Genomic DNA, 144,179 nt, shown 5'->3' on the forward strand with positions numbered 1-144,179 from the left:
TCCTTATCAAAAATACGACTCAACAATCTCCCCTTAGATTGGAACAAGCTTAGATGCACCAAAACACACCCGCATAGAGTTACAGATGTATCAAATATCAAAGATAAATCATTTAAGAACACGTCATTTCATTACATAAAAAGGAATTCTGCCACTTGGGCATTACACATCAATTTCACATTTCAAACTACAACTGAAACAAAAATTACAAAGATAAACAGAATTAATCTATTCATCATTAAGTATCCATTCTACTATCTCCTCCTCCTGCTCCTTGTGTCAGCTTTTTCTTTCTTTAGAATGACAAGGGCAGCCTTCTGTTTAATCATATCTAGTTCCACAGCATCTTGTGAGTCTAGAGGAAACTCTGCATCTACTATATCTTTAAGATCTTGTGGATGCATGTATTGGAGATCTTTGTCATATAAGATTACTACAATTGTGCCTCCAGATGCGTTCCTCAAGGTGATTGAGTCATTATGTCTTGTTGTATGTAAGATGAGAGATCCTTCCATTTTGTTGTGCAATGGAATTTGGTTCTAACATTTCCCTCTTCATCGCTAAGCATTCCCTCAAAGTCTTTCTTTACTTGTAGAGCTGCTTGCTTGAGTTTTTCTTTTCTTGGTCTCAAAGAGGGATAGTTCTAAAGTATGCACTTTGTTTATTCTTTTGTTTCTTTTCTCCCTTTTAGCCTGGCTTCGTATCTCTTTTCTCCTCTGCTTCAAGAATGGGAATCCTTTTTCTGTTTGTTCTTAAATAAATCTGGAGAGATCATTTCTTTGTTGCCCGGCCAGTTGACTTCTATTTTGATTGTCATGTAAGTCCAAAGTAGCCATCTTCTTCTGAAAAATCTCTCAAATCATCTCTGAATATGATTAGAGTTTCTTTACCGTCTTCAGTTACTACCCTCAAGGTCTTGGATCTCTTGTTATAATAAAGATTTGTAGGCAGATTTAAGTTTCTTGGTGGATCAGGCCTTATAATCTCTGACCTTGTGTTTCAGCTTGTGCTTTCCTGTGGATGTTTCTTTATCAGCTGTAGCCCAGCTTCTTCATACCATTTCTTTATTGTATCGTCAGTCTGTACCAGTAGTCTTGACATTTTTGCACCCTTCTTATGCAGAGCACTCATCATCTCTGCCCTCACAAGTTCCTCCATTCTTCTTTTTTCTTCTTGCAGTCTTCTTTGTGTTTCCATATATAATCTCTGCTCTCGATTTTATATGTCTAATAGTTGTTCATGAGGCATGTTATTGAACTGATCTTCAGTCATACTCTTTCTCATCACAATCTCTTTTAATGTCTTTACCCTCAGAGGATCTTCAAACCACTTTCTCACCTCCTTCTCCTTTCTTTCATTCTCTTTCCTCTCTGTCTCCATTCTCATTCTCAGCTCCTGTTCTCTCACATATTCTTCCTGGCTCTTTTTATCATTGTGGGAATCTTTTACTAATTGAATTTTTCTTTTCAGATCTTCAAGAAAAAGATTTATCAATGAGTTGTAACTGTAGCCATATAGTTGGAGAAACTTTATGTCATTATGTTTGCCTTCAATAATTCATATTCAGTTTCATCTCTGGCCTCTTTTTCAGTTCTTCTCTTGCTGCTATCCGATTCTACTAATACTTTCTCTGCCTTTTCCTTCTTCTTATTCACCTTTTCCACATAATCTGAAATATCATCCACAAGAGCATTCTTGTAAATTCTGTCAATTGTGTCAAAGGAATGCAAGTTTAGGAATGCAGGTTTGTTTCCGGCTTTTATCAACAAATCTCTTTTTGATTCCCTTTTCTCCAGCCTTCTGCCTCTTGTTGAATACTTTCTCTTGTCATTCTTTCAATATATCTCTCATCATAGTCAAGGCTTATCAAATAGGCTTTACCTTCATTCTCCCTCTCATCATCTTTCAATCCTATCTCTTCTTCACCATCAAGATCAGTTGGTTCATCAAGATTGCGAAGGGCTCCAGTCATTGGTTCTTCAAGATTGATAGATTGAGCTCCTTCAACTTCTGCAGATTTAACCTCCCTTCTCTTGTACACTTTTACCTTAAGAGATTTCTGTCTTTTTGGCTTGGGAGTTTCAACTTCAGATGTCTCCTTCCTTTTTACTCCCCCTCTCAGCTTCAGCTTCCGGTTTTGTTGGCTTAGTGATTATTGGTTCTTCATTCAAAGCCTTTTGCACTTCATTGCCAAAAGTTTCTGTGATTACAGTTTCATTGGTTTGTGTTGCCGGTTCTTTATAAAACATTTCTTCAACTACTGGTTCTTTCACAGGATTATCATCATTTTCTTCAGTGACTTCATTAATGACAGGCTCAGTGGTCTCAACTGGCTCTTCAACTACTGGTTCTGAACTTTTGCTTAAGTTTATGAAGTCTTTCTGTGCCTTTTTCGCAGCTTCCACTATCTTAGGATGATGCCCTTATGGTTTGTTCAAGATGTCTATAAGATCTTGCATTATGACTAGCTTGACCATTGAGCTTGCAGATATTTCAAATGTCTCATCCTCTTCTTGATTGACTGGACTTTGACCGAGCTCCTGTTCCTTTGTTGTTTCAGGTTCTTTAATTTCAAGTTCGGTTATTACTGGCTCAGTTTTTATGGGCTCTTGTTCGTCATCATTTTGTTCAGTTGGATTTTGTTCACCAGTCTGTGTTCCTTTAAAGACTCCAAAGTTGCCCTAATAGCCTCATCTGCTTCCTTTCTTAATCTTTCTTCTTCCTCCACCTTTCTCCTCATTTCCATCAGTGCTTCAAGCACTTCCAGGTCAATTTCATCATCTTCTTCTTGAACCTTTTGATTTATTGTATCCAGGTCTTCATTCATAAGTCTTATGACTGTTTTGACTGATTCAACTTCAGCCATGTTTGGATCAATCAAATTGTCTTTTAAAAGTATGTCATCATTGGATTGCACATTGTGTAGGGACTTGGGGTGTAGGTCATCATCTGTGTATGCAATCCCTTTCCCTTTTTGTTTTCTTCTTAGTTTTTCTTCTTCAGTTTCATCTTTATCATGAGACTCTCCCTCATCTCCAGCATCTCCCTCATACTCTTGATTTATCATGTTTAGAGCATTTGAGGGTCCAGCTTCCTTAATCTCTTCATCCGAACTGGCATATAGATTTTAAATCATTCTCAAGCCCTCTACAGCTTTATTATTATCCCCCTGTTTTGGTGCATCCGAGGTCTTCTCAACCTCAGAATGCTCCAGGGTTTGAATCTTTAACAAGGCTTGCTGTAGTGCAGTTTCAAGTGCTTTATTTCTTATCTCCTGCACAACATTTCTTTCTTTTAATAAATGTTTTCGAATTCCAGATTTGCATTTTCAACAACAATGTCATAGAGATTTGGGCCGGATGGTGATGTTTCTTGAGTAGGCTTAAAGTCAGGTTCTGAATACGGTTCTGGCTCAGAGGTTTCGGGTGAAGGTAATTTGTAGGTTGTAGATTCTTTGGGAATTGTATCGGCAGGCATGTTTTCTATGGGAGGTGAGGTTGGGGTAGAGTGTATGTATGGTTCTTGGAAGGGTGAGTTGGGTGGGCCTGGAATATGTATTTCATTTGTAGGTTTAGCTGGTGGTGACAAAGGTGGTGTGGATATCATTGTTTCTTTGATGGGAGATGTAGGTGGTGTTGGAATATGTGTGTCTTGATCTTGTTCAGGTTCTGAATGAATGGGATCTGTGGTGGCAGGTGAGGAAAGGATATTGTCATTAGCATCATCAAGTTCAATTGAATCAGTGTCATCATGGTATTCTTCAGGAGGTGGTGAATCTGGAGGAGTAGTTTTCTGTATGGAGTCGACAACATTTGATATGACATTGGCTATGAATTCATCATCATCTATACGTTCAGTAGCCATGTTGCTAGGACCCTCAACTGGTTCATTAACTGGATCAGTCACCTCAACTTCTGGACCTTGATTTCCCTCTTGATTTTCACTTTGAATATCAGATCCAACACCAGTGAACACAGACATCTCATTTCAAATAGGATCAAACACGGGTTCATTTACCTTAGCATTTCCACCCAAGTTCTCTATCCCCTCTTCTTCATGAGCAATTAGTTCATTCACAGGCTCATCACCAGCACCGTCACCTCCATCACTTTGATCATCATCACCATTATTGTCATCATTTTCACTTTCATGATCTTCATCATCACTGTTACTTGGAGTTTGAGGTACATCAATTGCACCCAAAGCCGGAACAAGCAGCCATGGGAGAATATCCAAATCAACATTGTCAACAAACTTGCTATTGGCATCCTTCATCCTTTGACAAATGTTTGGGTCTTGTAATCTGAAAACTTCTCCTGTATGTTGAAGGTCTGACAATGACCTATTTATCAGAATCTGCAGGAACCTTGGATACATCCGGAACCTCTGATTTACAGCTTTCTCAGCATTTGATATTAAACCATTGAAGATGAGTCTTGACACATTAAATGGTTGTTGGTACAAAATGGCAACAGTCAGAGTGGCAAGCTCCTTGCTCAACAGGGTCCAAGTCCTTCTCCTTGGAGATAGAGACTGGATAACGTGTTGAATAAGGAATCTATAAATTAGTGGGAAACTGCCCTTTTGAAACTGTCCTTCTTTAACCTCTCCTTGGTAGCCCATAGTTTCCTGAAACACTCTCAACAGCCTTGGAACAGAGTATGATGGTTGCACTGCATTATTATCATTTAAGTTTAGTGCAGCTCTGATTGAAGCTTCAGTAACCTCAATATCATTATTCAGCACAGAGGCCTCAATCCTCTCTCTATTTACATCATCCACGTATGTGGCGAATTCCCTAAAGTCAGAAATATGATTCCTGTATATCGTTGGGTTCTCGGTCAAGGCTACTCGTAAGTTTGAGTTATTTAGGAAGTTTATCATCAGCTCCACCTCCCTGTTATCATTATCAACCTCCAATTGGGCACACATGTTATGTCTCTTTTCGAATTTCATCGCCAATAGTTCCGCAAAACAAGAAGATAATCAGTAACAATTGATGCATAAACCAAAGTCGAGGTTTAGTTAAAGAGAAATAATGTCTTCAGTAACCTGTTCCGTAGTAATATGCGTACCTACACAAACAAGGAAACAATTGGTCAGATGACCAAATAGAAACCCTAATTTCGAGATCGGTGAGACGATAATCGAGTATCGATATCTAACCAAAGTCGAAACAGATTTAATGGCTAAGTTCGAAGTAAAATCGGGTAGTAATTGAAGATTTGAGTAGACAGGGGATGCACGAGCAAGAGGTTTTGCAATTAGGTTTAAGAGAGGGAAATGAAATGTGAGAAAAAGTTTCTAAGTCCCCTTTTTATACCTAACGTTTGGTTGGTATAGTACGATTTTGTCGTCTAGTGCACGACCGTTGTCTTTAATTCAAATTTAATGTACCTCCCCTGCTCGAGCATACAACCAAAAGAACAGCTGTCTCCCACTGTACTCAAAACTATAGTACTATCCATGCTCGACACACTTGTATGTTCATGATGCTCGAGAACCAGTATACTAGAGATAGTTTGCTCGAATACATTTATGCTCGATGCCTTAGCCAAATGTTATACATCACATGCTCGAGTATTGGGTCATGCTCGAAAGTGTTCATTGGGTATAAAAGTGTGTTTGTGACAAGTAGTGTGCTCGAGGTACTTAGCAAACTACACAGAGTCAAGTATACTCGATACACACTTATTGGTTAACCCTACTCGACTATGCAACCTACTCAACATAACTTAGAAATCTATCATGACAAAACATATGCTCAAGATGCAACTTCTCTTTGCAGTGTTGTAACCTATGATCGAATGACTTAGATGACTACAACTCAATGTGCCCGTAGTACACTCATGCTCGAAAGCCTTAGCAGAGTCTATCCTTCCTATGTCTGTACTTGAATACATTAATAGTCTAGCACACACGTTTGCTCGAATCACTTAACAATTTTATCCATCAAGATCCTAGCTCGAACTCACAAACCTGGGTATCTAGCACACAACTTTGCTCGAAACACTTAAATGTCTCATATCATTCAGTTCTTTGTGCTCGAAAATTTAGGTCTAACCACTAAACATGCATATGCTCGAAACACATAACATCAATTGTCATGACCTAGCAGGTGCTCGAAAGTAAGATGCATGCTCGAAACTCTTAACAACAATTTTCAGTTCATTAGTATGCTCGAAAGTAACATGTATGCTCGAAATACATAGATGAATCTTACAGTTCATATAGCATACTCGAAGCAATGTAATCACACAAACAAGCAAAGTTTCTTTGCTCAAAACACTTAAATGTTTTTCATTTCAGATTGTGAAATAAACACATCCTATGTCAATCAGTCTGGAAACTTTCACACACATCCTTTGCTCAAATTGCAATTTTGTATAAAAGATAATCATTTTGGAACATTGAGCTGACCTGAGCAATTTGTTTAAGGTGAAATAAGAGATCAAATTTCAGCTAAAAATTTATTTCAAACCATTTTAGAAAGATCTCAACATGGGATCAGATTGGTTAAAAAATTTCACACCATTTCGTTTTCGTCTTTATTACAACTTAGGTCAGGTTGACATTGGGTAGTAGCACTTAACATGATTATCATAACATTTGTAATATACTTAGAGTTCAATTAGTTGCTTAAAATAGAATGGTTACATCTTAGACTTCAGATTGTTCCTAATCTCTTCTCAAAGCTTATTTAGCTTTCTCCAATCACCCCAATTTGACTTCAGCCCGCTGATGCCTTGATCAAAATTTGTTTTTTTGAGCAGTTTATTTATATATGTATATAAAGATATCAGACTATAAGGTTGACCGTTGAACTTACATGTCATCCGGACTTACATGCCTTACATTCAGAGTGTTTAGGACATATTTGAGTGCCCCACTGTCACACCCCGACTAGCACAATGCGGAAGCGTAAAACAGGAATGTAACAGACACATCTGGTATCAACACATTGTTTATAAAGAAACATTACAAACTAATTTATAATATATTACATTTCTTTGTTCTATCATTGTTTTACAGTCTTGGTGATACAAACAAAACTAGTTCGTTAACTATAAGTTCTTACTACTAACACCCTTGCCTCTATTCACATAGCATCAACCACACACCTTGGGCAAGTAACAGATCACCAAATCATTCCGATTTAGGTACACCTGAAAAGCAGTTTAAAACGGGTCAACTACTAGAGTTGGTGAGTTTCACGAGTTTCAAGAAAACAGTAATGAGTATTCACAAGTTAACACTTGTAATCATGAAATAAGTATGTATGTATGTATGTAAATGATGTAATTATGCTAAGCTACAGTGAAGACTTGACTGTATGTGCTGCGTGCATCCATTTCCCACGCTCAATCAACCGCTGTGGCTCCCCTTCTGCCCACAACATGCCCCGGTAGCTATGTCTAACACTACATAGCCTGTATATATAAATATGGTCATGTGCAAACGGCGCTATGTGACACGGCAACCAGGTCGATTCCGTTTATGTTTGTCAAACCAATAGTACTATTCATAAGCCACCGGCTCGAAGTTAATCATTGTGATTGTGGGGACTTTCATGTGTTAGCACTTAGATAATTCACATCAATACATATTTCAGGTATGTATATGTAATCAAACATGCTTTTCACCCCAAAAGTTCATAAAACTGTTTAAAGAGTGGGGTCATGAAACTCACTGTTTAGTAGATAATCAGTACCGTATCAGCTCGTGGTTTGTTCGATCCGCTATCAGTAATTCCAATAATCAATATTATAATAATATTAATATTTTAATATTATTATAATCTCAATACTAAACTGGGCTGTATAACTAATCTGGGTATAGCTGGAACGCACAGAAAGTGGCATAGGCTTAGGTTGTGATGTTGTTCAATGTCTAATACTTAAAACTGAACTTGGCTTAGATTCCCGTTTTCCCAGCTGGGCCAAGTTGTTCGTTTACGCGTTCAGAAAACAGTTATGAGAAAATAAGCTTCGGTAAATGTATTGGTTAATAAAATGATTAAGTTATAAAGAAGGATCACATACTGGGGTCCCGGATTAGCTACGGGGCCCGTTTCCGTTTATTCAGTTTGATTTAAGAAGAAACGCGCACAATCCATCCGGATTGTCCAGGTTTCTCATAGAAAAGTTTGTTTTTACTTAATTAGTCCAAAAATATAATTTTTGATTACTATTGGTGTTTGATATTCCCGCAGGTTCGTTAATCGCGAACTTGCCGGTTTTTATAAAAACTGAATTTGTTTAATATTCAAATTAGCATAATTAATTAACCGTTAATCATTAAATTATGAAAATTTAGTCACTTATCAATTAAAATATGCAGATTTTTATAAAAATATTTCTGGAATTATTTACTGATTTATTAATTTATAAAAAATCATTTTATCAGCTATATTTCGCCTGAAAATCGTCTGTTTATCCAAAACAATTTCCAAAAATTCCACAAAAATTCCTGAATACTCAAATCATGTCCCAAAACAACCTGTATCAATTCCAGAATATAAAAAGCTCGTGCGATATTCTTTTCGGCCCAAATTCGGCTATAAAAATTCACACGAACGCATATACACAAAACACCTTTAGACTTCTCCAAATGATCCCAAAATTCATATTTGATCAAAATACATCAAATCTGAGTTTCCAGAAAAATTTCATGATTTTTGAAGTATTTTAGCTATTTTTCCAAAATAAACGTCCCAATTCGATAATAAATTCGCCAAATATTCTCGGATGGTCGAAAAATTACCAAATTTAAACAGGGACTCATTGACATGGTCCCTGATGTCCCTGAAAAATTTTAAGGCCTAATAATATGCACATCACAACCTTAACCTAAACAGCCCGTAAGCGAGTGTTTCGGCATTACCTTAGCGGGTTAGGCTCGTTTCCGACTTTCTAATCAACTTTTCAAGATCTTGTACTCCTATGTAGGCTAGATACAAGTCCTATATCACAAACCAGGCAGGTTTCATCAATAGAAAAGCCCTTTAACCTAGGGTTTCGGCTAGTGCACAAAAACGAACTTTTGAACCGTAAAAACGCCGTTTCAACCCTTTAATCCGTGTTTATCGCCAAAAAATTTATCAAAACAGGTTCCTTACCATGTGTATGATCAAAACATGTTTATGGACCATTTTTTAGGATTTTTACATGGTTAGGAATGATTTTTAGCAATTAAGACATGTTTTTATGGTATTAATCAAGGTTAGACAAGTTTAAAAGCTACTTATTTAAGTTGTTACCTTAGGGTTTTGGAAGATTTCTGGAAAGATGACTTGAAAATGCTTGGACTCCAGTGTTTTATCAAGTGAAATGAATAAAAAGCTTCGGTAACAAGTTTTATAAAAAAAATGGGGGGTGGGGTGGCTGGCCGATCGGAATTCCTTATGGGCCCATTTTGGGTTGTTTTGGCCCAATGATCTGGTTATACAAGCTCAAACACGAAAAGCCCAGTCCAAATTTAGTTCGGGTTTGGTTTTTGGCGCAAAAAACTTATCGGGTGCGTTAAACAAAGCGAAAACGAGTGTTTTTTGGCTAGTTTTGTGTAAAATTATAAAAACATACTATACGTTTGTAAAAATCGAAAATATTTTCACGGATCGCTTAAAACATTTAAAATAAGTGTTTGGTTAGTCTTTTTTGGCTTATCGGATGATACAATGCTTGGTTTGTAACTATCTTTCACGTTTAAATCTATAGCGGGTAGTTAAACGAGCATGTTTTCGTTTAACTTGTTTGCTATCAAAATAAGGCCATATTACTAATATTTTAGCTTGTATAGATCGTATATCACTTATTGATGGCCCCCCCGGGATTTCTGGGTCATAACCCGACTCGTTCGGTTAATTGTTCGTTTGTTACACAAAAGGCATTTATTTGCTTAATCGGTAAATACGTACTGAGGTGTACCTTGTTTTGGCTCAAATGTCACACCCACCCATGTAGTTCCCGAAGTGCCCCTTAAGTCATGATATATTATTAATTGATAACTAACAATATTTTTGATATACTATTTTTGAATCATTTTTGTTTTTCATATTTTTCCTTTTCCTTTAGATATGCTCTTGGATTGCAATATTTATATATATACGCTCAGATATTCCGTATATATTTTGTGTGACCAAAAACACCAACAGCCTCGTGTATGATTAGATAATTGCCTTTCTACCTATCATTTGGAGAGATGTATAAGGAAACATACCTTGGTTTTCAAATAAGTCACCACATCAGGCTTAGCTTGATCATTATGTTTATATCACATATGTCACTATACTCATGAAAAGATGCCGTACATTATGCCAATTTACCGAATAGAAGACTTCTAAGCCTATAGTCCATGGGTTAGGAGTTTAACCAATATACTATCATTTCCCAAAAGGTTGGATTCTATTTCTACTTAAAACCTTTTAGGCTTCTTCAAAGCTTGGAACTGAATAATATTATCATTTCTCTTATGAGATCACCGAAAACTGTTTGCTTTCTCAAAACATTTATGTATAAAAAATTAGTTTCTTTGAAAAGTTCATTTTGCTTCTAATTTTCAAATACATTTGGTCATTTAAGCCCATAAGACTAACAAACAACACACAAGTAGCAAACAATTTGCAAATTCACTCATATTTGAATTTACTCTTACTTCGAGCACACAAGTATTCTGTCGAGCAACTATAAAATTACTCTAGTCAACAAATGTGCATGACAGACTTAACTCAAATTTGTCAGTTCAATTCATGTGCTCGGAGTACATAAAGAATTCCACAGTCTTTGTGCTCGAGACACAAGAAGTATGCTCGTAATACAAGTTTTCCAACATACTTCCATACTCGAACTACATGTCACATGTGCTCGAAATACTTGCAATTTCTCGAGGAGCAACAAACACACAATCAAACACAGATCATGCTTGAAATACTTGAAAAGTTTTCCAAGGAAGGTTTCTATTCTCGAGCAACTAAGACATGTTATCTGTGCTCGAAGTACTTAGAGAATTCTTCAAGTAGCATTGTTTGTGCTCGAAGAGCAACATACACAGTATCATGCATAGATTCATACTCGAAATACTTGGATCATACAGATGTATCATGTAAGCACAGATCTAAGTATAGAGAGTAAGAACATCAAATAAATGACAATGTATCATACAAAACAATCACATACATGATTCATGCAATTAGACTAATCAGTCAAGCACATCACTAAATCATGCAAACATTCACAGTGAGAAACAAAGACAATCAGTTAGTACCTCACATAAGCACACATCATCAATCAGATTTCATCAGCATTTATCATACCTAGGCATTTTAACAGAAAGTGAAACCTAGTTTTTATCTAACGGTTTGGTGAATAAATCAGCCAAGTTATCAGATGTATCAACTCGTTTCATTTCTATCAAGCCTTTTTCATGAAAATCCCTAACAAAGTGATGCCTAATTTCAATATGCTTGGTCTTAGAATGTTGGACTTGATTCTTAACAATGAACATAGCAGCAGTATTATCAATTAAAATTGGAGTAAGTAAGAAATTCAGACCATAATCCAGCAGTTGATTCTGAATCCATGGAACTTGTGCACAGCACGCGGATGCAACAATGTATTCAGCCTCAGCAGTTAAGATGGACACAGTAGTCTGGTTCTTGCATTGCCATGACACCAACCTGTTCCCTAGAAACTGGCAGCCTCCTGATGTTGATTTTCTACTCATGTTACAACCATCATAGTCACTGTCTGTGTAGGCTACCAAGTCAAAAGAAGAATTCTTTGGATACCAAATCCCCAAATCTGTTTTCCATTTGAGATATCTGAAAATTCTTTTCACTGCTAGCATATGTGAGACCTTGGGGTTAGCTTGGAATCTTGAACAGACACACACAACAAACATAATATCCGACTTAGATGCTGTAAGATACATCAGTGATCCTATCTTGGCCCTATATTCATGCTGGTCCACCGGCTCCTCCTTCTCATCTGGTACCATCTTCTCATGTGTTTCCATTGGTGTAGACACTATCTTGAAATCCTGACACTTGAACTTGTTAAGAGTCTCTTGGACATATTTTGATTGAGTGATGAAGATCCCATCTGCCTTTTGTTGTACTTGAAGTCCAAGGAAAAAGTTCATTTCTCCCATTGAACTCATCCTGTATTTAGACTTCATTACTTGCTCAAATTCTTTGCACATTTGTTCATTGGTAGAACAAAAAATGATGTCATCTACATAGACTTGCAGCAACAGCAGATCCTTATTCCATCTTTTGTAAAATAGAGTTTTATCAATAGTTCCTCTTTATAAGCCATTGTCTAACAATTTGTTTGATAGCTCATCATACCATGCTCTAGGAGCTTGATGTAGTCCATACAAAGCCTTGCTGAGCTTTTGAACCTTGTTAGGATGGATTGGATCTTCAAATCCAGGAGGTTGAGTCACATATACCTCCTCATATATCTTTCAATTTAAAAATGCAGATTTCACATCTAATTGATAGACTTTTATGTTCATAGATGCTGCATATGCTAGAAAGATCCTGATGGCTTCTAATCTTGCAACAGGAGGAAATACTTCTTCAAAGTCCACTCATTCTTCTTGTAAGCATCCTAGAGCCACCACTATTGCTTTGTTCTTAATGACAATGCCTCTTTCATATTTCTTGTTTCTGAACACCCATTTGGTTCCAATTGCATACTTGCCTCTGGGCTTGTCAACTAAGTCCCAAACATGTACGTCTCTGAATTGAGCCAACTCTTCCTGCATAGTTTTTACCCAGCTGTTGTCTTCTAAATCTTGATTAATGTTCTTTAGTTCAACTTGGGATAGAAAGCAGGCATACAGACAGAGTTTGCTCATTCAGAATAACTTCTATTCACTCTCTCATGCAAATCTCCTATGATGTTCTCTGCAGGATGATTTCTTTCAACAGAATTAGTCTGCACAACTTGTTGTGCTGGAACCTGTGTTTCAAGATTTGTCATATTTATCTCTGCAGCTTCACTTTCAATTCCTTCTTGAGTTTCAGCAGCTTCTTGAGTTTGATCAATTTCAGAGGATGATGCTTCATTTGACACAATTTGGAGAGAAACAAACAGAGACTGGAACCTGTCTTCAGCTTGGTTTATCATTTCAGGTTGAGCTTGCTGCTGAATTGGCACAGGTTCACTTTCCATATCACTTGGTCCTTCATTTGATATTTCAATGATTGCTTCTTGACCAGTGATGTCTATTTCACATGTTTCTTGATTGTTTCTTTCAAAAGTGAATCCATTATTTTCAGGAGCAACTGATGACCATAGTTTGTCCAGATTAAGTTGCTTTTGTTTTCCTTTGTCTTCAAAACTTGTTCTGTACATACTGTCATCCATGTCTTCATTATAGATCTTGAAGGATTTGATCATCTTCTCCATATCAAATAGTCATTTGGGTCCCTCAACATTATTAAAATGGTTTTCATTGAAGATAATTTCAGAAGACTCAATGACTACCATGTGCTCCTTCACATAGACTCTGTAAACCTTTGAGAGAGATGAGTAGCCCACAAAGAAACATTCTAGTGATTTTGACTGGAATTTATTGAGATAGTCCTTTGTATTTAGAAGTGAGCATCTACAAATAAAAGGCTTTAAGAACTTCACGTAAGGTTTTCTCTTGAAGATAATCTCATATGGGGTCTTATCTTAAGTCTTGTTCAGAAGAACCCTATTTTGCACATAACAAGCAGTGTTGATTGCCTCTGCCCAGAAGGTAACTGGCAGATTTGCATCAGCAATCATGGTCCTTGCAGTTTCAATCAATGTCATGTTTCTTCTTTCTGCAACACCATTCTACTCAGGAGTTCTTGGAGCACTATATTGCTAGAATATCCCCTTAGAAGTGCAGAATTCTTCCATTAGTCCATTCTTGAATTCAGTCCCATTATCACTTCTAATGACCTTCACTCTCATTTCAAGTTGATTTTCCATCTTTAGCACATAGGTCTTGCTCAACTCCGGGGTTTCATCCTTGCTGCTCATTAAGTAAACCCAAGAAAATCTTGAGTAGTCATCTGTGATCACCAGGGAGTATCGTTTCTTTCCAATACTAGGAACACTCACTGGACCAAAAAGGTCCATGTGGATAAGTTCCAAGACCTCATCAATGTTGTTTATCAATTTGCTTTTGTGAGAGGATTTGTGTTGTTTTCCCTTTAGGAAAGATGTGCATTTTTCTTCAAGCTTAAATTCTCTGGTGGGAAGGCCAACAACATGTTCACCTTTCACTAGCTTGTTCATGTTTTTCAAATTGACATGACACATCTTCCTATGCCATAATTTAGTCTCATTTTCAGTGGCCTTGGAAACAAAGCATGAGCCACCTCTAGATGTAGCAGCATTCATTCTAAGCTCATAGAGGTTGCCATTCCTTGGAGCTATCATCATGATCATCTCAGTTGGAATCACAAATTCAGGCTTTAGGATTAGACAGTGTTCATAATTGAAAGCCAGTTTGTATCCTTTGTCACAAACTTGAGAAATGCTGAGTAGGTTATGTTGTAGTCCTTCAACATACAACACATTCTCAAAGGATACCTTGCCATTTGTGAGTGTGCCTCTTCCAACAATCTTCCCTCCATTTTCTTCACTCCCAAAAGCAAATAGACCTTCATACTTTCTTTCATAATTGACAAGAGCTCTTTTTATCACATGTCATGTGCTCGGAACATCCACTTTCCATATACCATAACTCGTTGATGTTCTTGGACTGTTCCTGCACATATACACAAAAGAGAATCAGTTAGACTCTGAGTCACAAACTGCATCAGTTTGTAATTCAGATTCATTAGGAATTTGGATTAGAAGTGGAAGTGGATCTTCATAGACAACTTCACAATATTCTTTTGAGTTTGAGTTTGACTTAACTTTCACAACTGGTGATTTAATGTTGTTTTCAATCTGATCAATCACATAGTCTTTCCATTCATTCAACTCCTTCTTAGACTTCCACTGAAACCCTTTTGGTTTAAACCCTTGCTTCAATAAGAACTTTTCATCTCCATTAATAACTCTAGGTCTCATTTTAGCTTTTCCTTTATCATTTGACCTTTTGTTCTTCATTTCCTTGTTTGACACTTGTTCATTCTCTTTAATCTTTAGAATTGTCTTGAGCCTCTTTTCTAGAATCAGCTTTTGTTCCTTACTGTCAGATGAACTTTTTTTTCCATTCAAGTATTTCTCATACATTTCTTTATAACTCTTCATATCAAAACCACTCACCACATCATGAATTTCAAATATATCCTCAACAATCCAGCAAGAATCAGTGTGATGTCCATAGGCATCGCACTTCTTGCACCAGACTTTGGCAAAACTCCCCATATCTTCAAGTAATTTCATATATTTGATTCTGTCACTTGGCTTTGGGAAGTCAAACCCTAGAGAGGTTTTTGGACACAATGAACTGGTGAAATCCATCTTTATCGGCTTGCTGATGTCAATTGTCTGTGGATACTTTTCTTTTACGAACACAATTTTCTTCAACTTGGATGGTGTTCTTGAAGAGCTTCCTTCTTGTTCTTTTGAATGTCTCCTCATTGGCACATAATCCACATCCCAATATCAAACAGTTCATGATTGGAGAAGACCGGATAAATTGGTGGATGTGTTTGATCATATGAAGATTTCTGAGGTACACTACTCTTTTTCTTGACTTCTGATTGGGTTCTGGCACAAATGTCAAATGCCACATGCTTTCTTTTCATCTGTTCATAATGTTTCTTCATTTTGGGGGTGATCTTAGGCAATCTTGGAATCTTGTCATCACTTTTCTTGCTTGATTCCTTCTTCTTTTTCTTGACTTTTGATGATTTGGTACTGCAACAGCTGCAAGTACTCCCCTCACTGGAGTATTCACTCCATTTCTTTTTCACTTCATTTCTCTTAGCATCCTTCTTATCTTTTGCTACATCATTTTGCTTCATCACAAACTATCCTTTATCATCAACAATTACATCTTCATACCTCTTTACAAATTCAGTTATGTCTTCAAAGACATTCTTGAACTGTTTCAATTACCCATTCCTACTCTCTTTATCCAATTTTAATGGATAACTATCACAGAAAGGTGGTGGCACCTTCTTATATTTCTCTTCGTCTGCCATTTTGTCTACATATCCAACTATGTTTCCTGTAGACACCAGGTTTTTCAGGAATTCCATTTCAATAAACAATTCAAAATTTTTAAGTTTTTCATTAGCATACATCTTTTTCAGTCCTTCAATCTCAACTGTCATTCTTGATTGAGTTCTGCATGCTTGCATACAATCTTCTTCTAGACCTTTAATTTGGCTTCCATAGGTTGCCTCACTAGATTCATATACATTTAGAATTGCTTCTTTTCTCCCACATTCTGACTTCCACTTTCCAATCTCCTGATTAAGCTCATCAATTGTTAAAAGAAGATCAGAAATAGAAATGTCAGAATATACCTGGGAATTTGAAGATTCCGCTTTATCCTGCACCTTGGCCATGAAAGCAACGTTTGCTTTTTCCATCTCTACGGCATGATTACTCTAGTCAAACTCCCCATCTTGAGGTACCCTTGTGACTGCAACATTTTCTTGAGCTCTAACCTGATTCATAGTGTTTTGATTGACTTTATTCTTGTTATTATGAACATGTATTTGGTTATTTCTTTGAGCTTGGAAAGGTCGTTGTTGCTGGGGTCTATTTTGGTTTTGATTGGTGATCTGATTTCTCTGATTCAGGAAGTTTTGGTTCTGATTCTGGTAAAACTGATTTTGATTCACTTGATTTCCAACTTGTTTAGGCATATTGCATTTCTCTGATTCAGCAGATGGCCTTTGATTTGTCAAATCCTATTCTTTTATTGGGTCCATTGAAGCTTGATCTTCATGTCCTGTTGTACAGCCTCTTGCTTCTCACAACTAACATGGCAGCCTGCCATTTGATTTCCATATCTTCTAAGTCATCAGCTTCAATTTGCTCAAGTTCTTCCTACACAATGCTTGTATTGATGAGGTTCTTGGCCACAAATGCATGATATGAATCAGTGAACATTGAGAACAATGCTTGGTAATCAGTTCCTTGGCTTGTATTGTTCTGGACAAATGTAGACTGTCCACTTGCTGTTGAAGCAACATCATCTTCTATCAATTGGACATTGAATCTTGTCTATCCTCCACATGCTGAACTTGTCTCAGAAGACTCTTCAATATCGGTTGCTGATTCTTGAAAGAGAGATTGCCCATCGGTGCTACAAGAGCATTGTTCATTGGAAAACTGGGTTTATCCTCTCTAATCATGTGATTCTCAATCATCTCATGTTCTGCAGCTTTGAGAAAAGCTATCACATCATCCAACTTAAAGTTGGGAAAACTGGCCTTTTCCTTGATTAATTTGCTAGCTGTATACCATTCACAAGACAAAGATGACAGGAGCTTCTTGTTTAGCTCAAAATCAGAGATTTGCAGGTCAGTAGTTCTTATATCATTCACAATCACTATGAACCTTTGCAAAACTGATTTTAATCTTTCACCATCCTTAAACTTGAATCTGCCCAGCTGTTGCTTTAGTCTATCCTTCTTAATGTCTCTCTGCTCTGTGTTGCCTTCAAATATATCAATAACTTCATCATACATATCTTTTAGCAGTTTTGTGATGATTAACAGTTGTCAGTATTTCCCAAGATATACCTAGCTTCAGGATAGACAGTGCCTTATCATCTCTTTTATTCATTTTCAGCTCAATAGTGGCACTGTTGTTTGTAGCAGTCGAAGGAACATAATTTCCCTCTGCGACAGAAGTCCAGAGTTTGGGGTCGTAATAGTTCACAACTGCTTCAAAAAGCACCTTCCATTTAATATAGTTCTCTTATCCAAGAAGTCTTGGAACCTTGTTCGTAGAAACTTTCTGGTCTTCCATTTAAGCATATATGAAGTTTGATGCAGAAAAACATAGTAAAGCTTCAAGCTTTATCACAAACCTTTAGTCCCGTGGCCTTCAGCGAGCTTCCAGAGCTCTGATAAAACTTGTCAGGACTGGGAGTTGGGTGAAAACTTTGGTAAGGTTGACAAGAACACACCAACTCTATAACCCAAAGACCTATTGAATGTCCCGGCGGAATCAGGATATCCAACAGATGGGAACGTAGGTGTAATGATAACAAACGAAACAACAATAAATATTCAGTCGAAGCAAATGCAAAGACAAAGATTTACTGTAATAAATGCATCATACAAAGACAAAGATTTACAGTAATAAATGCATCATTTAATAAATACATCGAGCAAGCTCATTGTTCTTGATGTCTTCAGTCTTGTCTAAAGACTTATTGAACAATCTTTAGCATGCTCGGATGTAAATCCTGCTCGGGGAACTGAACCATACTCGAAGTCCTTGCTTTGAGCACATGAAAACTTCTTATTGCATCCATGCTTGTCCCCTTGTGCTCGAACATCCTGTGCTCGTATCACTTGGTTAAAACTTGTATGATCAAGCTGCTTGCTCGATTGGCAATCCATGCTCAATAGAAGAATACTCTTGCTCGTTGAAGTGTAGCTTGCTCGAAGCCTTAACACTTAGAAGAATCAACCTCAAATGGTTCTGAAGACCTTGCTCGAAGTAGTAAAACCATGCTCGATAGTCTAAGCTTGCTCGAAGTCCATACTTAGCTGTTTCCTGAGGAGGTTGAGAAGATTCCTATCTTCCTTATCAAAAATCCGACTCAACATTCTCCGTCTAGGCTACTGACTATTAATCCTGGCCACGCACCTTCCATGTTGGACGTTCCATCAGAATATAAAGACCGTAGTTGAGCTTTGACCATGGGTTCTCTCCATGTCATAATGTATTCTTTCTGCTAAAAAATATGCTAGGACTTGACCTTTTATGGATGTTCTAGATTTCTATTCAATTCCAAAGGCTCCCAATTCAATGGCCCATTTTGCAAGCCCTTTTGAATATCTCTGGTTTTGATGTGCTAAAAGTAGTTATATAAAAACATGCTAATCTAGACACTAAGTAATAAATTCTAGACTTTTAAACTTGACTAAACAACTAACCGGCAAGTGAACCGGTCGACTCAAGTACAACTAAGTAAGTCCGGATATCGAACCCACAGAACTCTTTAAATTACGTAAACTAGCTAATTAGACCCAACTACAAATACGACTATTTATTTATTATTGGTGGGTTTTATTAAAAACTAATAGTAAGCTAATATTAAATTAATCACTAAGACTTAAAGATGACTTAATCCTAGACTTAATTCAAATAATGACGAGCAACCACCTAGGCTAGAATCCCTAACGTTTCAATTGTCAATTAGTTGGAAAATGCATGTTATGGAACCGGGATCATAAAATCGTCACTTAAAGAAAACCTGAATAGCCCTTCTCAAGAAGACACCTATTGATTTCTATTAAGTTCTTAAACACACCAATTTAATTAGACTCCCTTACGGTCACTAATTTATTTTATGACAAGTACCTCTATAAGAAATCCTACCTTACAGCGCGGAAAACAAAGATAGATTAAAGTATTCACTCGGCTAGATAAACAAAGCTGAAAAATCAAACCTAGACGAACTCCTTACAAAGAACTAAATCTAGCAATCTTAAAAAACCAAGACTTATCATATAATCTATCACCTCTCAGCTATTTAGATTAGCAGCACACTTAAGTCTATTTGATTAATTATTATTGTTCCTATGGTTTTATTGTAAATCAACCATAAACTAGTCAAAAACACACAGTAGATGACCTAAAAGAATCCTATCATATTACAGACAATCACCAAGGAAACTGTGAAACAATTAAACTCGTCAAACAATCCTAAGTACATATATGCATCGAATAAATAAAAATAAACCTTTTACTTAATCATAAACCATAACAAAAACAAAATCAAAACTAAAATCCTACGTCAACAAAAGTTCAACATAAACCTTAGGGGTGTAAGGGTTTAGCCAACAACCATACTCAAGAACAAAGTAAAATAAATAGGTTCAAACAATAAACTCATGACGATAATAATAAATTCAAACCAATAATAAGGATGCTTGGATGAGTAGGTGTTAAACCCGGATACTCTCTACTTGATGCAACGGCTTTCTATCTCTTTGCTTCTTCTTTTTTCTTTTGCGGCTCTTGTGTCTTTCATCCGTAACCTCCTAGGCTCCTCAGCCCCACATGAACTGCTTCTGTCCCCCCCCTTTTTTTGTCGATCAAAACCTTTTAAAACAAAACAATTAATTAGCCTTTTTATTCAACCGACTTTTAAATATCCCTTGTAACCTACTTTCCTTAATATCTTGTGGGCCTAGGTATTTTTATTTCACTTTTTACGTTGACCTTGGTTTATGTTTACCAAATTCATAATGATTGTTTTGAGCCACAATACGTTTGTTCTTTTCTTCATACTTAATTCACATGACATTTAAATCATACACAATTTAAATACTTAACCAGTTCATTGTAATAATTGATATATAAATTAGTTTTAGAGAAATTTGAAAATAAAGATAAAATGTAATTTGTTTAAGTTTCATCAAGTTTAGTAAAAGTACCCAATTTTAACTCATTATCACTTAAAACCTTAAAACCCACATACGAGTCAACTAAGAATAATATGTATTAAGAATCTAGCTCAAAGGTAATTAAAAGTGTAGGAAATACTTATATGATAATATATATATTTTAGACCGTATCAAATCTCCTCACACTTAAACTTTTTTCGTCCCTAAAAAAAACTATTTTGCAATGGAATCATAATCGGAAAATATGGTCTTAATAACATATAGGTTATCTTAATGCTCATATAAACGCAAAAATTGCGATTGCCGTTATTGTTGTCCACTTAAATCCAGCCACCAGCCTATCAAGCCCCACGTACATTAAGCATTTAAGTTTAAGTAATATCAAAAACCTATTGGTCCCACACCTTTAGAAGTTAAGATCCACCTACCCCATCTCAAGCATAGTAAAGACAATTAAAAATTGAGTTGAAGCAAACTGGTTCAACATATCACCATAAGATAATAACCCCTTAATGGTAAAAAGAAAATACACTTAGATGGAATTATGGATGATAGGTCAAGTGAGGTTGTACGAGCACGCCCTAAATATTATTGGACTTCGTCCTATATATTCCCTAAGAAAATATTTATAGACTAGAAACTTTCGAGCCCCAATAGTGTATCCTCAGAGTCGCCATCCCTTTGGTAACACGTAAACTCTCAGTCTCATCTAGTATGTGCACTTTGGCCTCTTTTTCTATTTTTGAAAATGCTTATTTGGCATTTTTCTTTACATAACTTTTCTCTTTTTCATTTGCTTTTTGGACAAATTTGTTGAATAATTTTATTTATTTTTTAAACATTTTTTTTCTTTCTTTTTTTTATTGTGCATTTAGGTATCTTTTACCTATAAATATATAACTAAATTCTAAAGCTCGTAAAAAATTTGGACATTGCGGGGTGCCACCACTCTTTATTTATTTTCATAAAACAGAGTGGCTTACTAATTTTAAAGTGCATTCAATTCTCACCACCTTAGGGTAATCAGTTTATGGTAATACTCTCTATGCCTTATCGAATTTTAGCTTCACTATCCCCCCTTTAGGATGAGAACCCACAAAATCTAAGATTAATTAGGTTTATTTAAAATATGCAATGGGAAACCTTTCAAGACTAGTTGGGCCTACCGACACATCCCAAGCTTAGTACGCTTTCTTTTTATTTTATCTCTTATATATTAGTAGTTTGAAAAACCAATTACCCGATTATACTATCATTTTCCATTTTAGTGCAAAAAATATTCATTAAATACTTGGGACATTAAAATTTTTTTTAGGCCTTTTCTTTTCTTTTTTTAAATTTTGTTTTCATATTTTTATTTTTTGCCGAAAAACATAAATTTCCTATCCCCACACTTAAATTTCACATTGTCCTCAATGTGAGAAAAATGAAATTACCAATAGACATACGCAAAAAATAAAAATAAATTAATGAATTGAAACAGACTCTCCTAGTAAATTGACGTTATGCCTCGCGAGTCGTATTCTGTGCCCTCCAATTCGAACGCGATCAGCAAACTATCTTCAAATAACGTCATGTCTCATGACCAAAAACAACAATCCTGAAACAAGTGGCATCCCCACGCTTGTTTAAAACCATAGCTCATCAATTATCTCATAAGCGACCCTGGAGCAACCTGCAAGTAAGAGAAGAAACACCCGGAAGAGCAAAGAAATAGAACCAAAATAAAAATAAAAATAGAATGAAAACATAGTACCGGGTTGCCTCCCGGGAAGTGTTAAGTTTACAAAAGAGTCTTCAGCCGGACTTGTTCCCGAAACCTCAATCAGGAGACTTCTCCTTTATCGTCTTCCCATAAGTGCTTTCCAACACTCTCGTTTACAACTAGTTGAGAAGAAACTAGTTCCCAAACTCATGTGGCCACAAAAATAAGCATTCAGCTTGATCCACCAATTATTGAAATTCTGAGGATGTGACAAATTTGGCTCACTTTGATTTTTGACTCCAGATATCCTCCTTCTTGGGGCTCTTGATTTACGTGGCGATCCATGAACGAGTATTTCTAAAAACCTGTCAGCTTTTTCATGCTCACGCCGATGATGTTTCACAATGAGATGTAGTTATATATTCTTTAATTCATCGGATGTCTCTTGTAATTCCTCTTTGACATTTAGCTTCTTAACTGGCTCCCCGAATAACAATAATTCAAGCTCCCTAATATCTCTTCGGGGTTAAAATCTCTCTCATCCATAATGGTTAAACCCACTATCTCTATACCAAATTCATCTCTAAACTCGTCCTCCCAAGAGGGAATACTCTCCTCTATCTGATTCTGCAAAACAACATCCTCAAAATCTATCAACGGCTCACTAAATTGTATTCAACTCTTTAAGCCTGACCGAAACTCATCCATAAAATTCCAAAGCGGTGTACTTGGATTAATGCTGTGGATGACACGCATTAAATCAAAGAATATCTCTTCTGGATGTGGTATGTAATCCATCATTGCACCTGATGAGTCTTTACAACCAACAACATTCCCCATCCTATCATATATCGGGCAAAATTTGGTCTCATAGTAGCACTCCATGACGATAACTGTAAAGATAAACTTAAACGGAAAAGGATCACGGGCACCAGATAATAGTGAAATAAACTATATATTAAATAAAAAAACTAAACTAATTTAAAGCAATTAAACTAAACTATTTTAACCTAATATTATAAAAATAAATTAAAAAAAAAAACTATTTAGACTACTACGACTCAAAAACAAAACAAAATGCAAATAGCACGTATGTAGTAAGGAAGTCTAATCAAAGCTAATAACGCAATTTCCAAGAGTCCACGGAAACGACGCCAAAAACTTGATGTGCTAAAAGTAGTTATATAAAAACATGTTAATCTAGACACTAAGTAATAAATTCTAGACTCTTAAACTTGACTAGACTACTAACCGGCAAATGAACCAGTCGACTCTAGTACAGCTAAGTAAGTCCGGATATCGAACCCATAGAACTCTTTAAATTACGTAAACTAGCTATTTAGACCCAACTACAAATACGACTATTTATTTATTATTATTGGGGGGTTTTATTAAAAACTAATATTAAATTAATCACTAAGACTTAAACATGACTTAATCTTAGACTTAATTCATATAATGACGAGCAACCACCTAGGCTAGAATCCTTAATGTATCAATTGTCAATTAGTTGGAAAATGCATGTTATGGAACCGGGATCTTAAAATCGTCACTTAAAGAAAACCTGAACATGACCCCTGACCGTTCTCAAGAAGACACCTATTCATTTCTATTAAGTTCTTAAACACACCAGTTTAATTACACTCCCTTACGATCACTAATTTATTTTATGACAAGTACCTTTATAAGAAATCCTACCTTACAGCGCGAAAATCAAAGGTAGTTTAAATTATTCACTCGACTAGATAAACAAGGCTGAAAAATCAAACCTACACGGACTCCTTACGAAGAACTAAATCTAGCAATCTTAAACAACCAAGACTTATCATATAATCTATCACCTCTCAGCTATTTTGATTAGCAGCACACTTAAGTCTATTTGAGTAATTATAATTGTTCCTATGGTTTTATTGCAAATCAACCATAAACTAGTATAAAACACACAGTAGATAACCTAATAGAATCCTATCATATGACACACAATCAACAAGGAAACTGTGAAACAATAAAACTCGTCAAACAATCCTAAGCACACTTACGCATCGAATAAATAACAATAAACCTCTTACTTATTCATAAACCATAACAAAAACAAAATCCAAACTAAAATCTAACGTCAACAAAAGTTCATCATAAACCTAGGGGGTCTAAGGGTTTAGCCAACAACCATACTCAAGAACAAAATAAAATAAATAGGTTCAAACAATAAATTCATGACGAAAATAATAAATTCAAACCAATAATAAGGATGCTTGGATGAGTAGGTGTTAAACCTGGATACTCTCTACTTGAACCAACAGCTTTCTATCTCTTTGAGTCTTTCTTTTTTTTTCTTTTGCGGCTCTCGTGTCTTTCGTCCGTAACCTCCTAGGCTTCTCAGCCCCACGTGAACTCCTTCTGTTCCCCCCCCCCCCCTTTTTGTCGATCAAAACCTTTTAAACCAAACAATTAATTAGCCTTTTTATTCAACCGACTTCTAAATATCCCTTGTAACCTACTTTCCTTAATATCTTGTGGGCCTAGGTATTTTTATTTCACTTTTTACGTTGACCTTGGTTTATGTTTGCCAAATTCATAATAATTGTTTTGAGCCACAATACGTTTGTTCTTTTCTTCATACTTAATTCACATGACATTTAAATCATACACAATTTAAATACTTAACCAGTTCATTGTAATAATTGATATATAAATTAGTTTTAGAGAAATTTGAAAATAGAGATAAAATATAATTTGTATAAAGTTTCATCAAGTTTAGTAAAAGTACCCAATTTTAACTCATTATCTCTTAAAACCTTAAAACCCACATATGAGCCAACTAAGAATAATATTTAGTAAAAATCTAGCTCAAAAGTACTTAAAAGTGTAGGAAATACTTATATAATAATATATATATTTTAGACCATACCAGGTTTCTTCAGGACTTGCTGGTTGGGCTGTGAGGTCAACACTTCTATTTGGAACCCTTGAAAATATCTCCTTAGCCTCCTTGATCCGTGTACCAACACCAGAGCTAGCTTCTCCATTCGTGCATATATTTCTTCACAGTCCTTCAGGATTCTACTTACGTAGTAGATCAGTTTCTATACCATTGACCTTTCCACTACAAGTACCGCACTGATGGTACTGGTCGATGCGGCTAGGTATACCATTATTATTTCTCCTGTCTTGGGGGCTGTTAGTGTTGGTAGGTGATGTAGATGCTCCTTGAGGTCTTCGAAAGCCAATCTGCTTATTTGGTCCAGTTGTAATTGGATTTGTCCGTACACCGTTTGAGGATGGTGATCAAAAGGTAGCGATTTATTTGCTACACGTGATAGAAAAAGATGTAACCCTACGATTCGACCACTTAAAATTTGGATGTCCTTTAAGGACTTGGGGGCTTCCATTTGTTGGATCACTTCGACATTCTCTGGGTTGGATCTAATTCCTTCTTTTGTTATCATTACTCCCAAAAAATTTTCCCTCCTCTACTTCGAAGGCGCATTTAGCTGGATTTATCTTCCTGTTGATACTGATTAACCTTGTGAACGCTTCCGTTTTATCTTTAAGCAATGTTGCCTCTGTGCTGCTTTTGATTACTATATCATCTACGTACACTTCCAACTTCTTCCTTACTTGTTTCTTGAATACTTTATCCATCAATCTCTGATGCGTCGCCTCGGCATTTTTCAGCCCAAACTGCATCTTTTGATAATCGAATATACCTTCATTGGTGATGTATGCCGTCTAATCTTCCTCTTCTTTGCTCATCTGTATTTTCTGATAGCGTTTATTGGCATCTAAGAAGCATTTCGGTTTGTAGTATGCTAGAGCATCGACCTTTACTTCCATTTCTGGCAAAGGATAACAATCCTTTGGACATGCGTTGTTTAAGTCTTTGAAGTCAATGCACATCCTCCAGTTGTTATCTCCCTTCTTCACCGTTACTAGATTGTCTATCCAGGATTGGTATCTCACTTCTCTAATAATGTCGGCATCCAACAGTTTTGCTACTTCCTTGGTGATGGCCCGGCTTCTCTCCGACCCCATACTTCTTTTCTTTTGCTTAACAGGCTCTACTAATCTGTATCCTTTCAATTGATGCTCTGCTAGTTCCCTCGAGACCCCTCTCATGTCTACCACCTCCCATGCGAATACATCCATGCATCTAGACAACAGATCCTAGAGGAATTTTTTACTGTCTCTGGTAACTGTGTTCTTACTACTACTCTTTGCTCTAGGAATTTAGGGTTAATTTCCCATTCATCCATGTTCTTCTCCTTGTTCACCACAATCTTTTCTGTTTCTTTTATAGCTTTCCTTATCTCATCTACCTTTGACAAAAAATTTGAAGATTGTGTGGCATCCCTCTTCGGCGTGGGAAACTAGAATTCCTCATAGATGGTTGACACTACTGCCCCTAGCGCATTTTGGTTCGGGTTTCAGCTCATTTTGACTTGTTTATCTTCAAATCTCTATCCAAATTACTCTAGGATTCAAATTTTTGGCTTCTGGATCATTCCTTCATCGTTATTTATAAAAACAAGTGATCCATATCCTTTAATTTGAATGGTAATCCGATTTTAGTCTCTATCATGTTTTATTTGAATTTTTAGTTATCGATTAGATTTAGTTGATAAAACTCCAAGCTCCTATAGAAACAAGGGTTCCTCTACCTCCATTCTCTGCTTATCCCACCCGTGAACATCTTCCTCATTCACAAATTCAAGTATTAAAACAAGTGTTCTTCAAGCTGAATTTTCAAAGTCAAACAAGTCTCTAAATCTTATTTCTTCTAGTTCTATTATCAAATCCGGAGTAAGTCTATCTTTTTATGAATTATTTTAAACCCAAGAATTAAAGACCTCAATAAATTTCAAAGGATTTGAGGGATTTCATGTTAAATTTATTCAATCTCAATCTAGGGTTTATGTTGGAAGCTTAATTGGGGCTTTTAAATTTTATTAAGAATGGACCCAAATTAGCTTCTGACTTTTCAATGTTTTATGTTTATAACTAAGTTTTGGACATGTTGGACCCGAATTTGATATCATAACGGCATTCGGACCAACTACGAACCGAACACTCGCTTACATTACGTTTTGTTTAATTTTATGTCTAAACTCAGATTTTAATATAAATTCTTGTTCACCATAGTTTTATTTTAATCTTGAAATATTTATTGATTTTAGGGAATCGTCAAGTTCGGTTTGGTCAGCTCGCTTGAGTGGGTTTTCTTCTATTTTATTCATCTTCTTTCATGTAAGTCTCTGAATTGAGCCAACTCCTCCTGCATTGCTTCTACCGAGCTGTTGTCTTTTAAGGCTTGATTAATATTCATTGGTTCAATTTAGGATAGAAAACATGCATAGAGGCATATGCTAGCCCTTTCTAAAGAACTTGGTTTCTTTGAGCTGCTGTTGTTTGAACAATAGGATCTGCAACAATTTCTGTGTCCAAATTTGAGATATTAAGATCTAGCTCTTCAACTTGGTTCTCATCTTTACTCAAAACAGATTCTAAGTTGTTGACTTGTGCTGATGTAGAGGCTTCGTTGCTTCCAATTAGTAGAGAATCAAACAAAGATTGGAACATATCTTGCCATTGTCATCATTCACAGCAGCCTCTCCATTCTCTTGCAATGGTCACTTTCCATCCCATGAGTTTCAACATTTGGGCTTTCAGTTTGAGTTTCTGGATTAGCCAATCCGTCTTCATCCAATTCATTCCTTTTCTTCTCAAACTCAAACTCTCCTTTATTGTTAGCTACTTTTGACCATAACTTGTCCAAATCTATCTTTTGCTATTTTACTGGTTCAGGAACACTTGCTTTGAACAATCCTTTATCAAAATCTTCACTGTAAATTTTAAAGGATTCAATTAGCTTCTCTACCTCAAACAGCCCACTTGGACCATCTACATTGTTGAAATGATTTTCATTGAAAACAACGTCAGATGACTCAATCACACACATGTGCTCTTTCACATATACTCTGTAAGCTTTAGACTGTGATAAATATCCAACAAAGAAGCACTCCATTGATTTGGATTGGAACTTGTTCAAGTAATCCTTGGTATTTAACAGTGAGCACTTGCATCCAAAAGTCTTTAAAAACTTCACATATGGCTTCCTCTTGAACAAAATTTCATAAGGTGTCTTGTTGTGAAACTTGTTCAATAAAAGTATGTTTTATACATAACATGCAGTATTGATTGCTTTTGCCCAAAATGTGACAGGCAAATAAGCATAAGCAATCGGTGTCCTTGCAGCTTCTATCAATGTTCTGTTCCTTCTTTCTACAACACCATTTTGTTCAGGTGCTCTAGGAGCACAGAATTGTTGAAATATTCCTTTTGAATTGCAAAATTCCATTACTCCATTCTTGAATTCTAAGCCATTATCACTTTAATCACCTTTAATCTCTTCTCCAAATGGTTTTCCATTCTTAGCACATAGGATTTGATCAGTTCAGTAGTTTCATCTTTAGTTCCAAGATAGAACACCCATGTAAATCTTGGGTAATCATCAGTGATTACAAGAAAAAATCTCTTCTTCCCTATGCTAGGAGCACTCACAGGACCAAAGAGATCCATATGAAGCAATTCCAGGACTTCTTCAATTGAGTTTATTAGTTTGATCTTGTGTGAATTTGCCTTGGATGCTTGAAGAAAATTTTTCATCCAACTTGAATTCCTTTGTGGGAAGTCCAATTACATGCTCTCCCTTTACCTATCTGTTCATATTCTTCAGATTCACATGACACATCTTTCTAATGCCACATTCTTTTTTCATTTTTAGTTGCTTTTTAACACAAAGGATGATCCACCTCTTGAAATTGCATTCTTCATTCTTGGCTTATATAGATTTCCATTTCTAGGTGCCATCATCATGATCATGTCAGGAGGAATCACAAACTTAGGTTTCAAAATGAAGCAGTGAGCGTCATCAAATCCAGCTTTGTATCCTTTATCACACACTTGAGAAATGCTTAACAGATTGTATTGTAAGCCTTCCACATGCAACACATTCTCAAAGGACACCTTGCCATTGGTAAGTGTTCCTCTTCCTACACTTTTCCCTCCATTCTCATCACTTCCAAAGGCAACTGGTCCTTCAAATTTCTGCTCATAGTTGACAAGTGATCCTCTATCACATATCATGTGCCTGGAACATCGAATGTCCATATACCATATATCATTAACTTTGGTGGACTGTCTCTACACATACAAACTCAAAGTGATTAGTTACTATTTGAAATACAAACTTCAATAGTTTGTACATCAGTAACATTAGAATCATTCAAAACACATGGAACTGGATCTTCATGAACAATTTCACAAGACTCATCTGAGTCATAACTAAACTCAACATTTACAACTTCATCCTTTGCTTCACACTATTTAATCACTGGTTCTTCCTTCTTAATCACAACTTCTTTTGATTTCCATTGAAGACCTTAAGGTTCATAGCCTTGTTTTAGCATAAACTTCTCATCACCATTCAATATTCCAGGTCTTCCTTTGCCTTTTGCTTTTGAAGAAAACCTCTCTCCTTTGTTTGATTTGTCTGTTTCATTTGAGGAGTCACTTAACTTCAGAACAGCCTTTAATCTCTTCCCTAGCTTCAATTTGTCTGCTTCTTTGTCATCATCTTCTTTTTCATTTTTTAAGTATTTTTCATACCTTTTCTTATACAAAGCCATATCTTGTCCATAATACTTGTCTTGAATCACATATTCTTCTTCGTCTTCAATCCAGCAGGAATTAGTGTGGTGTCCATAGGACTCACATTTCTTGCACCAAACTTTTACAAAGCTTCCAACTTCTTCTAAATCCTTTTCATTTGTTCCTATATCACTTGGTCTTGGGAAGTTAAATCCCAATGAGGTTTTTGCATAAGAACATTTGCTGAAGTTGACTTGTATAGGTCCAAAAACATCTAGCTTGTGTACCTCTTTGGCTTTGACAAACTTCACCTCCTTCAGTTTCAAGCAGGTGCTTGAAGATCTTCATTTCTTTTCTATCACTGTCCTTCTTCTTGGTGCATATTCAATCTCTCCAATGTCAAACAACTCATGGTTTGAAAAGACAGGGTAAATAGGTAGACTTAAATAAGCTTTTGTGGAACCTTTAGTTTTTTCATTCTTGGATTTTGATCTTCCACACAAGTCAAACACCTAATGTTCCCTCCTCATTCTTTCATAGTGCCTTTTCAGCTTCGGTATCTGTCTTGGCACTTTTGCTATTCTTTCAAAAACTTTCTTTTTTGCTGGTTCTTTGACATTTCTTTCAATATTTGATCTCCTACTTTTGCAGCTACAAGAGCTACATTCACTTGAGGATTCGCCTCTTTTCTCTTCTACCTTGTCTTCCTTTTAATCTTCATTAGTAGGTGCAACATTCTGTATTACCACAAACTCACCCTCTGTGTCTACAAGCACATTCTCATACAATTCAACAAACTCCCTTTTATCTTCAAACTCACTCTTGAACTGTTTCGGATACTCTTCTCTCTGTTCCTTATCAACCTTCAAAGGATACTTATCACAGAATGGAGGTGGAACTTTTTTATATTTATCCCTAGGTTTCATTTTTTCTATGTGTCCCAAAGTATTTCCTATGGATACAAGATTTTTTAGGAAGTCCACCTGAATCTGCAGTTTAGTATTCTTTACTTTCTCATCAGTGTACATCTTTTTCAAGCCATTAATTTCTAGATTCAACTTAGACTGAACCATGTAGGCTTGCATACAGTCTTCCTCTAAACTCTTAATTTGGTTTTTATATGTGGTTTCACTTAATCCATAGACATTCAGAAGTACATCTTTTCTACCACACTCACTCTTCCATTTCCCTATCTCTCTGTTCAGATCATCAATAACAAGTAAAAAAATCAGAGATAGATAGTTCAGTAGGTACCTGAGAGTTTGAAGATTGCCCAACTTCATTGATCTTAGCCATATAAGCAACATTGGCCTTTTCCATCTCAACAGCATGATTAATCTGATCAAAGACCCCATCTTGTGGAATCATTGTCACAGCAACATTACCTTGATCCCTGTTCTGATTAGTAGCATTAACAGTTCCCCTGTTCTGATTCCTTGAATCTGCAATTGATTATTTCTTTGTTGTTGGGTCTGCTGTTGTTGCCTATTCTGTTGGTAGGGATTTCGATTCACAGGTTGGTTTCTTTGTTGATAGTTCTGTTGATTTTGATTCTGATTTTGGTAGAATTGGGCTTGATTCACTTGATTTCCAAACTACCTAGGAAGATTGCACCCTCTGGAAAAGTGTCCTGGCTGTTGGCAATTGTAGCAAATAGCCTTTGATTTGTCAAATCCAATTCTGTCATTAGGTCCAGAAAAGATTGATTTTACTATCCTATTGTACAACCTTTTACTCCTCGCAGCCAACATAGCAGCCTGCCATTTAAGATCCATGTCTTCCAAGCCATCTGCATCAATTTGTTCTAGATCTTCTTGCACAACACTTGTATGAATCAGATTCTTTGCCATAAATCATTGTAAGAGTCAGTATACATGGAGAACAAAGCCTGATAATCATTTCCTTGGCTTGAGTTCTTAACATATGGAGGATGTTCACTTGCAGTTGATGCACTGCATTGTCTTGTCTTCTATCATTTGAATGTTGAATCTCTGCTGACTGGTACCACACCCTGAATTTGTGTCTGATGGTTCTTCAATGATCGGGCGCACTTGTTGAGATCTTGTGATAGATTTCCTATAGGAGCTACTAGTGCGTTTGTCACAGGAAAGCTTGGTTTCTCCTCCTTTATCATGTGATTCTCAATCATCTCATGTTCTGCAGCTAGCAGAAAAGAAATCACATCATCCAACTTAAAGTTGGGAAAGTTTACTTTCTCTCTGATGAACTTACTAGCAGTGTACCATTCACCTGATAAAGATGCTAGCAACTTTTTGTTTAAGTCAAAATCAAAGATCTGTAAATCTGTTGTTCTGATTTCATTCACAATTTGCATAAATCTCCGTAAAACTGACTTCAACCTCTCACCATCTTTGAACTTGAATCTGTCAAGCTGTTGTTTCAATCTGTCTTTCTTAATGTCTCTTAGCTCAACTTTTCCTTTGGACATCTCCACTACTGCATCGTACATGGCCTTGGCATTAATGTGATGATTCACACTGGTTAGAATCTACCATGATAATCCTAACTTCAACATGGACAGGGCTTTGTCATCCCTTTTCTTCATTTGTCTTTCCAACACTTGATTATTTCCTTTTGTGCCATTTTGAACTTAAGGACCATCTCTAATGGAGTTCTATAACTCTGTATCATTGTAGTTCATTGCAGCTTTAAACAGATCTTTCTATTTGATGTAGTTTTCTTTTCCTAAAAGTGTTGGTCTTTTGTTGGTAGATACCTCTTGTTCATCCATAGCTTGAACTTCTTCAGATCCGGAAGAAGACGTACTTAAAACCCTTTAAAGCTTCAAACTTTAACACTCAAACTTCAAACCCGCAGTCTTCAGAGAGCATACATAGCTCTGATATCACTTATCAGGATCGGATCTAGTGCAAAACTAATATTAGTCGACAAGAGCACACTAGATCTAATAAATCGAAGACCTTCGGATTATACCGGCGGAATCAGTATAAATAGAGGTTGGGAATGAATATTAGAGTGAAAACAGTAATAAGTAGAAGTAATAGATAAAAATTCACTATATTTAATATATCGATTATGAACAATGACAAGGATGCAGGAAATGTCTAGGGTTTCATGACGATGGTACGAGTTAGCATAAATGAGGAACAATCGCTTTGACTGTTATGATCTCATTTTCCGTAAAAACTCCTCCTCTTATGTGTGAAACCTAGGATTCTATTTATAGGCCTAGACATTCCTTCTAGAAACCCTAATGATTACATAATGAATGACAAAATAAATACAAGTGTAACATAGGTCTTCGAGTATGATAATTACTTGTCGAGCAGACCTTGTAATGCATAGTATGCTCGAAACATATCTTCGATCAGACTTTACTTAGAAAATTTTTATAACAAAATATTCTTCTTCAGCAGACTTCAATCTTAACAACTTATTCTTTCTTTGCTCGAATATGTTCCACGAGCAAGCATGTTCTCCAAGATCTCTTCAATCTTGCTTTATAACTTATTGTGAACAACTTAAGCGTACTCGAGTACAGAAGCTTGCTCGGGATTGAACCATGCTCGAAGGTTATACTTAGAACATTTAAGATCTTCTTATATTGTATTCATGCTCGACCCACCAAGATGCTCGAAAGACTTGGTTTATGCTAGATAGATTAAGTTGTTTGATAGAATAGCAATCCATACTCGATGAAGAACATCCTTACTTGACGAAGTGTAGCTTGCTCAAAGCTTTCAACACTTAGAAGAAATTCCAGAAGATAGTCTTATGAACATAAGACATCATGCTCGAGGTAGTAAATCCATGCTTAAAGGTCCAAGCTTGCTTGAAGTCCACACATAGCCATTTCTTTGAGAACGTTAAGAAGATTCCAATCTTCCTTGTAAATTTCTGACTCAGCAGTTGTTTATTGTGGTAAGATTTTAGAGGGTGGAGCATCTGTGTCACACCCCGACTAGCAAATGCGGAAGCATAAAACGGGAATGCAACAGACACCTTTGGTATCAACCACATTGTTTATAAAGAAACATTACAACTAATTTACATTATATTACATTGTTCTATCTTCATTTACTGTCTAGGTGATATAAAACAAAATCAGACATTCTGTCCCACTCCCTACTAGTATACTTGTATCTATTCACATAGCATCAATCATATTCCAAGACAAGTAGCACATCATCAACTCAATCCTTCTTTGGTATAATTAAAAAGCATGTTAAAACAGCTTAACTACATATAGTTGGCGAGCTTCACGAGTTTAAGAAAGCAGGTATCCGTAATCATAAGTCATAGTTTGCATATACGCATGTAAATATGTATATATGCATATGATATAATTATGCTAAGCTACAGTGAAGCCATGACTGATCGTTCGTGCTACGTGCCTTCATTTCCCACGCACAATCAACCACTGTGGCCCCATTCCACCCACAACATGCCCCAAGTAGCTATGTTTAACACTACATAGTCTATTTTTATAATTATGGTCATGTGTAAACGGCGTTATGTGTGACATGGCAACCGGCCGATCCCGTTTGGATTTGTTAAACTAACAGTACTATTCGCAAGCCACCGGCTCTTAGATAATTCACATCATCACATGTTTCTTGTATGTATATATAATCAAACATGTTTTTCACCCCAAAAACTCGTAAAGCTATTTAAAAAAAGGGGTCATGAAACTCACGGTTTAGGAGGTATTTGGTATGGTGTCGGCTCGTAGTTCGTTTTACTTTCAATTATTCAAATCCCATATTCAATATTGTAATAATATTAATATTTTAATATTATTATATTCTTCAAAATAAACCAGGCTGTATATCTAGTCTGGGTATAGCTGTCATGCCAAGAACATGCCAATAGGCTTAGATTGTGATGTTGTTCAATGTATAATGTTTAAAACCGAACTTGGCTCAGTTTTCCCGTTTTATCTGCTAGGCCAAGTTGATTGTTTGCGCATTTAGTAAACAGGTATGACCATATAAACTCAGATAAACGTGTTGGTTGATAAAATGATTAAATTTGTAAAGAGAAATCATAGAGTAGATGTCTGGATTCGCTTCGGGGCTTGCTTCCGTTTATTCAGTCTGGTTTGGAGAAAAACGTACACAATCCATCCGAATTGTCTGGATTTCTCACAAAAAGTTTGGTTTTACTCAATTAACCCAAGAATATGATTTTTGATAACTCTTGGTGTTCTGATATTCCAACAGGTTCGTTAATAACAAACCTATCAGTTTTTATTAGATTTGAATTTGTTTAACTTTCAAATTAGCACAATTAGTTATTTGTTTGTCGTTAAATTATGAAAATTTGTATACTTATCAAGTAAAATAAGTAGATTTTTCTAAAAATATTTATGAAATTATTTATTGATTTATTAATTTAAAAAATTATCATTTTATATGTTATTTTTAGCCCGTAAATCGTCCGTTTATACCATACGATTTCCGAAAAATCCAATAAAATTTCCAAGTAATCCAAATAACTCCTAAAATAGCCTGTAAAATTCCTAGAACCTAACAATCTTTCAATGTTGCCTTTTTCAGACAAAAATGACTATAAAAACTTGAATAAACGTGAATCCAGAAAACATAGCTAAGCTTCTCCAAATAACCCCAAATTTATATGTGATCATATTTGCCATACCTGAGTTCTCCATAAAATTTCATAATTTTTCAAGGAGTTTAAGTACTTTTTCCAAATAAACATCCCTAAACGGTAATAAATTCGCCAAATATTCTCGGATGCTCAAAAAATTACCAAATTTGGATAGGGACTCATTCTCAAGGTCCCTGATTTCCCAGAAAAATTTCACAAAGTTAAAATAAGCACATCACAATCTAATCTTAAACAACACCTAAACAAGTAATTCGGAAATATCTTTGCAGTTTTCGTTTGTTTCAACTCTTTTACTCAATTTTCAAGGTCCTTGATCTTCTAATTTATGTAACTACAGGTCCTATATCAAAAATCCATGTATCATCGAAAGATCAGCCTTGAAACTTAGGGTTTCGGTTAGGGATTTAAATCAAACTTTTGAAACGTAAAAACGCGATTTAAATTCCTTAATCCGTGTTTATGGCCAAAAAAATTTATCAAACTAGATTCCTAACCATGTGTATGATCAAAATATGTTTATGGGCCATTTTTAGGATTTTTACATGGTTAGAAGTGATTTTTGGTAATCAAACTACGTTTATATGTGTTTATACATGTTTAAGTAAGCTAAAAAATGGATCAAAATGATGACCTTACCTAGGTTTTAAAGCTTGAAAGTAATCCGGAAATTAATTTCCGGATTTATGTTGAAGAAGGTTTAAAAATATCTCACTTAGTATTTTAAAATATAAAGGAAACTTAAGGGGGGGGGGGTAATTCCCTTTTGGCGTCAGGCCCTTTGTAGGCCCCCCTTGGGCCTCATTTTGACTTACTTTCATCATTTTTGCATGTCCGAACATTAAATGCCGAGTCCAAATTTATTTCGGGTTTTGTTTTTGTTGAGAAAAATATATCGAGTACGACAAATAGTGCGAAAACGAGTGTTTTTCGGCCAATTTCATGTAAATTTAGAAAAACATAATATTTGTAGGTAAAAATCGAAAATGTTTTCACGGATCGCTTAAAACATCCGAAATAAGTTTTTTGTAAGTCTTTTTTGGCTTAACGGATTATACAAAGCTTGTTTCGTAACTATCTTTCGCATTTAAATTCATAGCGGGTAGTTAAACGAGTATGTTTTCGTTTAACTAGTTTGCTATTGTACTAAGGCCATAATATTAACATGTGTAAGACCCCGTTCCCGGTAACCCTACTTTGGTGTTGGATTTACTCAAAAACACCGTTCTAAAATCAAAGTTAATTAAAACTTTCGCGGAATAATTTAAAACTTCAAATATCACATTACAGAACATTCATTTTTGTCTTAACATACAAATTTTCTTTCAAAAAACATTAATTAAAACATTCATGATACTTCTTCGTAGATGCCAGTCTCTTTAGCTCATGTCATGTGTCCCTCCTCAAGACAGCTGCCTCAATCTATTTGCTTGCGTGCATACTAAAAGTCAGCTACGCTGAGTGAGTTCTAGTTAATAAATTAACATACATTACATTCATATTCTTACTCATACGTGTCCGGAGATACGTATTCATACCCCACTTGCTATTACTTCTTTCATACGTACTTTACATGCATACATTGGTACTTACATACTTTCTTTCATAAAACCCTATGGTATACCATAAGCTATTCTATCTTAAACATCACAGATATTATAAGGGTCTGGTCCCCAGCATCACAGATATTATAAGGGTCTGGTCCTTAACATCACAGATACTATGAGGGTCTGGTCCCTAATATCACAGATATTATGAGGGTTTGGTCCCTTCTGTCTCGAATAACCATACTTTTTATCATACGGGCATACTTTACACATCTTCTAGTAATAAATATATATACATACTCGTTCATACAATCATTATGTAACAATACATTCAATATACAATCATATACGTATCATACACTTACCAATCAAGTAAGTGTATTATCTACCACATAGGAGTATGCACACAGCCCCGAAAACATAACAGATAAAGGGGCTAGAACTCAACTGGAGTCAGTTTCTCTCGCCGTTAACGGTAATGCCCTTCCTTAGTTGTGCACGGCTAACTGTACAACACATTACGCGCGTCAATTACTACTACCTCCTACATCTAAGTTAGTGAAACCCTCAACTGACGGGGGTTCGGGGGCAGCGCCCCTAGTAGCGGGGTCTAGGGGCGGCAGCCCCTAGCATGGTCCAAGGGGCAGAGCCCCTGGCTGAGGTACCAGGTCAGCTCGGAAAAATTTCGCTTCGCATGGAATTTCGCTTCGCATGACTTTTTCGCTTCGCATGACTGTGCGATGCGAAAATATTGATTTTGCTTCGCATGGCTGTGCGATGCGAAATTATTGATTTCGCTTCGCATGGCTGTGCGATGCGAAATTCCTGCCTTTCGTCGTTTTTACCATTTTAAAGCCATTTTTCTCCTTGTTTCTTCCTTAGGACCCGATTTTACTCTTTTTTTATGGGTTTTGGGTTGTACCTACTTTGTATACCCGTGTTTCTCATAGTCTAGACGTCACCTTTTTGTTCTATAATACACCCGTGAGGCTAAGACTCACCAAGTTGATATTTTTCTTACATTTCACAACCAGATCTATCATTATATTGGTTTGCATGTCGATTCTAACCATAAAACTTAACCAATTGGCCGAAGCTTACCTTTTTGCTCCGGATTCGGTTCAGATCTGGACACTCCAAAGATCTGGACGTTTTCTAGATGTTTGAGATACTTGTACACCAAGGTCTTCCTTAGTTTTACCCCGGACTTGGATTCGTGTTTTGAGAGAAAATGTGTGTGTTCTTGAGTGTGTGTGTGTGGTGAAAGGGAAGAAAGTGGTGAAAGAAAGGAGGGGTTGGGTTTATGTAGGGGACTATGGGCCCCACAACCCACTCTCACTTCTAATTCCATTTATTATGCAAACATTAACACACCCAATTAAGTTAACGACACACAGTTAATTATAGAACTTTCTGTTATTTATAATTCTCAGAAAAGCGGATGTTACAAGTCTACCCTCCTTAAAAGTTTTGGGTTTTAAGGAGCAGTTAATCTTGTAGGTTTTGGGTGAAAGAAAGAAAGAAACCGAGCTTTTGGAGCAGTTTACGAGCATTTTACGCATACGTATTCAAGTAAACAACTCAAGGCCCGACCCGTATGCATCATGGAGGCCCAAGACCCTATTATATTATAACATAAAAAAATTAAAAAACCCAAGGCACACAGCAGCTGGCCTATGGCAGCTGTTCCAGCAAGGGAGGAAGGAAGAAAAAGTTTTTTCGGCTTAGGGTTTGATCGTGTGACGGCTAGGGAAGGAAGAAGACACAAGAACCAATCCTCGGGGACGTTTCTCATCAGTTGTAGCAGCCAAGAACAGCCCGGAATTCATCCGTATCCTTTCTTTTCATAACATTGTTCATCATCTTTTTATACTTGTTCAATTGATTACTAGTTTTGCGATTGATTGAATGATTGAAGTGTTTATGAGTAGGATTGATTGTTGAATGATTTTTGAGATGATTGGTATGAGTTTTATGGTGTTTTTATTGAGTATATGCTGCTGTCCAAATAATATGTTAGGCTAATCTTGTTAGTTCTACCTAGGAATGATGATTATTGTTAGTGTTTGATAGGTTTTATGGATTGTTTGATTGATAGACTTGAATTGTTATTGTAAAGTTTGATTTAGACACGAAATAGTTTGTGTTTAAGGGTTGGAAATTTGAGTGAGTCATTGCATAAACCCCGTGTGTTGATTGATTAGTTTTGTATTGATTGATCGGTGCATTGTTTGATTCTAGACTTGGTGTTTAGGGTTTGTTTGCGGTAGGAACAACCGTAGGGTTTTGTTGCATGATTAATTGATTTAAGTACAGCGGTTAGACACCTTCATTGAGACCGAGAGGTGATAGGAAGTTAGGGTTATCTCATTGCCTTTACATGCTAGAATAAGGATTGCGTGAGAGCGAGTTCGTTTCTTGTCAGGTTTAGGTGTTTTGTGTGATTAGTTGATCTATTTTGGTTTAAGTTGAATTGTTCCTCTATCCTTGGTTGTGTAGTATTCATTCCCATTAAGGTCGAGTGTTGGTGAGACCGAGAGGTGATCCTTCATTAGAACACGTTAGCGATTGTTTCCCGGTTTGGTCGTTTTAGGCGATTTTGAGTAATTTAGGCTTGTTGAGTGAGACCGAGAGGTGATCCAGTGAGCCCGAGCGATCCTTAGTCATGTCATCTTTAGGGACCGGTGTCTTGTAGTCATTCAATCCATTAGCATGTTAGGCCTACAATTTGATTCAGACTTAGGTAGACGTTTTTCTCCATCCTAAGTTAACACAATTAGTTTTCCGTTAAGTTTTCTATTTTTGGAAAGTTTTGTCAGTCAGTCTAGTTAGTTCAGTTAAGTAATTAAAAAATCGAAAATCAATTAAATATTTTCCTAAGTAGGGACTTGTCTAGGGTTAGTAATCGTTAGCGTCATACGTGTCCACGTGTTCGATACTCGGACTTCCTAGGTCTATACTACTTGCGATCGGTACACTTGCCGGTTGTGTGTGGTTTTAGGATTTTCATTTTAATATTAAAGCTCATTTGTGAGGGTCATCATTATAGGGTTATTAGACACACATCAAGTTTTTGGCGCCGTTGCTGGGGACACGGTTTTAGGCGTTTTGAGAGCAATCCGAGTTAGGACTTGCCTTTTGTGCTACTTGTAATTATTTTTGTTTTATTCTACTTATTTGTTAGAATAGTTTAGATAATCTTATTTCTAATTATAGTTTTTATGCGACAGACTCGATCTCGTGGACCACCCGACACTAAGGAATTCCCCGAGCCAGAGAGAGAGTTTCGTGAGAGACATCGTCCCGTTTCACCCTCGTTCACTTCTTCATCCGTTGACCCCGATGATAGGGATAGGATCATGGGTGACATTCCACCGAGGAGGACAGTTGCGGACCGGGCCCGACCGGCCAATGCTGGTGCGAGATCTAGCATCGCACCACCCGCCATTGGAGTTACTAAGAACTGGCAGATCCCGTCGAACATTCTAAATACCATTGCTCATTCTGCTCAGTTTCACGGGTTGCTTCACGAGAACCCGCACTCTCATCTTACCCGCATCGTGCGTATCTGCGACACTTTCCATCTTGCGGGCGTTTCCGAAGACGCCGTTAAGCTCCGCGTCTTTCCGTTTTCTCTCACTGATCAAGCAAGTCTATGGCTCGAGTCCCTCCCACAGGGCTCTATAGCTACTTGGGCTGCCATGCAGACCCAATTTCTTGAAAAATACGATCCTCCGGCTAAGGCCGCTCGTTTGCATAACCAGATACATTCTTTTTAAATGGAGGATCCCGAGAGTTTTTACGAGACCTGGGAGCGATTCAATAATCTATTAGCGTTGTGCCCAAACCACGGCTTGCAAGATTGGGTGGTCGTCGAGAAATTTTATAATGGAGTGACGTACGCGACGCAGAGTATGCTCGACACGACGGTGGGAGGAAATCTGTTGACTACTAAGGACCCTGATGAGTGTATCGCCTTATTTAACGGGCTAGCTATGAGTGGATACCAGAGACCACCCGCCAGAGGAGGTAAGACCGTCGATTCCATCTCATGAGGCATGCATTCGGTGGACATGACCACCGCACTGATGGCACAGGTCGAGGCGTTGGCGAAGATGGGAAGGATATGCAGACGAAGAGCAAGTTGTGTGAGATCTGCAGAGGGGGGCATGATACCGTTCAGTGCCCAGTCAGTTCGCGGGAGGAGGCCGTAGACTTCATAGGAAATCCAAACCGAAATCCAAATTCTTTCAATTCTTATAATTCGGGATGGAGAGGCAATCAGAACTCTAATTGGAGGAGCGGCAGCCAGTCCGGTTTTCAGCAACCCCAGAGTTTATTTCAGGATGCCGGCGAGGGAGCGAGCAGTGGGGAGAAGAAGCCCACTTTGGAGGAGATGATGGCGCAACAGACGCAGATGTTGTCGCAGCTTATGACGCGTGAGGATTCCCGACACAAGGAGACGCAGGAGAAGCTTCGAGAGCACGAGCAATTCATGAGCAATCAAGGAGCGTCGATTCAGAGTCTCGAGCGGAAGATGGGGGAGATAGCCAGCCGATTGAACGAGAGGCCGTAGGGTTCACTACCGAGTAACACCGAGCAGAACCCGAAGGGATTCGCTAAAGTTGTGACAACGAGGAGCGGTGCAGGGGCACGAAATGAGCCCGAGATTCAGCAGAGGTCTAGAAGAGGAGTCATCGAGGAGCCTACAGTAGTTCTAGAGGAGCAGGTGGATGAGGAGATTCAGATGGACTCTCCACCGGCCCAGGTGCATCAGAGGAGCAGCCCAGGGAGTTCAGCACTGGCCGAGAGACAGTAGCTACCGATAGAGCCACCCAGAGTCTACAAACCTAGAGTACCATACCCCAGGAGACTCCGTAGAGATAGAGATGAGGAGCAGAATTCCAAATTTCTTGATCTTTTGAAGCAGCTTCACCTTAACATTACATTCCTTGAGGCACTGACTCAGATGCCTAAACACGCGAAGTTCCTCAAGGATATCCTTTCGAATAAGGAGAAGCTTGCTGAGGTCGCTTCCATCCCATTGAGTGCTAGTTGTTCTGCTGTCTTACAGAGGAAATTACCAGAAAAGATAGCCGATCCAGGGAGTTTCACGATTCCCTGCATCTTGAGCGATGATATGGTTATACATGCGCTGGCCGATCTCGGTGCCAGTATTAATCTCATGCCGTATTCCGTGTATCGCAAGCTGGGTCTAGGCGAACCGAGGCCCACCAGGATGAGTATCCAGCTTGCTGATCGTTCTATGAAATACCCTGGAGGAGTGGTCGAGAACATGCTGGTTCGTGTCGACAAGTTCATCTTCCCGGTGGACTTTGTCATTCTGGACATGAACGACGATGATAGCGTACCACTGATTTTAGGCCGACCATTCCTTGCCACTGCACAGGCGTTGATAGACGTCTGCGAGGGTAAGTTGATTTTGAGAGTTGGGGATGAGAACGTCACCTTTGATGTTCGACAGTCACTGAAACACCCCAAGTCTGCTGATGACTCCCTGTACTTATCGATACCATCATGAAGCATGTTGGGGAGTTTTTCAGCGAGATCTGTGGAGGATCCGCCTCCGACACTCAGGTTCTCGATAGGGACATTCCGGAGATTGAGATGGTTGCCATGACCGATCAGTCGACGGAAGATGACGCCGAGTAACACCACCCTGAGTCTGAACTGTCTGCTGGGATCGTACGTGACGATCCGATGGACCGACCTTCTGTCGAGAGCCCCCCTCCTTCCTTAGAGCATAAGGATTTACCTGCCCATCTGGAGTACACGTTTTTTGACGAGGAGAGGAAGTTGCAGGTTATTGTCGCATCTGCTTTGACGTAGGTCGAGAGAGAGAGACAGTTGAGGGTGCTTCGAGAGCATAAGGAGGCCATTGCATGGAAGATTATCGACATCAAGGGTATCAACCCTTCGTTTTGCACGCATAAAATCCTCATGGAGGATAATTATAGGACTGTCGTTCAGCCACAGCGGCGGCTTAATCCGAGATGCAGGAGGTCGTGAAGAAGGAGATCATCAAACTCCTTGATGCGGGGATCATTTTCCCCATTTCTGATAGTTCGTGGGTTAGTCCAGTCCAAGTGGTTCCTAAAAAGGGTGGCATGACTATCGTCACCAATGAGAGGAACGAGCTCATTCCCACTAGGACTGTGAGCGGTTGGAGAGTCTACATCGATTACCGCAGACTGAATGATGCCACGAGGAAAGACCACTTTCCTCTACCTTTCATTGATCAGATGTTGGAGCGTTTGGCAGGTCAGCAGTACTACTGTTTCTTAGATGGTTTCTCCGGGTACTTTCAGATTCCTATTGCTCCCGATAACCAGGAGAAAACCACATTTACCTGCCCATACGGAACGTTTGCCTATCGACGTATACCGTTCGGACTGTGTAACGCTCCAGCCACATTTCAGAGGTGAATGGTGGCTATATTTCATGACATGATAGAGGACTCCATGGAGGTGTTCATGGATGATTTTTCTGTATTTGGGAGCTCTTTCGATCGGTGTCTCTCCAACCTTGAGAGGATGTTGGCCCGATGCGTTGACACCAACCTAGTTCTTAACTGGGAGAAGTGTCACTTCATGGTACGCGAGGGCATCATTTTGGGGCATCGTATTTCGAGTGCGGGGATAGAGGTCGACCGAGCGACGGTCGATACTATCTCTAATCTTCCCCCGCCCACTTCCGTGAGATCCATCCGGAGTTTTCTGGGTCATGCTGGGTTCTATCGCCGGTTCATTAAAAATTTTTCTAAGATTGCGAGACCCATGACTAAACTCTTGGAGAGGGATGCCCCGTTTGTGTTTTCTGAGCAGTATGTCGAGGCGTTTGATCTTTTAAAAGACAAACTCGTTAACGCCCCGATCATGATTGCTCCCGACTGGTCGCTTCCTTTTGAGTTGATGTGCGATGTGAGCGACTTCGCAGTCGGAGTGGTTCTTGGACAGCGGAAGGATAAACACTTCCACCCGATTTACTATACGAGCCGGACCCTGAATGGTGCATAGGAGATTTACACCACCACCGAGAAAGAGCTTTTTGCTGTGGTGTTTGCATTTTATAAATTCAGGTCCTATCTTGTTCTGTCCAAGACGATTGTGTACACGGATCATTCTGCCATTCATTATCTCTTTAGCAAACAGGATGCTAAGCCACGTCTTATCCGTTGGTTCTTTTTGCTTCAAGAGTTTGATATTGAAATCCGTGATAAAAAGGGGGCCGAAAATGTGGCTGCCGATCATCTTTAGCGTCTTGAGGGAGCTGAGTTAGGAGAGCCGGGGGTCAGGATTAATGACCACTTTCCGATAGAGAGTCTTATGTTTGTTTTGGCTCAGGATGAGGGTTTTCCATGGTCGGCCGACTTCGCGAACTATCTTGCAGGCGGGTACTACCAGAAGATGTCTTACCAGCAAAAGAAGAAATTCTTTGCTGATGTTAAGTTTTACCTGTGGGATGACCCGTATCTTTTTCGTATAGGTTCTAACCAGTTGGACTGACAGGAGGTCACCATGGTGCGAGTTTGACGGCAAAGAAGGTGTTTGATTGTGGATTCTATTGGCCTTCGATTTTTAAGGATGCGCACGCGTTTGTGAGGAGTTGTGATCGTTGCCCTAGGTTCGACAACATTTCTTCGCGAAATGAAACGCCCTAGAATGCTATTCAGGTTTGTGAGGTTTTTGATGTTTGGGGCATTGATTTCATGGGACCGTTTCCATCTTCACGTCGAAACAAGTACATACTCGTGGCGGTCGACTACGTTTCGAAGTGGGTTGAGGCCAAGGCCTTACCCACGAATGATGCCCGAGTTGTACTCCATTTTCTCAAGAGCCTTTTTGCTCGTTTTGGTGTCCCGAAGGCGTTGATCACTGATAGAGGAACTCACTTCTGCAATGCACAGATGGAGAAGGCGTTACGTCGCTATGGGGTTACACATCGGCTTGCAACCGCCTACCACCCACAGACTAGTGGGCTGGTAGAAGTGAGTAACCGGGGGATCAAACGTATTCTTGAGAAAACGGTTGGTTCGAATCGTCGGGATTGGTCAGATAAGCTGGATGACGCATTGTGGGCCTTCTGTACAGCCTACAAGACTTCGACTGGTTCCACACCGTTTCGGATGACTTATGGGAAGGCCTGCCACCTGCCTGTTAAGTTAGAGCACCGTGCTTCTTGGGCCCTATAGAGGGTCAACTTTGATATGTCTGCCGCAGAGAGCACTCGTTTCCACCAGTTGCACGAGTTAGAGGAGCTGAGAGATCACGCATACGCGCAGTCATTTAGGAATAAGGAGCGGACGAAGGAATTGCACGATAGGAAGTTGAAGGGTAGCAAGCAGTTCAAATGTGGGGATTTGGTTTTATTGTATAACTCCCGGTTGAGGTTGTTACCGGAAAAGTTGAGATCCCGATGGTCGGGACCGTTCACGGTCACCGAGGTCTTCCCGTACGGCACAGTCGAGATAGAGGATAAAGGCGGGAAGCTTAAGGTGAACGGTCACAGAATGAAGCACTACATAGGAGAGCCGGTGACTGATCAGACGGTTGAGGTATTCTACCTTGACGCGCGCTCCGAGACTTTGACGCAATGGATGCACACTCGGGAGACTGCACGAGTTGTAGAATTTGTATTTATGTATTTGTGTGATGCTATCTGTTTTCTTTGTTTTTTCTATTTCAGGTTGTTCCAAGATGAAACCACTCGTACTCAATCTCCATTCGAGTCGGTCGATTTAAGGAGTATCCTATAAAAAAAAATTAAATAAATAAAAAAAAATGTTTATTTCTTTATGTTTTTGTTTTCCGTATTGTACGCCGCTACATGCGAGCGAGTTTGAGTTTTGCAGGTTACATTATGCGCATGGTAGCTATGGTGGCATTTTGGAACAGGTTCTCCCGAGGTTGCGGCCGCGAATGAAATGCTATACGGTCGTTTGGATACTACTCAGCTATTGAAGATTATGCACACAAACCAGGGGAGTAACCCGTTCTTTGTTTTAGTCTTGTATACTTTATTTTTATTTTCTGTTTTATTTTTATTTTATTTCTTTTCCTTATACTCATCGAGGACGATTTCGTTCTAAGTGTGGGGATGGGGTTTATTTTACTTAGTTGTAGAAAGTTTATTGAAAAAAAAAAAATAAATAAAAAATAAAAAAAAAAAAAATAAAAAAATAAATTAAAATTTGAAAAATTTAAAAAAAAGTCCCTTGAAATTTGTTTTCTCTACGTTAAACAGGAGATGATATTATTACCAAGTAGTGGTTATTTTATAAATTCTTGGTGATTTCAAAAATATATATATAATAAATAAGAACAGTGTCCATTAGACCCGCACGTAATGTATGGTAACCGAACGGTTTAGACTCAGTAATCGTGTGTCGGTAGGCTCAGCCTTTGAGAATGAAAGGGCGGTTTGGTTGTTGACCTAATTGAACCTCTTAAATGGCTTGACTATAGTGGGAAACATCTTAGGGGTTTTGTTTGTCTAACTAAGCTCGTGACAGGACTGGAATGAAAAGCCGTGTCATACTCAAGCATCGAGTCACATTATCGTCTGTATATTATTTGTATAATCTTTTGTATATGTGTTTATTCCTGTGAAGCTCCGTACTCTGTTGCGCGGTGGCGCAGACCTGAACGTTGATGCATTTCTGTAGTTTCGTCCAACATGGTGTATTAAAAAAAAAAGCAAAAAGTCAAAAGGCAGAAAAAAAAAATATTTTAAATCAAAACCACCATGAAGGAAACTACTGTCGGTCGATCTTGACCAAGCTAGAGTTTATAGGTTATATATGAGTCAAAATGTTTTAATCATGTGACAATAGGTTTAAGTCAAGTTGGGGTGGCTCGGCCCGTTAAAACCATAACGGAATTGGTGAAGTGGCAACAAGGCTTTTAGGTGTCGGTTCCACTTTGTCATACAAATTAATAGAATCGTCACACCTTATTTGCCTCGGTAAGTATTAGGGGCATGGGTTTAAAGTGGACAGCAATACCGGCAATCGACCTGATCTGGCTTATTAGGTGAAAGTTGGAGGGGTAACGGGTCACTTGTTATAATACTTTAAAAAGAAAAAAAATAATAATAATGAATAAATAAAACCAAGAGTTGTCGGTAGAACTCGGGTATGATCCTGTGTAGTATTCTATTTCAGGGACGAAAAAGTCTTAAGTGTGGGGATATTTGATGTGTTGTAAAACACACGTATTTTCCGCACCTTTTATCTACGTAATATATTATATTTTAAGTGTTTTTACTCGTTTTATATAGGTTTTACGTAAGTTTAATAACCTTGTAGGTTTTGGGTGAAAGAAAGAAGAAAAACCGAGCTTTTCGAGCATTCTACGAGCCTTTTACGCATACAAGTTCAAGACAAAGCTTAAGGCCCGGCCCGTATGCATCATGGAGGCCCAAGACCATATTATATTATAAGATATAAAAAAATAAAAAAACCCTAGGAGCTGGCCTAAGTTCCAATCGCAGCAGTGGGTTCAAGAAGAAAAAGAGAAAAAGTTTTGTGGAGCTAGGGTTTAGACTTGTGGTGGCTAGGGAAGGAAGAACAAGCAAGAACCAAGCCTCGGGAAGATTTTACATCAGTTTTACAGCAGCAAAGAGCACCCGGATACCATCTCATATCCTTTCTTTCAACTATTGTTCATCAATCTTTCTTATACTTGTTGAATTGTTAACTAGTTTTGCAATTGCTTTAAGGATTGAGTTGTTATTGGTTAGTATTGATTGTTGGATGATAATTATGATGATTGGTATGAGTTTAATGATGATTTTGTTAAGTGTTTGCTGCTGTCCAAAAAATATGATCGGCTAATCTTGTTAGTTCTACCTAGGAATGATAACAAGTTCTACCTAGGAATGATGATTCTTGTTAGGTTTTGATGAGCTTGTTGGATTGTTTGATTGATAGACTTGAATTGCTATTGTAAAGTTTGATTAAGACATGAAATAGGTTGTGTTTAGTGGCTGGAAATTTTAGTGATTCATTGCATAAACCCCGTGTGTTGATTGATTAGTTTTGTATTGATTGATCGGTGCATTGTTTGATTCTAGACTTTGTGTTTAGAGTTTGTTTGCGGTAGGAACAACCGTAGGGTTTTGTTGCATGATTAATTGATTAAAGTACTGCGGTTAAACACCTTCCTTGAGACCGAGATGTGATAGGAAGTTAGGGTTGTCTCACTGCCTTTGCATGCTAGAATAAGGATTGCGCGAGAGCGAGTTCGTTTCTTGTCAGGTTTAGGTGTTTGAGCGACTAGTTGATCTATTTTGGTTTAAGTTGAATTGTTCCTCTATCCTTGGTTGTGTAGTATTCATTGCCATTAGGGTCGAGTGTTGGTGAGACCGATAGGTGATCTAGCATTAGAACACGTTAGCAATTGTTTCCCGGTTTGGTTGTTTTAGCCGATTTTGAGTAGTTTAGGCTTGTTGGGTGAGACCGAGAGGTAATCTTGTGAGCCCGAGCGATCCTTAGTCTTGTCATCTTTCGGAACCGGTGTCTATATATCATTCAATCCATTAGCTTGTTAGGCCTACAATTTGATTCAGACCTAGGTAGACGTTTTTCTCCATCCTAAGTTAACACAGTTAGTTTTCTGTTAAGTTTTCTATTTTTGGTAAGTTTTATTAGTTAATCCAGTTAGTTTAGTTAAGTTAAAACAATTCAAAAATCAATTAATTATTATTCTAAGGTAGGTCTCGCCTAGGGTTAGTGATCTTTAGCGTTCCTACGTGTCCATGTGTTCGATACTCGGATTTCCTAGGTCTATACAACTTGTGATCGGTACACTTGCCGGTTGTGTGTAGTTTTAGGGTTTTCGTTTTATATTTAAAGCTTAGTTGTGTGGGTCATTTTTATAGGGTTATTAGACACACATCAGGATGCCAAGCCACGTCTTAAGCGTTGGATCCTTTTGCTTCAAAAGTTTGATACTAAAATCCGTGATAAAAAGGGGGCCGAGAATGTGGCGGCCGATCATCTTTCGTGTCTTGAGGGAGCTGAGTTAAGAGAGCCAGGGGTCAGGATTATAATGATCACTTTCCGACAGAGAGTCTTATGTTTGTTTCGGCTCCGGATGAGGGTTTTCCATTGTTCGCTGACTTCGCGAACTATCTTGCGGACGGGTACTACCCGAAGATGTCTTACCAACAAAAGAAGAAATTCTTTGCTGATGTTAAGTTTTACCTATGGGACGACACGTATCTTTTTCGTATAGGTGCTGACCAATTGATCAGAAGGTGTGTTGATGTTAAGGAGGGATGGCAAATTCTGAGCCATTGCCATGTTGGGCCAACAGGAGGTCACCACGGTGCCAGTTTGACGGCGAAGAAGGTGTTTGATTGTGGTTTTTATTGGCCTTCGATTATTAAGGATGCGCACGCGTTTGTAAGGAGTTGTGATCGTTGCCAGCGGGTCGGCAACATTTCTTCGCGAAACGAAATGCCCCAGAATGCTATTCAGGTTTGTGAGGTTTTTGAAGTTTGGGGCATTGATTTCATGGGACCGTTTCCATCTTCGTGTTGAAACAAGTACATACTCGTGGCGGTCGACTATGTTTCGAAGTGGGTTGAGGCCAAGGCCTTACCCACGAATGATGCCCGAGTTGTACTCCGTTTTCTCAAGTGCCTTTTTGCTCGTTTTGGTGTCCCGAAGGCGTTGATCAGTGATAGAGGAACTCACTTCTGCAATGTGCAGATGGAGAAGGCGTTGCATCGCTATAGGGTCACCCATCAGCTTGCAACCGCCTACCACCCACAGACTAGTGGGCAGGTAGAAGTGAGTAATTGGGGGATCAATCGTATTCTTGAGAAAACAGTTCGTTCGAATTGTCGGGATTGGTCCGACAAGTTAGATGATGCGTTGTGGGCCTTCCGTACAGCCTACAAAACTCCGACCGGTTCCACACCGTTTCGGATGATTTATGGGAAGGCCTGCCACCTGCCTGTCGAGTTGGAGCACCGTGCTTATTGGGCCCTACAGAGGGTCAACTTTGATATGTCTGCCGCAGAGAGCACTCGTTTCCACCAATTGCACGAGTTAGAGGAGCTGAGAGATCACGCTTACACGCAGTCATTTAGGTATAAAGAGCGGACGAAGGAACTACACGATAAGAAGTTAAAGGGTAACAAGCAGTTCAAGTGTGGGGATTTGGTTTTATTGTATAACTCCCGGTTGAGGTTATTCCCGGGAAAGTTGAGATCCCGATGGTCGGGACCGTTCACGGTCACTGAGGTCTTCCCGTACGGCACTGTCGAGATAGAGGATAACGGTGGGAAGTTTAAGGTGGACGGTCATAGACTGAAGCACTACATTGGCGAGCCGGTGACTGACCAGACGGTCGAGGTATTCTACCTTGACGCGCTCTCCGAGACTTTGACGCGATGGATGCACACTCGAAAGACTGCCCGAGTTGTAGAGTTTGTATTTATGTATTTGTGTGATGCTATCTATTTTCTTTGTTTTTTCTATTTCAGGTTGTTCCAAGATGAAACCACTCGTACTCAATCTCCATTCGAGTCGGTCTATTTAAGGAGTATCCTATAAAAAAAAAAAAAACAAAAAAATATGTTTATTTCTTTATGTTTTTGTTTTCCGTATTGTACGCCGCTACATGAGAGCGAGTTTGAGTTTTGCAGGTTACATTATACGCATAGTAGCTATGGTGGCGTTTTGGAACAGGTTCTCCCGAGGTTGCGGCCGCGAATGAAATGCTACACGGTCGTTTGGATACTACTCAGCTGTTGAAGATTCTACACACAAACCATGGGAGTAACCCGTTCTCTGTTTTAGTGTTGTATACTTTATATTTTATTTTCTGTTTCATTTTTATTTTATTTTATTTCTTTTCCTTGTACTCATCGAGGACGATTTCGTTCTAAGTGTGGGGATGGGGTTTATTTTACTTAGTTGTAGAAATTTTTTTTTTGAAAAAAAAAGAGAGAATAAATAAATAAATAAATAAAATAAAAAAATTTGAAAAATTTAAAAAAATAGTCCCTTGAAATTTGTTTTCTCTACGTTAAACAGGAGATGATATTATTACCGAGTAGTGTTTATTTTATAACTTCCTGGTGTTTTCAAAAAATATATATATAATAAATAAGAACAGTGCCCATTAGACCCGCACGTAATGTATGGTAACCGAATGGTTTAGACTCCGTAATCGTGTGTCGGTAGGTCAGCCTTTGAGAATGAAAGGGCAGTTTGGTTGTTGACCTAATTGAACCTCTTAAACGGCCTGACTGTAGTGGGAAACATCTTAGGGGCTTTGTTTGTTTAACTAAGCTCGTGACAGGACTGGAATGAAAAGCCGGGTCATACTCAAGCCTCGAGTCACATGATCGTCTGTTTATATTAGCTGTTTTATCTTTTGTATTTGTTCTATTCAGGCAAAGCCATGTAATTTGAGATTTCAAAAAAAAAAAATTGCAAAAAGCCAAAAGGCAGTAAAAGAAAAATAAATAAAAGAAAGAATGCATTTGTAATTGCGTGCACTTGAAAGAGAGTAGAGTTTATAGTTTGTATATGAGTCGAAATGTTTAATCATGTGGCAAAAGGTTTAAGTCAAGTTGGGATGTCTCGGCCCGGTAAAACCATAATGGAATTGGTGAAGTGGCAGCACGGCTTTTCGGTGTTGGTTCCACTTAGTCCTACAAATTAATAGAATTGTCACGCCTTATTTGCCTGGGTAAGTATTAGGGGCATGGGTTTAAAGTGGATAGCAATACCGGCAATCGACCTGATCTAGCTTATTAGGTGAAAGTTGGAAGGGGTAACGGGTCACTTGTTCTAATACTTTAAATATATATATATATATATATATATATATATATATATATATATATATTAATAATAATAGTAAATAAATAAAGCCAAGAGTTTTCGGTTGAACTCGGATATGATCCTGTGTAGAACTCTTTTTCAGGGACGAAAAAGTCTTAAGTGTGGGGATATTTGATGTGTTGTAAAACACACGTATTTCCGCACGTTTTATCTACATATTATATTATATTTTATATGTTTTAACTCGTTTTAGATAGGTTTTACATACATTTATTAATCTTGTAGGTTTTGGGTGAAAGAAAGAAAGAAACCGAGCTTTTGGAGCAGTTTACGAGCATTTTACGCATACGTTTTTAAGTAAACAACTCAAGGCCCGACCCGTATGCATCATGGAGGCCCAGGACCCTATTATATTATAACATAAAAAAAATAAAAAAACCCTAGGCACACAGCAGCTGGCCGATCGCAGCTGTTCCAGCAAGGGAGGAAGAAAGAAAAAGTTTTTTCGGCTTTGGGTTTGATCATGTGACGGCTAGGGAAGGAAGAAGACACAAGAACCAAGCCTCAGGGAAGTTTCTCATCAGTTGTAGCAGCCAAGAACAGCCCGGAATTCATCCATATCCTTTCTTTTCATAACATTGTTCATCATCTTTTTATACTTGTTCAATTGATTACTAGTTTTGCGATTGATTGAAAGATTGAAGTGTTTATGAGTAGGATTGATTGTTGAATGATTTTTGAGATGATTGGTATGAGTTTTATGGTGTTTTTATTGAGTATATGCTGCTGTCCAAATAATATGTTAGGCTAATCTTGTTAGTTCTACCTAGGAATGATGATTATTGTTAGTGTTTGATAGGTTTTATGGATTGTTTGATTGATAGACTTGAATTGTTATTGTAGAGTTTGATTTAGACACGAAATAGGTTGTGTTTAAGGGCTGGAAATTTGAGTGATTCATTGCATAAACCCCGTGCGTTGATTGATTAGTTTTGTATTGATTGATCGGTGCATTGTTTGATTCTAGACTTGGTGTTTAGGGTTTGTTTACGGTAGGAACAACCGTAGGGTTTTGTTGCATGATTAATTGATTTAAGTACAGTGGTTAGACACCTTCTTTGAGACCGAGAGGTGATAGGAAGTTAGGGTTATCTCATTGCCTTTACATGCTAGAATAAGGATTGCGCGAGAGCGAGTTCGTTTCTTGTCAGGTTTAGGTGTTTTGAGTGACTAGTTGATCTATTTTGGTTTAAGTTGAATTGTTCCTCTATCCTTGGTTGTGTAGTATTCATTGCCATTAGGGTCAAGTGTTGTTGAGACCGAGAGGTGATCCTTCATTAGAACTCGTTTGCGATTGTTTCCCGGTTTGGTCGTTTTAGGCGATTTTGAGTAGTTTAGGCTTGTTGAGTGAGACCGAGAGGTGATCCAGTGAGCCCGAGCGATCCTTAGTCATGTCATCTTTAGGGACCGGTGTCTTGAAGTCATCCAATCCATTAGCTTGTTAGGCCTACAATTTGATTCAGACCTAGGTAGACGTTTTTCTCCATCCTAAGTTAACACAGTTAGTTTTTCGTTAAGTTTTCTATTTTTGGTAAGTTTTGTCAGTCAGTCTAGTTAGTTCAGTTAAGTAATTAAAAAATCAAAAATCAATTAAATATTATTCTAAGTAGGTCTTGTCTAGGGTTAGTAATCGTTAGCGTCTTACGTGTCCACGTGTTCGATACTCGGACTTCCTAGGTCTATACTACTTGCGATCGGTACACTTGCCGGTTGTTTGTGGATTTAGGATGTTCGTTTTAATATTAAAGCTTAGTTATGAGGGTCATTATTATAGGGTTATTAGACACACATCACCAAGTTCATATTTTTCTTTCATTTCATAACTCGATCTATCATTATATCGGTTTGCATGTCGATTCTAACCATAAAACTTAACCCTTTGGCCGAAGCTTACCTTTTTGCTCCGGGTTCGGTTCAAATCTGGACACCCTGAAGATCTGGACGTTTTCTTGATGTTTGATATACTTGTACACCAAGGTCTTCCTTAGTTTTAGCCCAGACTTGGATTCGGGTTTTGAGAGAAAATGTGTGTGTTCTTGAGTGTGTGTGTGTGGTGAAAGGGAAGAAAGTGGTGAAAGGAAGGAGGGGTTGGGTTTATATAGGGGACTATGGGCCCCACGACCCACTCACACTTCTAATTCCATTTATTATCCAAACATTAACACACCCAATTAAGTTAACGACACACAGTTAATTATAGAACTTTCTGTTATTTATAATTCTCAGAAAAGCGGATGTTACAATATGTTAGCTTATAATATGCGTATATCACTTATAGATGCCCCCCAGAATATCTGAGTCATAACCCGACCTGTTTGGTTATTTTTTTGTTCTATATATAATAAGCGGTTGATCGTTTAATCGGTAAATGCCTACTATGGTGTGCCTGGTTTTGATTCAAATGTCACATTCTCCCCTGGTTAGAAAATTTCGTCCCCGAAATTCGATTATTCATCTTTGCCTTTATTAGGAAAAAGGTATGGATATTTCTTTTTAAATTCATCTTTTCGTTCCCACGTTAATTCGGGTCCCTGTTTTGAATTCCATTTAACTTTGACCAATGAGATTTTGTTATGCCTTCGTTGTTTAATCTTCCCCTCTAGTATTTCCACAGGTTCCTCAACAAAGTTTTAATTTTTTGTTTATCTGCAAGTCTTTAAGTGGTATGACATCGGTCTCGTCAGTAAGGTACTTTTTCAGGTTCAGTAAGTGTTAAACATCGTGAATAGAACTTAATTCCAAAGGTGGTTTCAGTCGGTAGGCTACAAGACCGATTTTAGAAATAATTTCATACCGCCCAATGTATCGTGGAGCTAGTTTCCTGTTCTATCAAATCGAATAACGCCTTTCCATGGGGATACTTTCAGGAATACTTTTCACCTATTTAAAAGGACGATGGTTTCCTACGAACGTCAGCACAACTTTTCTGTCGGTCTCAGGCGATTTTTAGTTTGTTTATAATATTACGAATTTTGTCACTGGTTTCTTGGATCAAAAGGGATCGGGTAATTTAGGTGTCGCCAACTTCAGTCCAACACAGTGGTGATCTACGTTTTCGCCCGTACAATGCCTCATATGGTGCCGCTTGTATCTTACTATGATAGCTATTATTATACGAAAATTCAACCAGTGCGAGATACTAGTCCCAATTCCCACCAAAGTCTAGTACACAAGAATGAATTAAATCTTCTAGTTCTTGAATGGTTCGTTCAGATTGGCCATCAGTTTGGGGATGTTAGGACGTGCTCAAATCTACTCGGATTTCTAAGGCATCTTGCACAGCTTGACAAAAACGGGAAGTAAAATGGCTATCTCGATCGGAAATATTGAAATATGTACGCCATGTTGGGTTACGATTTCATTAATTTAAATATGAGCGAGTTTTTTGGTTGTGTAAATGCTACGAATCGGAAGGAAATGTGCCGATTTGGTTAGCCAGCCAAACTATCACCCATATTGCATCATTTCCTCGGGATGTTTTAGGAAGGTGTGTTACAAAATCCATGGTAATTTGTTCCCACTTCCATTGTGGTATCCTCCTGTGTTGCAACATTCCCGAAGGTTTCGGTATTCAGCCTTAACTCTAGCAGAAGTCAGGCATTTGCAAACATATATGGATATATTCTTCTTCATACCGGGCCACCAATAATATTCTTTCAAATGCTTATACATCTTGTTAGTACCTTGATGAATGGAATATTTGGACTTATGAGCTTCATCCATGATCAAGTCCCGTAAGTTACCAAGAGTTGGAATCCAGACCCAGTTTTTAAAGTATAGTATCTCATCGGTTTTCTCTTCAAAATTCTACTTGTTCCCGTGCATATCTTCATTTTCTAAGTTATCTTCTTTTAGGAATTCATTTTGGGACATACGGATTTATTCGGTAAGTCTAGTTTAGAAAATCATTCGAGGAGCTCGAACCTTCAACGGTTTAATTATGTCTTTTCTACTTAAGGCATCTGCTAATATATTAGCCTTGCCTAGATGGTATCTAATTTCACCCATCTTCTTTGCATCATATACAGTTATTTCAGGTAAAAAAATGTGTTGTAGGCTCTTGTGATAAGTGTAAACTATACATTTGGTACCATACAAATAGTGCCTTCAGATGTCAAGTGCAAAAATAACTACTCCCAATTCCAAGTCATGGGTGGTATAATTTTTTTTGTGCACTTTTAACTCTCGGGAAGTGTATGCTATAACCTTGTTTGTTTGCAAAAGTACGCATCCTAAACCTTTTCGGGATGCATCACAATAAACTACAAGGTCATCAGTCCCTTCTGGGAGACTTATTATCGGGGCTTGACACAGTTTTTGTTTCAGCGATTGAAAAGCCATTTCTTGTTCTTCTCCCCATCATAAATTCGGTCTATCAGGACCGGGGATCGGGTGTAACCTTAGATAGGTCAACAAGAGCACACTGATCCAATATCCAAAGGCCTATTGAATATGCCGGCGGAATCAGGACATACAACAGATGGTAACGAAGGTGTGATACAATGACAAACGAAACGATAAAATAATATTCAGTAAGAACGGATTCAAAGACAAAGATTCACTGTATTTAATATATCATTCAATGAAACAGTAAATGGAATGTCTAGGGTTTCGTGACGACGACTGCAGTACGAGGAAACAAAGAGAATATTCTTTGGAGTATTTGTGCCCTCGTATTACGTGCGTTGTCGGCGTCGTCCCTAAAATGGAAACCTAGGATGCTATTTGTAGACCCTGACATTCCTTCTAGAATTCCTAATCATTACATAATGAAAGACAAATACAAATACAAGTGTAAGAGTCTTCGAGCATGATAAGTATCTTGCTTGAGCAGACTCACTATGCAGGGTATGCTCGATGATTGTCTTCGAGCATACTTTACTTAGAATATTTTCCGTGAAAATATTCTCCTTTAGCAAGCTTCATTCTTCTTGACCAATCCTTGCTTTGCTCGAACTAGTCCATTGAGCAAGCCCATTCTTCTTGATACCTTCAATTATGTCTTGAGACTTATTGAACAATCTTTAGCATGATCGGATGTAAATCTTGCTTAGGGGACTGAACCATGCTCGAAGTCCTTGCTTTGAGCATATGACATCTTCTTATTGCATCCATGCTTGTCACCATGTGCTCGGACATCCTGTGCTCGGATCACTTGGTTAAAAATTGAATGATCAAGGTATTTGCTCGATTGGAAATCCATACTCGATAGAAGAACACTCTTGCTCGTTGAAGTGTAGCTTGCTCGAAGCCTTACACTTTGAAGAATTTACCACAAATGGTTCTGAAGACCTTGCTCGAGGTAGTAAACCATGCTCGATCATCCAAGCTTGCTCGAAGTCCATACTTAGCTGATTTCCAGAGGAGGTTGAGAAGATTCCAATCTTCCTTAGAAAATGTTCGACTCAACAATCTCCCCAAGATTGGAACAACCTCAGATGCACCAAAACACACTTGTATATAGTTACACATGTATCAACCTTCTAAAGATAATCAATTTAGGCTTAAATATCATTTCATTACATAATAAAATTTTGCCACTTAGGCATTTCATATCAAAATTTTTATATGTCAAATTACAAACCATAAAGCAAAATACAAAGATAAAACAGAAATAAAATGATCACCATCTGGCTTCATTCCGCTATCTTCTCCTTTGGCTCCTTTCAATAGCTTTTTCCTTCTTTAGTTTCACAAAAGCAGCCTTCTGTTTGAACATGTCCAGTTAACTGTATCAAGAGCATCAAAAGGAAAATTTGCAATGATTATGTCTTGCAGGTCTTGAATGTGAATGAAGTTCAGATCTTCATCATACTCAACAACAACAATTGTTTCTTAAAGAGATGCGTCTGTGTTTTGCACAACCGAATTTGGTTGCATAACCGAATTTGGTTCCATCATTTCTTTCCTCATGGCTAGGCACTCTTTCAATGTCTTTCTTTTTCCAGTGGAGCTGCTTGCCTGTTGAGTCTTTCTTTTCTTTGAATCAAATAAAGAGAGTTCTAAAGTATGAACATCGTTAATCCTTTTTCTCCTCCTCCTCTCTCTCTCAGCTTGGCTGTGTACTTCTTTCTTGTTTTATTTGAGAAATGGAAACCCTTTCTCAGATTGTTCTTTGATAAACTTTGGGAGGTCATTTCTCTGCTGCCCAGCCATTTGGTTTTTGTCTTGATTGTCATACAAATATAGTTCTGCCATTCTCTTCAATTGTTCTTATGAAAAATTTCTTAAATCATCCCTAAAGATAATTAGAGTCTCTTCATTATCTTCAGTGATCACCCTTAAGGTCTTGGATCTTTCGTCGAAATAGAGATGTGTGGGCAGATTTAAATTCCTTGGTGGCTCAGGCCTCACAATCTTAGACCTTATTGGTGTTCTGCTCGTACTGACTGGTTTCTTCCTCTTTGCCTCTTCAGTTTCAGACTCTTCAAACCATCATTTGATGGTCTCATCAGACTGCACCATCAGTCTTCCCATATTAGCACCCATTTTCTACAAGGCACTCATCATTTGAGCCCTTACTACCTCTTCCATTCTCCTTCTGTCTTCCATGAACTTTCTTTGAGTTTCCATGTACAGTCTCTGCTCTCTGTGGTAAATGTCAAGAAGTTAAGTATGAGGCATGTTATCAAATTGATTCTCTGTCATGCCTTTATCCATCACTAACACTTTCAAGGTTTGCACCCTCTATGGATCTTTAAACCACTCTCTGGCTTCTGCTTCCTTCTTTTCAACTTCCTCCTTCTTTTTCTGCATCTGCAACTTTAATTTTCTTTCTCTTTCACTATCAGCAGTGCTCTTTTGAACTTTATGTGAATCTTTGATCATTTGTACTTTCCTTTTCAGATCATCCAGAGATAGATTGATTAAAGAATTGTAGTCAAAGCCATGTACTTGAAAAAGTTGAATGTCTTTGTGCCTGGATTTAATTGACTCATACTCTTCATCCTTTCTTGCCTCCTCCTTCTTGCTTACTTTTTCTACAAAATTTGAAAAGTCATCTACAAGAGCATTCTTGTAAATTTTGTCAATTAAGTCAAAAGATTGTAGGTTCAAAAAGGCAGGCTTGTGTCCATCCTTTATCAGATATTCTCTCTTTGATTCCCTCTTTCTCCAGCCTTCTGCTTCCTTTGCAATAGTTTCTTTTGTCAGCCTCCGAAGATATTTCAAGTCATATTCAAGACTTATGAGATAGGCTTTGTCTTCATTTTCCTTCTCATTAGACTTCTTTGTTCTTTCTTCATCTTCTTCATCTTCTAAGTTTTCATCCAAGTTATGTAAGGCCTCAATTATTGGTTCTTCAGTCTAAGCATCAAGTGTCTTAAACACAAACTTGGAGCTTTGTCTTCTTTTATAGACAGATTTTTGCTTTCGGCTTTAGGGATTTCAACTTCAGATGTTTCTTTTCTATTCACTCCCCCCTTCAGCCTTAGTTTCTTGCTCATTGATAGTTGATTTGGTTGCCATATGCTCATGAGTCCCTTCTGCTTGTTCAATATCGACAACTTCTTGAATTATTGGCTCTGTGGTTTCTATAACTTCTTCTACTCTTGGTTCAGGTATGTTGTCAGCTTGTGTACCACTGCTGAGGTTAATAAAGTCCCTCTGAGCTTTTCATGCAGCTGATACAATCTCAAGATCATGTCCTTCTGGTTGATTCAGAATATCTGTAAGAGTTTTTATGATAACCAACTTTACCATTGAGCTAGCAGATAGTTCTATTTTTTCTTCTTCTTGATTTACTGGTACCATACTGAGCTCTTGCCCCTTTGTTGGTTCAGATTCAGACTCTTCAGACACTAGCTCAGCCAGAGTTGGCTGGGGCTCATCATCAGTTTTTGCACTTGTAGTTTGTTCTTCATTTTGTGTTCCTGTTAAAGCCTCCAATGCCACCCTTATTGCCTCATCAGCTTCCTTTCTCAGTCTTTCTTCTTCTTCATCTCAATGAGTGCTTCAAGCACTTCTTGATCTATCTCCTCATCTTCTTCTTCAACCACCACCCTTTCTCTCTCTTGGTTTATCATTCTTATTACAGTTTGGATTGATTCTACTTTAGCAATGTCCGGATCAATTACATTATCCTTCTGAAGTATTTCATCACCAGATTTCAAAATCTGTGTAGATTGGGATGCAAATCTTCATCAGTTAAAGCAATCCCTTTTCCTTTTTGCTTCCTTTTCTATATTTGATCTGGGGTTTCTTCTTTTTTATCAGACTCCCTCTCATCTCCACCATCTCCCTCACACTCTTGATTTATCATTTTTAGAGCATTAGAGGTTCCAGCTTCTGCAATTTTCTCATTTGAACTAGCGTATAGATCTTCAATCATTCTCAAGCCCTCTGCATCTTTATTATTCTCCCCCCTTGTTTTGGTACATCTGAGGTCTTCTCAACCTCAGAATGCTCTAGGGTTTGAATTTTGAACAAAGCTTGTTGTAGGGCAGTCTCAAGAGCGTTGTTTCTAAATTCCAAAACTGCATTTTTCTCTTTTAATATAATGTTCTCAAACTCTAAGGCTGCATTTTCTGAAGTAAGATCATAGATGTACGGGCTAGATGGTGGTGTTTCCTGAGTGGGTTTTGAGGCAGGTTCTGAAAATGGTTGTAATGTGGAGGTCTCAGGTGATGGCAGTTTGTAGGATTCAGGTTCTTTATGTATGGGTTGAGAAGTTTGAATGGTCTCAGTATTTATAGGTTCTTGCACAGGAGAGGTTGGTGGCGTTGAGATATGTGAATCTTGGGTAGGTTTGACTGATGGGGATACAGGTGGGGATAAGGTTATATGTGTTTCTTGTATGGGAGATGAGGGTGGAGTTGAAACATGAGTCTCATAAGTTGGTTCAGGTTCTGAATTTATGGGATCAGTTGTGGCAGGAGATGAAGGAATGTCATCATTAACAGGCTCAAACTCAATGGAGTCAGTATCATCATTGTTGTCAGCAGGTTTTGGGGAATCTGGTGGGGTGATTTTCTGTATGGTTTCAGGCAAATTGGATACCACATTGGCTATAAAATCATCGTCATCTATATGCTCAGTTGCCATGTGACTAGGACTCACAACCGGTTCATCAACATGGTGAGTAACTTCAATTTCTGGTGCTTTATCACCCTCTTGATCCACCATGTGAACATCAGATTCTGCACCTGTAAAGGTGACCATCTCATTCCCAAATGGATAAATAACATATTCATTCATTGCAGCATTATGATCCAGATCCTCAACAGGTACTGCCTCATGGGCAATTGGTTCAACAATTGGCTCATTTGCAGCACCAGCACCTCCATCATCTTGATCATTGTCATCATTATTTCCATCATCATTTTCATCATCTTCATCCTCATCATCATCATCTTCTTCACTATTTCCCGGGGTGTGAGGTACATCAATAGCACCCAAAGCAGGAACCAATAGCCAAGGGAGAACATCCCAATCATTATTCTCATTAAACTTGCTTCTTGCATCTTTCATCCCCTGACATATGTTTGGGTCTTGCAACCTCAATACTTCTCCTGTCAGCTATAGGTTCTGTAACGACCTATTGATGAGTATTTGTAAAAATCTTGGGTACATCATAAACCTTTGATTCACAACCTTTTCAACATTTGATACTAACCCATTAAAAATGAGTCTTGAGACATTGAATGGCTGCTGATACAGAATAGCTACAGTTAGGTTCTGCACGACTGTTGTAATTTAATTCAAAATAAATGTACCACCCTTGCTCGATCAAACAGCCAAATAAACAGCTGTCTCCCAGTGTACTCGAGTACATATCTTAGTACATGCTCGACGTACAAAGAATATTGGTTTAAATGTTCATTTATGGTTTGCTCGAAAGTAAGTATACTCGAGTGATACTTAGAAAAAGTTTATCCTTGAGTATTTCAAAATTGTTTCGAGTACACCAATGCTCGAGACCCTTAACCAATATCTAACGTTACTAAATAAAGTGAAGTCACACACATGCTGGAGACCCTTAACCAATATCTAACGTTTCTAAATAAAGTGAAGTCACACACATTGTAACGTCTGTAAATTTCCGATAAAAAGGTTTAACCTTGTAGCGTTGTGTGCACCTTCGGACTTGACCCGGCATTTTTCCGAGAGCTCCTGGCCCCCTCGTAAACGTTTCTCACTTAACTTTTCTTACAAATTCGATCATTTGTAAAGTGGAGGGGCTAGGATGTATTATTATTATATTATAATACGAAAAAAAAATATAAATAAAACCCTAACACCCTAGTGGTCCGATCGACGCCTCCCCCTCCCCCTCTCTTCTCGGTTTTCGTGCAAGACTAGCTCGTTCTGGCCATTCAAACTTCAATTACAGGTCGGTATTATATGTATACAACTTTTTTTCACCTTAAAGATGCGTTGGCAGCTCATCAGTGGGTTAGGGAGATGGAAGCCGTATTGAGGGTTAGTAAGTGCAAAGAGGAGGATATGGTAACGTATGCCACTAAAGATGCCTTGTTTCGTTTCGAGGCGCTGTGTTGGTGGGATAATCTAGCTCAGGCTATGGGTAACCGTTCTATTAGGAGGTTGGTTTGGGAAGGGTTGAAACAGTTGGTTATCGATCATTTTTGCCCTCCGCATGAATTAGATAAGATGGAGCAGGAGTTCTTAGTTTTAGAAGCGGGTGATATGTCACATCGAGAGTATACTACAAAATTCAACCAAATGGCTCGCCTATGTCGCGATCTAGTTACACCTGAAGATAAAAGAATCAAAAAGTACGTGAAGGGTCTAATGGTAGATGTTCGTAGGGGTGTGGTGACCACCGGCATGAGCTCTTTCCATTCGGTGGTTACCCTAGCAGGTACTTTGTATGAACAGAGAGAGATGGTGAGCCCAACTGAATCTGGAAAGGATTGGAAACCGAGCTCTAACTCCAACGGCAAACATTATGGGGGCAATGATTCTGTGTCTGCTGGGAAGAAAGCGATGACGGAGATGTCGGATCGTAAGAGTAAGGGGTATAGCGAAGATGGATGCAGTAAGTGTGGGAAGCCGCATCGGGGGGAATGCAGGCTTGGGGCTATGCCCTGTTTTCGTTGTGGGAAGACTAGACACGCCAGCTATGAGTGCCCGACTTTGATTTGTTTCCAATGTAGGGGGTCTGGACATTTAGCGTCAAATTGCCATACCAATAGGGCGGGGGAGTCCGAGCAGGGGACTTCCTTGAAGGGGAAAATGGAAGAAAGACCGAAGGTTAAGGCGAGTGCCTTTAGTATCTCGACGAAGGAGTCAAAGGAGGACACGGACACCATTTCAGGTAACCCTTGTGATTATTTTATTTGTTACACTGCGCTGTCTATTTATCTCCCTCTCGAATGCTTTCGTGTGTAATCATTGGCTAAGAAGTAGTACGATATCATTAGTAGGGATACTATTTATACCCGTTCTGTGTATGATGTGATGTTTTCAATTGTCGTAACCCGCACTTGTTCCTGTGTAGCGGGATTCGGGGACGAATCCCATTCTTATGGGAGTAGACTTGTAACGTCCGTAAATTTTCGATAAAAAGGTTTAACATTGTAGCGTTGTGTGCACCTTCGGACTTGACCCGGCATTCTTCTGAGAGCTCCTGGCCACCCTCGTAAATGTTTCTCACTTAACTTTTCTTACAAATTCGATCATTAGTAAAGTGGATGGGCTAGGATGTATTATTATTATATTATAATACAAAAAAATAAATAAATAAAACCCTAACACCCTAGTGGTCCGATCGGCGCCTCCTCCTCCCCCTCTCTTCTCGGTTTTCATGCAAGACCAGCTCGTTCTGGCCATCCAAACTTCAATTCCAGGTCGGTATTATATGTATACAACTCTTTTTCACCTTAATTCATCCTTATGGCGCGTTTATTCGTCGAAATTCGGTTGTTTTTAGGCTTGTCGGGTGGCTATCCAATTGGGCAGTTTCGGGGCTGTTTCGGCTAAAGTTTTTGCACCACAAACTTCCTAGGTATGTCACTTACTACATACTAAAATTTCATGGTCATTGGAATTGGTTAGGTCGGCCAATTTTTAATAGTTTGAAAACTAGGATTCGGTGGACTAGTTTGTGAGTTGTTGTGTTTAACGCGTTGTTTGAGGGAATTGACAACCAATTCGAATATTGTAGACTCGACATGATATGTTGGCTGTGAAAACCTGATTTTTTTTTGTATTTGGGGTGAATTGGTTGTCGGTTACTTGAACGGGTCGGTACGACGCAAATTCGCGTTTATTAGTAATTTGTGCATCGTGCTTGCGAATTACTGACCCATTCAACTCGTGTAGCGTCGTGTGGACTTGTTCGCTGTAACTTTACTAAATTTGGTCCACAAGGGGCTAAGTCGGGATCTAAGTGCATAAACAACCCGTTACCGCGCGTATTTGTCAAAGTCAATAACTTTCGGGGGTAAATTGGGAACCTTTTGTCCCCGGGATTAACTAAGGGTGGTTTTGGTAAATACATGGCCTCGGGGGCTGATGTAGTTGAATTTGGTAATGTTAAGGCTTTAGGTCAATCAAATCATGTTAGAACGTCTCGTAGGATAAACGAGTCGGTACGTTTAGTTAGTAATCTTTGTGGGCAATCCGACAGGCTTGTAAAATGTGGGTTGGCTTTGAGGTTCTCAAACCCTTTGGTATTTGTGCGGCTCGTCTCCGGTGAGTTTATGATTCCATTTTTAATATTTTTACGTTTTGGGCTAGCATACACACCGAAATCCAATTTTATACGATTTTACTCGTTACAACTGTTTTAATGGTATTACATGGTCTCCCTCATGATTGTGCATTTTGAAAGCTATATTTGAATTTTTTACATGCTTTAGGATATTTTAGACTCGTTTATGGTCTTATATCCTTTAAGGTTATATACATTATTGATGGTCTAGATTCGTGGATGTTAATAGACTTGGTAGTAATCGAATATGAGTAGACCTATATACTTAGTTAACGTGTGGGATGATATATATATATATAGATATATATATATATATATACATATGTATGTATGGAGGTATGTATGTATGTATGTATGAGTATGTGTTACCTTATGGCCTATGGTTGTATGATGACATTTAGTTCCTTGTGACTAAGAATGATGTGAGTAGGCTTATTGATGTGTGTGTGCATGGTGATTACTGCCCGGACAAATATATTACTCGGGTTTTCAAATCTCGTGGTGGAGAGGCCCGTGTGGCGTGATCATCATTTTGGCGGGTCTAATATATTACTCGGGTTTTAAAATCCCGTGGTGAAGAGGCCCGTTGTATGTTGAGCCGTGATCGGGTCAAATATATTACTCGGGTTGTACCCATGGTGGAGAGGCCCGTATCACGTGCTTGGATGTGTAAGCTGTGATCGAGTCAAATATGTTACTTGGGTTTGAATAGTGGTGGAGAGGCTCGTCTCACATGCTTAGGTCTTACCGTGTCCGGGTCAAACATATTACTCGAGTCTTGACTCGTGGTGGAATGGCCCGTGTACATGTGTTCGACGATGAATGTATTATTTGGTGAATTGTATTAATTATTTTATTATTATCCTCTCTATTGTTTAGAACTATAATTTTGAGATAAAGTATGAAATATTGTTTATGAAAACTTGAACTCACTCAGGTCAAGCTGACTTTGTGTGTATCTTAGATTGACTTTCAGGTTAAGAAGTGGATGCTACCGCTTGGACGTGCTGGATGCTACTCGGGAGGTTGAAGGCATTTCTGGTCAAGGATTTCAAATAAAACAAATATTTTATTTACAATTGATTTTGGACACATGTACCCGTGTTTTGGGATTTTTAATACTTAAACTTTTCCGCTGTTATTTACTCTGAACTGGTTTTAAATACAAAGAATTGTTGGGTTTTAAATTTTTGTGAAATTATGGATGTGATTACCAACTGTAGGATTCCCGGGATTCGGGGTCTAACACACATGCTCGAGTATAAGGTCATGCTCATGAATGTAACTATGCTCGAACAACTTAGAACCATTTTCCAACCCTCAACACATATGCTCGATGTTCATAAGAAATAATCAGTTAACTATTCATACTCGAGACATATTCACAACAACTAAACTCTTACTCGAACATACTTTGATAATCCTGTGAACACCTATGCTCGTAGAGTATATGCATGCTCAACAACACTTAGAAATCTATCATGATATAACATTTCCTCGTGAAGTGCATTCTTGCTCGAAAACACTTAATAGAATTTATCATGTGAAGATATGTGCTCGAAAGGCTACATATGAAGATATCTATGCTCGAAACACTTAAGATAGTATATAGAGCATATCATTGTGCTCTAAGAGCAACAACTGAAATATCTATGCTCGAGACACTTGTCAAAGTTATCAAAGCATATCATTGTGCTAGAACAACAACATACAAATAAGAAGTAAGCTCGAAGTACACTCTAATACCTAGACCATACTCGAAATTACTTAGAATAAGACCAGATTGCATTTGTGAACACACTATCATTTGTCTTGCATACTAGAAAAATACCACACTCAAACTTTGTTTAAAACACGTAGATAAATCATTTGAACCCTTGTTTTTATTTAAGCACAAGTTTAAGGTGACCAAGAGATCAAAATCTAGTTAAAAATTCATTTCAAACCATTTTGGAGAGATCTCAACATTGGATCAGATTGTCCAAAATATTTCACACCAATTCATAGTCAGCCTTATTATGATCCAAGTCAAGTTAACATTAGGCAATAGCACTTAGCATGATTATCATAACATTTGTGATATACTTAAAGTTCAATTAGTTGCTTAAGATAGAATGGTTATATTTTGGAGTTCAGGTTATCCCTAATCTCTTCTCAAAGCTTAGTTAGCTTTCTCCAATCACCCCAATTTGACTTCAACCCCCAGAAATCTTGGTCAAAATTTGTTTTATTAGCAGTTTAATTGAATATATATATAGATATCAGATTATAAGGTTGAACGTTGGACTTACATGCCATCCGGACTTACACGCCTTACATTCAGAGTGTTTAAAACTTATTTGTATGCCCCACCCTTGTAGTTCCCGTAGTGCCCCTTTAAGTTTTATTATTTTATTACATATTGTTTATAGACTATTTTGAGGCATTTTTCTTTTTCTATATTTTTCTTTTTCTTTCTTTTCCTTTTGATAAGCCTTTTTTTATAGCAATACTTTTATATCTACTCAGATACTTTGTAAATATATTTTTGTGTGACCAGAAACACCAACAGGCTCATGCATGATTGGATAATTGCCTTTCTGCCTATCATTCGAAGAGATGTGCAAGGAATCATACCTTGGTCTTCAAATGTGTCACCACGTCAGACTTAGCATGATCATTATATTTGTATCACTTATGTCACTACACTCATGAAAAGATACCATACAAAATGTCAATTTACTGATCAGAAATCCTTTAAACCTATAACCCATGGGTTAGGAGTTTTAACAATATACTATCATTTCCCAAAGGTTGGATTCAATCTCCACTTAAAACATTTTAAGCTTCTTGAAAGCTTGGAACTGAATAATATTTTCATCTCTCTTATGTGTTCACCAAAAACTGTTTGCTTAGTCAGAAATCATTTATGTGTCAAAGATTAGTTTCTTTGAGAAATTCCTTTTGCATCTAATTTTGAAATGCATTTTGTCATTTAAGCATATAAGACTTACAAACAGCACACAAGTTACACACAATTTGTAAATTCACTCAGTTTTGAGTGATCTTTCACTTCGAGCACACAAGTATCCTATCAAGCAAACCTGAAATTTATCATGTCAATGCGTGTGCTCGATGGACTTAACACAAAAATTTATCAGTTCAATGCATGTGCTCGATGGACTTCATAGAAGTCTCAATTTGCTCGAGTACAAGACATGTGCTCGAAATACATATGAGATGATTCAAGACACTATCATTGTGATCGAGCCACAGACATATGCTCGAAAAACAAGAAAATGCTTTCGACATATTTCCATGCTCGAACATCAGTTACATGTCATCTGTGCTCGAAATATTTGAAGATTTTCAAGTATGACTGTTTGTGCTCGAGGAGCAACAAACACAGTGTCAAGCATAGATCCATGATCGAAATACTTAAAACTACAAAATATATCCTGTATGCTTATATTTAAGTATCAGAGACATGAATATCTCAGACACATCACATTTCACACAAACAACTAAACAAGCATGATTCAATCAATCAACATGGTCATTCAAGCATAAATCAACAAATCATGCAATTCATCATAGTGAGCAACAAAAGATATTCAGTAAGCATCTCACCTAAGCACACATCATCAATCAAACTTCATCAGCATTTATCATACCTAGGCATTTTAACAGAAAATGAAACCTGGTCTTATCTAAAGGTTTGGTGAATAGATCAGCCAAATTGTTTGATGTACCTACCCTTTTCATATCTAATAAGCCCTTTTCACTACAATCCCTAATGATGTGATGCCTAATTTCAATGTGCTTAGTCTTAGAATGACGAACAGGATTCTTAACAATAAACATGGCAGCAGTGTTATCAATTAAGATATGAGTAAGTAAGAAATTTAGACCATAATCCAGCAGTTGATTTTGGATCCATAGAACCTATGCACAGCATGCAGATGCAGCAATGTATTTAGCTTCAGAAGTTGAAATGGACACTGTAGTCTGCTTCTTGCATTGCCTAGACACCAGCCTGTTTCCAAGAAACTGATAGACTCCTGAAGTTGACTTCCTACTCATGTTGCAACCATCATAGTCACTTTTTTTATAGGTCATCAAGTCAAAGGAAGGGTTCTTTGGGTACCAAATCCCTAAATCTGGTTTTCTTTTAAGATATTTGAATATCCTTTTCACTGACAACATGTGGGAGACTTTTGGATTAGCTTGAAATCTTTCACAGACACACACAGCATACATAATATCTGGCTTAGATGTTGTTAGATACATCAATGATCCTAACTTGGCCTTATATTCATGACGGTCCACTGGCTCTCCCTTTTCATCAGATACCATCTTCTCATGTGTGTCCATTGGAGTGGACACTGTCTTGTATTCCAGGCACTTGAATTTTTTAAGAATATCTTGAACATACTTTGCTTTATTTATGAAGATGCCATATGCCTTCTGATGCACTTGAAGTCCAAGGAAGAAATTGATTTCTCCCATAGAGTTCATCTTGTATTTTGACTTCATCACCTATTCATTTGTAGAACCAATGATGATGTCATCAACACACACTTGTATAAGCAGTAGATCTTTCTTCCATTTCTTGTAAAATAAAGTCTTTTCTATAGCCCCATGGTAGAATCCATTATCCAACAGGTAATTTAACAGATCATCATATCAAGCTCTAGGAGCTTGATGTAATGCATACAATGCTTTGCTTAGCTAGTACACCTTGTTGGGATGGATTGGATATTCAAATCCAGGTGGTTGTGTCACGTATACTTCTTCATCTATCTTTCCATTCAGAAATACAGACTTGACATCCAATTGATAGACTTTTGTGTTCATGGATGCTGCATATGCTAGAAAGATTCTGATAGCTTCTAGTCGTGCAACAGGAGCAAATACTTCTTCAAAGTCTAGTCCTTCTTCTTGTAGGCACCCTAGAGCCACCAGTCTTGCTTTGTTTTTGATAACAATCCCTCTTTCATCCCTCTTGTTTCTGTAAACCCATTTGGCGCCAATTGCATATTTTCCTCTGGGTTTGTCAACCAAATCCCAAACATGTAAGTCTCTGAACTGAGCCAACTCTTCCTGCATGGCTTCCACCCAGCTGTTGTCCTTTAAGGCTTGATTTATGTTCTTTGGTTCAACTTGGGATAGAAAACATGCATACAGACATATGTTTTCTCTTTCAGAAGAACTTCCTGTCACTCTTTCATGCAAGTCCCCAAGTATGTTTTATGTAGGATAATTTCTTTCAACAGAGGTAGTCTGAACAACTTGTTGTGCTGAAACCTCTGTTTCAAGATTTGTCATGTTCATATCATCAGTTTCTTTCTTAGGTACTTGTTCAGGTTCGGTAGTCTCTTGGTGTAAAGTATCTGTAGATGAGGATGCTTCATTAGTTCTAATCTGAAGAGAATCAAACAAAGACTAAAATCTGTCTGTCTATTCAAGTTGACTCTGCAGTGGTTGACTCTCCACTTCACTTGGTCTTTCATTTGTGACTTCAACTACAGCTTCTTGATCAGACACATCCATTTTAGTTGGTCTGCCATTGCCTCTTTCAAAGTTGAATCCTTGGTTTTCTGAGGCAACAGCTGACCACAGCCTGCCCAGGTCAATTTGCTTTTGCTTTTCTTTCTCTTCAATGCTTGTCCTGAACATGCTGTCATCCAGATCTTCATTGTAAATTTTGAATGATTTGATCATCTTTTCCAAGTCAAACAACCACTTAGGTCTTTCCACATTGTCAAAGTGATTTTCATTGAAGATTATGTCAGATGACTCAATGACCACCATGTGCTCCTTGACATAGACTCTGTAAGCCTTTGAATGAGATGATTAGCCCACAAAGAAGCATTCCAAAGATTTTGATTGGAATTTGTTGAGATAATCTTTTGTGTTCAGTAGTGAGCATCTACATCCAAAAGGCTTCAAGAACTTCATATAAGGTTTTCTTTGAAAATTATCTCATATGGAGTCTTGTTCCGAGTCTTGTTCAGCAGAACCCTGTTTTGCACATAACAAGCAATGTTAATAGCCTCTACACAGAAAGTAACTGGTAGATTGGCATCAACTATCATGGTCCTTGCAGCTTCAATCAATGTTTTGTTTCTTCTTTCTGCAACACCATTCTGCTCAGGAGTTCTTGGAGCACTGTATTGTTGAAAGATCCCTTTAAGTCCATTCTTGAATTCAGTTCTATTGTCACTTATAATCACTTTCAATCTATTTTCCAGTTGATTGTCCATTTTTAACACATAAGTCTTGATTAGCTCTGGAGTTTCATCCTTGCTTCCCATGAAGAAGACCCATGTAAATCTTGAATAGTCATCAGTGATTACTAGACAAGATCTTTTCTTTCCAATGCCTGGAACACTTACAGGACCAAAGAGATCCATGTGAAGTAGTTCTAGCACTTCATCAATTGAATTTATCGTTTTGCTCTTATGGGAGGACTTATGTTGATTTCCTTTGAGATATGATGAACCCTTTTCTTCAAGTTTGAATTCTTTTGTAGGAAGACCCACAACATGTTAACCTTTCAACAACTTGTTCATGTTCTTCAGATTGACATGACACATCTTCCTATGCCACAATTTTGATTCATTTTTAGTGGCTTTGGAAACAAAACATGAACCACCTCTTAATATTGTAGTATTCATTCTCAGCTCATAAAGGTTCCCATTTATTGGAGCCATCATCATAATCATTTCAGGTGGAATGACAAATTCTGGCTTAAGGATTAGGCAATGTTCATCTTTGAAAGCTACTTTATATCCTTTGTCACAGACTTGAGAAATGCTGAGTAAGTTATATTGTAGTCCTTCAACATGCAGCATTCTCAAAGGATACTTTGCCATTGGTGAGAGTGCCTCTTCCTACAATCTTTCATTAATGCTCATCACTCCCAAAGGCAACTGGTCCCTCATATTTTCTTTCATAATTGATAAGAACTTCCTTATCACAGGTCATGTGCCTGGAACAACCACTGTCTATATACCATACATCATTGCAATTCATGGACTGTTCCTGCACAAACACACACAAGAAGATCAGTTAGATTCTGAGTCACAAACTGCATCAGTTTGCAAATCAAAGTCAATTGGAGTTTCAACAGGAGTTGGAAGTCAATCTTCATAGACTACTTCACATTCGTCATCTGAATTTGAGTCTGACACTACTGGTGACTTGATACTATTTTCAATTTGATTAAGCACACTGTCTTTCCATCCATTCAACTCTTGCTTTGACTTCCACTGAAAAACCTCTTGGTTCAAATCATTGTTTTAGCAAGAACTTTTCATCACCATTTAGCACACTAGGTCTCAGCTTGGCTTTCCTTTCTCATTTGACCTTTTGTTCTTCACAGTTCTGCTTGAGACCTTTGATTCGTTCTTGATTTTCAGCACAGATTTTAACCTTTTCTCCAGAGTCAATTTGTTGTCTTCTCTATCAGAGGAGTTCCTTTCTCCATTCATATACTTTTCATACATTTCCTTATAACCCTTCATGTCAAATCCACTCACCACATCAGGAATTTCAAATGTCTCTTCAACCACCCAGCAAGAATCAGTGTGATGTCCGTAGGCATCACACTTCTTACACCACACTTTAGCAAAACTTCCCATATTTTCAAGTAGTTGTTTATCCTTAATCTTGTCATTTGGCTTGGGAAATTCAAAACCTAAGGAGGTTTAAGGGCATAAAGAATTGGTGAAGTCCATCTTGATGGGCTTGCTGATGTCAGGTATCTGTGGATACTTTTCTTTCACAAATACTATCTTCTTCAATTTTGATGGAGTTCTTGAAGAGCTTGACTCTTTCTTTGTTGAATATCTTCTCATAGGCACATAATCAACATCCCCAATGTCAAAGAGTCCATGGTTTGAAAACACTGGATAGATTGGCGGATGGGTTTGATCATAAGAAGATTTTCTTGATAATTCAGTCCTTTCCTTCATCTCAGACCTGTCACAAAGATCAAACACTTCATGTTCTTTCCTCATCCTTTCATAATGTTTCTTGAATTTAGGGGTTATCTTAGGCAACTTTGGAATCCTTTGATCATCTCTTTTTCTTGAACCTTATTCTTTTGTTTCCTTTTGAGGATTTGTCACTGCTGCAACTGCTTGTGCTCCTTTCACTGGAGTATTCACTCCATCTCTTCTTTTTGCTCAAATCAGTCTTCTTTACTTCCTTCTCATTTTTCTTGTCAGGCTCTTTCTTGAAAAACTCTCCTTCTTTGCTTACAGTTAAGTTCTCATATTGTTTCCCAAACTCAGGTTTGTCTTCAAACACATTCTTGAATTGCTTCAGGTATTCATTCCTTCTTTCGTTATCTACCTTCAGTGGATATTTGCCATAAAAAGGTGGTGGCTCCTTCTTGTATTTTTCATCTTCAGTCATTTTGTACATATATCCAACAATGTTACTAGTTGACACCAAGTTCTTTAAGAAATCCATTTGGATCAACAACTCTACATTCTTGAGCTTTTCTTCAGCATACATCTTCTCAAGCCTTCAATCTCAACACTCATTCTGGATTGTCTCATGTATGCTCGCATGTAGTCTTCTTCTAGACTCTTGATTTGATTTTCATATGTTCCTTCACTTGACTCAAATACATTCAGGATAGCCTCTTTTCTTCCACACTCTGTTTTCCATTTACCAATCTCCTGATTTATTCCATCAATGGTTAATAGAAGATCAGAAATAGAAAGTTCAGAATGTACCTTTGAGCCAGAAGATTCTCCTTTCTTTTGGACCTTAGCCGTAAAAGCCACACTTGCCTTTTCCATTTCAGTAGCATGGTTGCTCCAATCGAAATCCCCATCCTATGGTCTCCTTATAACGGCTACATTCCCCTGGTCTCTTTCTTGATTCATCACATTGGTATTTCCTCTGTTTTGGTTGTTCTGAATCTGCAGTTGATTGTTTCTTTGAGACTGGACCTGTTGTTGCTGGGGTCTGTTCTGATTTTGGTAATGGTTTTGATTTACCATCTGATTTCTCTGTTGAGATCCCTGGTAATTTTGGTATTGACTTAGGTAGAATTGGTTTTTGATTGATTTGATCCCTGGTAATTTTGGGTTGACTACATTCTCTAGCAAAATGTCCTGGTTGCTGGCCGTTGTAACATATTGCCTTTGATTTATCAAACCCTATTCGGTCATTTGGCCCAGAAAATGATGATCTCCCAGTTCGGTTATACAACCTCTTGCTCCTGACTGCCAACATTGCAGCTTGCCATTTAATAACCATGTCCTCCAGTTCATCTGCATCAATCTGTTCCAAATCTTCCTGCACTACACTTGTGTGAATGATATTCTTTGCCACAAATGCATTGTAGGAAACAGTGAAAAGTGAGAATAAGGCCTGATAATCAGTTCCCAAGCCTGAGTTGTTCTGCACATAGGGAGTATGTCCACTAGATGTAGATGCAACATCATCCTCAATTAATTGCACATTAAACCTTGATTGTCCTCCACACACAGATCCAGATTCAGAAGGCTCTTCAATAATAGGCTGTTGGTTAGACTTGAGAGAGAGAGATTTCCCATAGGTGCCACTAAAGCATTTTTCATTGGGAAGCTGGGCTTCTCTTCGCTTATCATATGATTTTCTATCATTTCATGTTTAGCAGCTTTCAGAAATGCTATCACATCATCCTGTTTGAAGCTAGGAAAACTTGCTTTCTCTTTGATAAACTTATTTACAGTATACCACTCTCCAGACAATGAAGACAACAATTTCTTGTTCCAGTTCGAATCATAAATCAGTTGTTCTGATTTCATTCACTATAGTCATGAACCTCTGCAATACTGATTTTAGTCGTTCGCCTTCCTTGAACTTGAAACGGTCAAGTTGCTGCTTCAGTCTGTCATTCTTGATGTCTCTTAACTCAGTGTTTCCTTCAAACATGTCAATTACAGCATCATACATCTCCTTGGCGCTTTTGTGGTGATTGACACTAGTCAATATCTCCCAAGAGAGACCAAGTTTTAACATAGACAATGCCTTATCATCCCCTTTCTTCATTTTGAGTTCTATTGTAGCATTATTTCTAGCTGTAGTGGATGGAACATATTGTCATTCTCTAATAGAAGTTCAAAGTTCAGGGTGGTTGTAGTTCACAACAGCTTCAAATAAGACCTTCCATTTAATAAAATTTTCTTGACCTAAAAGTCTTGGAATCTTGTTTGTTGATACCTCTTGATCATCCATCTTGCTCAGATGTGAGATTTTACAAATGAAAACCTTGTAAAGCTTCAACCTTTATCAAAAACCTTTAGTCTCGTGGCCTTTAGCGAGCTTCCACAGCTCTGATATCACTTGTCAGGACCGGGGATCGGGAGGAACCTTAAATAGGTCGACAAGAGCACACGGATCCAATACCCAAAGGCCTATTGGATATCCCGGCGGAATCAGGATATACAACGGACTGGAACGAAGGTGTGATACAATAACAAACGAAACGATAAAATAATATTCAGTAAGAACGGATTCAAAGACAAAGATTCACTGTATTAAATATATCATTCAATGAAACAATAAATGGAATGTCTAGGATATCGTGATGGAGGCTGCAGTACGAGGAAACAAAAAGAATATTCTTTGGAATGTTTGTGCCCTCGTATTGCGTGCGTTGCTTGCTTCGTCCCTAAAATGGAAACCTAGGATGCTATTTACAGACCCTGACATTCCTTCTAGAATTCCTAATCATTACATAATGAAAGACAAATACAAATACAAGTGTAAGAGTCTTCGAGCATGATAAGTATCTTGCTCGAGCAGACTCACTATGCATGGTATGCTCGATGAGTTTCTTCGAGCATACTTTACTTAGAATATTTTCAGTGAAAATATTCTCCCTCTAGCAAGCTTCATTCTTTTTAACCAATCCTTGCTTTGGTCGAACTAGGTCATCGAGCAAGCCCATTCTTCTTGATGCCTTCAATTCTGTCTTGAGACTTATTGAACAACATTTAGCATGCTCGAATGTAAATCTTGCTCGGGGGACTGAACCATGCTCGAAGTCCTTTCTTTGAGCATATGACATCTTCTTATTGCATCCATGCTTATCACCATGTGCTCGGACATCCTTTGCTCGGATCACTTGGTTAAAACTTGAATGATCAAGGTGTTTGCTCGATTAGTAATCCATACTCGATAGAAGAACACTCTTGCTCGTTGAAGTGTAGCTTGCTCGAAGCCTTAACACTTAGAAGAATTTACCACAAATGGTTCTGAAAACCTTGCTCGAGGTAGTAAACCATGCTCGATCATCCAAGCTTGCTCGAAGTCCATACTTATCTGATTTCCAGAAGAGGTTGAGAAGATTTCAATCTTCCTTAGCAAATGTCCGACTCAACATTGGCTTTTTGGTTTAAGAGGGTTAAAGGTTGGGCAATACGGGAAAACATTCAAATAATACGCCGGTAATACTTAGCTAATCCTAAAATTGGCGAATCTCTTTTAGTGACTTCGGTGCTTTCAAATTTTTAATGGCTTCGATTTTGCTCGGGTCTATGTAAATTCTGTATCGGTTAATAGCATGCTTGGTTTAAAAAACACGCTTAAGGCGAGGTGAGGCGAGAAGCGACCCAAGGCGAGCACCTCAATGTTTTTGCTTACACAAGGTGAAGCTTGTGCAAAAAGCTAACGCTTTTTGTGCTTTTATGCAAAGCGAGAAAGCGAGGAGGCGAAGGCTTTATGTACAAAAAGCAACCAGTTAGCTCATTTTCAACATAACCTTTATAATTAGCCATTTCTATACTTTTCACATTTGACAATAAACTTTTAAAAGCTGAAACATTTTTAAGTTGTGTTCTTTTGGAAACACTTTCGAGTAATTTGGTACTCGATAACTTGTTTCTATGCTACTTTTATATTTTGAACGATTAATGTGGTAGTCAAAAAATTGTACTACACTACTTTTGAAAATTTGGGATATATATATGTTGATGTTTTAGACATTTAATATATATTATAATGTGGTTTGTATATAATATATTGCTTATAAATAATTAAATATTTTTTAAAATATGGTCACTTCTTGTTCAAAAAGCGTTCGCTTTTGCACTTTTCGCTTTTTTTCGCCTCACACTTTTTTAATCCAACATAGCCTGCCCTTATAATTGCACTTCTTGTAGCCAAAATTCACACTTGGATAACTTGGCATACAATTTCTCCTACTTCAATAACTCTAAGATTGCTAATAAATGTTGTTCGTGTTCCTCCTTTGCTTTCGAATATATAAGAATTTTATCAATAAGCACTATAATGAATTTTACGACTTACAAACTTGGTTCATGAGGTCCATGAAAACTAAAGGTGCATTAGTCAACCAGAAAGGCATAACTAAAAATTCATAGTGGCCATACCGAGTTCGAAATGCCGTTTTAGAGACATCTTCCTCTTGGATTTTTACTTGGTGATAGCCGGATCTGATGTCGATTTTGGAGAAATAATTCGCCCCTTAAAGTTGGTCGAACAAGTCGTCTGTTCGTGGAAGAGGATATCAATTTTTGATGGTTACTTTGTTTAGTTCCTGGTATTCAATACACATTCTAAAGCTTCCATCCTTGATCTTTACAAACAACACCGGTGCTCTCCAAGAAGAATAGATAGGATGTACGAAATTCTAATCTAACAATTCTTGTAATTGGTTGGATAATTCTTGCATTTTAGAGGGTGCTAGTAGATAGGGTGCCTTAGCAATGGGAGCTGCTCCTGGGACTAGGTCAATACAAATTTCAAATTGTCGTGTTGGTGGTAATCCGGGTAGTTCATTGGGAAAGACATCAGGGTATTCACGTACTACGGGCATATCTTCTATGTGTTTTTCATCGGCGCTCTTTACAGTTACATTTTCCAAAAATGCCATACACCCTTGGCGTAAACATTTTAACACTTGTCATTACAAAAGATTTCCGCCTTATACTTTGCTAACCAGTCCATATCGACAATTACATTGAGGCTTCCTAACTCTACCGGGAGTAGGTCAATAAGGAATGGATTGGTCGTTTAGGATAATTTGGTTAATAGATGTAGATTTACCGTTAGCGATTTCTATAGCTTAGGGATCTATTAGTTCACTAACCGGCATATTTCCCAGGGATAAAAGGTTAGTGGAAACAAAACTTCTATCGGAAACCGTATCAAATAATATTCAAGCATATTGACCAAAAATTACGAATGTACCTGTCACTACGTTCGGGTCTTGGTTTTGCCTCGTAACCTAATTACAAAATCACACCCTACCCCAATTACAAAATCACATCCTCTAGGTGCGCTGAAATTCGATGCTTGGTTTTGCCTCGTAACTGCTCCTTTATTCAGCTTAGGATAGCTTCTTCTAAAATTTTCCATGCTACCACATTCATAACAAGCACGACGGGTTACTAGGGGTGTGTTCTACTGGATAGGTTGTTGATGGATTGGTTGAGGTTTAGATAGTTGTGGGTGACGCGGTTGGTTTGCTTGGGATAGTATATTTACAATTTCCGTACTAGCTCTGCAATTTGGGGCATAGTGCCCAATTCTACCACATTTTTAACATATCGGCGATCCGCATTCACCCACATGATGATAATTGCATTTTTCTTACTTCGGTACCTATCTTGCTTCGTATCGGAACTAGTCATGGCGTAAATTCTTGCCGCCGGACTTGAGCGTTTACTTAATGTCCTCCATATGCTCTCGTCCTATAATCAGTTCACTTCATAGCCACTAATTTCCCGCACATTCTCAATATCCCACTTCTCACCAAATCAAACGTTACAATGCCGGCTTGACACGGCATTCTCAAAAGATACATGGCCAACGGAGTTTACCAAACTCCTTACTTCCGGGGGGTAAACCACAAATGTAGTGTTCAATACGTTTAGCTTCAAGAGTTACTAACCAGGGTACCAGGGGAGCCATTTCATTGAAGTTGTTTGTATATCCTAGATGGTCTGCTCCATTCATCTCTAAACTCCAAAGTTCATGTTCTAGCTTTTGAATTTCATTCTTTGGGCAAAAGTGATCCAACATTAGCCTTTTGAGTTCTATCCAAGTCACGTGGTTGACCTCATCCTGCCCTTGAATTTATACCGTAGTATTCCACCACATTAGAGCATGGTCAACAAGCATACAGGTAACATACTTGCGGATGCATTCGGGTGGACAAATACTGATGTTAATAATATATTCTACATTCTCAATCCATTTTATCAACCCATTCGACCCTTCGGTATCTTTAAAGTCTAACAGTTTACAGGACATATAGTGTTTAAACGAGTATTCCCTTTGCGGGAGATTATTGTTACCGATGATATTTGTATTCGGAGGGGGATTATTATTTCCAGGAGTATTTTTATTTGTTGGGGGATTATTTGCATTATCAGCAGTATTTGTGCTAAGTGAGGAAATAATATTCGTGACAGTATTGGTAATTAGTGGGGGTGGGGGGGGGGACATTATTGTTTGGCAGTTGATTTGCATATATGTTTGCACTTACGCAGGTAGTTACTTGTGCTACAGTAGATGGTATCACTGCCTACATTTTCCGAGCAATCATCTCGGCTAAATCTGCCTCTGTCATTGCTTTTTCTTTCTTTGGGGCCATTCTATAACGATAAGCAAATACAGATTAATTAATACTAATTTCCGCACATAACACCTTGTAACGATATAATAATGATTGTGCAAATAAACCAAATAACATATTTGAACTTCATATACTGTACTGTACATCGCTATTAATATGCCACATAGACTTAGCCCGACAAAGCCAAGTGCTTGCATGTGCATATCAAAATCTATCACCATGTGACGGTTAGACTTAACCCTATAAGGCTCAGTGCTTGTAATAATATATTTAAATCATAATCCATGTCAGCATAACATACTATGCATGCACGGAGTTTCAAAATACTATGTACACAGATCCATAACATACTGCATCTATCTATTCAAACGATGCACTAACCACAAACACAAAAGTAATAACACTGTAATCATCTAGTAACAGCTCCGGAGTTGGACTGCCACTCTATCCAAACACAAGCAGTGGTAGGCGTTTAACTGTTGTAAGTTCAGCACCATCCACTGTAGCGTTAATACACACTAGGTCACATCCCTCTTCCCCTGATTAATGTTAGCTATGTCTATCGAATGTTCTATCACACGGTCGGTCAGGACAGCCATCCAAGAGTTATTTCCTATATCTGGGAGGTCGGGGTTAGAGATAGGTGTTCTCAAATAACGGGAGGATATATCACCTATCCTAGGGCGCGAAGACTCTCCTCGATGACACGTCGATCTAGGTGGGGACAAGGTAGGGTGGATCGGGGTTACCCTAATGCGAGCGGCCTGACGGGCTCGTCGGGTGACCGAAGTCGTTGGGGACAGGTGGAGTAGGTGATCTAGCTACTCTAGTGAGTGAATGGTACTGGCTAGTGGCCTCAGTCTAGTCTCTATGTGGTGCCCTGGGTGGGTAGCCATCACATTTGTAACCAGATAGGTCGGGCTCGTCGCTGGGCAGCTCTCTCGGAACTATCACCTCCTCAATATCCTTCCCATTCTCTTCCGGATCTTCTTCTGGGTCCTCTTCCTCAATTTCTGGATCTTCCTCCTCTACTGATATCACTGGTTGCTCTTTTGTCATATACTCGTTACTCCTTGCCATCTTTCTGCACAATGGTTAGTCATAAAGATAATATTTGTCGATAGTATTAATTAGTGTAGGGGATGTTATTAACTAGTAGCATTCTTTGATGTAGTTATATCTACCCATAACGGAGATGGAAGTTCTTCAACCCATTTTCCTTTCGTTGTTCATAGTTTCTTTTTCAAGTTGATGATGATTTTGTTTGATGATTCCACCAGACCATTGGCTTGAGGATGCACTGGTGTTGAAGCTATCATTTTTATTCCCAAGCGGCACAAAAGTGAGTAGTCCTTTTGCCGATGAATTAAGAACAATATTCACATATTATCTACGGTGGGATCTCAAATCTTGTTAGGATATTTTGCTTGATGAAGGATATTACTTCTTTTTCTCTTATTTGAATGATTGCTTCTACTTCAATCCATTTGGAAAACTACTTTATCATTGCTAACATAAATTCTTTTCATCCTGGAACCTTTGGTTGTTTTCCACGATGTTCATTCCCCACTTCATGAAATGCCATGGCGAGATAACGGGATGAATGGCTCCGGTGGCTGGTGCAGTATGTTGCTATGTCTTTGGTAGGCATCACATTTTTGAGCATAGGTCATTGCCTCCTTCCTCATAGTTCACCAGCAGTAACCAATTTTAAGGATTTTATAGAACAACGATATGATCATGAAATCAAAGGCAAAAATCAAAATATTTTATGAGAATGATCTAAAACATGAAAAGGAGGTTAAAATAATGAATATGACAACCTATAGCACTCCTAAATAACTAAGGTTAGCTCATGATCTTGCAAGACAAAGATCAGGTTCTGTTTCAACCCAACCTGCATCATAATCATATAGAAGAGCTTCTACCTCAAGACATTCAAGTTCCATAGCATTCATTCCTAGTACTAGATCTAAAATTAGAAGAGAAAAATGTCCAACAACTAATGTGAGCTTACCAAAAAATCTTTATTATGATCCCAAGACTAGTACTTTAAGAGTGTTAATGACAAGTGGTGCTTCAAAGACAATCATTTTCGTTGTTAATTTCAGAGATTTCACTGTTAAACAGCTGACTGAAATGGCTCAATTGAAACTATTTGACTATCAGCTGAGAGAGATATGCAACGTCTCAACATAACAAGCTATCCAAGTACTTAGAAAAACAAAATAGAACTGGTTTCTCATGTTCAATAAAAAGAGAAAGCTAGAGTATTCTGAAGTTGAAATGAAAAGAAGACAAAAGAGATTGAGTGAAATAAGACTCTCAAGTTATTCTTTCAGCCAATCAAAGAATCCATGCAAACCCAAAGCAATAGTGAAAGATTATATCAATATGAGAAGGGTTATGCAGGTTCCAAATGCAGAAGTACAGAGAAATGGAAGGATCATTCAAATTGTTTATAAGAAAAGACAAAGAGTTATCCACTCATAAACACTCTGATGGATTACTTTTAGGAACCATTGTCTATGACTCTGATTTGGAATATCTACACATCAATGATCTAACTGACATTAAAGAATGAGACTTGCCAGATGGCCATCTCTTTTATCTGGAAATCCCGATGTTCAACAAAGAGCAGTAGCGGTTAGAAACAGAAAAATCAACATTGCTAAGAGGGAAAATAAAAGATGAAATGCAGGTGATCAATCTTGAAGACTAACTCTGTTTACTTGTATTTTCTTTTTGCTTTGTCTTTTTCTTTATGTTTGATTTAATATGTAATGCCCAAGATGCAAAATTATGACTGCCAACCATTTCCTTTAATGCAATGTAATTTATTGCTTTTAAGGATTTGATGTGTATTTTTGAAACAAGTGTATGTAATCTAGATGTGTTTAGTGCATCTGAATTTGTTCCAGTCTAGGGAGAGATTTTTGGGTCTAAACACTTGATAAGGAAATATTGAAATCTTCTCAACCTCCATAGAAATTGCTAAGTATGGAACTTGAGCAAACTCAGTCACTCCGAGAAAGTGTCAGGACCATGAGGGTGGTTTGGATATAATCAAAATAATTTTATGTATTTAATTCTTTCGAGGGTAGTTTATGAAGTTTATAGTTGAGTTTGCTTATTTATTGATTGTTGAGCTATTTTCATTCGTATTTACTCTCAAGCATGAAATGCAAATACATACATCATTCATAGTTTCATTATTGAATCGGTTTACTTTTGTTATCCTAATCTCGCAGTCTATGGCCGATTTTCCATAAATGTAATCGTTTAGTGGAAATTGAGACTATGAATGTAATGCCCGAAAATTTCGTTGATCAGCTTGATCATTTATAAATGTTTGTTTAAAAGCCCCATCTTTCTATTTTAGAGCCTTGCAGAATGTTGTAAAAGTCCATTTATCCGTCCTTTTTCTCAAGACATCACCTCTTATAATTTGAATGCTAGTTTAGTATGTACTACCCGGTATTTTTCGTCTAACGGCAGGAAACGTTTGTAGAGTTGTACTATATTCGGGGGTTAATCTTATAACTTGAGGGACATCCTAGTCATTCTCGAAAGTCATGTTAATTAACCTTTAGAATCAAGACATCACATCTACAAATTGTTGGGCCAAAGTGTAAATATATTATATCTAAACCCTAATCTCTCTCTCTCTCTTCCTTGCTGACCGATCATGACTTTAGAGCAGCCCCCACCGTCTACTTTTTCTTCAATTCCAATTCAAGGTTAGTATTACATCAAGGATTGTCTTTTTCACCATTAAACCCATTATTGAACCCTATAGATATCATAAACATGTTAGGGTTTGAGTTTTTGATTAAAATAGTTTCTGACAGATTCCTACTCGTTTATTGTTTGGTCTATAACTCAATGAAAATTGATTGTTTTTGATCTATTATTGGTTCCATAATATTCTAATTTGAGTCTAGTTTCTAGAAATGTATAATTTGTAATTTTTGGACGAGATTTGAATGGTTTTTACGATTTTATAAAAACGTGTTTCAAAACTAACGTGGGGTGACGGATTCTGGTCTGTCTTCCCGACATCGTAACTCATTTTTGACAAGTCCAAATTGTTTTATTCCACTTCTGAAAGTTCACATTTTGAGTTAAGAATGCAACCCAATTAGAATGATTTAATTGGTTTGATAATGATTTTTAAATAAATAAAACACTTTTGCTGAGCACTGAAATAGTTGCACGTACCTTTCTATGTTGGAGAAATGCTTATGATTTTTGTGTGAATTGGAAAAATATAATAAAAATATTTTTAGAAACCCAAGATATTTATACAACAAAAATTTCATAATTTATTCCTATGATTTTCCTATATAATAAAATACATCTTTGCATGCTAAAATCTGCTCCTTATACTCGTTAGTGATCAAATCATTCGTTTTAGGCTAAACCGGCGGCTGCACAATTGTGTTCTTTCGGGGCTGTTTAAAGTGAGGTCTTGCTCCGTCATCTTCCTAGGTATGTCATATAGGTCATACTTTAATATCGTCAGCTATGAAGCTCGTTTGATTGGTCAATTAGCGATAGGTTGAAAACTAGCGTTCGGTTGTCTAGATTGTTAAATTGATGCGTTTAGCGCGAGGTTTGAAGGAATTAACAACCAATTCAGTTTGTGTAGCTTCGGTGTGATATATGGGCTGTGGAAAAACTATTTTTTTAAGGATTGGGGCTGAATTGGTTGTCGGTTACTCAAACGGTTCGGTACAACGCAAATTCGCGTTTATTGGTAGTTTGTGTTGTGCTTGCGAATTACTGACCCATCCAACTCATGTAGTGTCGTGTAGACTTGTTGGCTGTGATTTTATTTAATTTGGTCCACACAGGGCTGAGTTGGTTGCTCATTGCGTAAACAACTCATAAATGCGCATATTCGTCTCATCTAAGAAAATTCCGGGGGTAATTTGGGAATCCTTGGCCCCCGGGATTATCTAGGGGTGGTTTTGGTGAATACTTGGCCCCGGGGGCTGTTGTAAATGAATTTGGTGAGGTCGAGGCTTTAGGTAAATCAAACCATGTTAGACCGCCTCTTAGGATAAACGAGTCAATTCGGTACCGTTAGTAATAATTGTTTGTAATCTGGCAGGCGTCTGATTTGTGGGGATACATAGGGATTCTCTAGCTCATTGTTGATTTTGTACCTCGTGCCAGGTGAGTTCATGATTCCCCTTTTTAACTCTTTTTACGTTTTGGGCTGGCATACACACTCAACTGGAACTTTACCCTACTTTACTTGTTAAAACAATTTGAAGGACATTGTATTGTGTTGTTAATACTTATGCATTTATGAAATTCAGGTGGATTATATTCTATGCCTATCAGGACCGGGAGTCAGGTGCAAACCTTGGAAAGGTTGACAAGAACACACTAATTCAGTTACCCAAAGGCCTATTGAATATCCCGACGGAATTAGGATATCCAACAAATGAGAACGAAGGTGTGAAGTTGGAGACACGAAACAACAACAGATAATTAATAAGAACACAATCAAAGACAAAGATTCACTGTATTTAATACATCATTCAATGAAATAGTGAAAGGAATGTCTAGGGTTTCATGACGGTGGCTGCGGTACGAGGAAACAAATATAATATTCTTTTGGAGTGTTTCTCGTATTGCGTGCGTCGATATCCGTACCCTAAATGGAAACCCAGAACCCTATTTAAAGACCCTGACATTTCTTCTAGAATCCCTAATCATTACATAATGAAAAACAAAATAAATACAAGTGTAAGAGTTTTCGAGCAAGGTTTGTCTCTTGCTCGAGCAGACTCAGTATGCAGGGTATGCTCGATGAGTGTCGTAGAGCATACTTTACTTAGAATATCTTCACTGAAGATATTCTCCTCTAGCAAGTTTCATTCCTCTTGACTAATCCTTGCTTTGCTCGAACTAGTCCATCGAGCAAGCTCATTCTTCTTGATGTCTTCAGTCTTGTCCTTAGACTTATTGAACAATCTTTATCATGCTTTGATGTAAATCTTGCTCGAGGAACTGAACTTTGCTTGAAGTCGTTGCTTTGGTCACATGACATCTTCTTATTGCATCAATGCGTGTCCCCATGTGCTCGACCATCCTGTGCTCGTAACACTTGGCTAAAACCTGTATGATGAAGCTATTTGCTCGATTGGCAATCCATGCTCGATAGAAGAATACTCTTGCTCGTTGATGTGTAGCTTGCTCGAAGCCTTAAAACTTAGAAGAATTAACCATTAAAGGTTCTGAAGATCTTGCTCGAAGTAGTTAAACCATGCTCGATCGTCTAGGCTTGCTCGAAGTCCATACTTAGCCGTTTTCTCAGGAGGTTGAGAAGATTCCAATTTTCCTTATAGAAATTCCGACCCAACAATCTCCCCCTAGATTGGAACAAACTCAGATGAACCAAAACACACCTGCATAGAGTTACACATGTATCAGATATCAAAGATAAGTCATTCAAGAACATGTCATTTAATTACATATGAGAATTCTACCTCTTCGGCATTACACATCAAATTGGTTTAAATACAAATCAAACAAAAATTACAAAGATAAACAGAAATAAAATTAATCATCATTAAGCTCCATTCTGCTATCTTCTGCTCCTGCTCCTTGTGTCAGCTTTTTCTTTCTTTAGTTTGACAAGGGCTACCTTTTGTTTAATCATATCAAGTTCCACAGCGTCAGAGGAGTCAATTGGAAACTCAGCATCTACTATGTCTTGTAGATCTTGAGGATGCATGAATTGAAGATCCCCATCATACCGGATCACAACAATGGTTATACTCGATTCATTCCTTAAAGAGATTGAGTCATTATGCTGGTTGTAAGTGATGAAGGTGATTCTTCCATTATGCTGCACAACTGAATTTGGTTCTCTCATCTCCTGCCTCATAGCCAAGCACTCCTTTAAAGTCTTTCTTTTACTATGTGAGCTACTTGCTTGATTTTCCTTTTGTTGGTGTCAAATAGAGAGAGTTCAAATGTGTGAACTTCATTGATCCTTTTGCGTATTCTCTCTTTCTCAGCTTGGCTGTGTATTTTTCTCTTTTTTTGACTTAGGAATGGAAACCCTCTCTATGATTGTTCCTTTATAAATTTTGAGAGGTCATTCCTTTGTTGTCCAGATGGTTGGCTTCTACTTTGATTGTCATATAATTTCAATTCCGCCATCTTTGTCAGTTGTTCGCCAGTAAAGTTTCTAAAGTTATCCCTGAAAATAATGAGAGTTTCTTCTTGATCTTCAGCGATCACCCTTAAAGTCTTGGATCTTTTATCATAGAAGAGATGTGTGGGCAGATTTAAGTTCCTTGGCTTCTCAGGCCTCTCAATCTCAGACCTTAAGGCTTATGCTTCCTCGCTGTGTCTTCTGGGTCTTGTCAAGCCCTTCTTCAACATACCATCTTTTTAACGTTTCATCAGTTTGAACTAACAACTAATTCCTCACACCTTTCTTGTGTAGGGCACTCGGCATCTCAGCTCTAACTAATTCCTCCATTCTTCTTCTGTCCTTCTCCATTTTCTTCTCAGTCTCCATATAGATTCTCTGCTCTCTTTTGTATATTTCTAGTAGTTGAGCATGAGGCATTCTGTCAAACTACTCCTCAATCATGCCCTTGTCCATTACTATGTCTTTCAACGTATGGACTCTGATTGGGTCCCTAAACCACTCTTTGGCTTCAACTTCTTTCTTTTCCGACTCCTCCCTCTTCTTTTTCATCTGCAATTTCAAGTTCTTTTCTCTTTCGAGATCAGCAGACACCTTTTGACTTTTGTAGGAGTCTTTAACACTTTGAACTTTTCTTTTCAATTCTTTCGGAGAAAGTTTGATTAATGAATTGTATTCAAAGCCATGAACTTGTAAAACTTGTATATCTTTGTTTTTGGCTTTGATTGAGTCACATTGTTCATCGCTTCTAACCTTTCTCTTTTTGCTCACTTTATCAATGAAGTCTGCAATATCATCTACAAGAGTGTTTTTGTAGATTTTGTCAATAGTATCGAAGGATTGTAGGTTTAAAAAGGCAGGCTTGTTTCCAGCCTTTATTAGAAATTCTCTTATTGATTTCCTTTTCCTCCAACCATTAGCCTCTTTAGCCATTTCTTCTTTTGATAGCCTCTGAAGATATCTCAAGTCATACTCCAGGCTTATTAGATAGTCCCTATCTTCATTTTCATTCTTCAAACCTCCTTCATCTTTATCATCATTATCATCAATTTGTTCATCAAGGTTGTGAAGTGCTCCAATCATTGGTTCCTCAACGTTTTTAGATTTAGCCCTTTCAATCTCTGCAAGTTTATCCTGTCTTCTCTTGTGCACCATTACTTTCACTTAGTTTTGTCTCTTGGGCCTTGGAGTTTCAAGCTCAGTTTTCTCTTTTCGTTTCAGTGATTCTCTAACTTCAATCTCTGGTTCAGATGGTTCAGATGGTTTGGATGGTTCAGATGGTTCAGATGTGGTAGGTTTTGTCACTTGCATGTCTGGTTCTTCAACTTGAATTTCTTCAATAATCGGTTCAGAGGGTTCAACCACTTGTTCAACTCTTGGATCATATTGTGTGTTGCTGCTTAGATTGATGAAGTCCTTTTGGGCCTTTTTAGCAACAGACACAATCTCAGGATGATGTTTGTCTGGCTCATTCAGACACTTCAACTGTCTCATCCTGTTCTTGATTTACTGATCCTAAACCGAGCTCTTGTTCTTTATGAGTTTCAATTTCTGGATTTGCAGGCTCAGGTTCAGTTTCAATTTGTACATGCTCTGTCAACTCTTGCTCATTTTAGATGGACTCTTCATGCTCAGATAATATTGGTTCATCTTGTGTAGGCTTTTGATTATCAACATTTTGTTCATTTGTCATCAGTTTGTGAAGCTTTCAGTGACTCCAAGGCGGCCTTAATAGCATCATCTGCCTCCTTTCTCATTCTTTCATCCTCTGCTTCCTTTTCCTTCATTTTGATCAGTGCTTCAAGCACATCTTGTGGAATCTCCTCCTCATCTTCTTGCATCTTTTGATTCATTGAGTCCATGTGACATTTGAGCCAAAACAAGGTACACCTCAGTACGTATTTATCGATTAAGAAAATAAACGCTTTTTGCGTAACAAACGAACGATTAACCGAACGGGTCGGGTTATGACCCAGATATCCTGGGGGGCCATCTATAAGTTATATACGTTTAATATAAGCTAAAATATTAGTAATATGGCCTTAGTTTGATAGCAAACAAGTTAAACGAAAACATGCTCGTTTAACTCCCCGTTATAGATTTAAACGCAAAAGATAGTTACAAACCAAGCATTGTATCATCCGTTAACCCGAAAAAGACTTACCAAACACTTATTTGAAATGTTTTAAGCGATCAGTAAAAATATTTTGATTTTTACAAACATATAGTATGTTTTTATAAATTTACACAAAACTAGACGAAAAACACTCATTTTCGCGCTATTTATCGCACCCGAGAAGTTTTTAGCGCCAAAATCCGAACCCGAAAAAAATTTGGGGTCGGGATTTCACATAAGGGAATGAAAAACGAGACAAATGAGAAAGAGGGGGGCCACGGACCCCACCTTTTTGGGGCGGCCGCAAAAAGGGGAAACCCCCCCTTTGGTTTTCCTTTAAATATAAACAAGTCCAAGATATTTTTGAAGATATTTTCTTGTGGAAAAATGTGTAGAACAGCCTAGTTCTCTCAAAACCCAGCAAGAATAAGGTAAAAACCTTCACTTTGGCTAAGTTTTAACTCGTTTAAACTCAATTAATACCATATAAACATAGCTTGATTGCCAAGAAACATTCCTAACCGTGTAAAAATCCTAAAAATGGTCCATAAACATTTTGATCATACACATGGTGAGGAACCTGGTTTGATAGTTTTTTTTTTGCTATAAACATTTTAATCATTCCTAACCGGCGTTTTTACGGTTCAAAAGTTCGTTTTTGTGCACTAACCGAAACCCTAAGTTAAGTGCAGTTATGTTGATGAAAAATTGCTTGGTTTGTGACATCGGACTTGTATCTAGCCTACATAGGAGCACAAGAGCTTGAAACATTGATTAGAAAGGCGGAAACGAACCAAAACCGCTAAGGTAATGCCGAAACACTCGCTTACGGGCTGTTCAGGTCAAGGTTATGATGTGCATATTATTAGGCCTTGAAATTATGCAGGAGCAACCGGGACCATGTCATTGAGTCCCTGTTCAAATTTGGTAATTTTCGACCATCCGAGAATATTTGGCGAATTTATTACCGAATTGGGACGTTTAATGGGGAAAATTAGTTTAAATGCTCCAAAAATTATGAAATTTTTCTGCGAACTCAGATTTATTATATTTTAATCACATATTATATTTGGGATCATTTGGAGAAGTCTAAAGGTGTTTTGTGTATATGCGTTCGTGTGAATTTTTATAGCCGAATTTGGGCGAAAAGAATATTACATGAACTTTTTACATTCTGGAATTGGTACAGTTTGTTTTGGGACATAATTTGGGTATTCACGAATTTTGGTGAAATTTTTGAAAATTGTTTGGGATAAACGGACGATTTTCAGGCGAAATATCGCTGATAAAATGAATTTTTATAAATTAATATATCTGTAAATAATTCCAGAAATATTTTTAAAAAATCTAAATATTTTAATTGATAAGTGACTAAATTTTCAAAATTTAATGATTAACGGTTAATTAATTATGCTAATTTGAAGATTAAACAAATTCAGTTTTTATAAAAACCGGCAAGTTCGCGACTAACGAACCAGCGGGAATATCAAAACACCAAGAGTGATCAAAAATCATATTTTTGGATTAATGAAGTAAAAACGAACTTTTCTAGGAGAAACCTGGACAATCCGAAAAGATTGTGCGCGTTTCTTCTTAAATCAAACTAAATAAACGGAAACGAGCCCCATGGCTAATCCGGTACCCCAGTATGTGATCCTTCTTTATAACTTAATCATTTTATTAACCAATACATTTACCCAAGCTTATTTCCCCATAACTGTTTTCTGAAAGCGTAAACAAACAACTTGGCCCAGCTGGGAAAACGGGAATCTAAGCCAAGTTTGGTTTTAAGTATTAGACATTGAACAAAATCACAACCTAAGCCTATTGCCACTTTCTGGGCGTTCCAGCTATACCCAGATTAGTTATACAGCACCGTTTAGTACTGAGATTATAATAATATTAAAATATTAATAATATTACAATATGGACTAAAGGGACTAAGTGATAGCAAGGGAAACGAACCCCGAGCTGACCTCGCACTGAGTGCCTATAAAACAGTGAGTTTCATGACCCCTCTTTTCAAACTGTTTACAAACCTTGGCGGTGAAAAGCGTGTTTATATACATTATCTATCAGAAAACAGTTCAGGATATAGATTATCTGAACATGTATGTATGAAAAGTCCCTACAACCATAATGATTAACTACATGCTGATTAAAGGTGATTATTATCATTGATCGGTATATTAAGTGGAGATAGTACGGATGACAAAACATAATGAAATTACACATGACAATATGTTTATACAAACACGTCATGTTATGTTAAACATAACTAATTTGGGAATAATGTGGTCTGTAATGGCCATGGGCCTATTGTGGGTGAAAGGGGGCCACAATAGTACTAAACTAAAGTTGAGTATGGCCTATGAGCCAAGTTCTGCTGCAACTTATAAACTGAAGTTGAGTATGGCCTATGAGCCAAGATCCGCTGCAACTCACTAAACCAAAGTTGAGTATGGTCTATAAGCCAAGTTCTGCTGCAACTTATAAACCAAATTTGAGTATGACCTACGAGCCAAATTCTGGTGCAACTTATTAAACGAAATAACTTGATTATGACATGAGTGTTAAGAAAATATTATGATTAAATATGTTGTGGGCGGAAATGGGGCCACAGTGTTCAGTAATACGTGATAAATACTATATATGTGTGTGTGTGTGTGTATATATATATATATATATACATACATACTATGTGTATAGGCATTGGAAATTCTATGTGTAGAAAATAATAATTGTTTGTGTGTACAATGTGTAATGTTTGAGTTTACGTGAAACCATTGTGGTCAAGAGAGGGACCATAGTGGTGATTTTACGTGGAACCGTTGTTGGCGGAAAGGGGGCCACAGTGGTTGAGTTTATTTGGAAAATGGAGGCACGAAGTATGAATGAGCAGTCACGATTATATCGTAGTTTTAAACTCTATCATAAACTTATACAGATACATATCAGTATACAAAGACGTAGATATACATATATGTAAATACATTTTCTTATATACGTGTGTACATACAAACTATGACTGTATGGTGCGCAAAAACTGATTTCGTTAAAACTTTTGAAACTCACCAACTATTCGTAGTTGACCTGTTTTAACATGCTTTTCAGGTAATCAGATATGAGAAGTAATTTCCTGTGTTTTACATGTCTGATTGGTGATTGATGTCGTGGGCATTTGAGTTAGAAGTAAAGTAATTGCAGAACCGGTTTGATTGTATCACCTAGTGTGTAAAAGATGTTAGAACAATGTAATATATTGTAAATTAGTTAGTAATGTTTCTTTATGAACAACGTATTTGATACCAATTGTATCTGTTGCTTTTCCGTTTTACGCTTCCACAATTCGTTTAACGGGGTGTGACAGAAGTTGGTATCAGAGCCATTGGTTATAAAGGATTAGGTTATCCCTTAGGATACCTATAATATAACCCTAGGCTCGATTATCACTGGGAAACTTAATAATGAGTAACGATAGATACTGATGGATGCCGAGATGAACTAGTAGGGCAAGTGAGTTATTATGGTCCGGAACGTAATAACAGACTTGATTGTACGAGGGAATTCGGGAAGAAGTCGCGGAACATACTGATAGGTAAAAATGGCAATAGAAATGTATAAAGGTGATGTTGAATATATATGTAAGGTGCATACGTGCTTATCTGAAACGAGGTATAGGGATACGTGTACATACGGTACTACTGATATTATGGAATCTTATCGAAACGAACATTATAATCGGTTATGATCAATACTAATCCCTATATTAATTAAAATTATATTTTACTAAAATTAATAATATATTTTATTACAATTATATTATATGTATGCATAACAAATAAAATATTTTATTTTTACCCTAATTAATAATATCTTCTCAATATCTTCTCCTCTGATTAAAGCTATTGGAAAATGCTATATTATGACTAACTATTACACCAAAGGATATCGAGATCGGGTAGCCTTATGACAACTAAGGAACCGGTATTGCCTGTAAACGAGAATACGAGAACGCTTAACCGAGTTCAAACTAAATCTGGTGATATGACGAAACCACTAAGGGGCTTAATATGCAAGGCCCGGGAAAGAACCATGGGAGGCGTGTCCTACAGACAATGATTTCAAGAACATATATATATATATATAATATATATATATATACACACATATACATATAATACCTCTCAGCCTGGGTCTAACCTTTATTTGATGTACTCATTTATTTGACACTAAACTAAACTATTTTCTGGTCATCATTCGATATCTGTTGTTTGAAAAACAAACACCATCCCTGGGGGAAATACTTAGTGATGAATCCAACTTATTGAATTATAAATATAATAACTACTTTATTGAATCCTTAATTCTATAAACAGACCGTGACTACTAGTACATATAATGTATTGATTATATTTCAAAAAGAAATATTAATAATAATAATTTCCTTTACATATCACTACTACAACTAATTCTGATGAACCTCCTTAACTAGCAAACTCTTCGAATCATCTATGTTCGACAACCTTCAACCTCTCCTATATTACGCGATTTCAATCGATTATTATAAAATGAAAACCCCATAATCACGAAATGATGACGTGCCCCGACTGGAATGGAACTTACTTACCTCCAACCAGTAAACTACTACTTTTATTAAGTCCAACATGCCTACGAAAATGAATGACCTGGCGAAAGAATATATTTTACGATTATAGTTAACAAACATTGAAAAGTCAGGTGGAATATACACGTGCATTCCCATTATAATGTACTGATTAAACTCGTAACGAGCAAATATCTACCTACGGGAGAGACCGAACAAAAACAACTTCCCAATAATGGGATCGTATAGGAACAATTGTCGTACAAGTTGTGAACTATTTATAATTATTATAACGCGTGCTTTGATAGATAAGGATAGTACGGTATTGTCGTGTATAGCTTCTGATACTCCATACAAGCATATGGTGATGCGCTATGATAATATGGATGACGATTTAGGCATTTTTAATACAAACATTGACCCCTATTGGGTTAAAATTCCTTATCATGAGATGACAACTTTTAATATATATGCAAACTTTGGCGGTTGCAAGGCCAATTTTACGTACTATCCTTAGTATTCAAACTCGAGAACAAACCCGTTTGATATATACGTGTTAATTGAAATACATGATTACTTGTTATTGTAATTCCTTTTGTGATCATTAGCGTATGTGAATTTTGTTAATTGTGGGATAACCGGTTATTGTTATAGAATGGCCCCGAAGAAAGTAAACATGTTGTCTGAGGCAGATGTAGCCGAGATGATCGCTCGACAACTACAAAAAGTACTTCCGACAATAGCAGCACAATTCGCTGCTAGTATCCATACAACTCTGAATACAAATCAAGTGCCGAACGCTAACGCGGCCGTAAATACTAATCCCCCAACAAATACTAATGCAACCACAAATGCTCCCCCGATAAATACTGATACTATCACAACTAATACTCCCTCGTTGAATACCAATATTACTTTCAATAATGATAATCTCCCACCGAACTTGAACAATAGTTGTAACAATCAAAATCCCCCGCAACACGGATATCAACTTAAGAACTTCATGCTATATAAACCTATGGAATTTAGCGGTACTGAAGGACCAAATGGACTGGTAAAGTGGATCAAAAAGACTGAATCCATAATTAATATCACTAACTGTCCACCAGATTGTATTGTCAAATTTGCTACTTCTACATTTGTAGACCACCCGCTAAGGTGGTGGAATACTGTTGTGAAAATTCGAGGACAAGAGGCAACCAATCTTATGTCTTGGACAGAACTTAAAAATCTTATGATAAAACACTTTTGTCCGATAAGAGAAATTCAGAAAATAGAACAAGAACTTTGGAATCTAGAAATGAAGGGTGCAGATCACTTGGATTATACCCACCGCTTTAACGAACTGGCTTGTCTAGTCCCATGGTTAGTTACTCCAGAACCTAAACGTACTGAATGCTACATTTGGGGTTTAGCCCCTGAAGTCAGGAGTTTGGTTAATTCAACTGGCCCTGTAACTTTAGAAAATGCCATGTTACAATCCGGCATTGTAACTTCTGATTTGATTAGAAGTGGTGCGTTAAGAATGCCCGGGGAATCATCTGGTACAAAACGAACCAATTATGGAGCGGGAATACAAGAAAGACAACAGAATAAATGTCTGCGCCCTGCAATATGAAATTACGTTATGATCAGTTCCGATGTGAAGCAAGATAAGTATAACGGGCCTTTGCCTAGATGTGGAAAATGTGGTTATCATCATGTTGGTGAATGTCGGACCAATGTGTGTCACAAATGTGGGAAGGTGGGACACTATGCCCGAAATTGTAGAACCGTTATGAATACTATAAATCCACCAACCCAATTCCATGGCTCACAACTACCCCAACCGCAACCAACACGACAACAACCAGTCTACCAAAACTAACCCATAATAAACTGTAATGACTGTTATGAGTGTGGTAGTGTGAAGCACATCAAGAAAGACTGCCCTAGGTTGAACCCAATTGCGACGGAAAGACAAAGGCAAGGACAGGCATCGACGTCCAACTCTACTAGGGGTCACGTATTGTGAATAAACCGGTTAGAACAAATGTAGTAACAGGTACGTTCTTAGTAATGCCTAATATACTTTAGTTTATTTATTACGGATACTGATAGACGTTTCGTTCCTACAAGTTATTACCCTGGAAAATATACCATCTATTAAAATAACAATTCTGTATACTATAGAAGCCACCAAAAGTAAGACTATAAATACTAACCATATTACTCGAAAAACTACCCTCTTAACCTAAATAACTAGCTATTCCCTATCAATGCACTCCCGGTGGAAGTGAGGAGTCATTGTGTAATAGTCAGTATGTACTAGTTAATTAAGTTCAAATGAAGGTTATATATAGAAATAGAACTGTTATACTGCCTCTTCTAGATAAAGAAGTGATCCCGTATATGAAACAAAACCTAGTACCCCAATGACGAAACACGGATGAGGAAAACTATACTATCTGTAACCGAAACTTGAATTTTAAACTTTTATTGCCTTAATAACCGATTGATGAACAAGGAAAAGTCAGGCCAGATGTTGGATAAACTGAGCACTAGTATAAAGATGCAAGCAAAATCTTTGTAGGAATCATAGGCACATGTGTTGTAAAGTGTGCACTATTATAAGTTCTGGGGGAATACTAATGATCCTTGGAGATGCTACAACAATTTGAGATACCCTATTGGAAGTGGGAAACAAACTAAAATGGAACCCTCAACAAGTGCTCCTTAAACATCCCGAGAAAGCAATTCAAGCTGAATGATAGTTCCCTGACTAATCCACTCCAAATACCTTCTTCTGATTTGTAACAACTACCCAACTGAAAAAAAAAAAAAAATTCGCCTTAACAAAATCTTATCCTTAGTGAGTTATGTATGAAACTTAGATCCCTAATCGACCCGAACACGATCTGTAGACCTCTAACAAACAATCAATATTCAAACATTAGAGGAAAGTGAGACCAATAATTCCAATCCTCGATACACAGATATAGATATTATACGAGCAAGAATGTAACTCGCTACCTTATTCAATTGAAAATTGGCGTCCCCCAAATTTCAAAACCCGAATCGATTCCGGACACCATAGGTAAAGCTCGTGCATTCCCATAGGTAAATATCGAAAATGAAATGAAAGTCGCTTGAGGCTAACCAGAGTACTATACCGATGAATGTGAGAAGGTGACGATTCTTGAAAGGTGTTAGTTGAATTAATGAAACCGACGAGTTAACTTGAAAATACATGGAACTGTACAAAATTGCCTCGAAAGTTAATCCTGTAACGTATTAAACAAAATTACCTCATCCCCAATATTTTATATATATCGAATCAGAATGAGTGCCTTAGAAACAGAACGAAATTAGAACCACCTGAAATCTTGTATACAACTAAACTCTATAAAAGAACCCGTGAAAAGGTTGAACGGGGAAAATCAAACACTTATGACTCAATAAAATCTCATTGAATAAGTTTGGGGAGTATCCACAATGGGGAATCAATTGTGTACGGAAACAGAAGAATGAAATCCGTAACATATAATTATAAACTTTCTCCCTAAAGGGGCGTAATTGACCTATCAAATTTCGGAGACGAAATTTTCTAACGGGGGAAGAATGTCACATTTGAGCCAAAACAAGGTACACCTCAGTATGTATTTATCGATTAAGCAAATACATTTGAGCCAAAACAAGGTACACCTCAGTACGTAATTATCGATTAAGCAAATAAACGCTTTTTGCGTAACAAACGAACGATTAACCGAATGGGTCGGGTTATGACCCAAATATCCCGGGGGGGACATCTATAAGTGATATACGTTTAATATAAGCTAAAATATTAGTAATATGGTCTTATTTTGATAGCAAACAAGTTAAACGAAAACATGCTCGAATAACTACCCGTTACAGATTTAAACGCGAAAGATAGTTACAAACCAAGCATTGTATCATCCGTTAAGCCGAAAAAGACTTACCAAACACTTATTTGAAATGTTTTAAGCGATCCGTGAAAATATTTTTGAATTTTACAAACATATAGTATCTTTTTATAAATTTACACAAAACTAGCCGAAAAACACTCGTTTTCGCGCTGTTTGTCGTACCCGATAAGTTTTTAACGCCAAAAACTGAACCCGAAATAAATTTGGGGTCGGGATTTCACGTAAGGGCATGAAAAACGAGACAAATGAGCAAGAGGGGGGCACATGGACCCCACCTTTTTGGGGCGGCCGCAAAAAGGGGAAACCCCCCTGGTTTTCCTTTAAATATAAATAAGTCCAAGATATTTTTGAAGATATTTTCTTGGGGAAAAATCTGTAGAACAACCTAGTTCTCTCAAAACATAGCAAGAACAAGGTAAACACCTTTACTTTGGCTAAGTTTTAATCGTTTAAACTCTATTAATACCAATTAAACATAGCTTGATTGCCAAAAATCATTCATAGCCGTGTAAAAATCCTAAAAATGGTCCATAAACATGTTTTGATCATACACATGGTGAGGAACCTGGTTTGATAGTTTTTTTGGCCATAAACACGGATTAAAGGGTTAAAACGGCGTTTTTACGGTTCAAAAGTTCGTTTTTGTGCACTTTCCGAAACCCTAAGTTAAGGGTTGTTATGTTGATGAAAAATTTCTTGGTTTGTGATATAGGACTTGTATCTAGCCTACATAGGAGCACAAGATCTTGAAAAGTTGATAAGAAAGGCGGAAACGAACCAAAACCGCTAAGGTAATGCCGAATCACTCGCTTACGGGCTGTATAGGTTAAGGTTGTGATGTGCATATTATTAGGCCTTGAAATTAAGAGGGAGCATCAAGGACCATGTCATTGAGTCCCTGTTCAAAGTTGGTAATTTTTTGACCATCCGAGAATATTTGGCGAATTTATTACCGAATTGAGACGTTTAATGGGTAAAAATAGTTAAAATGCTACAAAAATTATGAAATTTTTTCTGGAAACTAAGATTTATTATATTTTAATAACATATTAAATTTGGGATTATTTGGAGAAGTCTAAAGGTGTTTTGTTTATATGCGTTTGTGTGAATTTTTATAGCTGAATTTGGGCCGAAAAGAATGTTGCATGAACTTTTTACATTCTGGAATTGATACAGGTTGTTTTGGGACATAATTTGGGTATTCAAGAATTTTGGTGGAATTTTTGGAAGTTTTTTGGATAAACGGACGATTTTCAGGCTAAATATAGCTGAAAAAATGAATTTTTATAAATTAATATATCAATAAAAAATTCCAGAAATATTTTTATAAAAATCTATATATTTTAATTGATAAGTGACTAAATTTTCATAATTTAATGATTAACGGTTAATTAATTATGCTAATTTGAAGATTAAACAAATTCAGTTTTTATAAAAACCAGTAAGTTCGCGATTAACGAACCTGCGGGAATATCAAAGCACCAAGAGTGATCAAAAATCATATTTTTGGATTAATTAAGTAAAAATGAACTTTTCTATGAGAAACCTGGACAATCCGGAAAGATTATGCGCGTTTCTTCTTAAATCAAACTGAATAAACGGAAACGGGCCCCGAGGCTAATCCGGTACCCCAGTATGTGATCCTTCTTTATAACTTAATCATTTTATTAACCAATACATTTACCCTAGCTTATTTCCCCATAACTGTTTTCTGATCGCGTAAACGAACAACTTGGCCCAGCTGGGAAAACGGGAATCTGAGCCAAGTTCGGTTTTAAGTATTAGACATTGAACAACATCACAACCTAAGCATATTGCCACTTTCTGAGCGTTCCAGCTATACCCAAATTAGTTATACAGCCCAGTTTAGTACTGAGATTATAATAATATTAAAATATTAATATTATTATAATATAGTCTAAAGGGACTAAGTGATAGCAAGGGAAACGAACCCCGAGCTGACATCGCACTAAGTGCCTACAAAACAGTGAGTTTCATGACCCCTCTTTTCAAACTGTTTACAAACCTTTGAGGTGAAAAGCGTGTTTATATACATTATCTATCAGAAAACGGTTCAGGATATAGATTATCTGAACATGTATATATGAAAAGTCCCTACAACCATGAGGATTAACTACGTGCTGATGAAAGGTGATTATTATCATTGATCGGTATATTAAGTGGAGATAGTACGGATGACAAAACATAATGAAATTACACGTGACAATATGTTTTTACAAACATGTCATGTTATGTTAAACATAACTAATTTGGGAATAATGTGGTCTGTAATGGCCATAGGCCTATTGTGGGTGAAAGGGGGCCACAATAGTACTAAACTAAAGTTGAGTATGGCCTACAAGCCAAGTTCTGCTGCAACTTATAAACTGAAGTTGAGTATGGTCTATGAGCCAAGTTCTGCTGCAACTTATAAATTAAAGTTGAGTATGACCTATGAGCCAAGATCCGCTGCAACTCACTAAACCAAAGTTGAGTATGGCCAATGAGCCAAGTTCTGCTGCAACTTATAAATCAAAGTTGAGTATGGACTACGAGCCAAGTTCTGCTGCAACTTATTAAACGAAATAACTTGATTATGACATGAGTGTTAAGAAAATATTATGATTATATATGTTGTGGGCGGAAAGGGGGCCACAGTGTTCAGTAATACGTGATAAATACTATATATATGTGTGTGTGTGTATTGTTTATATATATATATACATACTATGTGTACATGCATAGGAAATTCTATATGTAGAAAATAATAATTGTTTGTGTGTACAATGTGTAATGTTTGAGTTTACGTGAAACCACTGTGGTCAAGAGAGGGACCATAATGGTGATTTTACGTGGAACCGTTGTTGGCGGAAAGGGGGCCACAGTGGTTGGGTTTATTTGGAAAATGGAGGCAGGAAGTTCGAATGAGCAGTCACGATTATATCGTAGTTTCAAACTCTATCATAAACTTATACACATACATATCAGTATACAAAGACGTAGATATACATATATGTATGTAAATACATTTTCCTATATACGCGTGTACATACAAACTATGACTGTATGGTGCGCAAAAACTGATTTCGTTATAACTTTTGAAACTCACCAACTATTCGTAGTTGACCTGTTTTAACATGATTTTTAGGTAATCAGATATGAGAAGTAATATCCTGTGCGTTACGTGTCTGATTGGTGATTGATGTCGTGGGCATTTGAGTTAGAAGTAAAGTAATTGCAGAACCGGTTTGATTGTATCACCTAGTGTGTAAAAGATGTTAGAACAATGTAATATATTGTAAATTAGTTAGTAATGTTTCTTTATGAACAACGTATTTGATACCAGTTGTATCTGTTGCATTTTCGTTTTATGCTTCCACAATTCGCTTAACGGGGTGCGACAGTCCAATTCCTCATTCATTAATCTAATTGCTGTTTTGAATTATTTCACTTCTGCAATGTCAGGATCAATTACATTGTCTTTTTCTAGAATATCATCACCAGATTGAACTTTGTGTAGGGACTTGGGATGTAGGTCATCATCTGTATATGCAATCCCTTTTCCTTTTTGGTTCCTTTTCAATTTGTCTTCTTCAATTTCATCTTCACTATCAGACTCATCCTCATCATCAGCATCTCCCTCATACTCTTGATTAATCATGTTTAGAGAATTTGAGGGTCCAACTTCTACAATCTCTTCATCTAAACTAGCATAGAGTTCTTCAATCAATTTCAACCCCTCTGCTTCTTCATATTTCCCCCCTGTTTTGGTGCATCTGAGGTCTTCTCAACCTTAGAATGCCCTTCTAGGGTTCGATATTCAATAAAGCTTCTTTCAGTATAGCCTGCAATGCTTTGTTTCTAGATTCTAGGACTGCTTTGTTCTCCTTTAACAAGATATTTTCAAATTCTAGGTTCATGTTCACATTAATAAGATCCTAGATGTCTGGACCAGATGGAGGTGTTTCTTGAGTCGGCTTTGGGGTAGGTTTAGAAAAAGATTCAGATTCAGCTGTTTTCGGAGATGGTAACTTATATGGCTCAGGGTCTGTGGGAATGGATTGAGTTGGTTGAGCAATGATAGGAGCAGGTTGGTCTTGTACTAGAGAGGATGGTGGTGTTGGAATATGTGTGTCTAGAATAGATTGGGCGGGATGGGAAACAGGTGGTGAGGTATTAATTTGATCATGTAGTGGGGAAGTTGGTGGTGAAAGGACATGTGTGTCATGAATTGGTATAGTGTCAGATAAGGCTAGTGCAGTGGTAGCAGGTGAGGAAAAGATGTTATCATTATCATCATCAACTTCAACAGAATCGGTGTCATCATTGTACACCTCAGGAGGTGGTGAATATGGTGGAGTGATCTTATGTATGGTATCAGCAACATTTGATATTACATTTGCTACAAACACATCATCATCCATGGGCTCAGTAGCTTTGTTGCTAGGACCTTCAACCGGTTCACTAGTTTCTTCATTTACTTCCAACTCTGCATCATCTCCTTCATGAGTAGGTTGTTTAATCACAGGTACATTACCAACAACAACATCTTGAGTGATCAATATTGGCCACATCCATAGCATTATCACCATTTGGACCATTGTCCCCTTCATCATTCTGATCATCATCACCATCATCATCATCATCATCTCCACCATCATCTCCACCATCATCATCATCTTCATTATCATCAGCTACATTATCATCATTTTCATTATCACTATTTCTAGGGGTTCTAGGCACATCAATGGCACCTTGAGCTAGCACAGGTAGCCATGGGAAGACATTCCAATCATCATTATCTTGGAATTTACTTTGAGCATCTTTCATTCTTTTGCAGATATTTGGATCTTGTAATCTCAAAACCTCTCCTGTTCTTTGAAGGCCCGGTAGTGACCTATTCATCAATATTTGCAGGAATCGAGGATACATTAGGAACCTTTGATTTACTTCCTTCTCAAAATTTGACACCAACCCTTGGAATATGAGACTTGATATATTGAAAGGCTGTTGGTATAAAATCACCACAATGAGAGTGCCCAATTCCCTGCTTAGTAGAGTTCAAGTCCCTCTCCTTGGAGATAAGGACTGGATGACATGATGGATCAGTAAACGATATAGAAGTGGGAAGCTGCCCTTTTGCAACTGTCACTCTTTCACTCCCCCTTGGTATCCCATCGTTTCTTGAAAAACTCTTAACAATCTTGGAGCTGAATAAGATGGTTGAGCATCAAAGTTGTCATTCAGGTTCAATGCATCTCTTATTGAAGCTTATGTAATCTCAATATCATTATTTAGGACAGAGGCCTCAATCCTCTTGTTAACATCATTTACATAAGTTGCCGATCCCCAGAAATCTGAAATGTGGTTCCTATAGATTGTGGGGCTTTCAGTGAGGGCCATTCACAGGTTAGAGTACCTTATAAAAGTGATCATTAGCTCCAATTCTCTGTTATCATCGTCTATCTCCAACTGTGCGCACATATTGTGCCTCTTTTCGAATTTTAGGGCCATCAGTTCTACAAAATAAGAAAATATGTCAGTACACAAAGTTACAGAACTAATATGCGAGGATAGTTAGATGATAATAGCTTCTTCAATAACCTGTTCCGTAGTAATATGCATACCTGCAAAAACATGTACACAATCAGTAAGAGATTTGAATAAGAAACTCTAGTTTCGAACTTGGTGTGACGATTATCGAATAACAATATCCTACCGAAGTCAAAACAGAGCTAATGGCTGTATTCGAAGTATAATCGAGCAAGTAACGGAGTTTTCGAGTAAGCACGGAAAGACCGAGAAAGAGTGGTTTGCGTTTAGGTTTAAGAGAAAGAAGACGAAATATATGAAAAAGTTTCTAAGTCCCCCTTTTATACCTAACGTTTGGGTAGTACATTACATTCGTTTATCATCTAGCGCATGACAGTTGTCATTTAATTTCAAATTTAATGTACTTCCCTTGCTCGAGCATACAGACAAAACAACAGTTGGCTCCCACTATACTCGAGTACATAGTACAATCCTTGCTCGATATCCTTGTATGAATGTCCTGCTCGAGCACTAGTACACTTGAGACAGTTTGCTCGAATATACTTTTGCTCGATGCCTTAGCCAAATGTTATTGGATATTAGTTTTCTTGCTCGAGTATAGGATTATGCTCGACAAGAAGTGTACTCGACAATACTTGGTAAAATTCCCTTAGTCATGTTCGTGAGACACACTCATTGCTGAACCTTACTCGAATATGCATCATGCTCGACATTACTTAGATCTATCATGACCAAACATATGCTCGATATGCAACTCCTCTTGGTGTACCTTTGCTCGACTTACTTAAGTACTATAACTTAATGTTCTCGAGTCACCTTCATGCTCGTAAGCCTTAGTAGATTTAATCCTTCCTATGCCTGTACTCGAACACTCAACCTAAGAGTCTGGCCTACAAATCTACTCGAACTACCAAACAATTTCATTCATTAAGTTCCTCAGCCCCAAATCTCATACCTAAGTGTCTAGCACACAACCTTGCTAAGCTCGAATTTCTTAGTAATTTGTCACAACCTTGCTAAGCTCGAATCTCTCAGACTAAATGTTGATACACGTTTTGTATGTCTCAGTCTTTATCAGGACATTAATGTAATTAGTTTAAAGTATAGGGATCTTAATGTAAATATGGCTAAATGGGCCATTCGCTCTAATGTAAGTTACATTCGTTACCCCGTAACGAATGTAACACATTCGTCTAATCTGTAAGCTCATTTGTTAACCCAGATTAACGAATGAGATAACGAATGAGGGCTACTCGTTATATGTTAAATGTATTAACGAATGAAGAGTTCATTCGTGTGGTTTAATGTAACGAATGACACATTCGTTAACTGTTAAGTTAACGAATGTGGTCATCCCCTATTTATATGCTGTAACTTATTCATTAATAAAAAGTTTTCAAGTTTGTTTATCAATTCTCACTCGTTACTCTCTCACATCATTCATATCAATCGTAACGTATATCGACCTTAATCGTATACCTAAACATCATGTATCGCCGTAATCATAAGTTCTAGATCCTAACCAAGCTCTTACAAGTGGTATCAGAGACTTGGATCTGATCTTCGATACATAATCGAGTTAAAACCGTAATCAATTGATCAATTTCGAACATGAATTGATTGATTTTGTGATTTAATTGAAGTTCAAATCCAGAGACTGGTTATTCGTTAAATTGAACCTGATTGAAGAATGTTTGTGACTTCGGACACGGCTAGATAGGTTCGGATTTGGTATTGGATTGTTTTGATATAAGTTTTAAGTAGTTTTTGTAAGATTCGGACGAGTTTGAAGTTGAAATTGGAAAGTTGAGTCATTGAAGACCGATTCATTAAGTTGAAGTCTTATTCGTTAGGATGAAGACTGATTCGTTACATTCATTCGCTAAGACCTAACCGCTCATTCGTTACAATTTCAATCTCATTTGTCATCTTATTCGCTAAGATCAAATCTTATTCATTCAACATTCTTCGTTAAACCTTCTTCGTTAAGCCATATTCGTTAACTTTCATTCGTTAACGAATATCTTAGACATTCGCTAAAGTAATCAACTTTTAACGAATATCCCGTTCGTTAAAGTATCTCAGTTTTAACGAATATTCCATTCGTTAAAACCCATTCGTTTCTAACTCATTCGTTAAAGGATTAACGAATGTGAAGAGATTCATTAAAACCCATTCGTTACTTGTTCATTCGTTACTGGTTCATTCGTGTGAACAGTAAACTTTGTTATCCCTGAAGTTTATCAGTTGGTTTATGATGGCTGCTCAGAATTCATCTTATTATGCATTAGCGTCACAGAACGTCTTATTGCAACAAATGCTGACGATGGATAACGAGATAGGCAGTCATAATAAATGTCCCAAGCTGTTGAAACTATCGGACTTTGCCCATTGGGAACCAAGATTCCGTGCACATCTAGGATCTGTGCATCCTAGCAGTGTTCGTTTTCTTGATGATGTTTATGCTGCACCACTTATCGGTAATGACAACACGAGTTGGACTCCGAAACCTTTTAAAGAGTATGAGACACATGAGTTGAAGGACTTTGAAAGTGAGACGAAAGCATATTCTACACTCACTATGGCTTTACCGGAACATATTTTTCATCAATATAGTACGATAAAAGTATGTGCTTCAATGTTTACTACCTTGAAAACCAGAAGTTTTGGCAATACTCTCGAAAGCAAGAAGACTTTTGTGAAATTCCAATTCAGAAACTTTATTCTGATGAAAAATGAAACTGTAGAAGAAATGATCAACCGTGTCAGCCACTTGATTGTTGAAATGTCATCTGTTGATCTTGAGCCAACAGAACAGGACAAGATTGATACTTTGAAGAATGCTTTACCTACAGACTATTCGACGTTTCTGTTTGTGCTTAAAGAGAACGGATTCTTTCAGAAACCTGAAATGACTGCAGTACAATTCATTAACAAGATCGAAGAAAGGGAATTCGATCTTAAATGCCAATCTACTTTGAAAGAAAATCAAAATCAGCAGTCGTCAACTCAAAACCCGTTACTTTATGGTGGTGCATTACTAGCAAATAATGCGACAAGCTCAGTGCCTATTAATGCATTCTTTGCTCAATCCCAAGAGGATCCTAACGTAAACAGTCCCCATAATGTATGTTTCATGGCGAATGTTACAATTGGCAAATCAAATTCTCATACTTCAAGCTTTCCCAAGGTCAATTTACAAGAAGCTGAACAACAGTTTGCTTTTGTATGTGCGTTCATGACTTCATAAGAACAACTGGTGGGAAGTAAGATTACTACGAGCGATCTCACAGATGAGGACTACAATCAAATCGACCCAGATGATCTTGAGCTTATGGATTTGAAGTGGAACATGGCCATGATTGTTCGAAAGGTTAAAAGATTCATGCAACGAACGGGAAAAGATCTTCCCATGTTGAACAAAAGGGTTGGGTTTGATAAGTTAAAAGTCAAGTGTTATAATTGAAGTGAATTTGGCCACTTTGCCAAAGAGTGTGAAAAGCCGAGGAAAGAATATTCTGGCTCACGCAATTCTGACCGTTCTTATACAAAGTCTTCATCTGGAGGAGATAAAAGTAACACTACTGGCTCTGGTGATCAAGACAAATCTCCTGTTACTCAAGTTTTATTAGTAAATGACGGAGTTGATTGGTCTTAGCGTTTATTGGGAAACCAGGAAAACGTTGCTATTGTTGAGCCTGTGAAGAATTTTGAGGATGCCAGTAGCGATACCGTATTGGAGAGTAGTGATTCATCTGACTCGGAGACTGACAGTGATCAATCTCTGTCATTTCAACCAGAATCAACTCCTGAGAAAACTGAATCTTATGCTTGCATAACTAAGATTGATGAGGTATGTCGTACACCTCAAATTAATGTAAATGATCCTGCATCAATAATGGTGGATTGTTCTGAGTGTGCTGTGTTAAAAGCCAAACTTGAAACGGCATTAACTCAAAACAATACATTTACTAATGATTACTTTATGATCAAGGAATGCTTTAAGCAAAAGAAAAAATTACTTGAGCAAGCTAATCTGAAAATTCAAAAATTATCAGATAATAATCATGATCTTAAAGCAAAGGTTCATTGTAAAATTATTGAAGTGGATCAACATTTAAAGGAGATTCTTCGTCTCCGAACTTGCATTTCCAATCTCGAACAGGAAAAAATGAAATTAAATCATAAACTTAGTAAATTCAGAGATTCTTTTTTCTTGTTGAATGAAATAATCGAGGTTAATCATTCACATAAAAAGAACGGAAAAGCAGGTTCGGGATACATCGAAATTCCTCTTCCATTTAATCAGGATTACAGTAGCATTCCTAAGGCAGAAAATTCTTTAAATATGTCTACTGATAAACCTGAAAATGTTGAGTCATTTGAACCGACTCGTGAACCAGTTTATTTTGAAAGAAAAAAGGTGTTTACCAAAAATGAAATGGACGGTTCAATTGAAGAGCTGACTGAAACAGATGTGCTTGTTAAAAATAAGGACATTCCAATTGACAATCACATTTTGTGTGAACCAGAAGTTTTTGAAAAAGCTGTTTATGGTGCAAAATCCTCAAGTGTTTCTTCAAACAATTCACGTGTTTCTAAGGATATTCCTAAAGTAATTCCAAAGAAACATGTTAATGTAACTTCATAGACAAGCCTTCAATATCTGATGAGGAATTAATGCAATTCATTAATCCTCCACTGAAAACTTTAACTGGAAAAGTATTTAAATTAAAAGGTCTCTCAAAAGTGTTTTCAGACAAAGAAGTTCCATTGAATCTTCTTATACCAGAATTGATTGAAAGTGTATTTCAAGATGAAACAACTAAAATGATTGAACTTGAGAAGAAATTCTTTCAATCAAACACTAGTAATGTTAAAAGACAAAAAAAAATGTTTTCAAACCTATAAAATTCATAAAATCAACAGGTTTGGAAAATTCATCAAATTTGACAAATCTTGAATTTTACAAAACAAAAAAGGGTTTAAAACATGATTCATTGAAGAAGGCCACTTGTAGAATACCTAAATCTGTTGATCTTAAAACTTTGATATCACAAACAACCGGTACATCATCACAACAAAATTTAAAGTCTCTCGACTGTGTTTCAAGTGTGGTGAACCGGGTCATGTTTCAAGACGACGCGAAGCAAAGATCAACAATATCAAGGATTATTCAACTTGCAAGACTAAATCTTTTTCAAACACAAAGGAAAATCAAGTTGATGATTCTATGATAATGTATTCAAACAACAATCTGAGGAAAGTAATTCGGGTTGATACTCTTAAAGTGTTAAACACATGTGTTGATCGTGCTCAACCCATCTGTTTAAACACAGATTCGGAAAGAATCCGTGATGGTTATCTTAAGAAGAAAACTAAGAAAACTACCACTTATTCTCAAGTACCAAATACGTGTGTTAAATTATTAAGTTCTCCAAAAGTTTCAAAGGGAGAGCCCAAGACTGAGGCTTGGGCTGCCTTTTTGGACTAATCATGTAACTTGTTTGTGTAGGGTACATCTAGGTCCGTATCAAGTCAAAAATGGATATTGGATAGCGGATGTTCTCGGCATATAACCAGCAACATAGACCTTCTGAACAACATTAAAGATATTCAAGGGGCTTATGTGGCATTTGATGATAATCAAGGAGGAATGATTACAAAAGAAGGGGAAGTTTCAAACGGTAGAATAACGTTTGAAAAAGTTAATTATTGTGAAAAGGTGGATCACAATCTGTTGAGTGTTTCACAGATCTGCGATAAGAAATTCACCACCATATTCACCGATAAGGAATGTGTTATTCTTCAACCCGGATACACAATTCCAGAAGACATGGATGTCATGTGATCACCTCGATCAAATGATATTTATGTACTTAACATGATTTATGATGTATAAGTTTCGCCCTCATCTACTTGCTTCGTGTCTAAAGCAACAGAGAAAGATTCTATTCTTTGGCATAGACTCATGGGACACATTCACTTAAGAAAAATGAACTTTTTGATGACAAATGATTTAGTGAATGGAGTGTCCCTCAAGAACTTTAAATTTAATGATCATTACGTCGCATGCAAGAAGGGGAAACAAAAGAAGAAATCTCACCCGACCAAATCACTAAACGATATCGTTACTCCTCTGGAACGACTTCATATGGATCTCTTTGGTCCAGTGAACCGTGCTAGCATTGCTGGAGATTTTTATTGTTTAGTTGTGACGGATGATTTCTCTTATTACTCGTGGGTATTATTTATTGGATCGAAAGATCAAACTCCTGTGCTAATTCAGAACCTTATTACAAAGATCGAATCACTTTACAAACTGAAAGCGAGACGAATTCGTAGTGACATGGAACTGAGTTCAGGAATAATGTATTGGATTTCTTCTGTATACAGAAAGGAATTCATCGGGAATTTAGTGCACCTTATGTTCCTCAACAGAATGGGGTGTCTGAATGAAAGAACCGTACGCTGATTGAAGCTGCATGTACAATGCTGGCTGATTCAAAGCTACCTGTTCAATTCTGGAACGAAGCTGTGAATACCGCTTGCTACACATTGAATCGCGTACTAACGGTAAAGAAGCTCAAGAAGACTTGCTACGAGCTTCTACATAATTGTAAGCCGAACTTAAAGTATTTGGAACCATTTGGGTGTCCATGTACTGTGTTGAAGAAAGACGTTGGAAAGTTCGATGAGAAAGCTTTTGAGGGTTATTTCTTGGGTTATAACTCTCCGAAGAAACAGATTTTTAATCTTTCTTCTGGATGTGTGGAGGAATGGTATCACATTGATTGTCAAAGTTATACGACTCCATCAACTGGTACAGGTCCCGATTGGATGTTCGACTACGATCGATATTTAATTCATTTACATCAACAGTTAATGACATACCTGAAGATCTTGTTAGATCGTATTTGGAGGACCAATGTCTTCCAAGTCCACGGTTTTCTTCGGTTGATACAAGTGACTCTCTTAATGTATCTGAAACGTCAAACGATGTTTCTGAATTCTCCGATGATGATGAGTTTGTTGATTCATCATCTGTAATGGTAGATGAAGCTCAAGAAACTACCGAGCCTATTCTAATTAGTGATGATTTGATCGGTCTCTTTAGACATTGCGGAGGAGAACATCAACAATTTGGGTGATAATGTATCTGTTCCGGGGAATCCTACTTTACGGATTCATTCGTAACATCCACAGGATTAGATAATTGGTGATGTGAACGACGGGGTTCGCACAAGGCACCAATTGGCTAACATATGTGATGATCAATCTGATCATAATGTATCTCCTACTGAGGATTCGATTGTTTGTGCTTATGCGGATTTGCACTCTTCGGGTATCCTTAGTATCGCACAATACACCTGCTTTCTATCACAGATAGAACCGACAAGTGTTGCAATGGCACTCACGGAACCATCATGGGTTGAAGCTATGCAGGAGGAGTTGCAACAGTTTGTTAGACTGGGTGTATGGGACTTAATCGACAAACCTGATCGCGTTAAAAAAGCGATTCCTACAAAATGGGTGTTTAAGTGAAAGAAGGATGACCGTGGGGTTATCGTGCGAAATAAGGCACGATTGGTCATTCTTAGTTACAATCAACAGGAAGGCATCGATTATACAGAAGTGTATGCTCCGGTGGCACGACTGGAGGCTAAACGAATCTTTCTTGCCTATGCAGCCTACAAAAACTTCAAAATTTATCAAATGGATGTGAAATTGGCATTCTTGAATGGAGCAATTCATGAAGAAGTGTATGTGAAACAGCCTCCTGGCTTCAAGGATCCAGACTTTCCTGAGCGTGTTTATCGTTTAAACAAAGCTCTGTATGGTTTGCATCAGGCCCCGAGAGCCTGGTATAGTACATTGGCTGATCATTTGATTGAAAGTGGATTCAAGAGGGGAATTGTGGATTGTACGTTATTTTACAAGAATATGGGTGATGATCTGCTCCTCATCCAAATTTACGTGGATGATATTATTTTTGGTTCGACAAACGATAGTTTATGCAAAGAATTCGAGAAAACGATGCAGACAAAATTCGAGATGAGTTCGATGGGAGAAATGAGTTTCTTTCTGGGTTTGCAAGTTCACCAGTCTAACGCCGGGATCTTTATCCATCAGACAAAATATGTGATCCATGTCTTGAGCCGATTCAGGATATCCGATGGCAAAATTCCCTCTACTCCTCTTCCCGTGGGTCACAATTTATCACCGGATGAATTGGAGGATACCGTAGATCCGACCCTATATCGAGCCATGATTGGATCGCTCATGTATTTGACTGCTTCTCGACCGGACATTATGTTTGCTGTCTGTTTGTGCACTAGGTATCAATCGAGTTCCCGAGTGACTCACCTGGCGACAGTAAGGCGTATCTTACATTATCTGAGGGGAACTCCAGACATTGGGTTATGGTACTCCAAAGATGATAAGTTCGATCTCACCGCCTTTACTGATTCGGACTATGGAGGTTGCAAGATCAATTTCAAATCGACAACGGCGGGATGTCAATTCTTAGGAAATCGGCTTGTTTCCTGGCAGTGTAAGAAGCAGACAACGGTCTCAACTTCAACAGCAGAAACGGAGTATGTGGCGGCCTCGAGTTGCTGTTCACAGGTTCTCTGGATCCAACAACATTTGCGGGATGGTTTGAAGTTTCTTACTACTCCTATTTTTACTGATAATTCTGCTGCAATCTCTATCACCAAAAATTCGGTTCAACATTCAAAAACAAAACATATTGAAATCCGTTATCACTTTATACGTGATTGCTATGAAAAGAAATTAATATCAATTGATAAAATTCATACGGATTTTCAAAAGGCTGACCTTTATACCAAAGTTTTTGACAAAACGCGTTTTCAATACTTGGTTGGTATAAATGGTTTAAAATGTTTCACAGAAATTCAAAAGTTTGGTTAGACCTTTTTTTGTTATTTCAATTTTTTACTGTTTTTAGAGGAAGAAAATAGAAAAATACCAAAATGCTCTATAAACTCCAAAAACATTCAAATATTAAATAATCCAAAAACATTGAAAAATGCTTCTCAAAAATGAGTTTTGAAGCAAAAAGGGAAAATTATAGTACATTGACTTAGCGGACCTAACACATGAATAAAGTAGTCTAAAAAGTGTCGAAGATCAATTGCATGATGTGTATGATAGGCTTAACAGATCGTATAAGTGCTGAAAAGATAGAAACCTAAATGATTGCCAAATCTAGTGGTGTTACATCTTGATTCATAGTTAATATCTGTATTAAGTATCAAAAAGCTTTAAAGATTGCTGTGTGTACATACATTCATTTTTGAAGAAAATTTTGTTTTGGTTTATCTTTAATTTTGCAAAGAAATTCAACTTCATTTTTTCTTTATTTTGTATTCAAATCTTGGATCCTCTCCTGCGTGATAAGATTATCCGACCTGAGGATTAAGATTTGGATATTCTGCTTTATTTTCTTGGTGTTTCGTATAAAATCTTGGACTTTCTCCACGCGTTAATACGGGTTTATCCGAATTGAGAGTTATGATTTTATGCAACTTCAACTTATTTTATCTTTTTATTTGTTAAAATGGAACCTTATCTGCGTGTAGTAATACCGATCTTAAGGGAAAATTTTAACTTTCTGTTTTATTTTTTTTCTCGTTATTTTAGTATGAGTCACAGCTAATCAATTCAAAAGAAAACTGAAAAACGTACATGTGAAATTCACTGTATAAGAGATATGAAACTGTGTATGACAGGTGGGTTCCACATAAGATTTGTGCTTAATTGAACCTTAAAATGTATTGTAAAGTTACGGACGGATCTGTCTAAACTTTAAAATGGACAATTATATCTACAATCTTCTTTGAGTTACGTGCATAATAATGTCAAAATTGAAGTGTAGTCTAGGACGTTATTAGTCAATATGATTCCCTGCTCAACTCACAAAAATATGTACTGTTTTTCATTTACTGTGTTTAGTTCTTTGCTACTTGAAAATTTTCAAAAGATACAAAAAGATTTTATATTATTTTTATTTATTTTTTTGCTTTAATTTTGATTTGCCAAGCTTGCGAATTAATCATTGAGAAAAGGAAAAATAGTTAAACCCCGGAAAAAGTTTAAGTTAAATCGTGCTTAACGTATTTTCAATTGGTAACGATTGATGTTTTAACGTAAAAATCCGTTTAAGTTAAGTATTACCGATCCACGGTGATCGGGTATTTTAATGTATGCAATTAAAACCTAACTTGGATTTAATTGATGATTTAATTCCTTAAAATGAGAATTTTGTCTCATTCGCTAAGGAACATGGTGATTCGTTAAAAAGTTTAACGAATGTAATGCCATTCGTTTTTTAAACATAACGAATTAGTTTCCCATTCATTATAAAGACATTCGCTTCCGTTGTGCATAACGAATGGAAGACATTCGTTTAAACATTTAACGAATAAGAATGGTTAATGTATTATTCGTTAAAGATTAACGAATGACTTATTGATTCATTAAAGATTAACGAATGACTTAGTTATTCGTTAACAATTTAACGAATGAGAGAAGATTCGTTAAAATTTTTAACGATTGAGATTCAACAGTTAACGAATGAGGCCATTCGTTAGTTCAAATTTTGAATGAATGACCTAGATTCGCTTGAAATTATTGGATATAATCCCAAGGTTAGACGAATGACAGTTCATTCGCCTAAATCCTATTTCATTGTCTTCTCTAAACGAAACTCTGTCAAAATTTCATCATAATTCATTACTTGCATATTAGCCTAATTGGTTGTTATCTTTGTGATCAGCAGGTAACTACGATAATCATCATATGTGTTTCACGACGATTTATCAGTGGTTTAAGTGTCAAACTAATTCGTTAAAAAAAATTGAACCTTAATTGAATAAAGAAATCGATAATATTAATATATGAGATTACTTTTGTATTGATAAATTGATGGATGATTACATGCATTTGGTTTCCGAACTCAAACTCAATGGTTAATCGTACAGATTGTTTGAAATTTTAACTGTTTCTGATATGAACATGACGATTTTGACTATAAATAGTCAAAATTGTTTGTATTTTGACTCTCAGATTAGTCAAACAGACACTCTAAACTGATTCGTTAGTTTTATAACGAATGAAGCATGATTTGTTATCTTTATAACAAATGTAACTTGATTCGTTAAGACAGTTAATGAATGACTGTATGATTCGTTAACGTAACGAATGGATTGTTTCAAGTCATAACGAATCAGATTGGATTCGTTAAGAGTGATTCGTTAAATTTGATTCGTTACTTGTAACGAAAAGGTTAACGATTAAGGATAATTCGTTAAAAATAACGAATGAACCTTTTCATGTTTAACGAATGTCCCATACGTTTACAGTTTTTAACGAATGTGATTATTATTTGTTAAACAGTTTGATTATTTTGAAAATTTTACTAATGTATTTTTTTTTAAAAACAGAAATGGCACTGTCTTGGAATAAGAGTCACAACATATGTGCGTTTTTAGAGCCGAACTTTGAAGATACTCCTATCTTTGGGGATATGATTAGTTTTCTCATCCGTTCAAGAATTTACAAGGCCATTTCTACCCGTACAGTTGTTTATCAGAAGATAATACAAGAGTTTTGGAATACTGATACGTTCAATGAAGAAGATAATCATATAGAAGCGGTTATTCAGGACAAACGGGTGGTGATTGATATTCGCGTGATCAGAGACTCACTGGCATTTAATGACACAGTTGATGAAAGATGTGAGTTCGATCGAGCATTGATTAGAGGGTTATTTGGTCAAGTAAAGTATAATGGTGATTTGGGCAGATCTATGTACAATAAAGCGAACTTGTGTGAACAATACAAGTATTCGCTTCACGTATTGATTCATTGTCTTGATGGACGTAAGGGTGGATTTGATGAGTGCCAAGTGATGCTTCAATCTGCGTTTGTTGCTCTTGTTCTTAATAAACCATTCAATTTCTCCGAATTGGTTTATTATCATTTGAAAGAAAACATCACCAGCAGACATTAGTTCTTACCGTATCCTAGTTTTTTGCAAATGTTGATAAATGATCTGGTGCCTGACTTGGAAAAAGATCAAGCAGACGTGATGAAGCTCGATCATATGAATGATGAGAAGATGCGACGTTTGTGATCGTACAGAGGTCAGAGTTTGGAAGATCGACCAAGGTTGTCATTTAGCGAATATTGATTATGTCGCGCCTCCTAATGATCGTTGGGCTCATGACGATTCAGATTCAGAACGTGAAGGTGGTGACGGTGATGATGGTGGAGATGATGGTGGTGATGGTGGTCCAGGACCACAAGCTGAGTTAACTTATGAACAGAAGCATAAGCGTAAAGGTAATGAACCAATGACGGAAAAAGAGAAGAAAATCAAGAAACAACGAGTTAGAAGGGGTTCGGGGATTGAGATACCGAGTCAGCCGTTTTTTTGCCTTCTACTGCTGTTTCTACTACTATTATTGCACCTACTGCTTCTCCAGTTCCACAGATTCCACTCTCTTACTCCTAATACAATGAAAGATTTTCATCGTTCTCCAACACCTGTGCAGATGCCTACGTCTCCAGTGCCTCCAACTCTGACTTTGGCTACTACTGTGAGGCCTGATCCTCATTTTGGAGACATATTACATACTGTATTGGCACAGATGCCTTCACCACAGCCAACGACATCTGTTACTCCTGTTACTCCAACACCGTTGCCGAGGCCTGAGCACTCTTTTATGTCATTCAGTCATCCTTAAGGTCCTATGCAACCAGTGCATCCTAATTTCTATCACATGGCTCCTCACGCTCAATGGTTTCAGATGATGAATCTGTTGCATTTACAACACACTCAAATGCAAGTAGACAGAGCTACAAATGAGCTGGCGCAAAGGAATTTGCTGAGGCATCTTCTATCGGCTCAACGTGATAATAAGGAACTTCGAGCCCTAGTTGCTGCTCAGGGGGAGAGGTTAGACAAACAGGATGAGATTATTCTTCAACTGACATGTAAAGAAGATGAATTAAAGAAGTTGAAGAATAATGAAGACGATCAGGATGGTGCAGGGGGTGGGGTAGATCAGCAACCGGGCGGAAGTTCCACACCGTCGGCGGGTAATAAGACTGATGCAAGTGTTGGTTGTGGGTCAGATGGTAGTAATCTACAGATTATTCCATATAAATATTACACGAGAGCCAAGCCAATAGACGTTATTCCGGCTAACATGCTTCTGTTTGTAGGAATGGATGGGATTGTATATAGTATGGTGAATGCTGATGAGATCGAAGAAGGTGAATTTGTTGATCATTCGTTAACGAAAGAACAAATTGCCTTGCTTCTGGATCTAAATGATGATGAGGAATTGGTTAAGAATGTGGAAGTGGAGATGGAAGATAGTACTGATATAGGTATTCCTCACGGGAATGTACCTGATTTTGAAGAAGTGGAAGTGGAAGATGTTACTACTGAAGAATATCCAGAGTTTTACACAGATAATAACAATGACTCGGGTATTACGTTCTTTACAACTGAGTATTTCAATGCAGCAAAGCATCGATTACAGGAAGAAAAAGATAAGTTAAAAGCTACAAAATCGAGCCATGTGTCCACTACAGAGAAGAAGAGGAAACGTGCTTTTGATGGTATGTTTGAGCATCACGTTGAGAAGATGAATAAGATGATCGAGACATTCAGATATCTTGACCGAGAAGATGTGAAAGTTGAGAAAGCTCGGGAATCTGCATACCAGATGAAGAAGTACAAGCCTGCTAAAGACGTTAAAGGTGATATGGTGGCCTGGCAGTACGATTCAGATCTTAAGGTAAATATCGTGAAGTGGGAGCATGGTATTTATTATTTCAGACGCCCACACGATATTTTATCTATGCCTCGATGGGATGTACAAACCTTAGCTAATCGTCCATTTGTTAATCGTGGTGACGATAAATGGGCTAGCTGGTTCTACAGGCAGTTATTGCATGAAACCCGCTTTGGTTTCAAATTCTTCCAGCCTCAGTTGCCAACACACAAATATATTGACGAAATAGATGCACGCACGGGATGGAGGAAGTTAATCTTAATAGTGAAGCTGCGGAAGACGATGAAGAGGGTTCCGATGAAGATATTCCCTTAGAGTCTATTCACCTCATTTAATTATTGGTATTATGATAATCATACATGTGAAGAGGTTATTTTTTATGGCCAGGGTTCACGCACGAAGACATTACGTGTATTTGATCCGATGTGGCTGGTCAATCTATCTGAGTCTGACAACGATGCATTGTTCAAAAATCAGATCATATTCGCTAATGTAAAGTATTATGATCTCAAATCAGTCTGACGACAGTGCAATGCAGTTTCAAAGGGTTGTTCGTGTCTGCTACGCATACAAGATTCATAGCTGCGTTGATTGGAAGACAAAGATGTTTCAACGCTAAAGTATGATAAAGAGCTCGAGACAAGGGGGAGTTTGTTGATACACGTTTTGTACATCTCAGTCTTTATCAGGAAATTAATGTAATTAGTTTAAAGTATAGGGATCTTAATGTAAATATGGTTAAATGGGCCACTCGCTCTAATGTAAGTTACATTCGTTACCCCGTAACGAATGTAACACATTCTTCTAATTTGTAAGCTCATTCGTTAACCCAGATTAACGAATGAGGGCTACTCGTTATATGTTAAATGTATTAACGAATGAAGAGTTCATATGTGTGGTTTAATGTAACGAATGACACATTCGTTAATTGTTAAGTTAACGAATGTGGTCATCCCCTATTTATATGCTGTAACTTATTCATTAATAAAAAGTTTTCAAGTTTGTTTATCAATTCTCTCTCGTTACTCTCTCACATCATTCATATCAATCATAACGTATATCGACCATAATCGTATACCTAAACATCATGTATCGTTGTTATGAAAAGTTAACGAATGTGGTCATCCCCTATTTATATGCTATAACTTATTCATTAATAAAAAGTTTTCAAGTTTGTTTATCAATTCTCTCTCGTTACTATCTCACATCATTCATATCAATCATAACGTATATCGACCATAATCGTATACCTAAACATCATGTATCGTCGTAATCATAAGTTCTAGATCCTAACCAAGTTATTTCACTAAAGTTCCTAGCACACAGCTATGCTCGAAACACTTAAGCGTCTCCTATCATTCATTTCTTTGTGCTCGAATACTTAGGTCTGACCTCTTACCATGAAATCATGCTCGAAATACATACCATCAATTTTCATATCACGAAGGTGCTCGAAGGTAAGATGCTTGCTCGAAACTCTTAATAGTAAATTTTCATATCATCAGTATGCTCGAAAGTAAGATGCATTCTCAAAATACATAGATGAATCTTACAAATCATGTAACATACTCAAACCAATGTAAACACACAAACAAGCAGAGTTTCTTTGCTCGAAACACTTAAATGGATTTTCAATTTATATTGTGAAACCAACACCTCTTACGCCCCTAAGTCTGGACATGTTCATACACATCCTTTGCTCAAATTGCAATTTGCATAAAATATAATCATTTCAGAACATTGAGTTGACTTAAGCAATTTGTTTAAGGTGAAATAAGAGATCAAATTTCAGTTGAATATTCTTTTGAAAACATTTTCATAGAAAGATCTCAACATGGGATCAGATTGTTTAAAAGTTTTCACACCATATCATCGTGAACCTTATTATAATTTAAGTCAGGTTGACAATAGGTAATTGCACTCAGCATGATTATCATGACATTTGTGATATACTTAAAGTTCAATTAAAGCATAAGTGAAGAATGGCTACATTTCGGATTTCGGGTTGTTCCTTATCTCTTCTCAAAGCATATTTAGCTTCCTCCAATCACCCCAATTTGACTTCAACCCTATGATGCCTTGGTCAAAATTTGTTTTATGAGCAGTTTATTAGAAAATTATATATGTAGATATCAGACTATAAGGTTGAACGTTGGACTTGCATGCCATCCGGACTTACAAGCCATACATTTAGGGTGTTTAGGACTTATTTGAATGCCCCACACCTGTAGTTCGCTTAGTGCTCCATAAGTCATGATATATTATTATTTGATATTCTATTTTGAGTCAAATTTTCTTTTCTATAATTTTCCTTTTCTTTTTGATAAGCTTTTGTATATCTATACTTTTAATTATGCTCAGATACTTTGTAAATAAATTTTTGTGTGACCAAAACACCAACAGGCTCGTGTATGATTGGATAATTAACTTTCTGCCTATCATTCAGAGAGATATGCAAGGAAACATATCTTGGTCTTCAAATGAGTCACCACATTAGACTTAGCAATTTTATAATATTTGTATCACTTATGTCACTACACTCATGAAAAGATACTCAAAGCAAATTGTCAATTTTCTGAACAGAAATTCTTTTAAGCCTATATTCCATGGGTTAGAGATTTTAAACAATATACTATCATTTCCCAAAAAGGTTGGATACTATTTCTATCCAAAAACCTTTAAGCTTCTCTAAAGCTTATAACTAAATAATCTTATCATATCTCTCATGAGATCACCAAAAACAGCGTGACTTAGTCAAAAACATTTAACAGTTTCAAGATCGTTTGTTTTGAGAGTTCATTTAGAGCATTGATTCTGAAAACAGTGTTGTCATTTAAGCACAATTACCAAGCACACACTTCAACAATATTAAACACATTCATTCAGACAGCATAAAACCTTCTGATAGATGCACAAGTCTATCGAGCAACCTTAAAATTCATCATTTCAGTGCTTGTGCTCGAAAGACTTAACTGTTTACTCGAGTAGTAGACTTGTGCTCGGAATGCTTAGAAAGTTTTCCAGAACACATGTCCATGCTTGATCAGTAATAACATATCATTAGTGCTCGAATTACTTGAGAGATCTCAAGTATGATTTGTTTGCACTCGAAGAACATCAAACACACTAGCAAACATAGATTCATGCTCAAACTACTTGTAAAAGGTTTTCAAGACTAGAGTCTCGAGCAACTGAGCTATCCTCTGTGCTCGAAAGACTTAGAAAAGCCTTCCAAGTACTCCTGCTTGTGCTCGAGAAGCAACAAGCACAGTATCAAGGACAGATGCATGTTCAAAGCACTTAAACCACAGAAATACATCATGTAAGCTCAGATCGAAGCACTAAAAGCGGTAATCAACAATAAAATCACATTTTTCACACACAGACAGTCATATACATGGTTCAATGCAATCAGAATGATCAATTAAGCATAGCAAATCATCATGCAAACATTCAAAATGAGAAACAAAGATAATCAGTAATCCCTCACTTAAGCACAGATCCTCAATCAAACTTCATCAGCATTTATCATACCTAGGCATTTTAACAGAAAGTGAAACCTGGTATTATCTAAAGGTTTGGTGAATAAATATGCCAGATTATCAGATGTATCTACCCTTTTCATTTCTATTAAGCCTTTTTCCTGACATTCCCTAATGAAATGGTGTATAATCTCAATATGCTTAGTTATAGAATGTTGGACTGGATTCTTAACAATAAACATAGCAGCAGTATTATCAATTAAAATAGAAGTAAGTAAGAAATTCAGACCATAATCCAGCAGTTGAATCTAAATCCATAAAACCTGTGCACAGCAGGCAAAAGCAGCAATGTACTCAGCTTCAGCTGTAGAGATGGACAATGTGGTTTGCTTCATGCATTGCCAAGACACCAGCCTGTTCTCTAGAAACTGGCATCCTCCTGAGGTTTATTTTCTACTCATGTTGCAACCATCATAGTCACTATCTGTGTAGGCCATCAAGTCAAAGGAAGGGTTCTTTGGATACCAAATCCCCAAATCTTGGTTTCCTTTGAAATATCTGAAGATCCTCTTAACTGCTATCATATGTGAGACCTTTGGGTAAGATTGGAATCTTAAACAGACACACACAGTAAACATAATATCTGGCCTAGATTCTGTAAGATACATCAATGATTCTATCTTGGCCCTATATTCATGCTGGTCCACCGGCTCCCCCTTCTCATCAGGTACCATTTTCTCATGTGTGTCCATTGGTGTAGACACTGTCTTGAAGTCTTAGCACTTGAACTTGTTAAGAATCTCTTGAACGTACATTGGTTGATTAATAAAAATTCCATCACCCTTCTGTTGCACTTGAAGTCCAAGGAAGAAATTCATTTCCCCCATTGAGCTCATGTTGTACTTGGATTTCATCACTTTCCCAAAATCCTTGCACATTTGTTCATTTGTAGAGCCAAAGATAATGTCATCCACATACACATGCAACAGTAGTAATGTAACGCCCGTTAATTCAGGTTTCAAGAATTAAAGCTTGTAGAGTATGTATAATTCTCGGGATTTATCCAATGTTTCTCGGAAGCCTTTACATCATCCCGATACGTTAAAGAACCTAAATTTTCCTTCCATTTTGCCATACACCTCAATTTGGAGGGACTTGGATGTAACATTTTTATTTATATCATAAAACAATTAACCTAACGCTAGCCCCCCCAGCTGCGATCGGCCGAAGACCAGCCCCTCCCCCTTCCTTGCTTTGACTTTTTGATCAATTCCAAGAACCTAGAAGTAGTTCAAGGTATGTAATACAATCCCCAACACTCTTTTCGTTCACCCCTAATCATTTTGATGCTCAATTTTGCCGATATTTTTCGTTGGACAGATTTCGGCCAAAGTGAAATTGACCCACTTCTCGTGGATAAGAATTAGAGTTTCTGGTGTAGAAAGATTCCCAGGTATTGCATTTACATCATATAAAAATTTTGTGGCCATTGGATGTGTTTAGGTCGGTCAATCGATTTTAGTTCGAAAACTAGGGTTTATCGGGTGTAGAATTGTCAATTGTTGAGTTTGATGCGTTAATCGATTGAATGACTAACCGAATCAGTTTGCATGGCCCTAGGGGAATCTAAGGGCTGTGGGAAAATTATTTTTTTGATACTCGGGGCTGTTTTGGTTGGTGATTGGTCAATCGAGTCGGCGGTGCGCGAATTTTTGTTTAAATGTTAAATTGATAGTTCTAAAAAGGAACCGTCAACCCTATCAACTCGAGTGACATAATTATGATGTAAGAAAAGATTAAGATGGGAATTTGGTCCATTTGGGGCTGATTTGTTTGAAAATTGGTTTAAGATTTATTACGCGCGTATTCGACTCGATTTGATTGCTGGCGGGTAAGTTGCGCATCATGGTTAGCCCCGACCATAATCGTAGGGTGGATTTGGTTAATTGATAGGTTTTAGGGGCTGAGGTAAAGTAATTGGCCAAGTTGTTGGGCCTCGGGCCAAGTTGTTGGGCCTCGGGCCAAAGTGTTGGGCTTGAACGGCCCATTAGGCAAGTGTGTTCTTACGGTCCAGTTTAGTGACGCGTTGCGTGCAATTTACAGGCCCTTGCTTGTGAGTAAGTACTTAGGGAGTCCTTAGATCATTGCTGGTGTTTGGTTAACCTCAGGTGAGTTCTTGATGCCCCGTGTAACTCTTTTTAAGTTTTGGGCTAGCATGTACACCTAAGCGATTTTGCTTGATGAAATGTTTTAAACGATTTTACATAGGCTTGCTAGTATTGGTAGGCCTTGGAATGTTAAAGAATGTGTGTATGTGTGTATATATATATACATATATATATATATTATAGAATGGCCAATATTTGGCAAATGTTGTAGTCGTCTCGACTACTCAATGTTGCGTATGCATACTTTGTGTTTGCATGCGTTAAATGTTTCGTGTTTAGGTTGTATGTTTGCTCGACCCTGAATGTTATATATATATATATATATATATATTTATATATATAGGAATGTACATATAGAGATGTTCATACGTAAGGATGATTATTTATTGAACGGGATGACCTAACTGATGTAATTCCGTTTACAGTTTTAAAACCGTTGGAATGATTATTAAGACTTTTGTTACATATTTAAAACTTGAACTCACTCAGCTTAAGCTGACTTTGTGTGCATGTTAGTGTGAGTTTCAAGTTAAGAAGAGGATGCCTTATCGCTTGGACGTGCACGAAGCTACTTGGACGGTGAAAGGCATACGGGATTTGAAGACTTTATTATTAAACATTTCCTTTTAAAATTTTTTATTAAAGATAATTATTTGGTTTTGGGAAAATTTCTCGGGTTTTCGGAACTTATTATATTATTTACGTTTTCCGGCGAATTATACTCTGTGATGCTTATTTTAATGAAAACAATTGTTTTTAAGTTTAATTATTTTTACGAGTGTTTTGAATGATTACTAACTTTGGGGTTCCCGGGGTTCGGGGCCTTAAAAGTTGGTATCAGAGCCATGGTTTGAGTGATCCGAGCATCCCCGAATGCTTGGACTCGAACTGTAAGAAAGAAACTAGTAAGCCCACCGCAAGTAGCTGCACGCCAAGAGGTAACTTTTAATTATTTAGTCAATCCTTTAAATTTAAAATTCCCGGTATGTGATTAACTGTTTAAGTGTTAGATAGAAGGCTAAGGTGGTTAGGGGCAGGGGGTGGTTAGGACGGGCGGGTAAAGTAAACGACTAATTACACTTGATCAACGTCATTAGCAGTTTACCCATACCTTACATGTTCTAATTACTACTTGTACTTGACCGTGTTAACATTCTGTCTTTGTAGGGATAAGTCATGGTTTATACTCGAGCTACTAAGAGAGGTGGTCCTAGTGTTCGCGGTCGTGGTTGTAAGCCACAAGCCGAAGCCGAGAGAGAGATTCTTACTCCCTAGCGGGAGGAGACCCCGATTCATGATGAGGGGGATAACCCCGCCTTAGATCCTGCTATGCGCGCGGCTATCGCCGACGAGGTTTACCAGGTGCTCCATAGCGCCATTCCCGAGATCGTTGTTGAGGCCGTTAGGGCCATGGAAGAGTCTTGGTTGGTAAAGGTTCGGATAAAGGGAAGAAGGGTAAGGAGACGCAGGTCGAGGAAGAGGTGTATGTACCGAGTGGGGATGAGGACGAGGTTCGGACTATTAGTGTATCTACTCGGGGTTGTTTGTATGGGGACTTCAAAAAGTGTGACCCTCATTCTTTCGATGGTACTAAAGATGCTTTGGCAGCTCATCAGTGGCTGAGAGAGATGGAAGCCCTTCTGAGGGTTAGTAAGTGCAAGGGAGACGACATGGTCACTTATGCTACCGCCTCGTTTTGTTCCGAGGCATTATGTTGGTGGGATAATCTGGTGCAGGCTATGGGTGATCGATCGATTAGGGGGATGACATGGGATGGATTGAAGAAGTTGGTTCTCGATCAGGTTTGTCCTCCGAATGAATTGGATAAAATTGAACAGGAATTCTTGACCTTTGAGGCGGGCAGTATGACACATCGGGAATACACCACAAAGTTCAACAAGATGGCTCGCTTATGTCCCGATCTGGTTACCCCTTAGGCAAAGAGGATTAAGAAGTATGTGAAGGGCCTTCCGGTGGATATTCGTAGGGGTGTGGTGACCACCGACATGAACTCCTTTCACTCGGTGGTTACCTTGGCAGGTACATTGTATGCTCAGAGGGAGAAGTTACCGCCGACCGAGGCTAGGAAGACTTGGAACACTAATTCGTATGGAAAGCGGCCTGGGGGAACAATTTTAGTTCGTCTGGGAAAAGGGTGAAGACTGAAACTTCTGAGTTTAGAAGGGATGCGACATTCAGTAATTGCAAGAAGTGCAGCAAACTACACAAGGGGGAGTGTAAGAGTGGGTCCGGAACCTGTTTTCGTTGCGATAAGGTTGGGCACCCCCATTACGAGTGTCCGACTCTGACTTGTTTCCGCGGTAAGGGTTCCGGTCACTTGTCATCAAACTGTCCTATCCGTAAGGTGGGGGGATCCGGTCAGGGGACTTCCTCAATAGGGAAGATGGAAGAGAAGTCGAAGGCCAGGGCAAGGGCCTTCAACATCTCCAAGAAGGAGGCGAAGGATGATATGGATGTCGTTTCAGGTACTTTTCCTTATTTAGTTTTTATTCCACCGTTAGAATTTCTGAATTCTTTGGAATAGTATGTGTTGATCATGTAGCTAAGCAGTAGTACAATATTATCGCAGGTACCTTTTTACTTGATGAATTACAGGCGTCAGTCTTATTTGATTCGGGCGCCAGTAGAAGTTTTGTGTCCACCGCTTTCTGTTCTTGGTTGAATAAATCACCCGAGCACGTAGTCGACGTGTTTGAGGTTGAGGTCGCCGTAGGAAAATCCGTGTCCGTGTTTACGGCTATTCAGGGTTGTTCCATTGAGTTGTCTGGGTATAGATTTCCGGTGCGATTGTATTTGATGCCGCTTGGTTGTTTCGATGTTGTGCTCGGGATAGATTGGCTCGCGAGTGTTGATGCTCAGATCATTTGTGGTCAGAAACTCGTTCGTCTAAGGGCCCCGGATGGGACTCAATGTCACACCCTCAAAATCCACTAACGGAGTTTTACCGTCAGAGGGTGTGAACTGGCAGGATCGGAATCATTAGTTATAATCAAACCAAAGAAAAACGTTTAAATGAAAGTAAGTGCGGAAGCGTAAAACCTTAATTCAAAAGTTGCGTCACGCAGGACGACTTAAAACCAAATGTAACTGTTAAAATTAAGTTTGCAGAATAAAAGTGTTTTCATTAATACATGCTCCTAAACCGCGCGCCCGCCTCGGCTACCTGAGAATAACATACTAAAAGTGTCAACACAAGGTTGGTGAGTTCACAAGTAAAATAAGATAAATCGTTTAGCGTTTTGCGTAACCTCGTTACGACGTTTAAATGTTGCGTAACCCCGTTACGACGTTTGAGTGTGTAACCACGTTACAGCGTTTGAGTGTGTAACCACGTTACAGCGTTTAAGTGTGTAACCACGTTACAGCGTTTAAGTGTTTTGCATTACCAGATAGTGTTATGTCAAATTATATATCGATAGGTAGCTAATCTATACAACAAGTATCGCTAAGTGGTTCGCGACCGAAGCTGACTGTTTATCAAGTGCCCGTCACCAGGTCCTCCAGACCATGGTAAGTGTTAGCCAAAATTTACACCCACTCAACCTCCAGTTGAGCTTAGCGTCGGGTGGGGTTTGTCAAACCCAGTAGTACTACCCAAAAGTGACTCGCTATTCCAAATATTAACCGGTCCGATGTGTGGGACTTCAAATGTTACGTATGCCGCTTAGCCTTTACAAGTGATATATAATTTATAACAAAATCTTTCATATGCGTTTATCTCAGAAAATATGTTTATCGGAGTATGTTATCTCCCCCAAGTGAAAAACGTTTGAAAACAGTTTAAGAGTGGGGTAAGTGAACTCACTGTTTGTGAAGATTATCCCGATCTAGATCACCAAGTGATGCGCGTCGTAGAAACTCTCTAGCGTTCTAAATAACAAAGAGATTTTCTAAGTATCGGTACGTTTAACGAGTCTCTAGACTCGGCACATAATACCTATGCACGTAACAGATTTCGTGTTTCGTTTGTGAGTCGTGTGTGACTTAAACAAGTACAATTGTGATATGATACATGAGTGAGCAATTACTTTCGTGTCACGTACTAATAACATACTTTACTAGCAATTATTCCCGTAAGGGCATTTTGGTCAACAAACAAAGACTAACTAACCATTATTCCCCATAAAGGGAAATTTGGTCAATTCATGGCAATCAACTAACAACTATTCCCCGCAAGGGTATTTTGGTCAAAATACAACAATTATATAAAAACTATCATATTTCATGCATTCCTATACAACTCAGCAGCTAGTTTCGTTATGACAGAATTTCTACTTGAAAGATTGCACTAGTTCACCGATCATAACGTTTCAATTAATTCACCAAAAATCACCACAGAAGCATACATATCTTAGGTTTCCAGAACATATTTTATCTTATTTTTATTCCACATATTTTTCTTATAATGACCAAAACATTACAGCAAACTCATATCAGTCAGATTCATGCGCAACAGAATGTTATTTACAATTCCCGTTAAACGAAAAATCCAATAAATGCAAGACCACTTGGGTTTGGTTCCTAACTCAGTGAGTCAACTTCCAGAAGTGGAACCAACCCAATTGGTCTCGTAGTTCATGAGATATAACATTTACAACATAACCTAACAGCAGGTCTAACAGCTCAGCTTTGCATCACGTTTTTGTAAAATCATAAAAGTATACTTCCACTTATCCAAAAATTACGAATTTATACTTTATAGAAACTAGACTCAACCTAGTTTACTGCAGTACCCACAATCTCAATCAATTTTCACGTTCACACTTCGTTACAGTCAGTTAAACATCGTACATACATTCTGTCCAGAATCTGTTCACATCAAAACTCAACAAAATAACAATCTAAGAACTATCATGCATCCATATAACCCTCTAGACACTATAACTACTATCCATGCATATCAATCACACCATACATACAAGATTAGGGTTTGTGTTTTAACTCAAATCAAAGACAACAATGAATCATGCAACAACATCAATCTAGTTAGCAATTCATTATCCAAATAACAACAATCATATTACTCATATACATGGACAAAATCGGCTGCCTTAGGGTTTATACTTAACCCATTAAACATCAAAATTAAACAACAAAGAGGTAAGAGGTGATCAAGTATACCTTCCTAGCACCTAGTTCTTGGATTAATCTCTTGGTTTGATGGTTGTGTGAGGGTGTTTGTGGACGGCAGCCGTGAAGAACAAGGAGAGAGAGGCCGATCGGGTTGTGGTGTGGGGGAAAAGAAATAGGTTAGGGTTTTAGTTAAGGATATATTTATAATAATACAAGTTACACTCTAGTCCCTAATCTTTCAAGTGTTACATCTCTAGCCTAAACTAGTTGGTTCTTGTTTCTTGTTTAACATTCCACATAACAATCAAGTAACACACATATACCTAACACATAATAATCACATAATTAGTGTTTTGACGTTTGTCGTTTATTTATCAATCGTTCGCGTCAACTCGTTTGCGTTTCGGTGCAAATCCCGAAAGACTACACATGTAGTAAGTGTTAAGCGTCATTTAAACCCTAGTTTAAATGTAATGAAGTGTGCGTTATAGATTCAACGATCTTAAAGTTTGAATTGACGGAGTTGAGTTAACGGGGTTAACCTGAAATTGACGATTGTCACATCATTCCCATGTTAAAGAATTTTCGTCCCGAAAATTTGAGTCAAGTCGTGATGAGTGTCTGAAAAAGTAAGAAAATTTTTTCAGTTTGTCATATCATCCCCTAGTAGAAAGAAATTTCGTCCCGAAATTTAGTTCATACCTCCGGTGATGTTTGACGGTTTGCCGGGTTTCGCGGTTTTCGGTGTTTGGTTAGCCCTTCAAAAAGGTGAGGATACTTTTTCATCATGTGATCCTCGCGTTCCCACGTGAACTCCGGTCCACGTCTCGAGTTCCAACGAACCTTAACGATTGAAATTTTGCTGCGTTTGAGCGTTTTGGTTTCCCAATCCAAAACCTCGACTGGTTCCTCAATGAACCGTAACTGTTCATCAACTTGTAGTTCCTCCAACGGGACTACTTGGGTTTCATCAGATAGGCATTTCTTCAAATTTGATACGTGGAATACATCGTGTACGCCACTGAGTTCTGTTGGTAGGTCCAGTCGGTACGCCACCGGACCAATGCGCTCAGTTATCCGGTACGGACCAACATATCGTGGGTTGAGTTTGTTTCGCTTACCAAAGCGAACCACACCTTTCCAAGGTGAGACTTTGAGTAACACCCGATCGTTCACTTGAAATTCGAGAGGTTTTCGGCGCTTGTCGGCGTAACTCTTTTGGCGATCTCGTGCTGCTGCCATGCGATTTCGGATTTGAACAATCTTTTCCGAGGTTTCGAGTACCAGTTCCGGACCAGTGATTTGGCTATCACCCACCTCTGCCCAGCAGAGTGGTGATCGACACTTCCGTCCGTACAGCGCTTCAAACGGCGCTGCCTTAATACTTGCGTGGTAGCTGTTATTATACGAAAACTCTACCAAGGGTAAGTGGGGTTCCCATCTTTTTCCGAAATCTAAGACGCATGCACGCAACATATCCTCCAGGGTCTGAATAGTCCGTTCACTTTGCCCATCCGTCTGAGGATGGTATGCTGTACTCATATCGAGACGTGTGCCCAGTGCGCTTTGCGGCGACTTCCAAAAGTGTGAGGTAAAACGAGAATCTCGATCGGAAATGATCGAGACAGGCACTCCGTGTCTCGACACTACTTCCTTCATGTAGACACGAGTCAGTCTTTCCATTTTGTCTGTTTCCTTAATCGCTAGGAAGTGCGCCGATTTAGTCAACCGGTCAACGATCACCCAGATGGTATCGCATCCCGTCGGTGTCTTAGGCAAACCCGTAATAAAGTCCATAGAGATGTGTTCCCATTTCCACATTGGGAGTTCCGGTTGTTACAGAAGGCCAGATGGTTTCTGGTATTCTATCTTGACTCTGGCACAAGTCAAACATTTGCTCACGTAGGTGGCAATGTCGGCTTTCATGTTCGGCCACCAGTAAAGTGCCTTTAAATCATGATACATTTTATCTGAGCCGGGGTGGATAGAATATCGGGACTTGTGAGCTTCGTCCATCACTAGAGTTCTCAACTCTCCGTATCGTGGAACCCAAATCCGGTTCTCAAAATATCGGACCCCGTCCGATCTTGTTTCAAGTTGCTTGCTCATGCCCCGCATGAGTTCCGATGGAAGATTATCATCTTTCAAAGCTTCCAGTTGCGCATCGCGAATCTGATCGGGTAAGCTGGCATGAATCGTGAGTTGCAATGCTCTCACCCGTCTGGGTTTATCTGTTTCTTTTCTGCTGAGGGCGTCGGCCACCACATTGGCCTTGCCAGGGTGGTACTTGATGGCACAATCGTAATCTTTAAGCAGCTCGACCCAACGACGCTGTCGCATGTTCAGCTCCTTCTGATCGTAGATATGTTGGAGACTCTTGTGGTCGGTGTAAATGGTAAACTTGGTACCGTACAAGTAATGCCTCCATATCTTAAGAGCAAACACTACAGCTCCGAGTTCCAAATCATGGGTCGTGTAGTTCTTCTCGTGAACCCGTAGTTGTCTAGAGGCGTAGGCTATAACCTTCTCGAGTTGCATCAGCACACAACCGAGACCTTGTATAGATGCGTCACAGTGTACCTCAAAATTTTCCGTTCCCTCGGGGAGGGCTAAAATAGGGGCGCTACAAAGCTTGGTTTTCAACAGTTGAAAAGCGGATTCTTGCGCGTCACCCCAGTTGTACTTAGTGCCCTTGTGAGTCAAAGCGGTGAGGGGTTGAGCAATCTTTGAAAATCCCTCGATGAAACGCCGATAGTAGCCGGCCAGTCCTAGGAATTGTCGCACCTCAGTCGGAGTCTTAGGTGCTTCCCAGTTTTTGATGGCCTCTACCTTACCGGGATCGACATGGATACCATTCTCGTTGATCACATGTCCTAAAAAGTGAACCTCGCGAAGCCAAAATTCACATTTCGAGAGTTTAGCATACAGTTGTTCCTTCTTCAGTAGTTCCAGAATTATCCTTAAGTGCTCTTCGTGGTCAGTCTCGTTCTTGGAATAGACGAGAATATCATCGATGAAAACAATCACGAACTTGTCGAGGTACGCCTTGCATACTCGATTCATGAGATCCATAAATACGGCTGGTGCGTTGGTTAGGCCAAAAGGCATAACCGAAAACTCGTAGTGACCATACCGTGTTCTGAAAGCCGTTTTTTTGAAATATCTTCTTCGCGCACTCTCAGCTGGTGATAACCGGATCGTAGATCGATCTTCGAGTAGTAACTCGATCCCTGAAGCTGGTCAAATAAATCATCAATTCGGGGTAAAGGATAACGGTTCTTGACCGTCATCTTGTTCAACTCCCGGTAGTCGATGCACATTCGGAAAGTCCCGTCTTTCTTTCGGACAAACAAGACAGGGGCTCCCCATGGCGATGAGCTAGGTCGGATAAAACCTTTATCCAACAAATCTTGCAACTGGGTGGACAACTCCTGAAGTTCCGCCGGTGCGAGCCGATACGGGGCTCGTGCTATGGGTGCTGCACCGGGTGTCAACTCGATCTGAAATTCGACTTGACGAATAGGAGGGAGTCCAGGTAAATCCTCCGGGAAAACTTCCGGGAAGTCTCGCACAACCGGTATGTCTTCAATTCGTTTCTCTTCCGCGGGTTTCTCAACAATCTGCGCCAAAATTGCCGGATGACCCTTTCGTAAATACTTCTGTGCCTTCATAAGGGTAATGACGCTGGTGGTCATGCCGCTTCTCTCGCCTCGGACCGAAATGATCTCGCCAGAAGGGGTGGTAATATGGACTATCTTATCATGGCATATAATCTCCGCTCGGTTCTCGGATAACCAGTCCATGCCGACAACGACATCGAAACTACTAAGCGTAAAAGGAATAAGGTCGATGTCAAAGACATGACCTGACAGTTTCAACTTACATCCCGCAAGTATATGAGTTGTTATTACAGTTTTACCGTTAGCTAATTCAACAGGAAACTTAGCGTCTAACGGGGTTGGAGTAAGGTTTAAAAGTTGGCTAAAGGCCTTTGACACAAAACTCCTATCAGCTCCAGTGTCAAACAAAACAGAAGCAAAACAATCGTTTACAGGGAACTTACCAGACACCACATACGGATCATTGCGGGCTTGACCCGATCCAATCACAAACGCTCTTCCTTTGCCATTTCCTCCACCGTTACTGCCACTTCCATTACCCCCATTATTGTCATTCTGTTTCAGCTTGGGGCAATCTTTCCGGAAATGACCTTCCTGCCCACATTCAAAGCACCCCTTAGTTGTCATTGGTGGCTTAGGAGCACCCTTTGCCGCAAGGTCTCCTCTACATTCTTTCGCTTGGTGACCTATCTTTCCGCATCTTTGACATTTGACACGGTCACACTGGCCAACATGATGAAAGTTGCACCTGTTGCACTTTGGATATTTTCCAGCATATCCGCTCGAAACCTGCCCGCTACCGTTGTTGTTGTTGTTGTTGTTGTGATTCTGAGTATTGAAACTCCGAGTAAATTCGGGCTTACGGTAGTGGTGTTGCGGTGGGAGGTTTGAGGATGAAGTTCTGGTGTTGTCAAACTTTCTCTTTCCGCTGTTCGGGTTACTGTTGTTGTTACTGTTGCTAACGTGGTCATTACTCGGGTTGTCACGGGCTTTAGCAGTCGAACCCCTCGGTGGTAACGCACCCTGGGTCACAGCCTGATCCGTCAGTTTGTGAGCCAAACGGATCGCTTGTTGTATCGTGGCTGGTCGGGAAGACGTCACCATGCCCTGAATCTGTGGTGCTAACCCATCAATGTACAACTCTATTCTCTTGCTCGGCGGATCCACCATCCGCGGACACATCACTGCCAACTCGTGCGAACGAGTAGTGTAGGCTTCAATCTCCGAACCCACCATCTTCAACGACCAAAACTCCGACTCTAACTTCGAAATTTCTTCCCTCGGACAGTACTCCTCTCGCATCATGCTCTTGAACTCCTCCCAGTTCATCGCGTTAGCCAGTTCCAACCCAAGGATCTGGACGTTTGAATTCCACCAAGTGAGGGCGGAATCCTCAAGTGTCCCAGCAGCGAATTTGACCCTACTGGCAGGGGGACAATTACACATCTCAAAGGCCGACTCGGCCTTCCTCCTCGGGATCTTCCTCGGGATCTTCCTCAGGCTCCTCTTCGGGATCTTTTTCAGGTTCTACTTCAGGCTCTGCCTCGGGCTCGGCCTCAGGCTCTGCCTCAGGTTCTGCTGCGTTCTGAGCAAGTTGCATTTGTAGGATATCGCAACGTTCTAATGCTATCTCAGTTCGGGTCCTTGCTTCTTGGAGTTGCTCTTGCAAGTCTATCATCTCGGCTTGCATCTTCATCATAACCTTTGTTTGTTGCTTACTAGTCTCTTGCATTTCTTTCATTGCCGCTGCCATGCGGGCAATCTCCTCCTGAGTCTCGGTTCCATCTTTAAACAGTCTGGCAACATTTTCTCTAGTGTAGCGCATGTAACCCACATCACGCTCCAAACAAGAGATGACAGCTGCGAGAACTCGCTCCACAGGTTCGGTTATGGGTGGTAGAGTGTTAGGGTAAGCAGGGTGGTTCGGGTGAGGCAATGGGGGAACTTGTTCACGGTAGACCATACGTCTGATCATGTTGGGGTACCAATCCCAGCTAACGTTGTTTTCATACAGGCCTCCGGATAGGCGGTACCTCTTCGGTGCAGGAGTTTTGAGTTCCGGGACTACACGGGGTGGCGAGGCAGTAGGTAACTGCGGTTCCTTCCCGTGAGCATGCGTCATCGAATCGGATGATGATGAGGGTGGCGTCGACATTCCTACAGGTAAGCCGGGTATATGCGCGCGTAAGAGGGAAGGAGGTAAAGAAATAAGATTTTAAGACTACACAAACCTATGCAGTGCGTATCATTATAACTAATGGGTCGTCGCGGTTATAGTCTAGTATGCATGCAGTTTCTAGTTCGCTATAACCAATGGCTCTGATACCAATCTGTCACACCCTCAAAATCCACTAACGGAGTTTTACCGTCAGAGGGTGTGAACTGGCAGGATGGGAATCATTAGTTATAATCAAACCAAAGAAAAACGTTTAAATGAAAGTAAGTGCGGAAGCGTAAAACCTTAATTCAAAAGTTGCGTCACGCAGGACGACTTAAAACCAAATGTAACTGTTAAAATTAAGTTTGCAGAATAAAAGTGTTTTCATTAATACATGCTCCTAAACCGCGCGCCCGCCTCGGCTACCTGAGAATAACATACTAAAAGTGTCAACACAAGGTTGGTGAGTTCACAAGTAAAATAAGATAAATCGTTTAGCGTTTTGCGTAACCTCGTTACGACGTTTAAATGTTGCGTAACCCCGTTACGACGTTTGAGTGTGTAACCACGTTACAGCGTTTGAGTGTGTAACCACGTTACAGCGTTTAAGTGTGTAACCACGTTACAGCGTTTAAGTGTTTTGCATTACCAGATAGTGTTATGTCAAATTATATATCGATAGGTAGCTAATCTATACAACAAGTATCGCTAAGTGGTTCGCGACCGAAGCTGACTGTTTATCAAGTGCCCGTCACCAGGTCCTCCAGACCATGGTAAGTGTTAGCCAAAATTTACACCCACTCAACCTCCAGTTGAGCTTAGCGTCGGGTGGGGTTTGTCAAACCCAGTAGTACTACCCAAAAGTGACTCGCTATTCCAAATATTAACCGGTCCGATGTGTGGGACTTCAAATGTTACGTATGCCGCTTAGCCTTTACAAGTGATATATAATTTATAACAAAATCTTTCATATGCGTTTATCTCAGAAAATATGTTTATCGGAGTATGTTATCTCCCCCAAGTGAAAAACGTTTGAAAACAGTTTAAGAGTGGGGTAAGTGAACTCACTGTTTGCGAAGATTATCCCGATCTAGATCACCAAGTGATGCGCGTCGTAGAAACTCTCTAGCGTTCTAAATAACAAAGAGATTTTCTAAGTATCGGTACGTTTAACGAGTCTCTAGACTCGGCACATAATACCTATGCACGTAACAGATTTCGTGTTTCGTTTGTGAGTCGTGTGTGACTTAAACAAGTACAATTGTGATATGATACATGAGTGAGCAATTACTTTCGTGTCACGTACTAATAACATACTTTACTAGCAATTATTCCCGTAAGGGCATTTTGGTCAACAAACAAAGACTAACTAACCATTATTCCCCATAAAGGGAAATTTGGTCAATTCATGGCAATCAACTAACAACTATTCCCCGCAAGGGTATTTTGGTCAAAATACAACAATTATATAAAAACTATCATATTTCATGCATTCCTATACAACTCAGCAGCTAGTTTCGTTATGACAGAATTTCTACTTGAAAGATTGCACTAGTTCACCGATCATAACGTTTCAATTAATTCACCAAAAATCACCACAGAAGCATACATATCTTAGGTTTCCAGAACATATTTTATCTTATTTTTATTCCACATATTTTTCTTATAATGACCAAAACATTACAGCAAACTCATATCAGTCAGATTCATGCGCAACAGAATGTTATTTACAATTCCCGTTAAACGAAAAATCCAATAAATGCAAGACCACTTGGGTTTGGTTCCTAACTCAGTGAGTCAACTTCCAGAAGTGGAACCAACCCAATTGGTCTCGTAGTTCATGAGATATAACATTTACAACATAACCTAACAGCAGGTCTAACAGCTCAGCTTTGCATCACGTTTTTGTAAAATCATAAAAGTATACTTCCACTTATCCAAAAATTACGAATTTATACTTTATAGAAACTAGACTCAACCTAGTTTACTGCAGTACCCACAATCTCAATCAATTTTCACGTTCACACTTCGTTACAGTCAGTTAAACATCGTACATACATTCTGTCCAGAATCTGTTCACATCAAAACTCAACAAAATAACAATCTAAGAACTATCATGCATCCATATAACCCTCTAGACACTATAACTACTATCTATGCATATCAATCACACCATACATACAAGATTAGGGTTTGTGTTTTAACTCAAATCAAAGACAACAATGAATCATGCAACAACATCAATCTAGTTAGCAATTCATTATCCAAATAACAACAATCATATTACTCATATACATGGACAAAATCGGCTGCCTTAGGGTTTATACTTAACCCATTAAACATCAAAATTAAACAACAAAGAGGTAAGAGGTGATCAAGTATACCTTCCTAGCACCTAGTTCTTGGATTAATCTCTTGGTTTGATGGTTGTGTGAGGGTGTTTGTGGACGGCAGCCGTGAAGAACAAGGAGAGAGAGGCCGATCGGGTTGTGGTGTGGGGGAAAAGAAATAGGTTAGGGTTTTAGTTAAGGATATATTTATAATAATACAAGTTACACTCTAGTCCCTAATCTTTCAAGTGTTACATCTCTAGCCTAAACTAGTTGGTTCTTGTTTCTTGTTTAACATTCCACATAACAATCAAGTAACACACATATACCTAACACATAATAATCACATAATTAGTGTTTTGACGTTTGTCGTTTATTTATCAATCGTTCGCGTCAACTCGTTTGCGTTTCGGTGCAAATCCCGAAAGACTACACATGTAGTAAGTGTTAAGCGTCATTTAAACCCTAGTTTAAATGTAATGAAGTGTGCGTTATAGATTCAACGATCTTAAAGTTTGAATTGACGGAGTTGAGTTAACGGGGTTAACCTGAAATTGACGATTGTCACACTCAAATTACGGTCTTCGGTGATCGGAATGTTATATCCATTCTTAAGGCGGGAAAGTTAATGCAGCAGGGGTGCGGGGCGTATCTGGCGTATGCTATAAACGTAAATACCGAGTTGGCTACCGTCGGTGATGTTCCTATTGTTCGGGATTTCCCGGATGTATTTCCTGATGATTTGTTAGATGTGCCGCCGGATTGCGAGGTCGAGTTCCAGATAGACCTTGTACCGGGCGCCAAACCCGATGCCCGAGCTCCGTACCGCCTATCGCCGAATGAAATGAAGGAACTTATGGCTCAGTTGGAAGACTTGCTTGATAAGGGCTTTATTCGACCGAGCATATCGCCTTGGGATGCCCCGGTCTTGTTCGTTAAGAAGAAGGACGGTAGCATGCGAATGTGCATTGACTACCGTGAGTTGAATAAGCTCACGGTTAAAAATCGGTACCCTCTCCCAAGGATCGACGATTTATTTGATCAACTCCAAGGAGCTAGTTGGTTCTCGAAGATCGACCTTAGGTCCGGGTATCATCAGTTGAAGATTCGGGAGGAAGATATTCCTAAGACTGTCTTCCGCACTCGTTATAGACATTATGAATTTCTTGTGATGTCTTTCAGTTTGACCAACGCACCGGCTGCGTTCATGGATCTTATGAACCGGGTGTGTAGGCCGATGCTCGATCATTCAGTTATTGTGTTCATCGACGACATTCTTGTGTACTCTAAAAGTGAATCCGATCATGCCGGTCATCTCATGGAAGTCTTGGAAGCTCTGCGAAAGAACATGTTGTATGTGAAGTTTTCTAGGTGTTCTTTTTGGTTGCGCGAGGTTCAGTTCTTGGGTAACGTTATTTACCCGAGTGGTATTCTGGTTGACCCTGTAAAGGTGGAAGCCGTTAATGAATGGGAGTCTCCTAAGTCTCCATATGAAATCCGTAGTTTTCTGGGTTTGGCGGGGTATTACCGCCGCTTTATTCCTGACTTTTCGAAAATTGCTTCTTCCCTGACCAAGTTGACTAAAAAGAGTTATAAGTTCGTTTGGTTTACTGAGCAGGAGGAGGCTTTTCTCGAGTTGAAGAACAGGTTGACACATGCCCCGATTTTAGCTTTACCTGATGGCACCGATGATTTAGTAGTGTATTATGATGCCTCTTATCAGGGGCTTGGGTGTGTTTTGATGCAGCGAGGTCGAGTCATCGCTTATGCCTCACGGCAGTTGAAATCTCACGAGGTGAATTATCCTACTCACTACTTGGAGCTGGCGGTGGTTGTGTTCGCACTTAAGTTGTGGAGGCATTATTTGTACTGTGTTCCTTGTGTTATCTATACCGATCATAAGAGTTTAAAGTATTTTTTCGAACAAAGGGAACTGAATATGCGCCAGCGTCGATGGTTGGAGTTGATTAAGGATTATGATTTGGAGATTATGTACCATCCAGGTAAGGCTAACGTGGTGGCTGACGTGTTAAGACGAAAGAAGAGACCGAAACCGATTCGTGTAAAATCTTACCAGCTTATCCTTAAACCGGATATTTTGAGGCAAATAGCCAGCATTCAGAATGAGGCTTTGCAGGTGGAATGCATTATGTCAGAACGTGTTTGGGGTCAGGAGAAATTGTCGGAAGACGTCGGTGATGGGGTGAAGTATAAGGATGGTAGTTTATGGGTACCTAAGTATGGGGGATTCAGAGATAAAATTTTGGATGAGGCACACAAGTCATGCTATTCTATTCATCCGGGCGCGACCAAGATGTACCAAGATCTGAAAAAGAATTATTGGTGGCCTGCAATGAAGTTTGAGGTGGCCCAGTATGTGAGTAAGTGTTTGACGTGTGTACAAGGTAAAGCCGAACATCAGAAGCTGTTTGGGAAGCTACAACCTTTAGATATACCTGAGTGGAAATGGGAGCATCTCATTATGGATTTTGTGACTAAATTGCCTCGTACTCCTAAGGGTAGCTATGACACCATTTGGGTAATTCTTGATAGATTGACCAAGAGCGCTCATTTCTTGCCGATCCGAGAGAGTTTTAATTCCGAGCAGTTAGCCGATGTGTTTATTCGTGAGATAGTTTCTAGGCACGGGGTGCTGGTATCTATTGTTTCGGATAGGGATACCCGTTTTACCTCCAGGTTCTGGAAGAAGTTTCATGAGATGGGCACCGAACTCCTCATCAGTACTGCTTATCACCCGCAGACAGATGGTCAGTCCTAGAGGACCATTCAAACTCTCGAGGATTTGTTACGGGCTTGTGTTATCGATTTTGGTGGTAGTTGGGACCGTCACTTACCATTGGTAGAGTTCTCGTATAATAACAGTTATCAAGCCACGATTGAGTTGCCACCGTTTGAGATGTTGTATGGTATGAGGTGTAGTACTCCAGTCTGTTAGGGTTCCATTGGTCAAAAGCGGTTGGGTAGTTTAGAGGTGGTCGAGGCTACGACCGAGAAACTCGACAATATTAAAGCGTTTATGAAGGCCGCCCAGGACCGACAAAAGTCTTATGCGGATAAAAGGTGAAGACCTATTGTGTTCAAGGCTGGGGATCGGGTTATGTTAAAGGTGTCTCCTTAGAAGGGCATTATTGGTTTTCGTAAGAGGGCGAAGCTTAGTCCGAGGTTCATTGGTCCGTTTCGTATATTGTCCCGTGTTGGTGAGGTAGCGTATAGGCTGGAATTGCCTAATGAGCTCGCGGGGATTCATCCCACCTTCCATGTGTCCCACTTGAGGAAGTGTTTAGCGGATAAGGAGGCCCATGTGCCTCTTGATGATATTGAGCTCGACAACAAGCTGAACTACGTTGAGCAACCGATTGCTATTCTTGATCGTCAGGAGAGGCGTCTGAGGAATAAGGTGGTTAGGCAGGTGAAGGTGCAATGGAGACACAATAGGGGTTCCGAGGCCACTTGGGAGTCCGAAGACGAGATGATGAAGCACTATCTGCAGTTCTTCCTGTCGCATCGGGATTCGGGGACGAATCCCATTGTAAGGGGGGTGGACTTGTAACGCCCGTTAATTCCGGTTTCAAGAATTAAACCTTGTAGAGTATGTATAATTCTCGGGATTTATCCAACGTTTCTCGGAAGCCTTTACGTCATCCCGGTACGTTAAAGAACCTAACTTTTCCTTCCATTTTGCCTTACACCTCAATTTGGAGGGACTTGGATGTAACTATTTTATTTATATCGTAAAGCAATTAACCTAACCCTAGCAGCCCCCCCCAACTGCGAATGGCCAAAGACCAGCCCCTCCCCCCTTCCTTGCTTCGACTTTTTGATCAATTCCAAGCTCCTAGAAGTAGTTCAAGGTATGTACTACAATCCCCAACACTCTTTTCGTTCACCCCTAATCATTTTGATGCTCAATTTTGCCGATACTTTTTGTTCGACAGATTTCGGAGAAGGTGAAATTGACCCACTTCTCATGGATAAGAATTAGAGTTTCTGGTGTAGAAAGATTCCCAGGTATGACATTTACATCATATTAAAATTTCGTGGCCATTGGAGGTGTTTAGGTTGGTCAATCGATTTTATTTCGAAAACTAGGGTTTATCGGGTGTAGAATTGTCAATTGTTGAGTTTGATGCGTTAATCGATTGAATGACCAACCGAATCAGTTTGCATGGCCCTAGGGGAGTCTAAGGGCTGTGGGAAAATTATTTTTTTTATACTCGGGGTTGTTTTGGTTGGTGATTGGTCAATCGAGTCGGCGATGCGCGAATTTTAGGTTAAATGTTAAATTGAAAGTTGTAAAAAGGAACCGTCAAACCTATCAACTTGGGTGACATAATTATGATGTACGAAAAGGTTAAGATGGGAATTTGGTCCATTTGGTGCTGATTTGTTTGACAATTGGTTTTATGATTTATTACGCGCGTATTCGACTCGATTTGATTACCGGCGGGTGAGTTGTGCTTCATGGTTAGCCCCGACTATAATCGTAGGGTGGATTTGGTTAATTGAAAGGTTTTAGGGGCTGAGGTAAAGTAATTGGGTACGGGTTGGGCCTCGGGCCAAGTTGTTGTACCTCGGGCCAAAGTGTTGCGCTTGAACGGCCCATTAGGCAAGGGTGTTCTTACGGTCCAGTTTAGTGACGTGTTGCGTGCAATTTACAGGCCCTTGCTTGTGAGTGAGTACTTAGGGAGTCCTTAGCTCGTTGCTGGTGTTTGGTTGACCTCAGGTGAGTTCTTGATGCCCCGTTTAACTCTATTTAAGTTTTGGGCTAGCATGCACACCTAAGCGATTTTGCTTGATGAAATGTTTTAAACGATTTTACATAGGCTTGCTATTATTGGTAGGCCTTGGAATGTTAAAGAATGTGTGTATGTATATATATATTATAGAATGGCCAATATTTGCCGAATGTTATAGTTGTCTCGACAACTGAATGTTGCGTATGCCTACTTTGTGTTTGCATGCGTTGAATGTTACGTGTTTGGGTTTTACGTTTGCTCGACCCTGAATGTTATTATTGAATGTTATATATATATATATATTTATATGTATAGGAATGTACGTATAGAGATGTTCATACGTAAGGTTGATTATTTATTGAATGGAATGAGTATTAAGACTTTTGTTACTTATTTAAAACTTGAACTCACTAAACTTAAGCTGACTTTGTATGCATGTTAGTGTGAGTTTCAGGTTAAGAAGAGGATGCCTTATCACTTGGACGTGCACGAAGCTACTTGGACGGTGAAGGGCATAAGGGATTTGAAGACTTTATTATTAAACATTTCCATTTAAAAATTTTTATTAAAGATAATTTAGTTGGTTTTGGGCAAAATTCCCTGGTTTTGGGAACTTATTATATTATTTACGTTTTCCAGCGAATTATACTCTGTGATGCTTATTTTAATGAAAAGAATTGTTTTTAAGTTTAATTATTTTTACGAGTGTTTTGAATGATTACCAACTGTGGGGTTTCTGGCGTTCGGGGCCTTACAAGTAAATCCTTGTTCCATCTTTTGTAGAACAAAGTCTTCTCAATAGCTCCTCTGTAGAAGCCATTGTCCAACATATGGTTTGACAGCTCATCATACCAGGCCCTTGGTGCTTGATGCAGTCCATACAATGTTTTGCTGAGTTTTTAGACCTTGTTGGGATGAACTGGATCTTCAAATCCTGGAGTTTGAGTGACATACACTTCTTCATCAATCTTTCCATTTAAGAGTGCAAACTTCACATCAAGTTGATAGACTTTTATGTTCATTGATGCTGCATATGCTAGAAAGATTCTAATGGCCTCTAGTCTTGCAACTGGAGCAAATACTTCTTCAAAGTCCACAACTTCTTCTTGTAAGCATCCTAGAGCCACGAAACTTGCTTTGTTTTTTATCACCATTCCCCTTTCATCTTTCTTGTTTCTAAATACACATTTGGTTCCAATAGCATACTTGCCTTTGGAGTTGTCAACCAAGTCCCATACATGTAAGTCTCTGAATTGAGCAAACTCTTCCTGCATAGATTCTTCCCAATTGTTGTCCTTTAAATCTTGATTGATGTTCTTTGGTTCAACTTGGGATAGAAAGATTAGTCTGCACAATTTGTTGTGCTGACACTTCTGTCTCAAGATTGGTCATATTGATCTCAGCAGTTTCATTTTCAATTCTTTCATGAGTTTCACCAGCTTCTTGAATTTGATTAATCTCTGATGATGATGCTTCATTTGACCCAATTTATAGAGAGTCAAAAGACTGAAACCTGTCTTTAAATTGATTTCTTACTTCAGGCTGAACAGGTTGCTGACTTTGTATGGGTTCACTCTCTACACCACTTGGACCTTCATTAGTAACTTTAACTGCAGTCTCTTGTCCATTCATCTTATCTTCAGCTGCTTCTTGGTTGCTTCTTTCTAAGTTAAATCCATTTGGTTCAGGAGTAATAGATGATCATAGCATATCCAAATCAACTTGTTTCTATTTTCCTTTATCTTCAAAGCTTTTTCTGTACATGCTATCATCCAAGTCTTCATTATAAATCTTGAATGACTTGATCATCTTCTCCAAGTGAAATAGCCATTTGGGGCCTTCAACATTATTGAAATGGTTTTCAATGAATATTATGTGTGAAGACTCAATAACCACCATGTGCTCCTTACGTAGACTCTATAAGCCTTTGAATGAGATAAGTATCCCACAAATAAACATTCCAGAGATTTTGATTGGAATTTGTTCCAATAGTCCTTTGTATTCACCAGTGAGCATCTGCATCCAAAAGGCTTTAAGAACTTCACATATGGCTTTCTTTTGAAGATAACCTCATATGGAGTCTTATTTTGAGCCTTGTTTAGTAGAAACCTGTTCTGCACATAACATGTAGTGTTGATTGCTCCTGCCTAGAAAGTGACTGGCAGGTTTGTATCAACAATCATGGTCCTTGCATCTTCAATTAGTGTTCTGTTTCTTCTTTCTGCAACACCATTCTGCTCGGGAGTTCTAGGTGCACTATATTGTTGAAATATCCCCTTAGAAATGCAGAATTCTTCCATTATTCCATTCTTGAATTCTGTCCCATTGTTACTTCTAAAGACTTTCACCTTTTTGTCAAGTTGATTTTCCAATTTCAGCAAATAGGATCGGATCAACTCTGGAGTTTCATCTTGGCTGCTCATGAAGAATACCCAACTAAATTTTGAGTAATCATCTGTGATCACAAGATAGTATCTCTTCTTTCCAATACTTGGGCCATTTATTAGACCAAACAGATCCATGTGTAGTAGTTCCAAGACCTCGTCAATGGTATTCATCACTTTGCTCTTATGTGAGGATTTATGTTGTTTCCCTTTGAGGCAAGATGTGCATTTTTCTTCAAGTTAGAATTCTCTTGTGGGAAGGCCAACAACATGTTCACCTTTCACTAGCTTGTTCATGTTCTTCAAGTTGACATGACACATCTTCCTATTCCACAGTTTAGTCTCATTTTCAGTGGCTTTGGAAACAAAGCATAAACCACCACTAGATGTAGAAGTGTTCACAAATTTAGGCTTTAGAATTAGGCAGTGTTCATCATTGAAGGCCACTTTGTACCCTTTGTCACAAACTTGAGAAATGCTGAGTAAGTTATATTGTAGTCCTTCAACATGCAGCACATTTTCAAAGGATACCTTGCCATTGGTGAGTATTCCTCTTCCAACAATATTCCCTCCATTTTCATCACTTCCAAAAGCAACTTGACCTTCATACTTTCTTTCATAATTGATAAGAGCACTCTTATCATAGTTCATGTGCCTGGAACATCCATTGTCCATGTACCATAAGTCATTACTGTACTAGGACTGTTCCTGCACATATACACACAAGAGAATCAGTTGGATTTTGAGTCACAAACTGCATTAGTTTGCAATTCAAATTCAAGTGAAGATTAATCAGGAGTTAGAACTGGAGGTGGAAGTGGATCTTCCTAGATAACTTCACATTCTTCTTCTAAGTCTGATTCTGACCTAACTTTCACAACTTGTGATATGATTATGTTTTCAATTTGCTCAATCACATAGTCTTTCTGTTCATTCAACTCCTTCTTAGTCCTTCACTGAAACCCTCTTGGTTCATAACCCTGCTTCAGCAAGAACTTTACATCCCCATTGAGAACACCAGGTCTCATCTTGGCCTTTCCATTGTCAGTTGATCTTTTGTTCTTTGCAGGTTTGTTAGATGCTTTTTTGTCATCCTTGATTTTCAAAACTTGTTTCAGTCTTTTCTCCAAAAACTGATATTTTCTCTTCATCACTTGAACTTTCCTTCTCTACATTCAGGTATCTTTGATACATCTGCTTGTATCCTTTCATGTCAAAACCACAAACTATATCAGGGACCACAAACTCTTCTTCTCCAAACCAGCAAGAATCAGTGTGATAACCATAAGCATCACACTTCTTGCACCAAACCTTGGCATATCTCCCCATGTCCTCAAGCAGTTGCTTGTCTTTAATTTTGTCACTTGGTTTGGGGAAGTCAAAGCTTAGGTAATTCGTTGGATATAGAGTGTTGTTGAAGTCCATTTGATTGGTTTACTCAAATCAGGAACCAGGTGATATTTCTCTTTAACAAACACTACTGGCTTCAACTTGGATGGTAGTCTTGAACAGCTACTTTCTTCTTCTACAACAGATCTTCTCCTGGGTGCATACTCCACATCTCCAATATCAAACAGTTTATGATTAGAGAAAACTGGATAGATTGGAGGATGGGACTGATCATAAGAAGATTTCATTGCTACATCATTTCTTTTCTTGATTTCTGGCTGTGGTCTTGCACAAATGACAAAAACCACATGTTCTTTTCTTATCTGTTCATAATGTTTCTTCATCTTTGGAGTCATCTTCGGTAGTAGAGGGATCTTTTCATTTTTCTT

The sequence above is a fragment of the Bidens hawaiensis genome, unplaced genomic scaffold (assembly GCF_021521415.1).
Source record: "Bidens hawaiensis isolate Kalapana, Puna unplaced genomic scaffold, B.hawaiensis_p1.1 tig00006556_1, whole genome shotgun sequence".
Lineage (NCBI taxonomy): Eukaryota > Viridiplantae > Streptophyta > Magnoliopsida > Asterales > Asteraceae > Bidens > Bidens hawaiensis.